Below are 144179 nucleotides of genomic sequence, written 5' to 3'. Positions count from 1 at the left end.
GTACCATGTCCTCAGGCCCCCAACCTTCAGCTGAGGCTAGTTCTCTCCTGTGAGGCCTCGGGCAGGGGGAAACCCACTGCTGCCAGACACCCCTTGACCTGCCCTGGGGTCCCCCGACGGCGGGAAGGACCACGAGGTCTCAACCTCCAGCCCGCCCCACTGGGCAGGAAGACTCGGGCTACGGCCCCCTTCAAGCCCACGGCCTTGCTGCCCTGGGGTCCCCGGAGACTCGGGACAGGGCTTGGCCTCATCTCACCACGGGGGACAGAGGCCCGCTGGCCTGCAGTCCTGCCCCAGGTCCTGGCCGGCGCAGCCCTCTGCCCCGCCCAGCCCTTCCTGAGTGAGGACTATTGATCTGAGGCTGGGCCGGAGCCTGCACCGCTCCTTCCCTTTCTAGACCAACAGATCAGCAAAGCACTGGGCACTGGCGTCTTCTGGAAGGCCGGGCATCTCCCCTGGGGCACGGGCTGGGCTGAAGGCATGCCACCCAAGCTTTGGCCCTGCCCGAGGCCCTGGCTGCAGCCCCGCCCTGGGCCAGTTCCAGGAAGCCCGGTCCGGTGGCTCAGGCCATCCTGGCCTGGAGTGTGGACGGAAGCTGGCCCTGGGCCGTGCTCCCGGATGGTGGAGGCGAGGGCTGGTCTGGTCCGCTCCCCGCCCCCCGGGACCCAAGCGCTGCAGGCCGCAGCCCGGCCCCCCAGGTTTGCTCCCGGCATTGGATCTGGGCTCCCCGGGGCCAGCGTGTTTCCGGAAGAAACTTCCTCAGGAAGCACAGCTCGCTCCCCCATCTCCTGTGTTCCCAGAACTAGCAGGGAGCTCACAGGGCAAGGGGCCTTCAGGGAGAAGGCTCATGACGGACCGAGACCCCGGCAAGCACCAGCCCCGCCCGTTTCCCCAGCTGAAAACGGGGACGTGCCTCCCCACCCCTCCTGGACCCCCCAAGGCCCCAAAGACCAGCTCCCCAGCATCCTTCCCTGGTCCCGGAACCTTCCAGGGAGAACAGCCAAGAGCCTGCAGGGCCCGTGCGGCCCCTGACTCCCGGCTGGCCGCGCTGTGCCCCCTCCTGTCACAGGGGTTGAGGCAGCGGGTGGCGCGAGGAGTGGAGAGCAGCCTTGGGGCGCCGGGGCCGGGCAGCGCGGACACTCCCGCCTTCGCGGAGGCCCGTCTGTACCACAGAGAAGGGGACGGCGTCCACACCTGGTTGTCGCGAGGACAAAGGGTAACCCTCTGGAGGCCGCCATCCTGCCTGGCTCCACAGAGACGCTTGGGACACACAGGCGCTGCCGCCCTGCCAAGATCGTGGCCCCCCACCCGCAGGCCTGGGCCCGAGCCGGGCATCCGCTGGCATCGGGAGTCCCGGGGGTGGGAGACTTCACAGCCCCCGGCGCTCGGTGGGACGGGGAGGGGTGGCTGCTGGCATCCGCAGGGTGCCCGGCGCCCACGAGGGCGGGTGGGGGCATCATGAGAGAGGAAGAAGCTCCTGGAGGCTGCGGTTTGCGGGAGGGCATGGAGCCAGGGGCCCAGCCTTGCCTCCTGGAGCACAATCGCCATCTGTCCAGAAGGTTCCCCTCTGCTTTCATTGATTAAACGATGAAAAGAGCACTGTGAGCCTCCCTGCTACACACACACACCACCTCGAGCACTAGGACACCGCAGCTCAGACGTCACCCTCACCCCGCCCCACCCAGAATTACCCTCATCACACCCTTTTTTCCTTAAAAGTTACCGTGTGCACACGGATGCGGCCGTCTACCCCAGCTCTGCCTGCTTTGAGCGGCCTTGGAAGGGACCCCCTTCCCTGCCACAGGGGCTTAGGACACGCTCTGTTCCCTCACCCTGAGCTCGTGTGGCCTCGGAGCTGGGGTCCCTCATGCTCGGTGTGTCCGCGTCCAAACAGCTGTTCCGCCCGCATCCCTGGTGAGAGGCCCATGCGTCTTCCCTGCCCAGCCGGGGACGGGCTGCAACAGGGTCCCCGGAGCACGTGAATGAGACCATCTCCTCCCACGTCTCCTGACGAATGACTGTGAAATGCCTGCTGGTGTCTGGCGCCTGTTTATCTATCGGGTTCTTGATCTTTTTCTCACCGGTTCCTAGTTTGTTACAAAAAAATCAAACATCGGGTTCTTGATCTTTTTCTCACCGGTTCCTAGTTTGTTACAAAAAAATCAAACAAACGTGGGCCAGGCCCCAAACGGCCAGGGTTTCCTCACGGCCTGACCTGGATCCTGGAGTGGGGGCCAGTGTGCACTGCAGCCCAAGGGTCTGCAGGACAGAGGGAGCACTGGGGTGGGGTCGGAGCTGACCTGGCTACGGGGCCCTCGAGGCCATGCTGGACAAGGTGGTCCCTGGTCGTATGGTCAGCGAGACACAGGTGCAGCCCATGAGGACACAGGCCCTGCACTGGCCTCAGAGGTCGGAGGTAGGACGGCCCCACCCTGTCCTCACAGGTACGTGGCCAGCAGGAATGCACAGCCCTGGGGCCCAATGAATTGACCAGGGAGGTGGATGCATGAGCCCAGCCAACGCCAGGCAGACTTGAGTCAGCACAGCTCACGAGACAGGCAGCAGTGTCCGGGCCGGGGGCTCCGTGGCTCAGCAGAGTGACTTGGGGCTGCAGGCTCGGCTCGTAGATGGAAATGCATCAGGGATGAAAGAGAAAGCAGAACGAACATATCGCAGCCCTGCACAAGGTCACACACATTCCAGACAGCACAGCGACTGCCGGCAAGGGGGTCTCGGAGGTGCTGCCACCAGCAGACCATGGCTGGACCCTTTGGACAAACCCGGAGCATCGGCCACACAGCCACACAGTCTGGAGGCGGTGACCACGTGACACTCGGACCGTGCCCATTCTCCACCAGTGCTTGCTGCCCAGGGCCAGGGTCGGCGGGGCCCCTGCCCTCACAGAGCACACCATCGGGGTGCCAGCAAGCACCAGGCCCCTTCCCCGTCCCCACTGCCCTCCATACGAGCCATTTTTCCAGCACTGGTCACGTTGTGCTGTGGCCCAGCGTCCACACCCTCCCCTCTGCTGGACCAGCACGGTCTGCAGACACGTCTCTTCACGTCTCTGAGCCTCAGTCTCCCTACCTGGGAACCTGGCTGATAACAGCTCCACCTCCAAGAAACGTGAGTGAGAAAAACAGGAAAACGGAAACAAAAACACAGTGCCCAGAGCTCCCAGGAAATGGCATGGGCTGTGTTATGTCCCCCAGATTCATACGTTGGAGTCCTGGTCCCCCGAACGTCGGAACATGCCCTAGCTGGAGATGCAGTCTTTACAGAGGCTTTAACCTTCATGGAGGTTAAATGAGGTCACTGGGATGGGTCCCAAGCCCACAGGACTGGTGCCTGATTAAGAAGAGGAGATGAGGACACAGACACACACAGAGGGACAACCACGTGAGGACACAGGAGGAGACGGCCATCTGCACGCCCAGGAGAGAGCCCTCCGGAGGGACAGGCCTGCTGATGCCCTGACCTCGGGCTTGCAGCCTCCAGCACAGAGACAGTCAGTGTCTGTGGTCAGCGCCGCCCCGTCAGTGGGCGTCCCACTGGACGGCTTCAGCCGCATCCGGAGAGGGCTCCCAAGAGAGAGGCTCCATCAAGCTGGATTCCAGTCCACACACACACGTCTGCACACATGCACACACGCCCATGCACCCACACACGTGCACGCATACAGGTGGGCACCCACACACCCGGCTCCCCCAGATGCCGCCCCCAGACCCAGCACCACAGACTCCTGGGACCAGGGCTCCGCCGTCCACCACGCTCCGCCCCAGTTGCTCTCCAGCCTGTCCTGGGCGGCCCCCCTCAGCCTCCTCCAGCTCAGAGCCCCTCCCTGGCCTGCAGGGCCAGCAGATCTACACCAGGGGCTGCGAGGAGAGAGGTCAGCACACGGTCCCAGGTGCAGCAATAGCCCTTGGGCTCCAGCTCAGATGGCGCTGTCAGCCCAGACGTGACGCCGGACGCCAGGACTGGGTAATGTCTATGCTCTGCCCTCCTTGCTGTTTCCCAGGAAGGGCCTGCCTGTGGGAAGTCTCTAGTAACCAGCTTTCTAGGAAGTGCAGGCCTTGCTGACGTCTGTCTCTAGGCGGGGGTGGGGACCAATCTCCAGGAAGGGCAGAGCCAGGGAGAAGCTGGTCCAGGGCAGTGCGATGCTGGAAACTTCCGCCGCCAGGGAGCAGCCCTGCCCTCACCTGCCCTCGGCACCCATGCTCAGACAGGGCCCCTCTCCTGGCAGGGCACTGGCCTTCCTGCCAGCCCTCGCTACCCACTGGCCCTGAAGGACCTGTGTCCACCACTGGCCAGGCTCCCACACAGGGCCAGGGCCGCACTGCGGGTCCCTTCTCTCCCGGTCATAGCAGCAGGAAAGGTGTTCGTGCCAAGGAGATTTCTGCCCAGAAAGAACACCCCTGCAGACCCGTTCCTATCACCCCTGCCACCTGACCCAGAGAGTGCGGCCCACGGCCCCCAGGGCAGCCTGTGATTTCTGGAGAGAGCTCTGGCAGGGGCCCTCCCTTTCCTGGGCTGCCCCCAGGAGCGACACGGCCATTGTGCTGCTGCGTGTGTCACCCCACCGCACGGTGCCAGGACCTGATCATTATCCCCACAGCCGAGCCTCACCGGAGCAGCTGCTGGCCATCCACTAGGGAACGTTCTCGGACATTCCAAACACCGAGCCCTGCGTCTGTGTCCCCTGGTTTCCCCAGCTTCCCTCGGGATGGCCTCCCTGCAGAGCTCTCCACCTGAGGGTAGGCGGCCTTCAGTTGAACTCAGCACCGTTCACTGGATGCGGTGCTTCATCTGTCCAGACGCTGGAACCCAAGACTACAGCCTGATGGGGAGACGAGACAGAAGCTTCGAGGCCACGCAGGCCCTGGCTGGCCATCCAGGCCTCGGGACACCCTGCAGCTCCCACTCCCCTCCAAGCAATGCCCTGGGGGCTCTGCCCAGAACCCGCTCTTCCCGTATGACGCCGTCCCCCGACTCCTCAGCAGAGCCGTGAGCATCCTGCAGAGCCCAGCTCAGGCAGCACCTCATCTGTGCTCCTTCCAAAGCCCCAACTCCTCCTATTCGGCCAAGGTTCTACCGTCTAACTGCTGACTCAAGCCCCAACCCACTCTTCCTAGAAATGTGACATTGGACACAGCACTTAACCTCTCAAAACCTCAGTTTCCTTACCTGTAAAAGAACTGACAACTTCAGTCTTTGCCCAGAGGGTCTGGGGGAGGCACCCAGGGCTCAGACAAGGCCCAGGCTTGGGGGGATGTGTTGAGCTCATGGAGACCGTCTGCCCGGGTATTTTGACGATTGACTTGCGTTCTGACCCTGACTTTTGGGTCCGAGGCTGCAGGGTGTAGCCCAGGGCCAGAGCAGAGGCCTGACGTTGAGTCATCCCATGGGAGGATGCCCAGCATTAGGGAGAGCCCCCGGGGAGGAGGGGACGAGGACAGCAGGTCTCAGAATGGCCTGCCCGTCTGTGCACCTGCTGTCATACCTCCCTCCAAGTGTGAGCGCCCGGGTGATTCAGATACACTCCAGCCTCACTGGGTAGGACAAGGGTGTCTGCTGGACCCCCCGGGCTCCTCTGCAGCAGAACAAACAGGGCTCATGAGCAGACCCTGGTGTGTTTCTGGAGAATCCCAAGGAAGAGGGGTGGTTGGGGGCCAGAGGGAACACAGCTACCTCGTGCACTACTGTCGATCATCTCTACGGCTGCTATAACAGACCACCACGGGTGGGCGGCCCACACAACAGACAGGAGGCTGGACGCCCAAGACGGAGGTACCCACAGATGCAGCGTCTGGTGAGGACCGCATCCTGGTTCAGAGATGGCTACATCCTTCTGGCTGTGTTCTCACACGGGACAGAAAGAGGTCATCTCTCTTCTCCTGTAAGGGCACCGTCCCATCATGAGGCAAAGGTCCCACCTCCTAATGCCATCATTTTGGGGGCCAGGGTTTCAACACGTGAATCATGGCGGGGCGGGGGGGGGACACAAATATTCAGACCCGAGCAGCAACTAAAGCTCGGGGGCCTCTGAGGAGCGGGGGAGCAGGCAGTGTGTGCCCTGCCCCTGGATGCTGGCCAGGTGGTCCCACTGGCCTGTCAAGGAGTCTGGGGAGAGGGCGAAGGACCGGGCAGCTGGGGCACGGCCAGCCACACCTGCAGATAGCAGTGGCCAGAGTGAAGATGAGCCGGGGTCCAGGGCTCGGCGCCTCAGCCCACAAGAGACAGAGCTGCTTGAGGCCACATGGAGAAACACCCTGGGCTGAAAAGCTCTCAGGGTGCCAGGCTGCAAACACTACGAAACCCCTAGCAGCCTTTCCCCTAATCGACTCCCTTTAGAAGGCGTAGGGGCAGATGGCAGACATCAGACGGATGGCCTTGTGAGGCACTGGGCAGCGGAGGAGAATCAGGGAAATCTCAGACAAGTCCCCACTGCCGGGCACAGGCCAAGGGCCAGCAGTAGGGCAGGGGAGTGGGGACGCCGCCCTGCTGGTCAGGCTGTAGGGCTGTGAGGCCAGGCAGCTCCATCCAGCCTCCACAGGGACGCTGCCTCAGGACAGGCCCGCCCTTTAGGCAGTGTCCCCTGCCCCCAGCGAGCACTGTCTGCAGGGCCGTCTGGGTCCCTGGCCGGAGTCCCACCTCCCAGCTCTCACGTGCCTGGGGGGCGCTAGAGAAATGCAGATAGCTTGTGCCCCTTCACCTGGCCAGGGGCTCAGACCGCCCTCCTCCCCAGCCCCCAGGCCATCCTCTCTGGACGAGGAAACTGGGGAGCAGCGGCCCTGGAAGGAGGCCAAGTGCTCCCGGCGGAAACAGAGCTGTCCACTGTGACAAAGGCTGCCCCTCCCGAGCAGCAGGGCAGAGCGTAGCCCAGACCGAAATGCTCCAGAAGGACCTGGAAAAGAGGAAGCGTGTGCTGAGCAGGGCAGGGGTGGCAGACTACAGGGAAAGGACAAGCCATCCTGCTCCCCGATGGCCGGTTGTGCAAGCCCGGGGCCACCGGCGGGCACTGGGGATTAACTGGCGCAGACAGTGTGTCCTGACCACAGTCACTGTGACTAACTGCAGGACAAACAGGAAGGCTTCTCACCTGCCAGAGCCTGGCCAGTGTCTCCTGCGAGATGACAGCATCAGGAGCCCAGCGAGAACAGGCAGCTGTGACGTCCACGGGGCGCGAGGCAGCGTCCGGCCTGGGCAGGGCTCTGAGAAGGGCACCCTCACCCCAGAGGCTGCGCCGCCAGCCAGGGCCTGGTCTGCTCATTTCCCTCTCACTCCCGCTCCCTGACCTCAGGACAGCGCTTTCCTCCAGGCAGCTTCCAGGAGCAGCAGTTTTTCCAGCACAGGAAGGAAAACAAGGTTCAGAAAGGGGCTCGAGGTCATAGGACCGTGGGGGGCAGAGGGGCTTCTGCCCAGGCCGGCCCTCCGCCCAGGACCCCGGTCACTTGGCTGCTGGGTTGAAGGGGAAATGCAAACCTGGCCTCAGATGAGCAGGGAGCTTCAGGTCTGTCCTGCAGGGCCAGGGCCCTGTCACCTGTCACTGCTCCCTTAAGCCTGGCCTCACGTCTGAGCACAGTACTCTTGGTCCACAGTCAGAAACAGCAAAACAGATACACATCCCCAGAAACGCGGAGGCAAGTGTCTTCAGCGTCACCGGAAGTCCTGCGGCCACAGCCCTCCTGCGAGCACAGGAGCCCTAACCCCAGCTTACATGGGGACACAGAGTGAGGGGGACAGGAGGACAAATGTCCACTCTGAACCCTAGTCCAGCCCCCTCAGCAGAGGCCCTGTCTTACTCTGGGTTTCCTTAGCTCTGCACTGGAAACTCACGACCTCAACATCAGATAGAAAATAACAACCCCCCTGTGACAGGTCCATTCAGACAAGACACAGGAGACAAAGGGCAGCCCCAGGCCAGCCAAGTGCATGGTGCTCAGCGAGCCAGCCCTCCCCTCTGTGCCGCTCCCTGGAGGACAATCTCCAAGGATGCTGCTGCTTCCGGATTTTTATTCTTTTACGTGCTTCCCTTCCACTCCTGGAAAGAAATCTATACCTAGAGACTTGGGTTTTCTTATTTGTGGCCAAATTTCTTCCAGGATTTCATGGGCTTGGAGACCAGGCCTAACAGAGTAACCTGGCTGCACCAGAGCCAAGACACCTGCTTAGCGTCACAGGAAGGGATGACAAATCCCACGCAGGCACACAGACACACATGCACGCGTGCAGACACACTTAGAGATGCACACACATGGATACACATGCACACGGATACACACACTCACAGACAAGATCTGGGGCTGCAGCCACTCACAGACCTTCCAGGGACGTCATCACTGAACTTGACCCGTGTCCGAGCAGGGAGTGCTGGGGGGCAGGGATGCGGGGAGAGTCCACACTGGTGTGCGTGTGGGGAGAGAGGGCAGAGGAGCAGAGGCCACAGGAAAGTGGCCTTTGTGGCTTCAGCCACGGTGTCCCGGCCATCCAGCGGCATGAGTGCTCCAGAGGAGGATAAACTCCAGAGCATGAGGACAGCAGGAGCCCAGGGCCGCAGCCGCAGAGGCCTCCAAAGGGCAGGTCACGCCTCCCCTCCCAGTCGAGGTGGATGAGAACCAAGACGGCAGAGAAGCAGGGGCTGCTGGGCGCCAGCAGTGCAGGGTGGGAGCTCTGCTGCTCCCCCAGGGCACTTTCCTGCAGACCAGGGGACCTGACGGGAGAAGCCCAAGGTCTTGGTGCCACACGGCCACGCTACAGACGCAGCACTGCCCCAGGCTGCAGCCATGCCAGGATCACAGTCCCATTGGGGTGGAAAGGCCCCGCCACTCCCTGCACCTGATCAGAACCACACCTGAACCACTTCTGACCAACAGGCACTCGGGCCAACAGAGGTGCTGCTGCCCCCCATAACCAGGAGGCACCCGGAGGCGAGAAACTCATCCCAACCTGAAAAGCACCTCCTACCCTCGTAACTGGAGGAAGTGTGTTCAAATACCAAGTGTAGCACTAAGGTTCTGGGACTTGCTTCCTGGCTGGTGGCTACCCTGACTCACCAAGAAGAGTTAAACGTGCCAAGTACAACGTATAAGGGCAGCAAGTGTGTGATGTGTTGTTTATATACAGATTGTCATGAAAACGGTTCACCTCAAAAAACAACTTTGATGCTTCAGGGCCCGGAAAAACACACTTTTCATGAATCTTGTGCCAACCCAAGGGGCTTGCTCCCCTCTGCCCTTAGATGATATCTTCCAAGCTTCAGCTGCCCCTTTATTTCTCCTCTGTTGGCATTTGGTTACAGAACAAGGAGAGGGGCTTCCCTGGTGGCGCAGTGGTTGAGAGTCCGCCTGCCGATGCAGGGGACACGGGTTCGTGCCCCGGTCCGGGAAGATCCCACATGCTGTGGAGCGGCTGGGCCCGTGAGCCATGGCCACTGAGCCTGCGCATCTGGAGCCTGTGCTCAGCAACGGGAGAGGCCACAACAGTGAGAGGCCTGCGTACCGCAAGAACAAAAAACAAACGAACAAGGAGAAAAAGCACCAGTCCTTCGTGCCAGGGGTCACCTCCCCTCTGGCCCCCATGGCCCCTCCCCAGAGTGGGGGGTGGAGGGGGCAGGAGGCCAACTACCTCCAATCCGAGCCACGCCTGGAGCTGGCTTTTGGACTAGAGCAGGTAGGAGAGTTTGTCTGCTCCTGGCCTCATCTGTCTCAGCTCTATGGGATCTCAAAGAAAGACTGAAAGAGAGAAATACTCAGTTATTCCAGGCAAAGGCAAGACAGGCTGTAGTGATCCTGAAATAGGAATAAATGTTAATTTTGTAAACTGACCTGCAAATACTGAACAGAACCTTTTAGAAGTCAACGTTTTTCTAAAAATAAAACTACCATATGACCCAGCAATCCCACTACTGGGCATATACCCTGAGAAAACCATAATTCAAAAAGAGTCATGGACCAAAATGTTCATTGCAGCTCTGTTTACAATAGCCAGGAGATGGAAACAACCTAAGTGTCCATCATCGGATGAATGGATAAAGAAGATGTGGCACATATATACAATGGAATATTACTCAGCCATAAAAAGAAACGAAATTGAGCTATTTGTAATGAGGTGGATAGACCTAGAGTCTGTCATGCAGAGTGAAGTAAGTCAGAAAGAGAAAAGCAAATATCGTATGTTAACACATATATATGGAATCTAAGAAAAAAAAAAAAGGTCATGAAGAATCTAGGGGTAAGACAGGAATAAAGACACAGACCTACTAGAGAATGGACTTGAGGATAGGGGGAGGGGGAAGGGTAAGCTGTGACAAAGTGAGAGAGTGGCATGGACATATATAAACTACCAAATGTAAAATAGATAGCTAGTGGGAAGCAGCCGCACAGCACAGGGAGATCAGCTCGGTGCTTTGTGACCGCCTGGAGGGGTGGGATAGGGAGGGTGGGAGGGAGGGAGACGCAAGAGGGAAGAGATATGGGAACATATGTATATGTATAACTGATTCACTTTGTTATACAGCAGAAACTAACACACCAGTGTAAAGCAATTATACTCCAATAAAGATGTTAAAATAAAAGCCAACGTTTTTAATGCTGACGATTCATCTCCATCTCTCCCTGTCTCTGACTGCTATCATGTGATCAGGCAGCCACGGGCACCTGTCATGTATGAGCACATGCTGTCTAAACACCACGTGGGGGTAGGGCAGAAGGCATAACTGGTGGACGTCTGGCCGCTGTCCTCTGCCTCCCTTCCTTCCCACCCTCTATGACCCCGTGGGCCTGCTGGTAGCATCCAGGCATGGTGGCCAAAGAGGGTGCCAGAGGGATCTAAACTGCAGGTCACCAGAACTATGAAAGCCCAAGAGTAGGACCCGACCCTGGTGTGGAGAACAAGTGACCACAGACAATGGTGGACACACACCCCAGGAGGTGGAGGTGACATCACATCGTGATTAAGGGCTACCAAAAAGGGACTCAAGCTTGAATCGTGGCTGGGCCACGTGGGCAGGCAGTGTGGCCTCCCTGGGCTCGTCCCCTCACCCACAGAAAGTGGCTGTGAACACTGGGCTAGTACAAACTGCACACAAGCCCTGACGGCCACCAGGAAACCAAATGCTCTGTGTGCAGTTACAGGGCTGACGTCAATGTGGGAAACCTCACAGTTCCACAGAAAGCAGGACGCTATCAAATGCTTTTCATGCCAGAGGGCCTCGTTACATGCCTGGCACTGCACTAGGCCACAGGAACTCAACAAACATGACTCTCACGTCCAGAGCAAGAGGTCCTTACAAGCTGTTGGTGGTGGGTTCCCACAAACTCCCAGAAATTGTATAGGAAATGGCACATGTGTGCTTACAGGCATTTCTGTGTAGAGCAGTTTAACGTGTTGTCAAAGCGTTCCGTGACTCCCCAGCAGAAAACACATCAGATCCAGGAATCCCAGAAAGATCAAAATACAATGAGTCCAGAGAGACCCACACCAAGACACATTATAATGAAGATGTCAAAAGTGAACAGGAAAGAGAGAATCTTAAAAGCAGCAATAGGAAAACAACTTTTACATATAACGAGCCCCCATAAGCCTATTAGAAGATTTCTCTGCAGAAACTTTGCAGGCCAGAAGGGAGTGGCATGATATATTCAAAGGAAAAAAAGTGCTTTCCAGACAAGCAAAAGCTAAAAGAGTTTATCACCACTAAACCAACCCTACAAAAAAAGTTAAATGGACTTCTTTAAGCTGAAAAGAAAGGGTACCAATCAGTAACAAGAAAACATATGAAAGGAAAAATCTTACTTGGTAATGGTTAAGTATATAATTAAGAAAGTAGATTAATCACTTACAGAGCTAGTATGAAGGGTAAAAGACAAGAGTAGTAAAAATAACTATAACGACATTTAATTAAGGGATACACAAAATAAAAAGATGTAAAACGTGACATCAAAAACTTAAAGCACAGGTTGGGCATGGGAGTGAAAATGCAGAGCTTTAGGATGTGTTCAAACTTAACTTGCTGAATTCGGTCCTGTGCCAGCCTGTGAGCAACAGCCCTTCCCTCGCACCTGACTGGGCCTCTGGGGTGAGGAGGTACTGCACGAACGGAAATCTGAGGCTCAGAGAAGTTAACTGCCTGGTCCAAGATCAAAGAACTAGTTTTCCTAGGGGGATCTTCAAGACGGCGGAGGAGTAAGACGTGGAGATCACCAACCTCCCCACAAATGCATCAAAAATACATCTACTTGTGAAACAGCTCCTACAGAACACCTACTGAACGCTGGCAGAACTCAGACTTCCCAAAAAGATGTCAGAGGGTCATCTGCACGCAGAGGCGGGGCCAAATCCAAAGCTGAACCCCGGGAGCTGTGCGAACAAAGAAGAGGAAGGGAAACCTCTCCCAGCAGCCTCAGGAGCAGCAGATTAAATCTCCACAATCAACCTGAGGTACCCTGCATCTGTGGAATACCTGAATAGACAACGAATCAGCCCAAAATTGAGGCAGTGGACTTTGGGAGCAACTGTAGACTTGGGGTTTGCTGTATGCAACTGACTAGTTTCTGATTTTTATGTTTTTCTTAGTTTAGTTTTTAGCGCTTGTTATCATTGGTAGATTTGTTTATTGATTTGGTTGCTCTCTTCCTTTTTTTAATATATATATATATATTTTTTTTTCTTTGTCTGTTTCTGTGTGTATGTGTATGCTTCTTTGTGTGATTTTGTCTGTAGAGGTTTGCTTTTACCATTTGTCCTCGGGTTCTGTCTGTCCCTTTTTTTTTCTTGGTATAGTTTTTAGTGCTTATTATCATTGGTGGATTTGTTTATTGGTTTGGTTGCTCTCTTCTTTTTCTCTTTTTATTACGTTTCTTTTTTTCATTTTAATAACTTAATTTTATTTATTTATTTCTCTTTCTTTCTTTTTTCTCCCTTTTCTTCTGAGCCTTGTGGCTGACAGGGTCTTGGTGCTCCAGCCATGGGTGAGGCCTGAGGCCTGAGCCTCTGAGGTAGGAGAGCCGAGCACAACACTGGGCCACCAGAGACCTCCCGACCCCATGTAATATCAATCAGTGAGAGCTCTCCAGAGATCTACGTCTCAACGCTAAGACCCAGCTCCACTCAACGACCAGCAAGCTACAGTGCTGGACACCCCATTCCAAACAACTAGCAAGTCAGGAACACAACCCCACCCATTAGCAGAGAGGCTGCCTAAAATCATAATAAATTCACAGGCACCCCAAAACACACCACTGGACGCAGTCCTGCCCACCAGAAAGGCAAGATCAAGCCTCATCCACCAGGACACAGGCACCAGTCCCCCTCCAGCAGGAAGCCTACACAACCCACTGAACCAACCTTACCCACTGGAGGCAGACACCAAAAAACAATGGGAACTACGAACCTGCAGCCTGCGAAAAGGAGGCCCCAAACATAGTAAGTTAAGCAAAATGAGAAGACAGAGAAGTACGCAGCAGATGAAGGAACAAGGTAAAAACCCACCAGACCAAACAAATGAAGAGGAACTAGGCAGTCTACCTGAAAAAGAATTCAGAGTAATGATACTAAAGATGATCCAAAATCTTGGAAACAGAATAGAGAAAATGCAAGAAACATTTAACAAGGACCTAGAAGAAATAAAGAGCAAACAAACAGTGATGAACAACACAATGAATGAAAATAAAAATTCCCTAGAAGGGATCAATAGCAGAATAACTGAGGCAGAAGAACGGATAAGTGACCTGGAAGATAAAATAGTGGAAATAACCACCACAGAGCAGAACGAAGAAAAAAGAATGAAAAGAATTGAGGACAGGCTCAGAGACCTCTGGGACAACATTAAATGCACCAACATTTGAATTACAGGGGTCCCAGAAGAAGATGAGAAAAAGAAAGGGACTAAGAAAATATTTGAAGAGATTATAGTAGAAAACTTCCCTAACATGGGAAAGGAATAGTCACCCAAGTCCAGGAAGCACAGAGACTCCCATACAGGATAAACCCTAGGAAAAACACACCAAGACACATATTAATCAAACTATCAAAAATTAAATACAAAGAAAAAATATTAAAAGCAGCAAGGGAAAAGCAACAAATAACACACAAGGGAATCTCCATAAAGTTAACAGCTGATGTTTCAGCAGAAACTCTGCAAGCCAGAAGGGAGTGAGAGGACATATTTAAAGTGATGAAGGAGAAAAACCTACAACCAAGATTACTCTACCCAGCAAGGATCTCATTCAGATTCAACAGAGAAATTAAAACCTTTACAGACAAGCAAAAGCTAAGAGAGTTCAGCACCACCAAACCAGCTTTACAACAAATGCTAAAGGAACTTCTCTAGGTAGGAAACACACGAGAAAGAAAAGACCTACAATCACAAACCCAAAACAATTAAGAAAATGGTAATAGGAACATACATACCAATAATTACCTTACATATAAATGGATTAAATGCTCCAACCAAAAGACACAGACTGGCTGAATGGATGCAAAGACAAGACCCATATATATGCTGTCTACAAAAGACCCACTTCAGACCTAGGGACACATACAGACTGAAAGTGAGGGGATGGAAAAAGATATTCCATGAAAATGGGCATCAAAAGAGAGCTGGAGTAGCAATTCTCATACCAGACAAAATAGACCTTAAAATAAAGACTATTACAAGAGACAAAGAAGGACACTACATAATGATCAAGGGATCAATCCAACAAGAAGATATAACAATTGTAAATATTTATGCACCCAACATAGGAGCACCTCAAAACAGAAGGCAAACGCTAACAGCCATAAAACGGGAAATCAACAGTAACACAATAATAGTAGGGGACTTTAACACCCCATTTTCACCAATGGACAGATCATCCACAATGAAAATAGATAAGGAAACACAAGCTTTAAATGATACATTAAACAAGATGGACTTAATTGATATTTATAGGACATTCCATCCAGAAACAACAGAATGCACTTTCTTCTCAAGTGCTCATGGAACATTCTCCAGGATAGATCATATCTTGGGTCACAAATCAAGCCTTGGTAAATTTAAGAAAACTGAAATCATATCAAGTATCTTTTCTGACCACAACGCTATGAGACTAGATATCAATTACAGGAAAAATCTGTAAAAAATACAAACACATGGAGGCTAAACAATACATTACTAAGTAACCAAGAGATCACTGAAGAAATCAAAGAGGAAATCAAAAAATACCTAGAAACAAATGACAATGAAAACACAATGACCCAAAACCTATGGGATGCAGCCAAAGCAGTTCTAAGAGGGAAGTTTATAGCAATACAATCCTACCTCAAGAAATAAGAAACATCTCAAATAAACAACCTAACCTTACACCTAAAGCAATTAGAGAAAGAAGAACAAAAGTTAGCGGAAGGAAAGAACTCATAAAGACCAGATCAGAAATAAATGAAAAAGAAATGAAGGAAATGATAGCAAAGATGAATAAAACTAAAAGCTGATTCTTTAAGAAGATAAAATTGATAAACCATTAGCCAGACTCATCAAGAAAAAAAAGGTAGAAGACTCAAATCAATAGAATTAGAAATGAAAAAGGAGAAGTAACAACTGACACTGCAGAAATACAAAGGATCATGAGAGATTACTACAAGCAACGATATGCCAATAAAATGGACAACCTGGAAGAAATGGACAAATTCTTACAAAAGCACAACCTTCCAAGACTAAACCAGGAAGAAATAGAAAATGTAAACAGACCAATCACAAGCACTGAAATTGAAACTGTGATTAAAAGTCTTCCAAGAAACAAAAACCCAGGACCAGATGGCTTCACAGGTGAATTCTATCAAACATTTAGAGAAGAGCTAACACCTATGCTTCTCAAACTCTTCCAAAATAGAGCAGAGGGAGGAACACTCCCAAACTCATTCTACGAGGCCACCATCACCCTGATACCAAAACCAGACAAAGATGTCACAAAGAAAGAAAACTACAGGCCAAGATCACTGATGAACACAGATGCAGAAAACCTCAATAAAATACTAGCAAACAAAATCCAACAGCACATTAAAAGGATGATACACCATGATCAAGTGGGATTTATCCCAGGAATGCAAGGATTCTTCAGTATACACAAACCAATCCATGTGATACACCATATTAACAAATTGAAGAATAAAAACCATATGATCATCTCAATAGATGCAGAAAAAGCTTTTGACAAAATTCAACACCCATTTATGATAAAAAAAAAAACCCTCCAGAAAGTAGAAGCAGAAGGAACTAACCTCAACATAATAAAGGCCATATATGACAAACCCACAGCCAACATTGTCCTCAATGGTGAAAAACTGAAAGCATTTCCACTACGATCAGGAACAAGACAAGGTTGCCCACTCTCACCACTCTTATTCAACATAGTTTTGGAAGTTTTAGCCACAGGAATCAGAGATGAAAAAGAAATAAAAGGAATCCAAATCAGAAAAGAAGAGTAAGGCTGTCACTGTTTGCAGATGACATGATACCATACATAGAGAATCCTAAAGATGCTACCAGAAAACTACTAGAGCTAATCAATGAATTTGGTAAAGTAGCAGGATACAAAATTAATTCACAGAAATCTCTTGCATTCCTATACACTAATGATGAAAAATCTGAAAGAGAAATTAAGGAAACACTCCCATTTACCACTGCAACAAAAAAGAATAAAATACCTAGGAATAAACCTACCTAAGGAGAAAAAAGACCTGTATGCAGAAAACTATAAGACACTGATGAAAGAAATTAAAGATGATACAAACAGATGGAGAGGTATACCATGTTCTTGGATTGGAGGAATCAATATTGTGAAAATGACTCTACTACCCAAAGCAATCTACAGATTCAGTGCAATCCCCATCAAACTACCAATGGCATTTTCTACAGAACTAGAGCAAAAAATTTCACAATTTGTGTGGAAACACAAAAGACCCCGAATAGCCAAAGCAATCTTGAGAAAGAAAAACGGAGCTGGAGGAATCAGGCTCCCGGACTTCAGACTATACTACAATGCTACAGTAATCAAGACAGTATGGTACTGGCACAAAAACAGGAATATAGATCAATGGAACAGGATAGAAAGCCCAGAGAGAAACCCATGCACATATGGTCACCTTATTTTTGATAAAGGAGGCAAGAATATACAGTGGAGAAAAGACAGCCTCTTCAATAAGTTGTGCCGGGAAAACTGGACAGGTACGTGTAAAAGAACGAAATTAGAACACTCCCAAACACCATACACAAAAATAAACTCTAAATGGATTAAAGACCTAAATGTAAGGCCCAGGTACTATAAAACTCTTAAGAGGAAAACATAGGCAGAACACTCTATGACATAAATCACAGCAACATCCTTTTTGACCCACCTCCTAGAGAAATGGAAATAAAAACAAAAGTAAACAAATGGGACCTAATGAAACTTAAAAGCTTTTGCACAGCAAAGGAAACCATAAACGAGACGAAAAGACAACCCTCAGAATGGGAGAAAATATTTGCAAATGAAGCAACTGACAAAGGATTAATCTCCAAAATATACAAGCAGCTCACACAGCTCAATATCAAAAATACAAACACCCCAAACCAAAAATGGGCAGAAGACCTAAACAGACATTTCTCCAAAGAAGATATACAGATTGCCAACAAACACATGAAAGGATGCTCAACATCACTAATCATTAGAGAAATGCAAATCAAAACTACAATGAGGTATCACCTCACCCCGGTCAGAATGGCCATCATCAAAAAATCTACAAACAATAAATGCTGGAGAGGGTGTGGAGAAAAGTGAACCCTCTTGCACTGTTGGTGGGAACGTAAATTGATATAGCCACTATAGAGAACAGTATGGAGGTTCCTTAAAAAACTAAAAATAGAACTACCATACGACCCAGCAATCCCACTACTGGGCATATACCCTGAGAAAACCATAATTCAAAAAGAGTCATGTACCACAATGTTCACTGCAGCTCTACTTACAATAGCCAGGACATGGAAGCAACCTAAGTGTCCATCGACAGATGAATGGATAAAGAAGATGTGGCACATATATACACTGGAATATTACTCAGCCATAAAAAGAAACTAAATTGAGTTATTTGTAGTGAGGTGGATGGACCTAGAGTCTGTCATACAGAGTGAAGTAACTCAGAAAGAGAAAAACAAATACCGTATGCTAACACATATATATGGAATAAAAAAAAAAAAAAAGGTTCTGAAGAACCTGGGGGAGGACAGGAATAAAAACGCAGACGTAGAGAACAGAACTGAGGACACAGGGAGGGGCAAGGGTAAGCTGGGATGAAGTGAGAGAGTGGCATGGACATATATACACTACCACATGTAAAATAGATAGCTAGTGGGAAGCAGCCACATAGCACAGGGAGATCAGCTTGGTGCTTTGTGTCCACCTAGAGACGGGGGATAGGGAAGGTGGGAGGGAGATGCAAGAGGGAGGAGATATAGGGATATATGTATACGTATAGCTGATTCACTTTGTTATACAGCAGAAACTAACACACCATTGTAAAGCAATTATACTCCAATAAAGATGTTAAAAAAAAACTTAACTTGCCATCAACCTAAAATAGACTGACTATATATATATATATATATATATATATATATATATAAGCTGTTACATGTGAGCCTCATGGTAACCACAAGGCAAAACCTATTAGATAAACCAAAAACAATGAGAAAGGAATCTAAGCATAACACTACAGAAAGTCCTTCAAATCACAAGGAAAGAAAGCAAGAGAGGAAGAAAGGAACACAGTGGAACTACAAAACAGCCAGAAAACAAATAACAAAATGGCAATAAGTACATACCTATGAATAATTACTTTAAATGTAAATTATGTTTAATGTTTAAATGTCTTATGATGCAAATGGAAACCAAAAGAAAGCTAGGATAACTACACTTCATCACACAAAATACACTTTAAAACAAAGACTAATAAAGGACAAAAATGAGCATTACATAATGAAAAAGCAGTCAATCCAACAAGAAGACATAACATTTATAAGTATTTATGCACCCAACATAGGTGCTTAACACACCCAAAGGGAGAAACTGACAGCAATACAATAATAGTTGGGGAACTTTAACACCCCAATTATATCAATGGATAGATCATTCAGACAGAAAATTAATAAGGAAACACTGGCCTTAAATGACACATTAGACTAGATGGACTTAATAGATATATATAGAGAGAGAGAACATTCCATCCAAAAGCAGCAGTACATTCTTCTCAAGTGCACAGGGAACATTCTCCAGGATACATCACATCCTAGACCACAGAACAAGCCTGGGTAAATTTAAGAAGATTGAAGACATATTAAGCATCTTTTCTGACCACAATGACATACAGCTAGAAATCAATTACAAGAAAACTGGAAAAATTACAAATAGGTGGTGATTAGCAACATGCTCCTGAACAACCAATGAGTCAACAAATAAATCAAAGGAGAAATTTAAAAATACCTGAGACAAATGAAAATGGAAATACAACACAGCAAAATCTCTGGAATACATTAAAGGAGTTCTAAGAGGGAAGCTCATAGCGATATAGCCCTACCTCAAGACACAAGAAAAATCTCAAACAATCTAACTTTACACCTGAAGGAACTAGAACAAACAAAACCCAAAGTTAGTAGAAGGAAGGAAATAATAAAGATCAAAGTGGAAATAAATGAAATAGAGACTAAAACAGACATAGAAAAAAATCAGTGAAACTAAGAGCTGGTTCTTGGAAAAGATAAAATTGACAAACCTTTAGATAAGCTCACTGAGAAAAAAGAGAGAAGGCTCAAATAAATTCAGAAGTGAAAGAGGGGAAATTACAACTGATACCAAAGAAATACAAAGAATCACGAGACTACTATGAACAATTATATGCCAACAAATTGGACCTCAGAATTAGCCCAAATTTTAAAAAATGGATAAATTCCTAGAAACATACAATCTTCCAAGACAGAATTATGGAGAAATAGAAAATTTGAATAGACTGATCACTAGTAAGGAAACTGAACAGTAATCCAAAAAATCTCTCTACAAACAAAAGTCCAGGACCAGATGGCTTCACTCGTGAATTCTACCAAAAATTCAAAGAAGATTTGATACCTATCCTTCTCAAACTCTTCCAGAAAACTGAAGAGGGGGGAATGCTCCCAGATTCATTTTACAAAGCCAGTACTCCCTGATACCAAAACCAGACAAGGATGCCACCAAAAAAGAAACTACAGGCCAATATCCCTGGGCATAGATGCAAAAATCCTCAACAAAACATTAGCAAACCAAATTCAACAACACATTAAAAGGATCATACACCATGATCAAGTGGGGATTTATTCCAATATGCCAAGGATAGTTCAATACCCACAAATCCATCAATGTGATACACCACATTAACAAATGGAAGAATAAAAATCATATGATCATCTCAATAGATGCAGAAAAAGCATTTGGCAAAACCCAACATCCATTTATCATAAAAACTCTCAACTAACTGGGTATGGACAGAACATACCTCAACACTATAAGGCCAAACACAACAAGCCCAGAGCTAACATCATACTCAACAGTGAAAAATTAAAACCTTTTCCCTTAATATAAGGAACAAGACAAAGGTGCACAGTCTCACCCCTCTTAGTCAACGTAGTACTGAAAGTCCTAGCCAGAGCAATCGGGTGAAAAAAGAAATAAAAGGCGTCCAAATTGGAAAGGAAAAAGTAAAATTATCACTATTTGAGACAACATGATTTTATAGAGAGAGAAAACCCTAAACCATATGATAGAGCAATTTCACATTTAGGTACTCATGCAAAAGACCTGAAAGCAGGAACTCAAACAGATACTTGTATACCAATATTCACTGCATTATTCACAATAGCCAAAGGTTAAAACAAGTGTCCATCAACAGATAAATGGATAAACAAAATGTGTTACAAAGATACAATGGACTATTTATACACCATAAAAAGTAACGAAGTTCTGACTAATGCTCAACATGGATGAACCCTGAAGACACTATGCTGAGTGAAATAAGCCAGACCCAGGACAAATATTTGATTTCACTTATATAAGGTACTTGAGAAGTCAAATTCATAGAGATAGAAGTAGAACAGAGGATATCAGGGCTGGGAGGAGGGCAGTTATAAAATGAGGAGTTATTTAGTTGTGGCTCACCTGGCTCCTTAGTTGCAGCTCTCCTGGCTCCTTAGTTGCAGCTCACCTGGCTCCTTAGTTGCGGTATGCGAACTCTTAGTTGTGGCATGCATGTGGGATCTAGTTCCCTGACCAGGGATCGAACCCAGGCGCCCTGCATTGGGAGTGCAGAGTCTTAACCACTGTGACACGTGAGCCACAACTAAGGAGTCCACGAGCCACAACTAAGGAGCCCACCTGCTGCAACTAAGACCTGGTGCAACCAAATAAATAAAATAAATAAATACATATTTTTTAAAAAAAAAGAAAAGAAAAGAAAAGAAGGAGTTACTGTTTAATGTACAGAGTTTCTATTTGGTACGATAAAAAGTTCTGGCAACAGACAGTGGTGATGGTTACACAACACTGTGAATATATTTAATACCACTGAATTCTACACTTCAAAATGGTTTAAATTTTATGTTCACCGTCCACATTTCTGTGATAAATTTTACCACAATTCAAAACACCTGAAGGATTACAAATAACAACAAAAGGCAGAAAGTCTTCATTGTGTGACATGCAGTAGCACATTCATTCTACAGCTGGAGACAAATTTCAATGTGCACATTCTCAGAGCAGAGAGACAGCTGTGGGCCTTAAAGATGGACCCCTGCCCTGCCCACCTGAGCCTGGACTTGAAAAGTATCCAAAGACTTTCTAACAGGTTCATTGGCTCCACCTTCTGAGGCCACACTCTCCCCAAAGAATGCTGTATCTTATCCTGTTTCCTACACTGTATCAGGGTCTATACTGGAGACCCTACGCTGGTCAGAGAGGCCCTTCTGAAGCTGTCTAAGCATCTACATCATGGAAGAAAACAGAGTGAACTTCAACTTCAGGGCTTCTCAGAAAATCAGTTAAGCCTACAAAAGTACTGACCAACCTTTTCCATTCATATTCATGTCATGGCAATACAGCTACAGAATCAGTGGAATGGGCACATTTACAACTTTTATTAAAATTCCTCCTTTGCCCATCGTCTGACTCCAGGCCTCGGCTGCTTTTCTTCAAGTCCCAGACTTGTGATGCCATGCTTGCTACTGTAATTAATTTTAAAATTCTCTGGAATAAGTGATAAACATGGGGCTATATACGTATCTGGGATGAGATGAACTCCTTATAACATTAGGCTTATCGAAGTTCATGCCACGAGCAGACACAGTGACCTGCATCCTAGCAGGATGGGCTCCTCTCAGACGTCACAGAAGACAGACTAGATTGGTAATGAGAAACTGAACAGCAAGAAACTGCCCTGATCACCAGCCGAGGGGTGGTGGTGGGGGTGAAGTCTGGCTGTTGACATGGCAGGTGTCATGCCTTTACATACAAACTGACAGCACCAAGGAGAAAAAGTTCCTTAACTTAATAAATAGAAAGGGAATTCTTTAAAATTTAAAGACATACGTACCTTTTTGAATTATGGTTTTCTCAGGGTATATGCCCAGCAGTGGGATTGCTGGGTCAGGTGGGAGGGCGAAGCTGAGGTGAAGTGAGAGTAGCATCGACATATGTACACTAGCGAATGTAAACAGTTGGCTGGTGGGAAGCAGCAGCACAGCACAGGGAGATCGGCTCCGTGCTTTGTGACCACCTGGAGGGGTGAGATAGGGAGGGTGGGAGGGAGGCTCAAGAGGGAGGGGATATGGGGACACATGTGTGCATGTGGCTGATTCACTTTGTTGTGCAACAGAAACTAGCACGGTATTGTGAAGCAATTATACTCCGATAAAGATCTATTAAAAAATATATATGGGGGCTTCCCTGGTGGCGCAGTGGTTGAGAGTCCGCCTGCCGATGCAGGGGACACGGGTTCGTGCCCCAGTCTGGGAAGATCCCACATGCCACGGAGTGGCTGGGCCTGTGAGCCATGGCCGCTGAACCTGCGTGTCCGGAACCTGTGCTCCGCAACGGGAGAGGTCCGCGTACCGCAAAAGAATAAAAAAGAAGTACCATTTTATTGATTTGGGTTTTTTTTTAATAAATGTATTTATTTACTTTTGGCTGCACTGCGTCTTTGTTGCTGCGCATGGGCCTCCGTTAGTTGTGGCGAGCAGGGCCACTCCTTGTTGCAGTGTGCAGGCCTCCCATTGCGCTGGCTTGTCTCGTTGCAGAGCATGGGCTCTAGAGTGCAGGCTCAGTAGTTGTGGCGCACGGGCCCAGATGCTCCGCGGCATGTGGGATCTTCCCAGAGCAGGGCTCAAACCCATGTCCCCTGCACTGGCAGGCAGATTCCTAACCACTGCACCACCAGGGAAGTCCCTGATTTTTGTTTCTGATTTTAAAATTCACAAGAGACCTCAGATACTGCCACGTACATGCTTTTATGCATACTTTTTAAACTGAGTTTTCTTTAGAGCTTTAGATGCAAAAAAAGCGAAGAACCCATTTTCCCCTTGACCTTCATAAGAAGAGCAAAAATATTAGAAAGGCTAGCCACTCCTTAAAATTGGCCTTAAGTACTTTTCCTGTGATATACATTCAAAACATGTATTTGACATATGTTTCTTTTTTTTCATATCTTTATTGGAGTATAATTGCTTTACAATGGTGTGTTAGTTTCTGCTGTATAACCAAGTGAATCACTATACATATACATTTATCACCATTTCTCTTCCCTCTTGTGTCTCCCTCCCACCCTCCTTATCCCACCCCTCTGGCACCGAGCTGATCTCCCTGTGCTATGCGGCCGCTTCCCACTAGCTATCTATTTTACATTTGGTAGTGTTTATATGTCAATGCTACTCTCTCACTTCGTCCCAGCTTACCCTTCCCCTTCCCTATGTCCTCAAGTCCATTTTCTACATCTGCATCTTTGTTCCTGTCCTGCCCCTAGCTTCTTCAGAACCATTTTTTTTAGATTCCACATAGATGACATGTTTCTTGCTTAAGGAGTTTTCATAAGAACTCTTGCTATCCTTAGCACTTTAAAATTAGGAGGAAGAAAAACGTATCCTTCTTAATCACATCCATCTACTAATTACCTAAACTATGCAACATTCATGGGTTTGGCCCGGTTTCATTTTTCTCTATAAGCCACTGATCCCATCTTTGGCAGGAAAAAGACCCTGCATTTCTAGAGGCAGCACAACTAATTATACTAGTTTATCTCCTGTTACCTTATCAAACAAATAACCAAAATGAAAATGATACTATGCTAGAAAAGAACAAAAACACAACATTCTCAATTTTATTTGCCAATCAACAGGACCTACAGAGCCACACAGCACAGATGGACCAATTTCTGCCTCCGTGAATTTTAAACTGCCTTTTACAACATTTCTCTGGTTCTGATGAGCCAGGTTCCACAATATGTCGGCTCGTGAAATTCAAGCAACTGTGCCTTCCTGTAAGCGCCTTCATTCAGCCTTAGCCATAAACTGCACATTGCCTACAAAAGAAACATGAAGTTATTCCAAACTGCCACGCAAGCAGAAACAGCATACAAATGTGTATGGGACGCCTGCAAGTGTTTTTGCTCCTACAGGATGCCCAGAGACCACTGGCCTGCAGCGTCATCCTGAGGCACTGCTATGCCTCCAGGGGTGCCAGAGAGGGAACCGCACTCACACGTTGTGGCACCTGTGAGAAATGGAGCACATCCTCCTCTGTTCTCTGCGGTTGAGAAGGACACATGATGAGGGGACCTGGTACACATACGCGTGCACATTGTTTAAAGAACTCCAAGCAGCTGCACGTGCTCTAATCTAGGAGGCCCTCGTCATGATACTGTTATAGAAAAACTGGACTCCTGAGCTTACAGCCAAAGGACCCGGAACAACGTAAGGAGAGATTTTTCCACCAACCACGCGTATTCATTGTAATATATACCTTCCTAACATCAAGTTTATAATACTTCAGAAAACAATAATTGTAGCACACCAATGATTCTTCTGACTTTCTTTACTCAAAAATAAAAGAGGCACAAAAATATAGAACTAAAATGTCCAGTATCATCTGAAATAGCAGGTTCACCAAAAGATTTAAAGGTAAACTTGAACTGGGGGGTGGGGAATTAATTATAATTATTAGAGAGCCGAATGAACTGTTTTTCAAGAAAGGTATCTCAGGAAAACGCTGACCAACGGGGTAGGCGGTTATTCAACCTTCCGCTTTTAGGGGGAACCGACAGGTCTCAGGGTCTCCTGGGCAGCAGGAGCCACTGTGAGAAGGCCCTCTTCCGGATGCAGCTGACGTGGGTCTTCACGGAAGAATAGACCCTTTCTCAGGCTCACCTCCGGCAAGATTAACCCACCACCCACAAGCACGTTCACTTCCAGGAGCAAGTCAGGTGGGCACATCTCAGGACACAGCCGTCTCTAGGCATCACATTTGCTATCTGTAACACATGGCACACGGCTGGTGGCTTTAGAAGACAAAGTGGGGACCCAGGGAGAGGATGCCGGCGCTGAGCACCCCTACGCATCACGCTCCAGAGTGCGCAGGTCCTCCAGGAGCTCCTGGGCCACGGCCTGCAGGTGAGGGTTGCGGCTCTTGGCCATGGCCAGGATGCGCTGCAGGGGCAGGGAGCTGCGGATCTCCGAGGCCGTCCTGGAGAAGACTTCTGGCTCCAGCACCACAGACTGGACAAGGCGCAGCACGTGAAGACACACCTCTGTGTCCGGGTCTAGGGGGAAAGAGGTAACACTTCTGGTTAGAACAAAACCTTCTACAGGGACCTTGGGACAGAATCCACCCCTCAGGGGCTCTTGGCCTCTCTGAATGATGGATGTGACAGTTTAGTAAACTATGAGCTGACCCCAAACAGTGTCACTTCCTGATGTAAAAGCTTAGCTCATAAGAGGAGCATGACAATGGCATCCTCTAGTAACATCCCACCTTCAAATATCACAGTCACGTAACTTTAAAATGCTGAACTAAAAATATGAGGGCTTTTCATGTAGTTTTCTGTAATTCTGCCCAGTTATAAGATTGCTTTAAGAAGTATTACTTCCTTTTCACTCCAAGTGCAGCAAAGCCCTGAGAGACCACATACAGATATGGCATCTCTTCAGGCCACTGAGTTCCGCAAAGTCACAGCTGCAACACTCAAAGTGAGTTCCGTTTTCCCGTGTGAATGCTCTCTGGAGTTACAGAACCTGGCAGCCCTGCATATACTGTAGCAACCACTAAAAAGCAGCTGGACTGAAACAACAGCCCAACACAAGTTATAACCTTTAACCACCAGGGATCCAATTCTCCTCACCACGTCTCTCTACTGGGAGCCTTTAACATGCTCCTGATTCTTGATTAGATATTGTCATTGGAACCAGACTCAAAATCAGCACCTCCTTGTTAGCACTACACTTTAAAAACCTTTTCAGAAGTAAGTGGGCTGAGAGAGTAGACTGAGCAAACCCTCAGTGGGAACTGCCACAGCACCAAGGCCCCCAGAGCCCTTCCCCACTGAACGAGAGCTACCAGGGCTCAGTGAAGACTGCTGTGTTGGGAAGCGGAAAAAAAACCCTGTCCTACCCTGGGCTCAGACCGTTGAAGTGCTCCTATTCGGGGGAAGGGGAAGGAAACTTGCTCTGGCACAAAAACTGCCAAAGACACAGGCAGAGCGGCTGCCACAGGGAGGAGGACAGGATCATGGGGAAGGCACCACTCAGAGGCAGGTGGATGGGAGCCGAACCAAAACAACAGAGAACTCCCCTGCGTCCTCCAGCGGCCCAGCGAAAGCAGTCTACGGCAGCAGCGGGAGGGGCAAGAGGATGGAAGGAGACCCCTCCTGAGGCACAGACCCAAAGGGAAGGCCCGCAGCTGGGGGTGGAGACTGACAAAGGACTGGCAACTCAGTCCTCACCCGCAGCACAAGGAAGGAGAAGACTGGAAACCAGCGGCACAGAGGTCACCACAGTGACAAAACCCACACCAGCCCAACGCCCACACCGACAGCCCCGCAGAACAGGAGGTGTAAACACCCTCTGTGTACTTCATTCTCTCCTGCAGAGGTTGGTGCACTGTGGCCCAAGGGCCAAATCCAGCCCAGGACCTGTTTCTGCACAGGCTGTGAGCTAAGGTTGGTTCTTACATTTTAAAGAGTTACCTTAAAAGAAAACAAAACAGAAGAATAATATGCAACAGAAACCACACATGACGCTCAAAGCTCAAAGTATTTAATAGCTAGCTCATTACAGAAAAAGTTTGCTGACCTCTGCTCTACTGCCCTCCACACAATGCCCAACACTCAATCAGAAATTACAATGACAAAGCAAGGGAAACAAAACCCCACTGCAGTAATAAAGTAATCAGCAGAGCCAGACTCAGAGATAACCCAGATTTAGAAACAATTAGAAAAGGAATCTGAAATAAATATGATTAATAGATGGGAAAGCACTTTTTTAGGGTTCTTGCAGTATACCTGAAGCAGTACAATATTATTTAAAGATTTTTAATGTTTCAATTGAAAATCTTCAACTAACTGTGATTAATTAATATAATTAATTAATCACAGTTAATTAAATATTGTATTGTAAACCCTAGGGAAAATACTAAAAAGAGTTTTTAAAATGTAAATGATAAGCCAACAGTGCAGATAAAAAAGAATATTAAATAATCCAACAGCGGATAAAAAAGAGGAAAAAAGAAACAACTAGAAATATTTCTGTATTTCTATATACATTAGATGAAAACTGTATAAACACACTGATTAAAAGACAGAGAATGCACAAAACATCAAGACCCAATTATACATTGTCTACAAGACACCCAAGATAAATATAAAGACACAGGTTAAAAATAAAAGAATAAAATCATGCCATGCAAACACTAATTAAAAGAAGTCTGCAGAGCCTATATTATTATCAGACAAGGTGGACTTCAGAACAAAAAATATTACCATGGATAAGGAGGGATTATAATTGTATAATTATAATTATAATTGTATAATTATAAAGAAGTTAATGCATCAAAAAGACATGACAGTCTTAATTAGGTATGTACCTAACAACAGAGTTTCAAGAGAAACAAAGCACAATATGCTAGAAATCCAAGTGCAAATAAATTCACAATCAGAGGTTGGAAACTTTAATACTTTTATTTCCATTACTGATTTTAAAAAAGAAAGAAAATCAGTGAAGATACAAAATCCCTGAACAACACTATCAACCAGCTTGACCAAACATACATTCAAAAGGATTCAAAGTACGTCCTGTGATCACAAGGAATTAAGTTAGAAATAACAGTAATATATAATAACAGAAAATAACAGAAATACAAAATAAATAACAGAAAAATATGTGAAAAAATCTCCAAATATTTGGAAATAAAACAACATACTTCTAAATAATGTATGGATCAAGAAGGAAGTCATAAGGAAAACTAGGAAATACTTTGAACGAAATGAAAATGAAAACACAGTATCATAATTTATAGATGCAGTTAAATCATCGCTTATCAGGGGAAATTATAGCACTGAATGCTCATATTGGAAAAGAACAAAGGTCTCAAATTAGTTACCTTAGCTTTCATCTATTAAAAAAAAAGAAAAAATCAAACCCAAAACATGCCAAAGGAAGGTAATAGTAAAGAGCAGAAATCAATACAAATGAGGACAAATAAAAAACAACTGGGGAGAAAACAGTAAACCCAAAAGGTGACCCTGTTAAAAAAAATCTATAAAATTGATACAACTCTAGCCAGGCTACACAAGGAAAGGGGGAAGGAAGAAAGGACAGACACAGATTACAAATTTGGGGAATGAAAGAGGAGAAATCACTATAGAACCTACAGATATTAAAGGAATAATATAAGGGAATATTATGAAGAAAGTTGTGCCCATAAATTTTGCAACTTGGATGGAATGGACAAACTGCTTGGAAGACATAAACTACTAAGATTCGTTCAAAAAAAGAATCTCTGGAGCAGGGGACATTAGGCACAATTGAAGATGGAGGTTCTGTCTGGAAAACACATTGGATTAAGCTAAAACATACCCACAAATTCTAAGATGCTCCTTCTTCCCCTTCTCCGTTCCTAGAGTTGGATGAGTCTTCTCTGGGCAATCTGAGCAACCCAAGAGGAAACATCTAAAGATACTGACCTGTGGGTTCCCAGTGAATGGCTGAGCCAGCTCACACTACAGTGAAGTTCACAAGCCCCACTCACATGCTCAGGGCTTCCAATCGGCATTATAAATCCCACCCTTAAACACAAGCGCAGAACGATGCATTACCAGACACCTGAGAAGAAGATAATTATCATTTTCAACAAAAACAAAAGGAGGACAAAAGAAAGACTATGCAATGAGAAGAAAACTTTTTTTTAACTTTATTAATCTCCTCCTCAAGGAGATTTTTTAAAACGTTGTATTATCCATTAAGCAAGAATGGGATGCTAGTTTTTTAATTCAAAAAAAAAAAAAGGCAGCTGGAAATTAAGTGCACGATAGTAGAGATGAAGACTTCAATAGGCAGTATGGAAAATAAAGTAGAGGAAATCTCTCTAAAGCGGTACGAAAGACAAAGGGATGCAAACACTTCCAAAAAAACTGAGGAGGAGGGAATGCCTCCTAACTGATTTTATGAAGCCTATATTACCCTGATACCAAAACCAGGCAAGGACAACACAAAAAAGAAAACTGCAAGCCAATATTCTCTGATAAACACAGATGCAAAAATCCTCTATAAAATATTAACAAACTAAATACAAAAAATACATTAAAAGGATCATACACCACAGTCAAGTGGGATTTATTCCAGGGATGCAAGAATGGTGCAACATCTGCAAATCAATCAATGTGTGACATGACGTTAATAAAATGAAAGGTACAAATCATATGATCATTTCAGTAGATGCAGAAAAAGCACTTGACAAGATTCAACATTAACTTATGATAATAACTCTCAATAAAATGGGTAGAGAAGGAGCATAACTCAACATAACAAAGGCCTATGACAAACCCATAGCTAACATCATACTCATTGGTGAAAAACCGAAAGCTATCCCTCTCTAAGATCAGGAAAAAGACAAGGATGCCCACTCTCACCACTCTTATTCAACATACTATTGGAAGTCCTAGCCAGAGCAATTAGGCAAGTAAAAGAAAATAAAAGGCATCCAGTTTGCAAAGGAAGAAATAAAACTGTCACTGTTTGCAGAAAAATGATTTTACATAGAGAAAACCCTAAAGATTCCACACACACACACAAAAAAAAAACTGTTAGAAATAATAAACAAATATAGTAAAGTTCCAGGGTATAAAATCAATATTAAAAGATCTGTTGGGTGTCTTTACACTAAGAACAAACTATCAGAAAGAAAAATTAAGAAAACAATCCCATCTGCAATTGCAACAAAAAGAATAAAATACCTAGAAATAAATTTAACCAAGGAGATGAAAGACCTGTCCATTGAAAACTATAAGACACTGTTGAAAGAAACTGAAGAAGACACAAAGAAGTGGAAAGATACCCCATGCTCATGTATTGGAATGTTATACATTGTTAAAATGTCCATATTACCTAAAGCAATTCCTATTAAAATTCCAATGACATTTTTCACATTAATAGAACAAACAATCCTAAAACTTATATGGAAACACAAAAGACCCTGAAAAGCTAAAGCAATCCTGAGAAAAAGAAAAAAGCTGGAGGTATCACATTCCCTGATTTCAAATTATGCTACAAAGCTATAGTAATCACAACAGTATGGTTTGGGCAGAAAATCAATGGATAGATAGATCAATGGAACAGAATTGAGAGCCCAGAAATAAACCCACACATAATATGGAAAATTAAGTTACAACAAAGGAGCAAAAAACATAAAATGGAGAAAGGATAGCCTCTTCAATAAGTAGCGTTAGGAAAATTGGACAGCCATATGCAAAAGAATGAAACTAGACCACTATCTCACACAACACACAACAATCAATTCAAAATGGCTTAAAGATTTGAATGTAAGACCTCAAACCACAAAACTCCTAGAAAAAAAAAACACAGTACATTCTTTGACATTGGCCTTAGCAATATCTTTCTGAATATGTCTCCTCAGGCAAAAGGAACAAAAGCTAAAATAAACAAATGGGACTACATCAAACTAAAAACTTATGCATAGCAAAGGAAACCATCAACAAAAAGAAAAGGCAACCAACCAAATGGAGAAGATATTTGCAAAGCATATATCTGATAAGTGGTTAATATCCAACATATATAAAGAACTCATACAACTGAATATAACACACATACTCACACACATAAAAACCTGATTTAAAAATAGGCAGAGGAGCTGAACAGACATTTTTCCAAAGAAGACATACAGATGGCCAATAGGCACATGAAAAGATGTTCAACATCACTAATTATTAGGGTAACGCAAATCAAAACCAAAATGAGATAGCACCTCGTGCCTGTTAGAATGGTTATTATCAAAAAGGCAAGAAGTAAGTGTTGGTGAGGATGTGGAGAAAAGTAACTCTCATGTACTGTTGGTGGGAATATAAACTGGTGCAGCCACTCTGGAAAACAGTATGGAGGTTCCTGAAAACATTAAGGATAGAACTACCAAATGACCCAGCTAGTCCACTCCTGGGTATTTATCCAAAGAATAGGAAAACACTAATTTGAAAAGATACCTGATCTCCTATGTTCATCACAGAATTATTTACATTAGCCAAGATATGGAAACCTAAGTGTCCATTGATGGATGAATGGATAAATAAGATGTGGGGTGTGTGTGTGTGTGTGTGTGTGTGTGTGTGTGTGTGTATATATATATAATATATATGTGTGTATATATAAATACACACACACACACACACAATGGAACACTACCCAACCATAAAAAAAGATGAAATCTTGCCATTTGAGACAATATAGATGGACCTTTAGGGTATTATGCTAAGTGAAATAAGTCAGACAAAGACAAATACTGTACAATTTCTCTCATATGTGCAATTTTTTAAATGAACAAACCAAGCCAAACAAAAACAAACACATAGGTACAGAGGACAGAGTAGTGGTTACCAGAGGGGAAGTGGGTGGGGAAGAGAAAAATGGGTAAAGAGGGTCAACTGTATGGTGACAGATGGAAACTAAACTTTCGGTGGTGGGCATGCTGTAATGTATGCAGAAGTCAAAATATAAATTTATACACATGAAACATATAATGTTATAAACCCATAAAAAATAAATAACTAAATCTCTTTTAGAGAAAAAAATTCCTATTGGCATTTTTTCCAGTGTTTGTCATTGTTTTAAAAAATTTAAAGAATTTTTTTAATTGAGGTATAGTTGATTTACAATATTAGTTTCAGGTGTACAACATAGTGATTCAAATTTTTATAGATTATGCTTCATTTAAAGTTATTATAAAATATTGGCTATATTCCCTGTGATGTAAAATATATCCTTGTAGCTTATTTATTTTATACATAGTAGTTTGTACCTTTTAATCCCTACGCCTATCTTGCCCCTAACCTGCCCCTCTCCCCACTAGCAACCACTATTCTTTTCTATGTATCTGTGAGTCTGTTTCTGTTTTGCTATATTCATTCATTCGTTGTATTTTTTAGACTCCACATATAAGTGATAAAACAGTTATCTGTCTTTCTCTGGCTGACTTACTTCACTAAGCATAATGCCCTCCAGGTCCATCCATGTTTTTGCAAATGGCAAAATTTCATTCCATTGTGTGTGTGTGTGTGTGTACATGTATATACATATACATATATATATATATATATATATATATATGCCACATCTTCGTTATCCATTCATCTGTTGATGGACACTTACGTTGCTTCCATATCTTGGCTACTGTAAATAATGATGATATGAACATTGGGATACATATATCTTTTTGAATTAGTATTTTTGTTCTCTTCAGGTATATACTCAGGAGTGGAATGGCTGGATCATGGGCTGGTTCTATTAGGTTGGCCCAAAAGTTCCCTCACTTGTTTGAACGAACTTTCTGGCCAACCCAATATCTTTAGCTTTGAGGCACCTCCATACTGTTTTCCACAGTGGCTGCACCAGTTTATATTCCCAGCAAGCATACAAGAATTCGCCTTTCTCCACATCCCCACCCACATCTGTTATTGGTGGTCTTTTTGATGACAGCTGTTCTGACAGGTGAGAGGTGACAGCTCACTGTGGTTTGGTCTGCACTTCTCTGATGATTAGCGATGCTGAGCATCTCTGCATGGGCCTATTGGCCACCTGTATGTCTTCTTTGGAAAAATGTCTATTCAAGTCTTCTGCCCATTTTTTAATTGGGTTCTTTGTGTTCTGATATTGAGTTGTATGAGCTGTTTATATATGTTGGATTTAATCCCTTATTAGTCATATCATTTGCAAATATTTTCTCCCATTCAATAGGTTGTCTTTTCATTTTGTCAACAGTTTCCTTTGCTGAGCAAAAGCTTTTAAGTTTAATTAGGTACCATTCGGGGTTTTTGTGCTTTTGTTTCCTTTGCCTTAGGAGACAGATCCAAAAAAATATTACTATTATTTATGTCAAAGAGAGTTCTGCCTATGTTTTCTTCAAGGGGTTTTATGGTTTCCAGGCTTACATTTAGGTTTTTAACCCATTTTGAGTTTATTTTTGTATATGGTATAAGAAAATATTCTAATTTCATTCTTTTACATGTAGCTGTCCAGTTTTCCCAGCACTACTTATTCAAGAGATTGTCTTTTCGCCATTGTATATTCTTGCTTCCTTTGTCATAGACAAATTGACCATAAGTGTGTGGCTTTACTTCTGGGTTCTCTATTCTGTTCCATTGATGTGTCTCTTTTTGTGCCAGTACCATACTGTTTTGATTACAGTAGATTCGTAATATAGTCTGAAGTCAGGGAGTATGATTCCTCCAGCTCCATTCTTCTTTCTCAAGATTGTTTTGGCTATTCAGGGTCTTTCTGTTTCCATACAAATTTTAAAGTTATTTGTTCTAGTTCTGTGACAAACGCCATCAGCAATTTTGATGGGGATTGCACTGAATCTGTAGCTTGCCTTGGGTAGTATGGAAATTTTAACGATATTAATTCTTCCAATCCATTAACATGGTATATCATTCCCAACTGTTTGTGTCGTCATCAATTTCTTTCATTAGTGTCTTACAGTTTTCAGTGTACTGGTCTTTTACCTCCTTCATTTTATTCCTAAGTATTTTATTCTTTTTGCTGTGATTGTAAATGAGATTGTTCCCTTAATTTCTCTTTCCTATAGTTCCTTGTATAGAAACGTAATAGATTTCTGTATATTAATTTCGTATCCTGCAACATTACCAAATTCATTGATGAGTTCTAGTAGTTTTTTGGTGGTGTCTTTTCTGTGTACATGCATCATGTACAGAGCAAACAGTGACAGTTTTACTTCTTCCTTTCCAATTTGGATTCCTTTTATTTCTTTTTCCTATCTGATTGCTGTGGCTGGCTAGGACTTCCCCAATCAGTATTTTTATTTGACATACTGGGGAAAAGTGTCAGCTTAACAATATAGAATCTTCTCAGCCAAAAAAGGATTTATCTTTCCATTTATTCAAGTTTGTTTATCTTCATCAATAGAATTTTCAATAAAAGATTAAAAAAAAATAAGCAAAGAGATGAACAATAGGAGAAAAAGAAGAGAGGCCCAACACCAAATATTAGATATTCCAAAAAGAGAAAACTGTGTCAACAGATAGGAGAAGATCACTCTATAATGACTCAGTAATTCAAAATAATTGTTTAAAGATTCCTAGAATCAAAAGATATGTTTCTAAACTGAAAGGTCCCTTTCAGTTTCCAGCAAAATTGATAAAAGTTACATCTAATACACCAGGCATATCAACATAAAATTTAAGTGCAGAAAATGAAACAAAGAGAAAATTCTACAAGCTTCTAGAGGGAAAACACACCATATACAAAGAATCAGGAATCAAAACTTCTCAACACTGGACATTAGAAGATAATGGAATGTTGCTTTCAAAATTCAGAAATAAAAAGTAATTCTAACCTGGAATTCTATACCTAGCCAAACTCTGACTATTATAGGTGAGGTAAAATAAAGACATTTCAGATATAAGATATCTTAGAAATTTTGTCTCCTCAATTATACTTCAAAAACAAACAAACTCATAGAAGAAGATCACATTTGTGGTTACCAGAGGCAGGGAGTACAGGAAGGGGGAATTGGATGAAGGTGGCCAAAAGAACAAATGTCCAGTTATAGGATAAATAAGTACTAGGGATATAATGTACAACATGATAAGTATAATTTATACTGCTGTATGCTATATATGGAAGTTAAGAGGGAAATTCTTAAGAGCTCTCATCGTAAGGAAAAAAAATTTTCTTTAATTTTGTATCTGTATGAGATGATGGATGTTCACTACACTTACTGTAATCATTTCATGATGGATGTAAGTCAAATCATTATGCTGTATACCTTAAACTCATACAGCGCTGTATGTCAACTACATCTTAATAAAACTGGAATAAAATTTTTTAATTAAAAAAATAAAATAAAATAGGGCTTCCCTGGTGGCGCAGTGGTTAAGAATCCGCCTGCTAATGCAGGGAACACAGGTTTGAGACCTGGTCTGGGAAGATCCCACATGCTGCGGAGCAACTAAGCCCGTGAGCCACAACTACTGAGCCTGCGCTCTAGAGCCCGCGAGCCACAACTATTGAGCCCACGTGCCACAATTACTGAAGCCTGTGCGCCTAGAGCCCGTGCTCCGCAACAAGAGAAGCCACTGCAACGAGAAGCCCACGCACCGCAACGAAGAGTAGCCCCTGCTCACCACAACTAGAGAAAGCCTGTGAACGGCAACGAAGACCCAACACAGCCTAAAATAAATAAATTTACAAAGAAAAAAAAACCCACAATAAAATAACCCCCGTCAGACTGGCTAAGGTGAAGAAGGCTGACAGTAGCAGGGGTGGTGAGAATGGAAAGGAGGCAGAAGGCTAACATGCTGTCGGTCAAATTTACACTGGGTACAACCATCTTGGAAAACAGTCCTGCACAAGCTATAGAGTTGAAGACACACTTCCATAGATCAAAACTTCCATTATTTTTTAAAAATATATGTATTTATTTTATTTATCTATTTTCCTTATTGTTTTGGCTGCGTCGGGTCTTAGCTGTGGCCTGCGGGACCTCTCTGTATGGCACACGGCCTCTTCTTTGCGGCACTCGGGCTTCTCTCTAGCTGTGGCGTGTGGGTTTTCTCTCTCTAGTTGTGGTGCATGGGCCCAGGGCACATGGGCTCTGTAGCTGTAGCATGCAGACTCCGGAGCATGTGGGCTCTGTAGTTTGTGGTACGCAGGCTCTCTCGTTGAGGCGTGCGAGCTCAGTAGTTGTGGCACGCGGGCTTAGGGGTCCCGTGGCACGTGGAATCTTAGTTCCCCAACCAGGGATCAAACCCGTGTCCCCTGCATTGGAAGGTGGATTCTTTACCACTGGACCACCAAGGAAGTCCTGAAACTTCAATTTTTTTAAACAGACACCCAACAGGAAAATACGCACGTTTACCATAGACAGGCACAAGAATTTCTGGTGCAGCATTATTTGTAAAACCCGCAAACCTGAAACAAGTCAAGTGTCCAATCCAAATGGTAAATGGATAAACTCATATAATGAAATATTATACAGCAGTGGTTCTCAACCAGGGTGGGGCACTTAGCCCTGCAGGGAACATGTTTGGTTGTCACAACTGGGGGCGGGGGTGCTACAGGCACCTGGTGGTGATACGGCAATGAACAGGCAACAGCACCAGGAACCTACAAACAAAACGTAAATGAGGACGTCGACACAAAACATGAGACTCCCCTGACGTCAGGTTCAGTGCAGGAGGGAGCAGCAGGGGTCAGGAGGGGCAAAGGGATCCCCGCGTGCTGGTGACTTCCCACTCCTCAGCCTGGTGGTTTTAATAAGTGCTCCTTGCAACAGTTCTCTCAGCTTGGCCTGTATGTCTTGTGTACTCTTCTCTAAATATGTTACACTTGTTAAACTTATTTTGATAAAGGAAGGAAGGGAAAGAGGAAGAAAGGGGAGAAGGCAAGGAGGGGGAGAGAAAGAAAAATAACAACTTGCCAAAGTCAATCCAGAGACGCTCTTCCCAGGCCCCCCAACTCCTGCGGTCCACCCCGCCTACCCACTCGGGCCCACACAGATGTCTCTCCTCCCTGGACCCCTGCTCTGCTGGAGTGCCACTGCCTGGCTCAGGTCCCAGCCTGACCACTTGCTCCCTGGGTGGCATTAGTAGTGACCTCACAGGGCCGGTGAGGGGATGGTATAGTGAAATGCATGTAACAGGCTCAGGATAAGGCCTGGCACGGAGCAAGCACTCAGAAGTGTCAGTTATCATCAAGCATCTCGTTGAGTACTCTGGACCATCTCAAATTAGTTCTTTTAAGTCTTGCCTTCTGTGACGGTCAATTCTATGTGTCAAATCGACTAGGCTAGGAGATGCCCAGAGCTGGCAAAACATTATTTCTGAGTGTGTCTGTAAGGGTTTCCTTGGAAGAAATCAGCGTTTGAATCCACAGACCAAGTAAAGAAGGTCACTCTCCCCAGTGTGGGTGGCATCGACAATTCACTGAAGGCCTGAATAGAACAAAAAGGCAGAGGAAGGGTGAATTCGCTCTGTCTGCTTGAGTGGGACGTCCATCTTCTCCTGCCCTTGGACACGGCGCTGCTGGTTCTTGGGCCTTTGCACTTGGGACTGAACTACAGCACTGGCTTTCCTCGTTCTCTGGCTTGCGGACAGCAGATCATGGGACTTCTCGGCCCCCATATAAATCTCCTCATATCTATTGATCTATCTATCCTACTGGTTCCATTGCTCTGGAGAACCCTAATACACGTTCCCTGCAAATTTCAAGTTCTTGAACGTGGGAGACAAGGCAGTAACCCTCAGAGAACCAGAGCCAGGGCTATGCGCACCCCGGATGCTCACTGGGAGTCTCTGCAGACCGGCTGACACTGCGCCTGACACCCGGCACGTGTGCTGTGCAAAGCCTGCTGGTCCGCAGAGATGCACCTGCACCACAACGAGTCCCATTGTATGCAAAGTGCATCCAGTTTCCCAGTCAGGCAGGAGAGCCGTGGTTCATACCCTGCAGAGGGGCCTCTGCTCCTGGGAGCATGGCCCAGACTGACTGTCTGTTAGACCCAAGTCTGACCGTGGGATTCTGAGAAGAAATAATGCCAAACATGCCTTCAAAATAAGCTACACGCCACGCAGCAGCTTAGCCAGCCAAGGAATGAAATACTTACTTGGTTTTCCTTTGTTGCTTGTAGGCCTTTTTTCCTTAAGTTAAAGAAATAGGTGCCTTGAATGTTAAACCATTAGGTACAAATATTAAACCATTAGGTACAAACATCTCTAAGGCCACCAGTGTCACCAACTAAAATCTAAGCAGGAGTAACTCAATTCGTGCCGTGTACACTATTTGTTCCAAGTGACAAGTGAGCATTTTAGAAACTCTTTTACTGTTTCACGTCCTCTATGAATCTTTCTGGCCGTCCCTGCACTGCCCCACCCCCCCAGCGTCAGCTGGTGACATCTCTCGGTGCTCACAGCACCACCAGCCCTCACCTAAATGCTTGATCCTTCACTGGATCAAGGAATAAATCCCATCAAAATTAAACAAAATCCAACTTCACAAATCAACCAAAACTTATTCTCTGATTCCCTAACCAGGAGATAGTTATTGAGCCTTAACGGTTAAGACAGATCAGATTCATGACATTTAATATCGCCACAGAAGCCTCATCCTGAAACAGCATTTGAGTCCCTTTAGCACTCTAACATAAACCAGCGAGCAAACACTTCTCCTCCTGGCGGGCATCTCAGCACCCTCCAGCTGCAGCACCCTCCTGCCGCCTGGCTCCACCCGCGCATGAGCTCTGAGAGCCCAGCACCTTGCCCTGTCTTCCCTCAGACAGCGGGTGAAAGACAAGCCTACACGCCTGGGGAGCCTGGGGAAATGAGCAGTCATCTGGATGAGCGAGCAGGGAAAAAGGGAGGGCGAGCGTGCTGTGGCTTGTTTGGAGTCAACTATAAAAAGAGAGCTTGATAAGACATGAATTTCAAGGTGACTACAAAAGGTTTGACCATAGAATCCTGTTAAATTACAAGAACAATTAAAATATAATTTGATTTTTAATTCCTCTCCACGAAAATCTAAGCTACTGAATGCAACAAAACCAAACAGAAGGAAACCGGTCCCTCCGTCAATACAGTTCAACATGGCAGGAGAGGCTGGGGGTCAGCAGCTGCCCACTCCCTGGCTCCAAGAGCTGGCTCTCCCTCCCAGACGGGGCATCTCCAGGGCACTTCAGAGCAAGGAGAGGAACCATTCTACCAAGTTCCAGAACTCTCACAACCCAGAGCCTGCTCTCCACCGAAGCAGTCAGCCGGGAGGGCTTCAGCTTCGTTCCAGAAATACCATCACTGTTCAGCAGGTTTCTGGAATGCCTCCTGGAATTGCCTTCAGAGCCAATCTGTGAGCCATTCCCAAACATCGGTGTCACCGCCTTAGACGCCGACGCCACGTCCGCATAAGGACTCTGACACCCGGGGTGTACTGAGTCAGGCCGCACTGACCTGGCTGCTCATCGTGAGCCCTGCTGAGGAGCTGCTGACGACCCAGCCTCAGGCTCCCCCCGAGCGCCCCCCAGCCGGGCCCTCTCCCCTCCTGGCCTGCAGGCTACCCCGACTGCAGCTCGGCTGCTCAGGGGCATGTGACACAGTCGCTCCGGGTTCACGGTCTTCAGGGACCTCGAGGACACCACGTCCTCCGGGTTCTCCCCCCTCGACCCGCTTCCGTCGTGCTCCCTCAGCGTCTCCTTTCCTTCCCCCTCCTCTTCCTCCTGCACTGAAGACGCTGGAGCGGCCCAGGCCCGTCCTCAGAGCCCTCTCACTCCCGGGATGACGCGGTCCACGGCTAGGGCCACATGTGCTTCCTACACCATGACGGCTCACAGAGTGGTCTCCAGCCCCAGCCTCTGCATGAACTCGACTCAGAAACCCAACCGTGCACTTCGCACCCCCCTTTGAAGGTCAAACAGGCATCTCGAATTTCACACGCACCAAACTACTGGTTCCTCCCCAAGTCCTCCTAATAGCACCACCAGGGACCGAGCTACTCAGCCCCAAACTCAAGCATCACCCCAGCCTGCCCTCCCTCATATCCCCCTCCCCCCCAAATGGACCCTGAATCCACGCACGTCAATCACCGTCGCCGCTGCTGCTACCCGCAGCCGCCACACCTCCCACCCACACCCTGAACCGGCCCCCCAGCCCCCCGGCCCCGGCCACGGCAGCCAGATGGAGCCCCGTGACCACCCCTCAGACCAGGGCTGCCCTGCTCTACCTTCACAGCCCACTCCAGGCCCCAGGGGACCCGGCCCGACGGGCTCCCTGACCTCCTTCCTGACACTCCCCTGCACCTCTCCACCACACCGCCGCTTCACCCCTATATTCTCACGGCCACGGCCACCGCAGGGCCTTCCCACTGCCCCTCCGCGGCCCGGGCCGCTCTGTTCACAGAACTCTGATGGCTTGTTCCCCACTTCACTCAGGTCTGCACTCACACGCCCACAGAGCAGCCCCACCTTGTGCCTCGAGGCCCTCACACCACCCCATCCTTCTCTGTATTACACGATCTCCGCCATTCTGCCGGTTGTCAAGTCTTTCACCTGAATGTAAGTTCCACAAGGGAAGAGCTCCGTCTTGTTCACTTCTGAACGTCCAGGTCCTAGGGCAGGCTCGGCGCTCGAGGAACACCTGTAAACTACGAGCTTCCCGGGTGCTCCAAGCTTCAGTGCACCCTGCCCGCGGCGCCAGCCGCCAGAGGGGCAGGAAACGCCCCCAGCTCAGCGGCAGAGTCTGCAGAGGGGATGCCAAGCCCCAGCAGTGTACTTTGTGGGAGACAAAAGAAATACATCCTCTAGTCTCTATTCTCTCAACTACTCTGGGATTTTTTTCAATAAAATAGTTCCAGGCTATTAACAAGCAATAGATTAAGAAAGTACGAATATAAGTCTGTTTGTAATATCCACCATGAGACCCTAAAGAAGGAATGATCAGTCTTGGGGGTGGGACGTCTGGAAAGGCTCCCTAGAGAGCGGTTTCTAGTTGGATTTTAAAGATCTGGGAACGTAATGTGTCTAATCATTTATCACATTTCTAATTTTTTCTCTCCAAAATCATGTTATAACTTCAACCTTTACCAATTAAAACTCCCTCCAAATGGATGTGAGCATCTTGGCTTCTTCCATCAGCTCATCTGTTTCTGGATCACACTCCAACACAGATTCCTCATTTCCTTCTTTCCAAAATCACTTCTCAACTTTCTCGACACAATACTTTAGACAACAGATCACACACAGAGGGAAGTGGAAAAAGGGTTACTTAGCCCAGCTAGGAATTTGCTCCTTTTCTAAAATATACTTGCATGGCAGATGGGTCAACTCTGACACATATGCAGAGCCTGAATCACAACCAAATGAGTCCCACTTCAACACATGTCAAAATACATGAAAATAAGCAGACGTTAGTAACCATAACAGCAATACCACTGGAAAACAGACTTCTCAAAATGGTATATAATCCATTAGATGGAGGCCACACACAGTTTTCACATTTCAAGTTAAATGTAGGTTTAAATCATAAAGCCAGCATAGCCCAGGAGAAAACACACAAGCTCAGGGTTTGGAGTCAGAGGGCCAGGATATGAACACCAAATATGGTACCTTCCTAACTGCCCAGCCTTGGCAAGTAAGGATTTCACATTCTCTGAGCCTTGGTTTCCTGGTCAGTAAATCAGGACACACACCACATCAAAGGGTTTGAGAGAACGCACTAGAGAACGCACGTAAGCACATGCTGGCTAGAGTAAGGGCTCAGTACGTGTAGCTGCTAGAACTTTGACTGGTTGTTGCACTTCCTTCAGCCATGAGGAATATCACACACCTATGGCCTGACAGAATTTAGGCATCTTATCTGAAAGATCTTTCCAAGAGTAATACCTTTTGGGTTATTTTTCTGGAAAGATTAGTTTATAGAAAGTAAATTTTAAACATAAGGGTTTGTGCCAGCAGCTGTTTCTGTTTCCTGTGATGATGCAGTGTGGGGAGAAGCAGTGGCAGGGACATGAAGAGGATGCTGTGAGCTGGATGCCGGGACAGCCTGCTCCTAAGTACTTCTTGAGGAGGAGGATGGCCACAAGCCCAAGGGAGAACATAAAGCTACCAAATTCCCTCATACTGTAATCTTCTTCGATGAACTTTTGCCCTCACACAAAGAGGAAACAATATTGAAAGAAAAAAAAAAGCAAAAAGCACCAGTGACCTGTGGAACAATATCAAGCTTGTTACTGGAGTCCTAGAAGGAGAGGAGGGGGAAGACATAAAAATATTTTGAAGAAATGATGGCCTAAAATATTCAAATTTGAGGTAAACCACAAACCTACAGATCCAAGCAGGTAAAGGCACATCACAATCAAATGCCTGAAAACCACTGATAAAGAGAAATTCTTAGAGGCAACAAGAGGGGAAAAACAACATGAGGTAGAAAGAAAAGGTAAGAATGACAGCAGACTCCTGGTAAGAAACCATGTGGACCAGAGAACAGGGGGCAACATGTTTAGAGTAATGAAACCTCAAGTCCCATACCCAGCAAAAGCATCTTTCAGAATTAACGGTGAGCAAACCTTTGTAAGACAAACAGAAACTGAGAGAATTCTACACCAGCAGACCTGCACCCCAAGAAAGGTTAAAGTGATACCAGGTGGAAACTGAGATCTACACAAAGGAATGAGAGCAGCAGAAACGGTAAATCATGGACCTTTTTCTTCATATCTTTTCAATCTCTTTAAAAGGTAGCTGTTTAAAGCAAAAATAATAAAAATGTATTTTGAGGTTTTCAACACACATATGACAATTGTAAGAGAACAGAAAGGGGAAAAAGAAGTCCACTGCTGTAAGCTTCTTACACTACACATGAGGGGTATATTTTGAAGGTGGACTGTGATAAGTTAACATGTGTATCTTATACCCTAGAGTAACCACTGAAAGAAATACTTTGTTAAAAAGAGAAATAGCGGCTTCCCTGGTGGCGCAGTGGTTGGGAGTCTGCCTGCTAATACAGGGGACACAGGTTCGTGCCCTGGTCCGGGAAGATCCCACGTGCCGCGGAGCGGCTAGGCCCGTGAGCCATGGCCGCTGAGCCTGCGAGTCCGGAGCCTGTGCTCCGCAACGGGAGAGGCCACAGCAGTGAGAGGCCCGCGTACCGCAAAAAAAAAAAAAAAAAAAATCGGACTCAAAATATTTGAACCTCCAGGGTTTGGTAGTTTTCAAATGTTACAGTGTTTATATCACAATGCTGGTAACAGGCCATCAGCCACTGACAAAGTTCACAGCATATGAAAATACAAAGCTTCGGTCAGACCCACGGGTACCTCATCATTCTAGGTGCTAGAGAACTAACCCTTTACCCTGAAAATAAGAGCAACTTCTTTCAAAGCCCGCGTGTTTCCATGGAGAAGCCGTAAGCCTGCCGCAAGAACTCCATCGTTCACCTGGGCTCTCAGGCTTCCTTCAGGAATCAAGAAAACACTGGATCTCTCCAGCCGTGAGGTGGGAGGAACTGAACCCCAACTGCTGCAGGACCAAGTGGAGTACTGGCCACCCTGTGCAGGCCTGATGCTTTCCAGGAGATAATGATAAAAACAACTTACACCTGATGAGCAGTTCACCCCTTACAAAGTGCTTTCACACCCGTTACTGCCTTTTTACTCTGGGGCAACATCTCTTTACCGTCTGCAGTCAAGTCAGCCTGCCAGAGTCAGATGTCCTTCCTCCGTGACGCAGGAGGATGGAGCGGACTGCTAGGGTCCCGCCACAGAATAAGAAAACTCCTTAAGGAGCTTTCTTCCTACCTGTGGTGAACAGTGGCCAAGACTGGGGCCCGCTGAAAGGCAGTGGCAGGTCCTAAGGATATTCGACTCCGAACTCAAAAGTCACTTCCAGGTCCCCACGTGCAATCGTGCGTAAGGAGACCAACCTCAGACAGAGCCACCGCCCTCCTGGGTCCAGAGCTCAGTGACTTAAATTTCCAAGTGGAGAAGCAGTGAAGGTTTTGCTGTTTGTTCTACGCCTTTGTGACCATCCACAGCATTAAACTTGCATTCTAAAGCACCACACTCCTAGCTGTGTGGCCTCAGAGAACCCTACGCTTCTATGAGCCTTAGCATCTTTGTGTATAAAATATACCTGCTGTAAAGACTACACAAGGCACAGTAAGCACAGACTTTGGTCCCGTGGCCGTCACGCAGCGAGTGCACAGAGAACGTGCGGTACCCACGTGTGCTCCATTGCCGCTCACCACGGAAGCACCGTGGGTGTGGGCCCCTGGATTAAAAAGAAGCCAGTCACATATATTTGACAAAACAGTACATAGAAGGCAACCCTCCACTATCACGTCTCACGGATGAAAACCCTGCCTGGGCGATGCTGAACCTTTTAAAGAATGGCATAATTATAATCTGTCTTCCTAAGAATTAAGTACTCTGTGCACAGCCTTGAAAATTAAACACGTAAGTTACTTCTTTGGCTGAGGTTTTAAATCCCATGAAGTAAAGTGAAACATGGCTAACTCCATTTAAAAAAAACACAACTTTCACTGAACATTATTTGAGGCCAAAATAATGCTTTTAATTATCCTGATGACATCCCCAGTTCCCAATTTTCACTTATTATTAAAAATGTGTTCAGCTGAACCATGTGAAACTGTCATTTTTATAGGTCCAAAATGGACAAATACTGGCAATTCCACGTGGCTCAGCCTAGCCCCAGCCCCACGCACTGTGCTGGTGCCCTGTGTCCATGGATGGACTAACTGAATCCCTGTAACCGCTCCGAAGCAGATGTCACTGTCACCATTTTACAGGTGAAGAGTGGGGGCAGAGGCTGGTCAACGAATTTGCTCAAGATCAACAACTAGTAAGTAGGATTTGCACCCCTAACCTACGACCGGCACTTCTGAACCACAGGCAAAGAACTCTGCTAAATCTTCACATTTTGTCAAGAAGAGCAAAGCAGGTACGTTGATGCTGGCAGGGTACGCTTCCAAGGCAATGCAGATGTTACCTCCGACTATCACACCTTCTTTGCATCCCTTCATTCTGCATATCGAGAAACTTGGAACTGATTTAGGAAATTCTACTGAATTTTACTACAGAAACAGTGAGTCAGAATACTTAGCAAAAAATACAAAACTACGACTCAAACTGGCTTAAGCACTAATAACATTTATGATGTCATATCACGTCCATTATAGAGCTGGGTTCACTGGCTCAATCATGCTATCAAAGACCTGGGTCCCCTCTTCCCCCCACTCCACCCTGCACAGCGTCACCGTAAGGCTGGCGCACTCAATCACAGGGAGGTGCAAGCAGCACGCAGGGCTACGTGCTTCCTGGTTCACAGCCGGTGAGGGAAAGGCCTCTCCACCATCCCTGGGGTCTGGACGGGCCTAACGTAGCTCATGCATCCCCTTCCGGACCAGTGACCGTGGGCAGAAGGATGCCACGCACTGAGTGGAATAAGCCCTGAATCCTAAACCAATCACTGGCACGATGATAGGACTGCCATGACCGCCTCAGACCACTAACCCCCAACCCTGTCCTACACATCGGAGTCACCGAGAAGGTGTGAAAACCTCAACATCTGGGTCCCGCTCCCAATCAATTAAATTACAACCTCTATGGATGGGGACCCAAGCTTGAATATTAGGGCACAGGTAGGTTTGTGCGTGTGTATGTTCTTTTTTTTTCCCACAAAAGCCCCTACTGGAGCTTAGAATCTCTTTCCCGGGGTCATATGGTCCATGAAAGGGAGAGTGAAGCCCTGAGTAACAGATACGAGGGACACGACGTGGGGTGCTGGATAAGTCACGCACGGTGTCCAGAATATACAGACACAACCACAGAAATCATGGGAGAAAGGCAAAGTGGTTCCGACCCCACGTGCTACAAGCTCAGGGACTGCGTCACTCTCAGTGCTGTGGAGTGCACAGTTTCACATCTTGTAAAACAGGGGCTATAATCTTTGCGTGTTACGATCTGATCCAACTGTAAGAGATGACTCAAGAACCCTGTGCCTTGCACGCAACGTAAGCAGAGCTCTAACGGGCACCTTCCCATGCTAAGTGGGGTCAGGGGTCCCTGCCTTCTGTGCTGCTCCTGAGCTGAAGTCCCGGTGGCCTCCTGGTGCCCTGGCATTGCCCCTGCTCTGCAGAAGCCTCTGTGGCCTGGTGGACACTCTGGCTGGGAGGGTAACGCAGGCAAGATTAGAAGATGCTCAGGTCGTGTACCTTCAAGTTCTAGCCAGGCTCTCTCCTGGAGCCATATGATCTTGGGACATGCAAGTTTTTCTCTATAATTTTAGCACTTAAAATGCTAAAATATATTTCCACAAAATATAGCCCAGCAAATATATGATAAACACTAACTTCCCAATTTTCACCTTCTAGAGGCTTTCTTTTGATTCCTGAGTAAACTGGCTTCCAAGGTGTTACGTAACTCGTGTTATCAGTAGAGCGTGTTCACAGCTGGAACGTTTACAAACCACATGGGAAATTTCATTAGCTGAGGCTGGATAATCTCATGGAGAACCATAATCCTAAGCGTCGGATCTTCCATCAGTGAATTAGTGAAAAACACTTAACGATGTCTTTCCTTAAAGGATAATGCAGAATTCATACAGAAAGAATGATTATAAAAACTATTCTAATATTAGCAGACCATATTAAAACAAACCGCCAAAAATGAAGCAAGTATCACATTTTAGTAACTACTTTTATGCCAGAAAAGAACTCACCGTTTGAAGATGAACTGCAAGAGAAAATAACTCCCTGCTCAAGAAAATGTTATGGTCACAGTGTGTTGTAAAGTAAGATATATTAATGCTTGGGGGTTTTTGTTTTGTTTTTTTGTTGTTGTTTTTTGGCTGAGCGCTCGTCACACAGGATTCTTAGTTCCCTGACCAGGGATGGAACCTGCGCCCCCTGCAGCGGAAGCACAGAGTCTTAACCACTGGCCCGCCAGGGAAGTCCCTAATTCTTATTTTTAATTATTTCCTTTCTATTTGAAATTCAAAACCTGAAAATTGGGACCTGATTACCCTTAATACCCTTAATACCAACACACGAAGCCCCCTTTCACTAACAAACTCCCGCCCAAGCAGCATTACCCTCACTACTGCTCTCCTTTCCCCATCCCCTCCCTTCAATCTCCTTTGTCCTTAATTCTGTACTCTACAGAAAATCTTTTCAAAGACCACCAAAGCCTTTTCTCCATTCCTGTTTTCTTGATCTTCAACATATATCTGACACTATTAGACTCCTTTCTTCACAAATGACTATTTTCTCCTTTTTTTAAATTTATAAATCATTTCCATTTACTGTTACACTAAATTCTCATGGCCTCCCTTTGAGGAAAGCAGAGACACATTTGCAGTTCTACTTTGTAGATGACAAGCCTGACTGTCATATAATCTAAAGGACTCGCCCAGAACCACAAACCAGGGAACTGCCAGAGGGGGGCCAGGCCCAGCTCTGCCCTCGCCCTGCCTCTCCTCACTCCGGCCTCCCGGAGACCCCTCCTCAGGGCTCAGGCCTCTCCCCATGGCCCTGGGAGGGCCAGCTCTGCTGCATGACAGTCTCCACACTCCCAGTCCTCTGTTCTGTTACTTCTCTAATAATGACTCCCAAACCCATGCCTCTGGCCTATCGCGTGAACTCCAAGCTTCTCAGCTCCAAGGACCTGTTGGATAGCTCCCTTCAGATATTTTCCTTTTTTTACTGTTACCCCGAACTGAGCATGTCCCACACCAAACTCATCTTTCCATATAAACTACCTCCCCTTTCTAAATTGTGACCATGAATTAATTATACCTCTATCAGACTAGAGTAAATTTTCGATTGTTCTCAGCTTGTTGGATTTGACATACGTAAGCCAAATGTTTTCTGACATCCTTCAAGATATGAAGCAGTCATTTGACCACTCAATTCTATCAACAGCTAAAAATCAAACACTTAGACTGTGTTTCTGGTTAAAATTGTTACATAAGGTTTGATTAATCAAAGAGAACAGGCCCCGCAATATCCTGTGGGGAGGCTGACTTCTTTGTCCTATTGGACCTGAAGGCCAAGTGTCAAGTCAATAATATTTGAGAGTTTTCCGTGGTTTTCTTTTTTTTTTTACTAGAAAGGCTTCTAGTAAGAGTGAAAGATTTTATCCCATCCCTGGGTACATATCCAAAAAGAATTGAAAAAAGGATCTTGAAGAGATATTTGCATAGCCATGTTTACTGCAGCATTATTCACAATAGCCAAGATAAGGAAGCAACCTAAATGTCCATCGACAGATGAATGGATAAAGAAACTGTGGTCTATACGTACAGTGGAGTATTTTTCAGCCTGCCACAACGTGGTTGAACCTCGAGGACATGGAGGTAGCTGAGTGAAACAAGCCAGTCACAGAAAGACAAACACCGTACCATCCCCCTTATGCGAGGCATGCAGAGCCATCAGACCCAGCGACTCTGAACACCGCCTTACTCGGTCCGTCCTCGCTGTTCTGCTGTCTCTGCAGGCTCAGCTCAGGTCACGCCTCTTAGGAGCTTTCTGCTGCTGCGCTAGCCCACGTCGAGTCCTGTCGCCTTTGGGTTCCCATTTTACTTAGAGACATATTGATTTAACATTTTCTTGGTATCTTGTTTCATAAATATCAGTCATATCCACCTAGACCGTACATTTCCTTTTGGTTGGAACCAGATCTTAGATCTCCACACAATTCCTGTTGTCGAAAGCCTGCCTCTGCCCTGCCCTTGGCCGTGGTCTCCATTCCACCCGCTGCAGGAGCCGCCCTCTGCTGCTCCTCGTCTGTTAGGAGCCGGTGTCCGGTTTCCCTCAGGCCATTTATGCATTCTCTAGCTTTCCCCGTGGCCTCCGGCCTCTGTTCTGGATTTGCTTTCCAATTCTTCACTGAACTGAGCCCTGACTGGGTCTCTGAGGGTCTTCTGAATCCCCACCACTTTGCCCAAGCGTCTGGGTCTTTTTGCCACGACCTGCAAGAAGTTAGTGGCCACCTCTGGCCCAACATTGCCTGGACGCACCTCCTGTTCTGTACACTCCTCAGGTTGTTCACCAGCCTAGGCAGAGGTGGGGTCCCCAGATTCACTGTTGGTGGCGTGATTGGACCCTGGGCTAGGAAAGTTAGCCTTGACTCAGTTTCCGTGGGGCTGTTCTTAGGTCTGCTTGGCATGCTCCTGCCTTCTACCCTCATCACTGGTCAGCGTGGGGCCTGGTGGTGCCATGGTGACGATCTCAGCGAAGGGCACGTGGCCTGCGCCAGACCAGAGTCATCCTCCAGGTGTGTTCTGGCTGGAGCTGCCGAAGAGGAGTATTTTTCCCAGTCTGGGCCATAGAACTATTAGGTGTGATCCAGAGCTGCCTGTGGCTATGTGGCTGGCCACTTGGGGGAAGTTCTTCTGTGCTGTCGGTCACTGAAGCCGGGTCAGAGTGCTGACACAAGGATGCAAAGAGGGATCCTCCAGCTTGCAGTTGGCTTCACCCCGCCCTTCCCAAAGCTTGGTTGTTTAGATTTTTCTCAAATTTTGAGTTACTCCAGCATCTTCTGTGAATAGCTCCTCTCGTTTTTCTAAAGTTCGTTTAAGCATCATTTTCCTTTCAGTGAGGACAGTGTACCTCCGTCCTCTAACTCACACCTCCCTACCCCACTGTGGTGTCACATTCTCTTTTCCCGTGGCATCAGTCACCTTTTGACATACTGTGTAATTCCCCTGGTTGGTCTGCTTGTTGTTTACTATCTCTCTTCCACACGGGAATGAAAGCTCCAAGAGGGCAGGGATCTCGTTTGGCTCACAGATGATCCCAAGCACCTGTAACATGTAGGAGGTGCTCAAAAACACATCTCCAATGAATGAATGAAACACTTCAGTTTGTGCGCAGCTGTCCATCATCTCACACAGAGATGCAACGCTCTTATTTGGACTTTGGTTATATCACAGAGAATATTTGGCATTTGGTTATATATATTTGGGTCATATGCACAGAGAAAGGCTGAGAGGTTTGCATGCAGATGAAAGTTTAGTTACATATCTTCAGCATTCCTATTAGCCCAAATAGGTGGCCTTGCAAGGGTTATGATTCTAGTAAGCTACATCTTTATTATGTGAACAATGATGATAACCATGTGATCAAAAACCAAAACATTTAAGATGGTTATTTACAAAGATTTTCAATATAACTGTTTTATTATGTTGGTTAAATATTTCTCCTAATACTTTGCATTAGCCCAGTGTTCAGATTGTCAGTGCAACAGGTGTGGTATTTGTCTTTAAAAAAAAAAACCACGGGGCTTCCCTGGTGGCACAGTGGTTGAGAGTCCGCCTGCCGATGCAGGGGACACAGGTTCATGCCCTGGTCCAGGAAGATCCCACATGCCGCGGAGCGGCTGGGGCCGTGAGCCATGGCCGCTGAGCCTGCGCGTCCGGAGCCTGTGCTCCGCAACGGGAGAGGCCACAACAGTGAGAGGCCCGCGTACAGCAAAAAAACAAAACAAACAAACAAAAAAAAACCAGTTTCAACAGAGAGCGCCTCTGAAACACCAGCCTTACCCATGAATCACACTGAGCCCATGGCAAGGTGGCCTCCACCAATATCTCTGGATTGGAGTTATGCATTGGGGTCATTTTCTCCCAGCTTTAAGAACTTCCTTTCTTGTAAAGAAGGTCTGCTAGCAATAAAATCTCTCAGTCTTTGCGTATCCAGGAATGTATTTTGCCTTCATTTTGAAGACTAGTTTAGCTGAACACAGAATTCTTGGTAGAAGGTCTTTTCTTTCAGAACTTTGGACACATCATCCCTCCGCTTTAGGACCACTGTTTCTGATGAGCAGTAAGCTGTCAATCTGTGGTGTCCTTGTACGTGTTTCACTGATTCCGAAATGTTCTCTTGGTCCTAAGTTTTAACAGTGTGACTGTGACATGTCTACAAGTAGATCTTTGTGTTTATCCTACTTGAAGTTCACATATCTTCTTGGATGTATGGACTGTTTTTCATCAAAGTTAGGATGTTTTCAGATGTCCTCTTCTCGAATATTTTTTCTGCCCCTTTCCTCTCTCGAGCATTTCCTTCAGGGACTCATACTGTGCTTCTGCTGGTATGCTTGACGACGTCCCGGAGGTCTCTGAGCTTTGCTCATTTTCCGTCGTCCTTTTTTGTTTCTGTTGTTCAGACCAGATAACCTCTACCTAGTGTTAAGTTTGCTGATTCTTCCTACCAGCTCAAATCTGCTGCTGAGCTGCCCAGAGTTGTTCCCATTTCTTAAGCTCTTATGTAGATGTTCAGCTCATTCATTTTCCGCTTTCTTCTTTAAATTGATAAACTTTCTACTAAATACTGATTTAAACGCATTTCATCATTTTTGATACGTAATATTTTCATTATGCAGTTCAAAACATCTGATTTCTATTATGAGTTCTTCTTTTACTCATGGGTTACTTAATTTCTACATGCAGGATTTTACTAATTCTCTTTTTGTTATTAATTTCCACCTTCACTGTATTGTGGTCAAAGAAGATATCCCATACGATTCTTATCATCTGAAATGTGAGACTTGCTTCAAACCCCAGAAAATGATCACTTTCATAAATTTTCCATGTGTAACTGAAACAACTATACAGTTGGAGTCTTCTATGCGCCCAGTGGGGCAGACTGGTTAATTGTGTTTTTCAAACCATTCATATCCTTATTGTTTGTTGTTTTTTAGTTATCAAGTATTGAGTGAAGTGGGTTAAAATGTCCCTGATCATGGGGGATTTATGAATTCCTTCTTATGCTGTTTTCAGTTGTGTCATTTTTGAGACTATATTAGGAAGTGTTTATATAAGTTCAAAATGTTATATCCTGGTGATACAGAATCTGGTGATGAGAATCTGCCTAGTATGTTTTCCTTTTATTCTCAACCTTTATGTATTCTTATGTTTTAAATGAATCTCTTATAAACAACATATAACTGGATGATTATTTTAAATCCAGTCTGACATGACTATCTCTTAACTGGGTCATTTGGTCCATTTATAGTTGTAACTGTACATATTTTTGGATTTATTGCTTCCATCTTATTTTTTCATTTTTTCTCTTTCTTGCCACCTTTTGAATTATTTTTCACATCGCATTTTATCCTGTATTAACATTATAGGCATAGAGTCTTTCTATTATCTCCACGTGATCCTAGAAATTTTCACCTGCAAACTATCAAGGTCTGAAATTAGCCACTATTTCGGCTCTCGGTTTTGAACAGGGCTGGACCTCACAATGCTGCCGCTCTGCCTATCCTCCTCCCAGTGCACATGCTATCACTCTGCTCTTGGTATTCTACTGTTTGGCTTTTCTGTTCGTCGGTGTTTATTTTGACTCATTGATACATATGCTACCACCTCTGATCATTGCTCTCACTTGCATCTCACACTTTCCATCCGAGATCAAGCTCCTCCTGAAGTGTGTGTATATGTATATATATATATGTATATATACACCCTTTAGAAGCTCCTACTGGGAAGGTCTACTGGTGACAGACTCTCTCAGTTCTTGTTTGTCTGAAATGTCTTTATTTCACCCTTGCTCTGAAAGCTATTTGTTGGCGGGGGGAAAGAAGCATACAAATTCGTGTTCACAGTTATTTTCTCTCCGTGCTAAGATACTGCACTATTGCTGTGAAGGGGTCAACTGTCAGTCAAAGTGTCAATCCTTTGACGGTATACATCTTTTCTGTCTGCCTGCTTCTAAGACCTCCTCTCTCTAATGTTCTGGTTTTCATGACAATGTGTCTTAGTGCAGATTCCTTGTCCTTCATCCTGCTTACAATCAGGTGGACTTCTCAAATTCAGTGCAAACAAGGGTGGGGAGCTTCTCTGGCATTATCCCTGTAACGCTGCTTCTGTCCCACTCGCCCTCCCCTCCCTGCCCAGAACGCTGACCGTCCAGTGCCCAGTCTCTCCTCTGTCTCTTGCCTGCTCCAATTTTCCATCTCTGTCTCTCTGTGCTTCATTCTGGATAATTTCTTCAGAACTGTCTGCATCAATCTAATTATCCCTTCAACTATGTCTAATCTGCTGTTAAAGCTATTAAATTTATAATTGCAATCATTATATTGTTCACTTCCAGAAATATTATTTGACCCTTTTTCAGATCTGCCCAGTCACTTTCACAATCTCTCACTCTTTACTCATATATTAATCCTTTCTTTTTTTCTTTAAACACAGTAAACACACTTATTTTATATTGATTTGATAACTCTTAGACCTGAAATCTTCTTTCGGGTCTGTGTCATGTTATTTCACTAATGATACTTCCCATGCTTTTTGTAATTTTTAATATGTGAGCTCTGACTCTTGGAACCTTATCTGAATGAACCGGTTGAAGTCAAAGAATCCTCCAGAAAGGATGTGCATTGTTCTCTAAACGAGGACTGCCTGGGTGGTTTGAATTCAGGCTTCGAAGCTGCATGAAAACCAGTCTACCGTGATTAATTCTCAGAGGACATTTTTCCTCCACTACAGCCTATGGTTATTCTCAGAAGAGATTTTCCCCCACTGTGTTCAGTCCCTAAGGTCAAACAGGCCACCTTCCTGTAGTCTCCAAGGGCAGGAAGAGTACCTTCAGTCTACCCTGACAATGCTGGTAAGTACCTTTGGGAGTCCCCTACCCGGCTACTCATTTAGGGTGGTAACTGAGCTTTGTTTCCTGTCCCCACACCCTGTTAGGACACGGAAACTAAAGGTCATCTGACAAATGCCTTCAGAACAGGAGTTAGCTCAGGTCTCTGTTAACCTCTCTGGCATCTCACTTTCACTTGGCTTTTGTGCTCTGGGTGTAATTACTATTTTTCTAGCTCAAAGGAGGGCTTTTAAAGTGTTTTTTATATCTCACCAGACATTTTGAGTGTTTTCAGTAAGGAGACTTGTCCAGGATCTAGGCCATTATACCGCTGCCTCCCAATTCATGGTCTACAAGGATGGGCTGATGGGAGATCTGCAGGAGGTGACCTGAAGTTTTTAAACAGAAGATGAGGGAGGCTCAAAACCTGGTGGTAGTGGCAGACTGTGGTCAGATTATGGATGTATTTTGAAAGCAGGGCCATGAGAATTTCCTTACAGACTGCACGTGGGTATCAAGAGAAGAAGGAGACAAGAATCACTCCAAGGTCTTTACAGGCCTGAGAAACTGGAAAAATAGAGCTGCCATCAACTGAGACTGGGAAGGCCGTGGGTAGAGTTAAATGGAGGAAGATTCGGAATTTAGTCTGAACACACTGAGTTTGAATGTCTACTAGCTGTCCATGTGGAGATGTCAAGTAGATAGTCGGATATATGGGTCTGGGGTTCAGGAGAGAGGTCTGGGCTAAAGATATTAATACAAATTGGGTAGAGCGATCAATGTTTCATATTACTTAGATAAATCAAATAAATGTAAGATGGGAAGCAAATGCCTATGTGGCTGTTCAACATTGTAAATGTGAGTAGGAAATGCAGCACTAAAAAGTTACAGGTGTGGTCTGAACGCCAGTTTGCATTAACGGTTACATAACCGTTAATGGCCATCCTCCCGAAAACACTCTGTCCTCATCGGCTATTCGCTAGAGTTCCGCGCCCGTTCGGCTTAAGAGGAATGTGAAGAATTTGGAGAAAGCCTGGGAAAAAGCCAGCAACACAGTTGAATAAAGGGAAGGAAAATGAAACCCAGCAAAGGTTAAAGGAAATGAGATTATTTAGTCAGGGATGATTAACAGCAACTGGTCCTGTACTCTGGATCAAAGAAGTCCGGATACTTGAAAGCAACTTGCCACCTTTAGGTCAAAGGAATTAAAAGGAAATGAGCTTTCATTGTGGCATAAAAGATTTAGATTATAAATAAAAAGCGAAACTAACACCTCTTTAACACCTACTATGTTAGGTATTGGCCCAGGCACTACTGCATTTTAATATACACGAAGACCCTTGAGGTAGAAATCCCCATTTTGCAAAGCAGAAAAGAGGGATCCTAAAAGGTAAGGTCCCAAGTAGACAAGCTGTAATTTCAATCTGGGTCTAATGAATCCAAAGTCCATGTTCTTTAAAACATATCAAATTTCCTAACATGAAAACTGACAAATGTAGGAACCAATTATTGAAAGAAGTAATGGAATCTTTTTTTCCTAGATCTTTTAAAAGTTAAGAGAGAGTCTTATTTTCTAGTGTATTTTCACAAAGCAGATCTACCTAAAAGCAAAGAAGAATAATCCAGTTTTTTTTTTTTTTTTTTTTTTTTCCGGTACACAGGCCTCTCATTGTTGTGGCCTCTCCCGTTGCGGAGCACAGGCTCCGGAAACACAGGCTCAGTGGCCATGGCTCACGGGCCCAGCCGCTCCACGGCATGTGGGATCTTCCCGGACCAGGGCACGAACCCGTGTCCCCTGCATCGGCAGACGGACTCTCAACCACTGCGCCACGAGGGAAGCCCCAGTTTTTAAATTCTCTTAGTCCTAAGCAGTTATGACAGTCTAGAATTATGAAAACAATCACACCACCACCGCCAGGCACCAAGATGCACATACTTTTTTCAAAGAACTACTTTTGTTTCTGTTTTCCTATTCTATAAAATATATATTCACCTTCCTAAAAGACACACCAAATTCTATAACCAATTTCAATTGTTAAGTTAAATTAATTCCATGGATAAATCAGGGGACAACATGCTGGGCTTGGTAGACCTTGTCTTTATTTGACTGTGATAGCAAATAACATCAAGATGACATTTCAAAAGATTTATTAGGCTTTGGGCTGTGCACACTGTCAAAAGAACCAGTAACTGCCTTCATGAGCAAGAAAGCCTGATGGCCCCGGGGCAAAAAGTGGCCTTAAGGCAACTTCACCCCAGCCCCCACTGTACAGGACCTGAAATTCAAGCAGGAACAATCCACCCTGGTCAAAGCGCGCCATCTCTGGTGAGGGTCAGGAACCGACACTCTTGGGTTGCTGGCAACCTAGAGAGCTGCCTAAATTAAAATGAAACTGTAAGGACTGTCACTGGGCCCTGGAACGTTTCTGGAGCACCAGAGCTAGAAAAGGCCCTAGAGAACATTCAGCCTAAGGCCCTCTTTTTATGCGAAAGTAAACAACTGGCAAAAGGCGCTGGCGGATCACTGGCTGCAAGCTAGCAGAGAGGGGCGTAAGGTTTCAGGACATCTATCTCTAAGGCTGAGCCACGCCACACCAGGAGACAAGGAAGGGAGAGAGGTCACCGGGAACTAAGCATCCATCTCAGAGGCACTTCCTGCGGAGCGGAGGTCCACAGAGTGGCTGGGAGAAGGGACCTAGAACCCAACTGCCCGGACTTCCACCCAGAAGCTGTATGACCTCGAGGAAGTCACTTCACCCCTGCGTGCTCCAGCTTCCTCATATATAAAACATAAATTGTAATATTTGCCTTATAAGGGTATTTAGAGAAGTAAATCTGTAAATACACATTGCCTGGCACTCCAGGAGTGTTAGGGACCCTTATTTAATTATCCTCGCTCTCTCCCCACCCCCGCCCCTGCCGACTGACACCATCTGCTGGCACGTGGCCCACAGCGACCAGCCGGGATAGCTGCCCACCTCTAGCCCAAGACCCACCTCTGATTCCATGGGTTCCTTGGCTCACGTTCTCAAGAGAAAAAAGCTGTCTGGTCAAATACCCAGCCCTCGTGGGCAGGAGGCCTCCTAAAATACAAACACAGCCCTCTCGGCCACCTCCTTACAGCTTTGGAAGATCTGGGGTTTTACCCTACTTGCAAGTTAATAAGCCAGCATGCGAGAGTCTCACGGATGCTGGCAGGAGGGACAACACCCCTGTGTCCAAGGCAAAGAACAGTATTCCTCCACGGCAACGGCCATATCCAGAGGGTCAGCACAGTTCAATGAGACCCAATTCCACAGCGCCAGGCATATGCCATGGGCTGCACTACAGAAGAGAAACCCCAAACTCAGGGAACCCAAATCGTTCATAATGGGAGTAATCCTGCCAGACCTTTTCCCCAGAGGGAAGCATTATCCCTATTGCATGAGTGTAAACAAACCCACCCTTTGTTCTGGACAGAGACAGTATCTCTATCTTCATGGGGATTTACTACATAAGCAGCCTTGAAAAGATAGCCAGAAACAAAGGAGGTCAGTTCCTCTGCTCTCCCAACAATATCTAAATAAACAGACATACGTATACTATTTCATTGGCTGGAAGACTCGGTATTGCTAAAATGTCAATTCTCCCCAAGATGAACTGTTGATTCAACACAATCCTAATAAAAATCCCAACAGGATTTTTTGTTGTTGCTAGAAAGTGACAAGCTGATCCTCAAATTCGTATGGAAATGCAAAGGACTTAGAAAGAGTCAAAACAACTTTGAAAAATAAGAACAAAGTTGGAGGATTTACACTACCTGACTTTAATATTTATTATAAAGTATGGTATTGGCGTAATGCTACAAAAATGGATCCACAGAACAAACGAATAGAGTCCAAAAACTACACCCTCTCATATAATGTCATTTGATTTTCAACAAAGGTCCAAGGGCAATTCTGTGGAGAAAGGAGAGTCTTCCAAACAAATGGTGTTAGATCAACTAGGTGGCTTTATGCAAAAAAACAAAAACAAAAAAACCCAACTTTGAGTCATACCACTCAACATATATAAATATTAACTCAAAATGGATCACAGACCTAAATGTAAAATGCAAAACTATAAAACTAATAGAAGAAAACACATTTAAAAATTCCGTGTGGCAAAAATTTCTATACCAAAAGCATGATTCGTAGAAGAAAAAGGACAATAAATTAAACCTCACCAAAAAAATTAAGAACTTCTGTTCTTTAAAGATGCTCTTAAGAGAATGAAAAGACAAGCAACAAACTGAGAGCAATTATTTGCAAACTACATATCTGACAAAAGATTTGTATGCAGAATATACAAAGAACCTCAATACTCAATTGAAACAACCCAATTTTTTTTTTTATACAGCAGGTTCTTATTAGTCATCCATTTTATACACATCAGTGTATACATGTCAATCCCAATCGCCCAACTCATCCCACCACCACCACCGCCCCCCGCCGCTTTCCCCCCTTGGTGTCCATACGTTTGTTCTCTACATCTGTGTCTCTATTTCTGCCCTGCAAACCGGTTCATCTGTACCATTTTTCTAGTTCCACATATATGCGTTAATATTCGATATTTGTTTTTCTCCTTCTGACTTACTTCACTCTGTATGACAGTCTCTAGATTCATCCACATCTCTACAAATGACCCAATTTTGTTCCTTTTTATGGCTGAGTAATAACCCAATTTTTTTTAATGGGCAAAAAGGTGTGAACAGACATTTAATCATAAAAGATACATGGATGGGCAAATAAATACAGGAAAAAATGCTCAACATCACTAGTCATAACATAAATGCAAGTTAAGACCAAAGTGAGTGAGGTATATCACACCACTCCCGGAATATCTAAAATTAAGAAGAAGGACCATGCCGAACACTGACGAGGATATGCACAACAGAGGCGGTAACTCTCTGCTGGGGCGGGGGCTGGGGGGTGCAAAGCAGTGCCGACACTTTGCAGCACAGCTTGGCAGTGCCACAAAAATACCTACTACGTGAGCTAGACAGTCCACTCCCAGGTGCTGACCCAAGAGAAATGAAAGCCGGTGTCCAGGCAAAAACATACAAGAATGTTCACAGCAGCTTTATTTGCAAGAGCCAAAACCTGAAGACAGCCCAAATGTCCGTCAACAGCCGAATACATAAAGCAACTGCAGTCTCTCCACATGACAGAATACTACTGAGTAATAAGGAATCAACTATTAATACACACAGCATGGAGAGATCTCGAAGTAATTATGCCGAGTGAAAGAAGAGAGGCAAAAAAGAATACACAGTGCATGGTTCCATTTATATAAACCTGTAGAAAATGAAAACTAACCTGTAATACAGAAAGGAGGCAAGCGATTTTCTGGGAAGAGGGGAACAGAGGGACGGGAAGGAGGGATCCAACAAGCACAAGGCACCTCTCGAGAGTGACAGGTGTGCTCATTATGTTGACTGTGATGATGATTCTACGGGTGTATAACTTACGTCAAAACTTACCAGTTGTTTGCCTTAAATGTGTACAGTTTATTGCATGTCAATTATACCTCAAAAAACCTGTTACAAAAAATAAGCATTTACCACCAAATGGAACTGAAGCTCAAAAACAGAGATTGATCTGAATTACAAAAAAATAAGGAAAGGTAATTTTTTTGCACACTTGAATGAAATATGTTCCTACTGAAGACATGGTATTAAAAAGTATGATAAACAGGATTTCCCTGATGGCACAGTGGTTAAGAATCCGCCTGCCAATGCAGGGCACACGGGTTCGATCCCTGGTCCAGGAAGATCCCACATGTCGCAGAGCAACTAAGCCCATGAGCCACAACTACTGAGCCTACACTCTAGAACCCGTGAGTCACAACTACTGAGCCTGCGTGCCACAACTACTGAAGCCCGCAAGCCACAACTACTGAGCCCGTGCGCCTAGAGCCCGTGCTCCGCAACAAGAGAAGCCACCACAATGAGAAGTCCGTGCATCGCAACAAAGAGTAGCCCCTGCTCGCCACAACTAGAGAAAGCCCACATGCAGCAATGAAGACCCAACGCAGCCAAAAATAAACAAATAAATTTATATTAAAAAAAAGTATGATGAACAGATTGGGACAAAATTTTAGGTTAAATTGGTGGTTAGGGAGAAAAGCCGGAGAAACAGTAAAGACAGCTTTTTATTCCAAAGAAAACAAAAAAACACATCAGATGGATAGATAGATAGCCGGATGGAACTTCAGAGCTGCAATCTCTCAGATTTCTTTTTTCCCCACGTTGCTTAACGATGGGATTTCCCTATACCTGATGTTCAGAGCCACAGACAGCATACATAGTGCTGTATCGTTCACAGTGAAAGGGACAGGTTAAAGCCACTTATTAGCTGTTTTATTAGATAATTTTTCTTTGTGTCACAGAATCATAACTAAATTGAAAGCGATACTTCAGAAACAGAACTAGAAATAACAGCATACCAGTGAGTTTTCTATAATTTGAAATCTTTTTTTAGGAAGGCATGAGAACACCTTGGGATGAACAACCCTCATCTCTAATACTTTACGACCTCCTCCTGCCACAGGGGAACAGGTGTATAAGGAGACGCACAGGTAAAGCCCATCCTTACCGCTCAGAAGCCACCACAACAAAGGGATGAATCCTGGACTCTCACTAATGTACTTCAAGCCTTTCAAATTGATGCTCACGTTGTACAGGGACATCAGCATTAATCTGAAATGTAAAAGAAAATGGTGTTGACATGCTGCCCCTCCATATTGCATCACCCTAAATATATCTCCTGGTTCATAGGACCTTAACATATTTAGGGGTGCCCTTATGCCCTTACACTTCAGATGTCCAACTCTAACACAATCTGGATGACAGGTATAGTAAGCAGAAGTATGTAAAATATTTGTCTCTGTGAGGCTACCTGAAAATGGGAAATTTCAGCAATACTGCCACGTAACACCACCTCTTATAAGTTCACATAATCAAGAGACACATATGCAAAGTGGGCACAGGGAACCTCAAAACCATATTCATTGAGTAATCCCTTTTAGTACCAATCCTGCATTTATAGACAGATAACCCTCCATTCATAAGTATACTGTACTCTAAAAGTTCAATTCACTGTTTAAAATTTAATCCTACCTTTCATTCAGTGAATGTTACCCATGATGCCTGGGTGGCCAGGTCAGGCCGTACCATCCTGTTTAATCCACGGCAAAGGGATGGAGAGCACCACAATCCAACCACCCCTAACAACCAACGATCCTACTGACCTGGAGTTAAATAGGGTCTTACAAGTGGTCTTGGGAACTGACCACGGCTAGTAATACAGAGTCGAATATTATTAAAAACTGGAAAACTATAGGACTGGTTTCTGATAATACTGCTGAATACAGAGACCCCCAAAACTTCATACTGTACAGGAATAGAAAAGGCTACACAAATATTTTGCAAAGTCTTGAAAAACATGAATGACCTTGTAAGAAATGAAGGGAAAACCATCTCTAATCAGGAACTTAGTGAGAGCTCAAATTCAGAAAGGTGAGCCCTAAAGATGACAGATTCCAGAGACACAGAATGTCAGTGTTAGTGCCTTTGTGCAGAGGGACAGAAAGAAAAGCCTCAGACCAACACAAGACAGGACTTCAGAGCACAGACCCCTTCAGAAAGCCAGGAAAGAGTGAACTGTCAAGCTTGGCATGATTGCATACTTTCTGTATTGCCTGAAAATCCACAAGCCAATAATTTTAATAAGAAAGTAGACCTGGGATGGGAGCTGCTCCCGCCACCCGGCCACAAGGAACATTCTCTTAAAGGAAAGCACCCTCAACTGGGTCCTCAAAGAATTCTCACAAATACAGTGCTAACAATTTTAAGTTCATAATAAAAATCACAAAACACATGAAAAATAAGACCTTAAAGTAACAGCACAAAGAACCAATGACAGAATCAGCATAAAAAAATTATCAGATACTGCAAGTATCAATTACCAAATAGAAAACAGCTATGTTTAATAGGTATAAATAATTCAAAAAAGAAATTTAAAACATCATCAAGGAGCTACTGAGTATTATAAATAACCAGGCAGCTCAAAAAAGAACCCAGTAGAACTTACAAGAATGAAAACTTTAATAATCAAACTGTAAAACTGAAGGGTAATTGACACCTGGGAAAGGAGAAATACTAAACAGAAAAGAGAGCTAAAGAAGGGCTTCCCTGGTGGCACAGTGGTTAAGAATCGCCTGCCAATGCAGGGGACACGGGTTCGAGCCCTGTCCGGGAAGATCTCACATGCCGCAGAGCAACTAAGCCCGTGCGCCACAACTACTGAGCCTGAACTCTACAGCCCGCGAGCCACAACTCCTAAGCCCACAAGCCACAACTCCTGAAGCCCAGGTGCCTACAGCCCATGCTCTGCAACAAGAGAAGCCACCGCAATGAGAAGCCCACGCTACGAAGAGTAGCCCCTGCTCGCCACAACTAGAGAAAGCCCGTGCACAGCAACGAAGACCCAACGCAGCCAAAAAAGAATAAATTAAATAAACTTTTTAAAAAGAGAGCTAAAGAAATTGCAGGAAATGGAGCAAAGCTAGGGAGGAGGAAGCCCAGAAAGGCAGCTACCAGACAAGGGGAGCACTAGCGAGCATGCAGAATCTGCCCAGGCTGCGGCCGGCTCTGACCCGGCCACTGGACGAAGCAGACACTACCGAGCCCAGTGGAGAGTGAGAAGAAACCACGGAACGAGGCACAGATTTGGCACTGACCACCTCGGGGGGGCCAGGGTTTAGGAGTCAGGAAGAGCTAACTGCCTGTCAGGACAAACACCAGTTCTCTTCAGGAAAAGGTACCAGAGCCCAGAGCCCATCTCCTGCAGTGTCCTATGTGTGCACAACTGAACATTTAACCAGCAGGGCCGGCGAGGGTGAGGAGAACAAGGCACTTGCTTTGGTTGCAAATTTAAGGGGTGCCAAAAGAGCTTAGTAACCAAGGTTTTTAAAATATATTGTAAAGCAACTTTTAAAAATCAGAACTACTGCAAAAATTCCATAATAAGCAATATATCAAAATTTAAAATCAAGATGGGATCAGTAATAGTACTATGCCAAGACATATTAGAGCTTGAGGCAAAAGGAAAATCAATAATAGCGATTTAGTCCATTAATAAGGGATCGATTAAATTATGGTACACACATACATGCATGCCATGGAAAATGTTTATTACAGTTTTCTGTTAAAATAGCTGGTTTCGGGCTTCCCTGGTGGCTCAGCGGTTGAGAGTCCGCCTGCCGATGCAGGGGACGCAGGTTCGTGCCCTGGTCTGGGAAGATCCTACATGCCGCGGAGCGGCTGGGCCCGTGAGCCATGGCCGCTGAGCCTGCGCGTCCGGAGCCTGTGCTCCGCAACGGGAGAGGGCCGCAACAGTGAGAGGCCCGCGTACCGCAAAAGAAAAAAAAAAAAAAAGCTGGTTTCCCCACTAAGCTTTGTTTGTCAAAAGCAAGCTCCACAGCTGATTTGTCTTTACAGACACATAGGCTGGTACAGTACCTGGGACATGATAAGCGCTCGGGTTCAATATGGAAAGTGAACCAGCTCCCAGCGATTGAGAGCCTCAGCAGGGCAGCGTGTGGAGACGGTCTGTCTCTCCTCCTATTTCCATGGGCATTTTCAAAGTCAAGGCAACGCTGCCGTCCAAGAAGAGAACACCAGACTAGCGCCCTTGAGAACAGTAATGCCCAGGTCTCAAATTACGATTTTCAACCTCGCCACAGGCCACAAAATGAGCCAAAATTACAAACGCTCTCAAGTTTTCCTGACAATTCTTACAGATATCCAAAATCTATGTACTAGTAGCCATTTAATGAGTTATTAAGGGATGTTCAAATGTCATATTCATGAGGAAAATTCAACACATTGACTAGAATTTTCTGAGCTCTCTAATCCAGGATCTCAAGAGGAGAAAAGTTCAGATCACCAACACAGATAGCTGGAATCCCTCAAAATTCAATGTATTTCCTACGCTGCTTTCAGGCTACAACAGCAGGAGTGAGTCACTGCAACAGAGATCGCATGGTCCACAGAGCCTAAAATATTCTATGTGCCCCTTTAGAGGAAAGCTTGCCAACCCCTGCTTTAGAGAATGAAAAGAAAATAAGCCAATCTTCTCTAGATCTTAAGAGGCAAAGTTAATATCTGGGTGATGACTGAAATATGGGGCAAACTCCAGATAATATGTCTAGTTGAAATTCTTCATTGACTGCTGTTTAACTTTGAGGTGGCAAAAACACAAATTGACAAATGTCTCTAAAATTTCATATTTGGTCACAATCAGCCAACATTAAGAAGCTAAAATGAGGGACTTTCCTGGTGGTCCAATGGGTGACTCTGCGCTCCCAGTGCAGGGGGCCCAGGTTTGATCCGTGGTCGGGAAACTAGATCCTACATATGCTGCAACTAAGATTCCGTGTGCCACAGCTAAAACCCGGCGCAGCCAAAGTAAATAAATAAATATTAAAAAAAAACAAAGAAGAAGCTAAAATGGAACAAAACTAATTGCCACGGCCATGGTGCCACCTGACCTCATGTTACTGCCAGGCTACATCTTTCGGAAGACCAGAGAATCCTCCAAGGTCACACCACGACTTAGCAAACAACAAACCCTGAACCACTTCCTGTTTCTTATGCAAATACTTTCTATTCCAACATTTCTACTCCAACCAAAAGCACTCTGTAGGGCTTCCCTGGTGGTGCAGTGGTTGAGAATCTGCCTGCCGATGCAGGGCACACGGGTTCGTGCCCCGGTCCGGGAAGATCCCACATGCCGCGGAGTGGCTGGGCCCATGAGCCACAACTACTGAGCCTGCGAATCTGGAGCCTGTGCTCCGCAACAAGAGACGCCACGATAGTGAGTGGCCCCCGCTTGCCACAACTGGAGAAAGCCCTCGCACAGAAACGAAGACCCAACACAGCCATAAATTAATTAATTAATTAATTAAAAAAAAAAAAGTATGAGTTCAACATATGCCCTTTAAAAAAAAAAAAAAGCACTCTGTAAATAATGTATCAAAGTTTCAACTGTCAGGTCAAAAGAGACCGCCCATTCAATTCACTCTTCTGCTACTTCAGTATTAAAAGGAAATGTCATTTCCCAAACTACTGTAGTACTAGGAGTCATTTGTTTCTTCCAATGACAAAAAAGTAGGTAAATTCTGCTTCCTACCATGAACCTAAGCAGACGATACATTATAAATGGATTCATGGGCTGCAAAAGAGCAATCTCCCCATCTCTGCAGTCTTGAGAATTTGAGAGGCATCTGACATTGATAATAGAAGGACTGAAAGCAATGCTAAAACAAAGGTAGCAATAAACTTAAAATGCTACGCAAGTAACTCTCCTTGAATGACAAGGCCCTCTCTCCACCTAGATACACGAGGCCTGCGCCTGGAGGCTGAGCGGGCTCTCCTGGTGAGACGTCAGAAAGCCACCCCCCAGGCAGTCTGACGCCCAAGGCTGAGGTGCTCAAAGTAAAGGTGATGCGGGTGAGCTACCTTGTTCTTCCTTGTAAAAGAAATTATAACTTGTAACCTAGAAGCAACAAAGAATAAACACACCCAGTACTTCAAAACAAGCCAACCATAAAAATAAACCAAAAGGCATGACTTGTGATGTCTACTGGCCTGAAACAAAACCCACAAATCAGTCATCCAAAACTGACTAAAATCTAAAGTAGCCAAATTAGCACCACCAAGTAATTTTAAGGAACAAAGAGTAATACAATTCTTAGAGAAGACTGCACATGTTACATGAGAAAGAAGCAATTGGCAGAGCAATACAGTCAGATACTTCAGACCAAATGACGGATGGAGACTCGCAGTTAGAGGCCCACCAATTTTTTTTTTTTTTTTGCGGTACGCGGGCCTCTCACTGTTGTGGCCTCTCCCATTGCGGAGCACAGGCTCCGGACGCGCAGGCTCAGCAGCCATGGCTCACGGGCCCAGCCGCTCCGTGGCATGTGGGATCTTCCCGGACCAGGGCACGAACCCGCGTCCCCTGCATTGGCAGGCGGACTCTCAACCACTGCGCCACCAGGGAAGCCCCCCACCAATTTTTAAAGAGGATATAGTAACTGACTAGTGAACATGCTTGTTTTAGACTCAGGCCCCCTCCCCAGTCAAGTCAGAGCTTAAAAATCTGTGGCCTGTATGTGCCATACGTAACCCTAATCAAGTACCTTAGATTAACTTCTATCTACTACTTAACAGAGAAGACACACAAAAAGACAGAACACGACACCCACCTCCCGTGTTAAGAAAGAAACCTCCTCACCATAGTCAAATCCCCTTCATGAACTCTATCTGAACTCGGACTTCGGGCAGGTGGGAACCACTATCTCATTTGCTACGGGAGAGAGGCGTGCATCTCCATATACCTTTACAGCAAATATACAGAGTCTGACGATCCTGTTCTCCACGCTTGTATCAGCAGCGCATACCGCAGTAATTTTCCCCACCACTGCGAGAGGTCTTACCGTGTTGATCTGTATAGCTCAAACGTATTTTCACTGATGCGTCCCAACATACTGATCACAATTTATTTCTCTATTCTCCAGCTGACAGAGGTTTAGGTCAGTTCCTAGTGTGTGCTATAACAAACACAGCTGCTATGACATTTCTGCACACGTGTCCTGGGGTTTATGGGTAGAACTTTCCCTGGAGTAAGTATGCAGAAGTGGGTTACCTGTCCCAGGCCTGTGTCAATAAGGACTGGTAAAATCATAATGAAGGATGGGCAATGAGACAAAGTTAATGAGAAAGTTAAGTGCAAAAGAAACCAGGGAGAACTTAAAAGGCTGGAAGTAATCCTAACTCCTGAAATCCAGATCTCCGATGAGAAACAAAAATTGTGTTTGTCCAGCTCTTACTGAGTGTCAAGGAGAACGGCAACACCAGTGTCACACGACAGCAGTGGGGAAACAAGCCAAAACCAGGAGTTTCTGAGGGTCCATCGTACCAGGCTCAAGGCCAGCACAACACCCGGTGGCCCTCAGAATCCCAAGGTCAGGGTACAACCCCAGACACGCACAGAAACTGCCGGTACCAGACGCTCTGTGCGCCAGGCTGATGCCCCGTGGTTGGAGGTGGAAGGAAAAGGACCGATGCTGGTGAGGATGGGGAATCTCCGGACACTTCACACCCCGAGTGCTGGCTAAGTAAGAAGAAATGCACAGAGAAGAGGTGGACAAGAGGCCCTGCCAGGCAGCACTGACTTCCCTAGCCTTGGCAGACGGAGCCTGGTCTAGGGCTGGCCTGGGGTTGCCCACAGTCCTATCAAGTGGCCATATGGAGCAGACACCTGAGAGGCTGATATGAATGTTAAAAATTATCAACAGAGAACACAGACCTGGTTGGTGTAGCAAGAAGGTCATCCCCTTAAAGATATGGAAGCCAAGGCTTAAAAGATACACCACCACAGCAAGCAGCAACCCAGCCCTCCTGCTGGCAGCAAAAAGCACCTTGAGAGGCCCTCAGGGCCAGCTGGTGTCTCACCACCAGATGTTGGAAGTTTCTAGATTTGGAGAGTTTAAAAAGGGTCTTCCAAAAAAAAAGGCAGGTAAACTGGAGCTATCGAGAAATTAAATGGCCTGAGAAGACGTAACCCTGAAAGAACTCACAGAGGCCAAGTCACAACAATGTCCCACTTGTCACCAAAGAGGTGGCCCTGGGGCCCCTCGGTAGAATCAAGTCTGTTATAAAGGGCCACTAACCCCAAGGGCCCATGGGGACTTCAAGGGAAGCAAAAGGAACAGGGCAACATAAGCCAGCCCTTCATTCTGGGAAAATGTGTCATGTCGTGGAAAATCCAAAGCCACCCAAATCCTAGCAGAGCTGGAAATACTCTGATATGGACCCTAGGGCGCCGCTGAAGGTGATCACAGCACAGCTGGGAGAAAGTCAGCTGAAAAGGAGCCAGTGGAAGGGAGAACTTGGAAATGCCTAAGCAAGAGACGACAGCTAATTGAGCAAAGTCCCAGAAGGCAACTAATAAAAAGCACAGCTAATCAAAGCCAGAGGTGGAAACCCCAAAAGGCCACATGAGAGAAGAAAGTGAGGGTGAGAGGGTATAAACAAGTGAGGCAGACAGGCGAGAAAGCTCAGGCCCACAGCCCTCAGCTCTCCCTGGGGAGCAGGAAGGAGAGCCACCTGCTGGGATAAGTGCCCCTGCCCCACAGAGGGCCGAAGAGCAGCGCAGGGGTCGGCGTCACAGAGAGAGTCTGAGCCTGACCCGGCCACGGTGGAGATGGAAGTGGCACCGATAAGGATGCAGAGGAGGGTTCCAGGGGGACTCAGGACCAGGTGAGGGTGAAACGGCATGACCGTGCATTTGAAACCTTCTCCTCAAGCATCACCACAGGTAGGAAGGGAGAAGGTGGATGGCTGGTCCAAGGTCCGAGCATCAGGAGATGATGATGAGGGTCCAGGTTAGCTGGACGGAGGGGAGGCCGTGGAGGAAAGAGAAGCAGTAAGCAGCAGGAGTCTCAGCGAGGTTCGGGGAGTGATGGGAGGAGGGAGCTGAGCAAGAGAGCATGTGTCTAAGGACCACGATGGGCTCTCCACCTCAGAGGCTGGAAACCCACGTGATGATAAACCCAGGGCCCTCTGTATGCTGTTGTAATAATGAATGTGTGTCATAATGTATCTGTCCAAATCCATTGAATGGACAACACCCAGAGTAAACTCTTAGGTAAACTATGGTCTTTGGGTGACTGACATGCCAAAGTAGGTTCACCCTCGGTAGAAAATGCACCATTCTGGTGAGTGATGGTGATAACAGGGAAGGCTACGCATGGGGGGCGGGGGGGACAGGGGTATATGGGAAATCTTTGCATTTTCCTCTCAGTTTTGTTGTGAAGCTACAACTGCTCTAAATAATTATTTGTAAAAATCCCCATCTCTGGGTCTGAGGCACCCAAGCTGCTGAAAATGGGCAGCCTTTGACCATGAAGGTGGCGAGGAAAGCAAAACCCCCAAGAAAAAGGCAAACTACAGTCAAGGTGTGGAGAGGCCAAACGGAACAGGAGGTTTGCTTGCAGTACAGGAAGAGTCCTAGTTCTGGAGGACTCAGGCTGGACGTTAGCAGCGATGGAGAAAGTGGGTATACAGTGTGCATATCAGAAGGCGGCCACAGAGAACGGAGCGGCAAGACCTGCCTCAGGCCGCTTTGCACAGGGATCCCAAGAGGGGTCTGAGGCTGACAGCCCGCTCATGGCTGTGCTTGGGGGTCAGATGGAAGACTGTCAAGTAAGCAAGTAAATGTCTCTGCAGGTGGATTGGGAAGAAGACCAGAATTTTAAGAACCACCAAACCAAGAGTTTACCACTCAGCCCCCAAACCCAGGGTGGCACGAACCACACAGGGAGAGCACCAGGAGAAGCCCTCTGCTCAGGCTCGAGGAGTAGCAGCGGGATCTCGCATCAGTGACCGTGCTGGCAGTGGGAGTCCTCGGGTAACTCAAACTCTGTGGAAAGGAAATGTGATCCTCTGAACTCCTGCTTCTTGCCCTGGACTGGGCCTAGCTGCAGAAACATGTGACCTCAGGGCATATAAAACCTCAGCATTGGGCTTCCCTGGTGGCGCAGTGGTTGAGAGTCCGCCTGCTGATGCAGGGGACGTGGGTTCGTGCCCCAGTCCGGGAAGATCCCACATGCCGCGGAGCGGCTGGGCCCGTGAGCCATGGCCGCTGAGCCTGCGCGTCCGGAGCCTGTGCTCGCAACGGGAGAGGCCACAACAGTGAGAGGCCTGCGTACCGCAAAAAAAAAAAAAAAAAAAAAAAGGCTCAGGAATGTGACCCCACAAGGTCATCTACAGACTCCTGGCCTCACCCCAAGTTATGCATGTGTGGATCCGATCATAAACAGCATATCTAAGACTCTGAAAACTAAAATATCAACTATCATCCAGGTCCCAAACAGGGACATACATGAGGGGCAGAGCATCAGGAGATGATGGTGAGGGATCAGCCTCACAGCAACAGCACTGCAAAAGCTTCTTAAAAATGGAACTGAAAGGAGTTCCCTGGTGGCCTAGTGGTTAGGATTCAGCACGTTCACTGCCGTGGCCAGGGTTCAATCCCTGGTCAGGGAACTGAGATCCCAAAAGCTGTGCAACATGGCCAAAAAAAAAAAAAAAATGGAACTGACATGGAAGCCACAAACAGAGAAGGCAGGTCAGAACTTGTGACCTGAACCCAACCAGGCTGACCACTGCTGAAACAAAACATCAACACCTCCCATAAGATTTAAGCAAGACCCAGGGTCTCAAAACATAATATTCAAATGTCCACAATACAATCCAAAAATTACTCAGCCTACAAAGAAACAGGAAAAATCCCAACTCACGTGGGACAAGACAACCAAGCGATTCCAAGGCCAAGATGACACAGATGTGAGAAGTATCTTAAAAGACTTAGAGAAGCTATTTAATGAAGTGCTCAAGAAGTAAAAGCAAACACTTGAAATAAATGGTGTGGTAGCAGAATCCTAAAATGGGTCAACGTTTCCTGCCCTAATCCCCGAGACCGACATATAACACCCTGGTCACATTAAGTTGCCTGGTCAAGGCAGTGAGGCTCTGCAGATACAATTAAGGTTACCAATCAGCTGACTCTGAGTTAATCAAAAGGGAGTTTATCCAGTTATGCCAAATATAAACCCGTGACCCCATCACAAACTGAGCTGGGCTTCCCTGGTGGCGCAGTGGTTGAGAGTCCGCCTGCCGATGCAGGGGACGCGGGTTCGTGCCCCGGTCCGGGAGGATCCCACATGCCGCAGAGCGGCTGGGCCCGTGAGCCATGGCCGCTGAGCCTGCGCGTCCGGAGCCTGGGCTCCGCAACGGGAGAGGCCACAACAGTGAGAGGCCCGCGTACCGCAAAAAAAAACCCAAAAAAAGACAGTGAGTTTTCTCTGGCGGGCAAAAGAGGAGGAAATCCAAGAGGTTCTGAAGTGTAAGAAAGGTTCAGCAAGCTGTTGTGACTTGAAGATGGGGTGAGGTTACGTGATAAGGAATTCAGTCAGCCCTGGAAGCTAAACGTGGCCCCGCCTGACAGCCAGCAAGGAAACAGGGACCAGAGTCCTATCAACACAGGGAATTGGATTCTTCCAGCAACCTGGATGTACGTGGAAGAGATTCTTGTGCAGAGCCTCTGGAAAGGAGCCCTGCCTGGACAACCCTTGATTTGGGCCACTTGAGACCCTGTAGGTAACCCAACCAAGCCCACTCAGACCTCTGACCTACAGACCTTGAAGTAGGTGTTGTTTCAGCCAATAAGTTTGTGGTAATTTGTTAAGCACCAGTGGAAAATAAGTCCGGATTCTGGCTCTTGGAAGTGGGGTGCTGTCAAAACCATACCTATTCTAAGTTCACCCTGAAGTTCACCCATGATAGCATTTGGGACTCAGTGATTGCCCTAAGGTGGGAACATTCCTTTGTTTATATTATTTTCCTAAAATAGTACTGAATAGAGAATATATCCCTTAATTCTCTGGGAAATTTGTTTCTTCTATATTTTAGAACTATAGCCAAATTAAGTGCATTTGCTTGAAAAGGGGACCCAGTCAGCAAATTCTAACTCCTATGTAAGTAAACATGAACTTTTAAATATCATCCACGGTACACTCTGAGTTTGGTGCACTGTCCCGGCTTCAAGTCTCCCAGAAGCTGCAGTATGGTGTCCAAGAGCACCCGACTTGAGTTAACCAGGAATTCACGACCACTTGCTACGGCAGCTACATCTGCAACATAAAGATGAAACAAAGCGTCAAAAGTCTGTCCAAGATAGAGGATGTGTTGCTGTCCTTCTCCTAGCAGACTTAATGAACACACAGAATGGTTATCCACAGAGCTGACAGCCCAGATAGGGTAACTGACAACCACAGCCGTTACTAAAACGGTGAGTGACGTCCGCTGTGATTAGCAAATGCCTCAGTAGTGGAACAGAGCACTGGGTCTAAATACGTCTGCAGCCTGACCACAGCACAGCAAGTGGACACCAGGCTCCAGAATACTGGATTAAACAGCTATGGGCCGTCAGGGTCCAAACAGAAGGTAGGGGCTGATTATTTATCTGGGACCAAGGACACTAAAATCCACTTTCAACCCTGGGAGTGAAATCCTAATGACTCTAAACCAGAATACCAAACTGAGATCACGAGGTCAAGAGAGAATACAAAAACTGATTCCAAAAAGAAATTTTTCTAAATTGTACATCCTGCTGTGGGTCAGCAAGTATCACGTTTCTTCATGCTTGAGGCCCCGCAGAACCAGCATGGGGACCAGACCAAGTCACTACACGGACTCCCATGGACACCACTGCAGATAACACTGTCTCCATCACATTCCCGAATACCCTTGAGGACACGTCAGTGATCCAGAATATTTATGTATGTGTCGGTAAGATTTTTCTTTAGCTAGGTCTAACAATAAAGCATGATTCAAAGTGACTAAAATTTCTAACCTAAATGAGCCGGCCAGGGTGGAGACAAGAAGGGCAGCAGCATCCTCGTTCTCCTGACTTCAGTGGAAATGCTTCCAGTAATTCACAGTTAAGTGAATCTCCAGCAGAGATCCTCTACAAGTTTAAGGAAGTGTTCTTCTATTTTTAGTTTGCTAATAACTATCGAGAATGGAAGATTAATTTTATCACTGATTTGTTCTGCTTTGATTAACGGTAACCTAATGGCAGAATATAAAATTTCATCTATGCTACCAGAACAACTTTATGAAATCAGATCCTGGACATTCCTATTTATTTTTGTTTATCTGAGCTGAGGAGGATCAAAAGAGATATATTAAAGTTTCCTAAACCTAACAGATTTTTTTTCCCATTTCTGCTTGTCCTTCCAGCACTTTTTGCCTCTTTCCTTGCATTGGTGCTATTTGGTATATAATTTCATGACAGCTATAACTTTACTGAAGACAGGACCCTTAACTGATACAAATGTAACCTTCTGTGTTCAATGAATTTGAACCTGATGACTCTATTTTCTACCACATGAAACACTCTAGTTTTACTAAAGAAATACTTGGGGGGAATGAAGCATTTGGCATCATAAACTCAAAGTCATTTTAAGGTAGTTTTTTGGGGAAGACATTCTTCATGTTATGACTACATACGGGAACTCCCCAGTGAAACATACATTCTAGCTACATACTTTAGTAGTTTCCAGAGACGACATCCCAGCAAACCACGGCTCTTGTCTGCAGACCTTGGGTTGTTCCTGCCCTAAGACTCCAGTGTGACCAGCAGAATGCAGCACAGCTGCTGCATGACTTTCAAGGCAAGATAGAAAGAGCCTGGCAGCTTCCACCTCCGCCTCTCGCCACATGCTCTAGGAGCCCTGGGTCGCTAGGAAAGAAATCTGACTCTCCTGAGGCTGCCGTGATGCAGACTACAGAAAAAGCACACAGCTGGAGAAGCCTGGGACTACACTAGGATAGGAAGATGTCCCACTAGCCCCCAGCTGTTCCATCCCTCAGCAATTTGAGTCACCCCAGCTGAGGCCCCAGACAGCAGAGTAGCAGCAAATCCTCCCTGCCAAGCCCTGAGAAAGTTGCAGGTTCCGGAGCAAAATAAATGACTACTGTTGTTTAAAGACAAAGTTTGGGGGCAGTTTGTTACCTAGCAACAGATAACAGGAACATCACTAATATATCACTGAAGAAAAAAAGTACACTGTATCAGAGCAGGCAACAACACCCAACAAAACACAACAAATATACTGGTAAATGAAGTCCCCTATCATGTATCCAGTATTATAATAGCAAATGCCAATGCTGCATTCCAAGCAAACTATGAAGTAAAATAAACGTGAATAAATTCCTGCTCAGATAGCTCCAGTATTTGTCAGTCTGTCTGGGATGCTTATGAGTCAACCATAGGACTACAAAGGATTGCTGGTTTAATTTTCTGTTAAAATGTACTTTTTTTTCCCTAGGTTCATTTTTCTTTAAAGTTTATAAATATTTCTAGAAGCTACCATAGTAATTATATAATTTAAGGAATGAAACTAGTGTGAATTATGTATGCTGATAAAAATACAAAGAGTTGAGGCAGATTATGTCTGATAGTTTTGCTTTAGGTTGTAACAATTCTGTCTTATTTTCGACAATAGAAATAATAATAAGGTACTGGCATAATGACAGTCATACAGATCAATGGTAGAACTGAGAGACCAGAAATAAACACTCAAATTTATGATCAACTGAGTTTCAAGAAGGGGATCAGGACAATTGAATGGAGAAAGGATAAAAAAGTAATCTTTTTAACAAATGGTGCTGGGACAACTGAATATTCACATACAAAGAAATAAAAACTGGACCCCTACCTCACACCATACATAAAAATTAACTCAAAATAGATCAAAGACCTAAATGTATGAGCTAAAATTATAAAACTCTTAGAAGAAAACACAGGAGTAAATCTTCATGTCCTTGAATTAGACAATGGTTTCTTAGATATGACAACAAAAACACAAGCAACTAAAGAAAAAACACACTGGATATCATCAAAAATTAAAACTTTTTTGCTTCAAAAGACACTATCAAGAAAGTGAAAAGACAACTACAGAATGAGAAAAGTTTTGCAAATCATATGCCTGATAAGGGACTGGTATCTAGAATATACAAAGAACTCTTATAACTCAATAATAAAAAGACAAATGACAATTTTTTTAACATCTTTATCGTAGTATAATTGCTTTACAATGGTGTGTTAGTTTCTGCTGTATAACCAAGTGAATCAGTTATACATATACATATGTCCCCACATCTCCTCCCTCTTGCGTCTCCCTCCCTCTCACCCTCCCTATCTCATCCCTCTAGGTGGTCACAGAGCACTGAGCTGATCTCCCTGTGCTATGCGGCTGCTTCCCACTAGCTGTCTATTTTATGTTTGGTAGTGTATATATGTCCGTGCCACTCTCTCACTTTGTCACGGCTTACTCTTCCCCCGCCCCATGTCCTCAAGTCCATGCTCTAGTAGATCTGTGTCTTTATTCCCGTCTTGCCCCTAGGTTCTTCATGACCATTTTTTTTTTTTTTAGATTCCATATATATGTGTTAGCATACGGTATCTGTCTTTCTCTTTCTGACTTACTTCACTCTGTATGACAGACTCTAGGTCCATCCACCTCACTACAAATAACTCAAATTCGTTTCTTTTTATGGCTGAGTAATATTCCACTGTATATATGTGCCACACCTTCTTTATCCATTCATCTGTTGATGGATACCTAGGTTGCTTCCATGTCCTGGCTATTGTAAATAGTGCCGCAGTGAACATTGTGGTACATGACTCTTTTTGAATTATGGTTTTCTCAGGGTATATGCCCAGTAGTGGGATTGCTGGGTCGTATGGTAGTTCTATTTTTAGTTTTTTAAGGAACCTCCATACTGTTCTCCCTAGTGGCTGTATCAGACAATTTTTTTTCTTTTCATTTGGTTGCACTGGGTCTTATTTGCAGCTCGTGGGCTCCTTAGTTGTGGCTCACCAGCTCCTTAGTTGCAGCACGCGGGCTCCTTAGTTGTGGCATGCGAACTCTTAGTTGCAGCATGCATGTGGGATCTAGTTCCCTGACCAGGAATTGAACCCAGGCCCCCTGCATTGGGAGCGGGGAGTCTTGCCCACTGCACCACCAGGGAAGTCCCTCAAATGACTTAATTTTGAAATGCGCAAAGGACTTGAATAGACATTTCTCCAAAGAAGATATACAAATGGCCAATGAATACATGAAAAGATGCTCAATATCATTAGCCATCAGGGATATGCAAATCAAAACCATGACAAAGTACTACTTCATACCCACTAGGGATGGCTATAACCAAAAAATAACTTTAAAGTGTTGGCAAGTATGTGGAGAAACCTCATGCACTGCTGGTGAGAATGTAAAATGGTGCAGCAACTGTCAAAAAATTGTCTGACAGTTCCTCAAATGCTAAAAGCCATATCATATGACCCAGCAATTCCACTCCTAGCTGTATATCCAAGAGAAATGAAAACATATATCTACACAAAAACTTTTACACAAATTTTCACAGCATCATTATTTATAATAACCAAAAAGCAGAAACAACCCAAATGTCCATCGATTGATGAATGGATAAATGTCGTATAGCCAAACAATGGAATATTATTCAGCCACAGAAAGGAATGAAGTACTGGTACATGCTATGACATGGACACCTTGAAAACACTATGCTAAATGAAAGAAGCCAGTCACAAAGGACCCCATGTTATATGGTCCCATTATATGAAATGTCCAGCACAGGCCGAATCTATAGAGACAAAAAGTAGATTGGCTGCCTAAAGCTAGAAGAATGGCAGGATTGGGGAATGATGGCTGAGGTTAGCAGAGCTTCTCCTTGGGTGATGAAAATGTTTAAAAATTGACTGTGGAGATGGATGCACATTATATGAATGTACTAAAGCCATCGAATTACATACTTTAAGTTGGCAAAGTGTATGGTATATTTTTATCTCAATAAAGCTGTTAAAAAGTAAATATAGTAATAATAACAGTGGGGATATGACTGTCATGTTCAGTGGATTGCTTAGTCTCTACTGCTCATCCTGGACCTGTTCTCCATAAACTGCTCTTCTGAAGCACTAACACTACATCACATTTTTTGAAAGAAACATAAGAAAGTTTCCTCTATGAATACTGTGACTGACTTACTGTTTGCTTTTTGTTTCTTTGCATTTGCTGTGGTACTTTCTTATCAAGTCAATGATTTGGCTGTCAGGGTGGGGGAGTGGGCCAAAGGCCGTGGGTAACCTCAGTCTGGAAACTGCCTCTGTACACTATGTATGGAAACCCCCTTAGAGCTGGAGGGAATGCCCAGTCCCGCTGGGAAGTGGCTCCCAGAAGCCAGTTTCTCTCCCACTTGCGTGACCTGGCTTCTGTGGTGAGAAGTCAGGCTAGAGAGAAACACCCTGTAACCTGAGGGCCAGCTGAGAGGGGTGAGTCTACTGTCTTTCCCTGTTTGCTGCTGTCAGTCTGCAGTGTCAACATGACTCCCGGGAAATGTTCCCATACCTCTTATAACCTCCTCGCGCTTTCACCTGCCAAACCTGCCTCACCAGGCTGGGTAAGTTTCCACCATGGAGTGAGCATGCTCTGACCGTTAGGACGCCCAGTCACAGAAAAAATCAAGGGCAAGGCCTATGATGACAGAGTGCCACTGCCAGCCAAACGCTATCGCCTGTTGACCCACCATGAAGGAAACAGCTCCAAGCAGAACCCCCAACTTTCCTACGGCTCATCTACAAGCATAATTCCTGTTCTTTCCATTTGCTCACATTCTTTCCCTTAACACGCAACTGCACTCTCAGGAAAGAAAGACTCCCGGCATCTTTTGCTTCTCCCAACCCGTAACTGTGACTCTGGGACCATTATCAGAAAGACACTCCTCCCTTCTCTGGGACACAGCCCCTGCAAAGTTTAGTGGACGGATATTTATTTTGTAAATGGAACAGATAAAGAAAAGGCACTACAGAAGGATAATTTTTAGAAGTCCCAGAAAACTCTCCTATACACAAATTAGCGCCGATCTGAATATTATTTGCCCATATACTATGTAAGATTCAAGAAATAACCAAAGAATTAACAATAGTCCCAGAATCCCGGTTCTATGGACAGAGTTAAACAACTGGGGCAAAAGCCAAAAGACTCCAGATGATTCTTCTCGCCTTTACCTCATCTTCTCTAGAGCTAAAGCCACGGAAGGCCATAGGCCACCAATGACCAGCTTAATAGAAAAAGGACTAGTAATTCCTTGTACCAGCCCCACAATCGCTTAATGCTACCTGCTTAAAAAAAACTCTAATGGTTGAGGATATGGATTTGTCCAAATTCTGTGAACAATTCCTCTTCTCCGTCCTGCCTGGAGCCACTTCTTTACAGGAAAAGATTAATGCTCAGGTCTCTTTAGTGTCACATTCTATAAAATTGGCCAATTTACTTGCCTTCACCTAGAAAAATCAACAATTCACCCTGAAAGTTATGTCCCCAGGGATTCACTGAAGTTCTATCCTGCTTCTCTCAAGTCTTAATCCCAGATCTTAAGGATACAGTGGAGCTCTTTGTGGGGTCCTTCTGATCCAACACATACATAACCTCCTCTTACATTCCATTAGTCTGGAAAACTCTAAGGCTGACTGTGTTTATCTCCTCACTGAGGTTGCTAAGAAGGGAGATGAGCTTCCAAAGAAACACTCCAATTCCGCAAAACAACAGCTCATTATCTAGGCCATACTCTGGCAACTGAAGGAAGGGCATTATCTAAGGAAAGATTACACAGTAACCCAAATTATCCAAGACAAACCACTGAAAGACGATGAAGAGAATTTCTGTGATTAACTGGATATTGTAGATGACAGATACCAAATTCCCCTGAATTGGCAAGACCAGTTATATGACTAGACTAAATCAAACATGTCAGAAGCACGCCCAGGGGACAGAGAAGCCAAAACAGCCTGCAGCAATCTCAAAATCTCTCTCAACAATTACCTCTAACATCCAGGAGCATCATAAACCTTTCTGTCTATGTACATGATGGGTTAAGGTGGTGCTCTAGGGCAGTGGTCTCCAAGTGGCAAGGGAGGATGATTTTGCCCCCAGGACACAACTGGCAACATCTGGAGACATTCTCAGTTGTCACACCTAGGGGTTGCTTCTGGCCTGTAACGGGTAGAGTCTAGGGATGTTTCTGAACTCCTACAATGCACAGAACACTCCCCAAAACAGAGACTTCTACTGCCGAGGCTGAGAAGCTCTGCTCTAGGGACATTAACTCAATGACACTGCACACACCAAAGACCCACTGCCGCTCAGAGCCTGTCACCTGATCCAGGAGGCAAGGCTCACGGCCCCCTTTTCTCAAAGCAGCCGCACAAGTCCAGGGCTGGGGCAGACCTTAGTCATCATCTGGGGTCTAAGACTCTTTTCTCAGAAGATGAAGCTGAGGGTCACAGAGTCAAGAACACAGGGCTGGCCGGTGGTAGAAGCAGAACTGGACACTGGGCCTCAATCCCGCCCACCCTCCGCACTGCTCCCCTGAGGTGGAGGAGCCAGGAGCAGTGCTGCTTGCTGACCCAGGGCGCTCTGCTGTCAACTCTGTGGGACTGTTACGTCCACAAAAGATAAGCTGGATCCAGTCCTGCCATAAATTATCAACAATCAAGAAGTAATTTGGGGGAGTTCCCTGGCGGTCCCATGGTTAGGACTCGGTGCTTTCACTGCAAGGGTCTGGGTTCCATCCTGGTCGGGGAACTAAGATCCTGCAAGCCACGCAGAGTGGCAAAAAAGAAAAAAAAAAAAAAAAAAGGTAATTTTGATTCTGTAATCATTACCTAACATTGTCTGAATGAAGAAACCCAGAATTAAGAGGCAACGAGTGCAATTATGACTTTCAAATAGTCAAAAAGTAGTTCGAAAAATAAGTTTTCCACTTGCAAGCTAAGCAAGTCAATCTTCACAGGGCTGTGATAATAATTTGCCATCTTCTTTTAAGTTCTATATTTGTCCACTTATAAAAGTTGTTGGAGGGACTTCCCTGGTGGCACAGTGGCTAAGAATCCGCCTGCCAACGCAGGGGACAGGGGTTCGAGCCCTGGTCTGGGAAGATTCCACATGCCGTGGAGCAACTAAGCCCGTGCGCCACAACTACTGAGCCTGCACTCTAGAGCCCGCGAGCCACAACTACTGAGCCTGTGTGCCACAACTACTGAAGCCCGTGTGCCTACAGCCCGAGCTCTGCAACAAGAGAAGCCACCACAATGAGAAGCCCGCGCACCACAACTAAGAGCGGACCCCACTCGCTGCAACTAGAGAAAGCCTGCACGCAGCAATGAAGACCCAACAACAAAGACCTAATGCAGCCATAAATAAATAAATAAATAAATTTTTTACAAAAGAGTTGTTGGAAACAATCGCCCCCCCATGTGAAACAGGACCTTGGTTTACAATGTGTTACCACTTCACCATAGCTCAGTAACATTCACAACAATGTGTAAGGTAGTCAGAGCAGGTATTACTATTCCACTTCGCAGATAAGGAAAATAAAGTCCAGAGAATTTACATCCTGGGAAGTGGACTAGCTGGGCCTGAAAATCCAGACACTTTATACTATTTTAATCTATTATTAAGAACAGTGACTATGGATGAGTAAGAAATTTCATAATTTCCATGTTTAAACAAATCCTTGACATCCAGTTTTTGCTTAGGGTACAGTAAACTGAAGAGAGCTACACCTCCATTCTTTAAAAGGGGCAGTTTAGATAATTCAAAAAATCACAACTTATCTCGAACACATCAGAGTTGAGGCTGAAGGTCAACCAACTGATATGAAAAATAAGAAAAGGCAGGTGCTGCAAGGAGAGCTGTGAGGCAAGCACTTGCTCACCTGGGGCAGGCGCTGGAGGCCAGATAAGCCAGCCAGAAACATCAGCTAAGAGGTGTAGCAAATTGCCAGGCGAGCGGCTGCCTGGGCTGCTGGCGGGCAGAGGGGCTGGCTACAAAAGGAAGGGGAGGGCAGATGGGGAGATGAGGCGGAGGTAGTGGAACTGTTCCAGGTCTTCACTGTGGTGGTGACGTGACTGCATGCATCTGTCAAAACTCACAGGACTGCGAAGAGGTGAGAAAAAAACTGTGATGGGTGAGTTTACCGTAGGTAAACTTAAAAGAAGAATCGTTGTTTTAGAAGGCAGAGGATCTATCTGACGGCTAACCAAGGCGTCTGCTGTACTGCCTACTCCCTGTGGGACAGAGTCTTGGTATCTGACACACATAAGGCCCCAACGCCTCTGCAGAGCAGCACGAACATAGTACGTAATCATCCCGTACGATTCACCAGCGCGTAAGGGGAATGTGGACATGCCCACAACCAGGCAGGGAAAAACAAAGCCAGGTTGAGCTTGCCTGCTGGGCAACAGGCTGGCAATTCAAGCAGCTCAAACTCACAACTCAGCAGAATGAAAAGTCACATACATCATAGACCTTTGAGGTCACCTGCAAATAGCAGAAAATCTAACCATCAAATCTGCAAATACCTTCTGCTAAAAAAGAGACCTTAAAGGAATATTGAAAGGTGGAGCAGTGCAAGCCTCCACCAGCTGAAGGCGCTATGATGAAAGTGCATTCTGCACTCCTCCAGCGGATAAAGTGCCGGGCTAAATCAGGACTGGCTGAACACCGTCCGGGTCTCAACGTCCGCCCCAGAAGAATAGCACCAATTTCTAAGGGATTATGAAGAAATCATCTACATGAGATCTACGTCGTGAGGATTTCAGTAGATGAAGAAATGTGACACTTCCCCTCTCATTAACCACAGAGAACAGCATAGCATACAGCAGAGGTGAAAAAGCAATGTAAGAAAGTAAGTCATAGCTCTATATTTAACTATTTCATTGACTTAGAACAAAAAGCCTTAATACTCCCTAGTATATACCACCTCCTACTATTTGAAGATATTAGTGTTAATTATATAGCCATCTGGCTTTATCCTTTACAGCAGTTTTGCCACAGAATTCTATCTAACTATAATCTTTGGGAAAATTTTACTAAAGAGACAATTTAGGGTTTTGGAATTCTGTAGTTACAACAGCAGAACAACAGCAAGAGTTTAACTTAAGCTCTGCTTGAGGCTTTTACTTTAGCTAGACATTAGTAAATGATGATGGTTCCAAACAACAAGTAGCAAAACTTACAGTTTTGACTCCTGTCCACGTAGAGAACTGACCAGAACGTGCAAACTCACCCTGTGCTCCTAAGACTACTCGTTGCTACTCACTGATACCTATCAGAATCACCTGGAGTGATGTTCCACAACATACACCTGGTCCCTACCCCCAATTTACCGAGTCAGATTCTCCAGGGCAGGAGCCTATTTGAAATGTTCCTGAGAGGTGTTTATGCACACACACCCCGACTGTGATCACTGCTCTGGAACTCACTTCTGAAAGTCACTACGTTTGAAGAGAATTACTCACTTGTTACGATTCCAGCCAAAGCAAAAACAAACTGATTTTCATCAGAATCCAGCTCCTTGACATCCCCATCCAGTGACTTCACAAAACTCTCCATTGTTTGACCAGTGATGTTGAAAAACTTCAAAGCTTTACCCTGAAAGTTCAGAAATGGAAATGTCACACCCTTTCACAAATACCAGTAGGAAAACACTTTCAAAGTGCAGGACACAGAGGAAAGACTCTGGTTTTAATTACAGAAGCAATATTTTTAAATCTATTCCCTCATTAAAACTTCCCAATGAAAAGATCAGAAAAAAAGAAGTTTGGGGCATGTAGAAAAATTACCCTGAAGACTGATATAGTAAAATACATGAGGGAAACAGTTCAAATTTATACAATGATAGAAGTACTGGGTTGAATTCACCCAAAAACATACTAGAAATATAGTAGAAAAATATGTTCTCTATTCTAGGCATGAAACCAGAGGTTTTCAAACCTTTGGCAGAATTGTTTTTCAAATAAAATCTTAACTGAAACCACAACATGTAAAAGACAGCAACAGGCTCATCTGACAGTTTCAGTCTTCATTACTCGGCAAAAAGAGTTTGCAAGTTCCCAGAACCTTGAAAGCACTTCCTTGGCGGGGGCAGGGTTCTAAGGAACAGTTTGAAAACCGATGCATTTACACATGTCACAAGGGAACTGCATGGGGTGATATAAATATCCTAAGACTGGATTGTGGGGTGATTACACACCTCCAAAAATCAGCTAGAGAACACTAAGCTGTACACTGACAAATAAATGAATCTTACGACACGTAAGTTATACCTTAAGAAAGCTCAGTAAACTTTAAAGTACGTTTAGTCCCTCCACTGTTTTTATTTCTGCAAATGATGAGCGACATACTACTGGCCTCCCGCCTACCATCCGCCCTTGACGGATGGTTTGCCATTCAGGACCACTCGATTCTCCCAGAGTCAGATAACAGCCCTCCCGGGCTCCTTCTGCCCTCTCCGCCATGGACACCACCCTGTCACAAGTCCTGCCTCACCCACACAGCTCTCCACTTCCCATCCCCTATTCTATTGGGGGGCGTCCTTCCACCTTCCACGTAGTCTTCCTGGCCAGTCTCCACACCCACAACCCCACCCTCCCTGCATCCTCACTCACTGGCAGGTTGAGCTGCCCAAGTTCCCCTCCTGTCCTGTCACTTCTTCAATCAAAAAGCCTCAAGGAATCCCGTCCTAGCACCCACTGGACAAATCATCCACCACACTGACCCTCCACCCTGTGTCAGATGACCCACACACTCTCCCTATGTCTCACTCCAGGTCTCTGACTGCTCTACTTCTCCCCTCCTGAGGGACCCTCTTCACTTCCTGCCACTGCTGCCTGTGCAAGTTAATCAAGGTTCATTTAAAATCTCTCTTCCTCTGTGAAGTTCCTTGACGTCTGTGTGCACTCACATGCTATTAACATATAACATTCAGGCAATTAAATATTATATTACCCCTGGAATAACATACGTAAAAGCACTTCAAACTTTGTTAAATGCATATGTCAAGTAATAATACTGAAGTGGGACTATCTCCACAAACACCATACAGATTCTGGGAGAGAAGGGATCTTATTTCGTTCATTTTACATACCCCCCGGAGACCAGTTACAGTGGGCCCTACACAGATGGTATTCCAGAACTATCTGATGAACAAAAGAAATGGATTTAGTCTGTAGGCGCCTTAATGGCTGCACTGTGTCCTCTAAGTCGCACAAGCACTACTCAACAATGTCCAGACGGCCCGCGGGCATGCTTACTCCTCCCAGGATGGCATTGACCACCTCCTCACTGCTGGAGACACCCCACAAAATGGTACAGGCTGCTGCGCCCATTCCTGTGCAGTACTCTGCCTGCTGCAGGAGTTGCTGCTTTGCTTCATTCAGCTGCTGTCGAAGAGCCAGTTTCTCCTGAAATCGAAACAAAATAAAATCAGAAAAATGCACAGCTTTCAACCTCAAAATCCCTCTATTGTGTTTCCTCTTTCAAAGGTATTTTTAAAGAAAAGAAATGCACACAGAATATAGTAAACAGTTGGTAAGTGTAAACTAGCCCTTAGAGAGGCATAATGCATAAGTTTTTTAAAAACTTCAGAGGCAAAAATAACAGCCACAGAAAAGAACATACTACCGCATTAGAGTTTATAAATACTGCCAAAGACTTGAATTCATCTTCTTTTAAGTAAGATGGATGACGAGGCATCTCAGGTCCCACGTGGCTATGCCCAGGACAGCACCAACTAGGACACCCGAAGAAAGTAACAAGCTAACACAGCAGTCCCTACATAGAGCAGTATTTCTAATAAAGGTGCCTGCCGCCGCCAAGTGGCTCACTCCACTATAAAAATGCCATGTGACACAGCCAAGACCAGGCAGGAAAGACAGGAGCAGAGGCAGGACAGGAGTGAGAAGGAAGGGCCTCCCTGGCGTGCCCTGAACCAGCAAGCTAAGCACCAGCGTAACAAGAAGACGGAGGCCAGGCAAGATTTCTCAGCCTCCCACCAGCACTGGGCTTCTGAAGCCAGGGCTCTTAACAAGTGAACTGTCCCCCTGATGTCACCTCTGACCACACAGCACTCCTAAAGGTTCACCTTCAGGTGGGTCTTGGGTGATGTGGGGCTTCCTGCCCATCCCAACTGTCAACACCAGTTTCACTATTCCTTGTTACCTGAAGTTCCCTTAAAAGATGAGAGCATTTCCTTACTTAATAATAGATAAACTCAAAAATACAAAAACCTGGTACTTCCCTGGTGGCACAGTGGTTAAGAATCTGCCTGCCAATGCAGGGGACCTGGGTTCAAGCCCTGGTCCGGGGAGATCCCACATGCCGCAGAGCAGCTAAGCCCGTGTACCACAACTACTGAGCCTGCGCTCTAGAGCCCACCAGCCACAACTACTAAGCCCTCGTGCCACAACTACTGAGCCCGCGTGCCTAGAGCCCGTGCTCCGCAACAAGAGAAGCCACCGTAACGAGAAGCCCGCACACCGCAACGAAGAGTAGCCCCTGCTCACCGCAACTAGAGAAAGCCTGCACGCAGCAACGAAGACCCAATGCAGCCAAAACTAATTAATTTTTTAAAAAAGAAAGAGCTATCCCTCTCCTGTAACCGTGCCTATGGCCTTAAAAAAAAAAAATACAAAAACCTAACTTCATTTATACCGAAGTATAATTAGCTCAACAGCCCACAAAGTTAAAGCATATGAGATGTTTTAGCTTTTTCTTCTACAGAGGTGAGTGCAGGGCAATTAGAGGGGGCTTTTCGCCTAGTGGAGAAAAGGGAGCAGCGGACCACAAATCGAACTTTGTTGACTTTGTAACTTGGCCTAGGGTGGCATTCATATCTACCTGGGGACAATGCATTTGGTAATCAGAGCTTCATACACCTTCATACATATAGTCACATTTACTTTAGGAGAAAAATGGTCACTGAGCCTATGACACATGCTAACACTGCTTTACGTGATTTATTAACTCTGGGTTTTTAATATCTGGCTTCATCACAACAGTTGCCTAGATTCCTAGATTTGCGCTTCAGCCACTCAAGCCAAGGTGACCTACGCAAAAACTGTATCACAGCATTTCCTTCAGAATTCTGGCTTTTCTCACAGTTGAAGCAGGCTGCATTCTGATTAGTCTGGTTACGGTGGCTCTTCTCTAAGATCAACAAGAACTGTTGAGAGTAACCGTCAGAACTGTCTTCTATGGTCACATTTGGTGGTTACAGGCAGATATGCCCTGACACAGGGCTGCACAAACAGTACAATAATATCAAGAGGAACTCAAAGAAAATAATTCCATTCACAATAACACCAAAAATGAGAATATACTTAGGAACAAATTTAAGAAAATTAGTTCAAGCCCTGTACAGTAAAAACTACGAAGCATTACTGAGAAAAAGTAAAGATCCGAATAAATGGAAGGAGTTACCATGCTCAAGGGTTGGAAGGTTCAATATTGGTAAGAGGGTAATTCTCCCCAAACTGATCTACAGATTCAACACAATCCCGATCAAAATTTCAGCAGGCTTATTTGCCCAAAGTGATCATCTGATTCTAAAATTCATATGGAAATGCAAAAAAAAAAGTTTGAAAAAGAAAAGCAATGTTAGAGGACTAACACCACCTGATTTAAAAACAAAACAAAACAAATCTACAGAAATCAAACCACTGTGGTAACGGCATAAGGATAAACATACAGATCAATGAAACACTGACACGTATGGCAACTGATTTTTTAAAAGCTGCCAAGGCAACTCAAGGGAAAAAGTAGTATTTTCAGCAAATGATGCTGAAACAACTGGATATTCATACGTGAAAAAAAAACCTCAAAATGAATCACAGACCTAAATGTAAAATTTCGAGAAGAAAACCTCTGTGACCTTGCGTTAGGCAAATGTTTATTAGATATCACAACAAAATCATACCATTAAGAAATTATAAATTGATGGGAATTCCCTGGCGGTCCAGTGCTTAGGACTCAGTGCGTTCACTGCCAGCATCCGGGGACTAAGATCCCGCAAGCAGCACAGTGCAGCCAAAAAAAATTACAAACTGAACTTCATCAAAAGTTAAAACTTTTACTCTTCAAAAGACACGAGTAAGAAGGTAGAAAGACAAGCCATGGACTAAAAGAAAATATTTCTATATCTAAAAAAAAGACTTGTATGAAGAATATATAAAGAACTCTTACAACTCAAAAATAAGACAAATTAAATTAAAAATAGGCAGGACTTCCCTGGTGGCGCAGTGGCTAAGAATCCGCCTGCCAACGCAGGGAAAACAGGTTTGAGCCCTGGACTGGGAAGATCTCACATGCCACGGAGCAACTAGGCCCGTGTACCACAACTACTGAAGCCCGCACGCCTAGAGCCTGTGCTTTGCAACAAGCCACCACAATGAGTAGCCCCCGCTCGCTGCAACTAGAGAAAGCTCGCACGCAGCAACGAAGACCCAACTCAGACAAAGAAAATTTTTTTTAAAAAGGCAAAAGATTTAAATAAACATTTAACCAAAGAAAATATATGAATGGATAATAAACACACGAAAAAATGTTCAAGAAAATTAGTCATGAGGAAAATGCAAATTAAAACCACAATGAGATACCATTACACCCACTAAAATGGCTAAAATCTAAAAGACCAAAAATACCATGGACAATCATAGGCGAAGAAAAAAAAAAGAAAAAGAAAATAATGAACCTCGACGTTAAGTTCACATTTTATACAAAAATTAACTCAAAAAGAATCATAAACAAAATACATAAAAATATAAAACTGTTAGGAAAGAAAACAGGAGAAAATCTTTGGGACCTAGGGTTAGGTGAAAAGTTCTTAGACATAACACAAAAAGTACAATCCATAAAAACAAAAATCAACAAGTTGAACTTCATCCAAATTTAAAACGTCTGCTCTGTGAAAGACCCCATGAGAAAAAAGAAGAGACAAGCCACACCCTGGGAGAAGATATCTGCAAAGCATATGTCCAATAAAGGACTTCTATCCAGAATATACTAGGAACACTTTAACAGTTAAAAAAATCCAACTAGAAAACGGGCAAAAGACACAAACAGATATTGCACAGGAGAGAATATATAGACAACAAATCAGTACATGAAAAGATGTTCAACATCATTAGCCAACAGGGAAATGCGAATCACTACAACACATCTATCAGAACAGCTAAAATAAAAAACAGTGAGAACACCATATGCTAATTAGGGTGTGGAGGAAGTGAGTCGCTCATGCTTTGCTGGTGAGAATGTAAAAGGGTACAGCACTCTGGAAAACAATTTGGTAATTTCTTACAAAACTAAACATGCACCTGACACGGAACCCGGCAATCGCACTCTAGGGCATTTATCCCAGAGTAACGAAAACATATATTCACCTATACACACGTGTTCACAATAGCAAAAAAGAAAGGAAACAACCCAAATGTCCTTCAATGGGAGAATATTTAAACTGTGATATTTCCATACCCTGGGATTCTATGCAGCAATCAAAAGAAGCAAACTATTAATACATGCAACAGCTTGGAAGGATCTGAGTGAAAAAAGTCAGTATCAAAAGGTTATAGGCTGAAGTATCCCATTTCTATGGCATTCTTGAAATAAGAGAGTTAGACAGATACCGTGTGGCAACTGTATACGTCAGTGGCTGCCAGGAGGCAGGCGTGGGGAAGCGGCTGGGCATGGGTGCACCGGGGTAGCGCGACGGGGTCTCTGTGGTGATGCAACGGTGCTGTACGTTGAGCGCGGAGGTGAGTTCATGAATCTACACGTGATAAAGCTGCACAGAACTATGCTCGCACACATAAGCAAGTGCAGGCAGAACTGGTGAACTTCAAACAAGTCTAGGTAAAACTGGTGAAACCTGCACAAGCACTGTGGATGGCACCGATGTCAGTCTCCTGGTTTCCCTAAACTGTAGCTGTGAAAGCTATTTACCGCTGGAGGAAACTGGGTAAAGGGTATTGGTCTTCCCTGGACTTTCTGCAACTTTCTGTGAATCTATAATTATTTCAAAAACTGTCTTAACTAAAACACAAACTGGTTCGGGTGACAGCTGTACAACTGCATAAATCTACTAAAAATTATCAAACTAGGCTTTTACAACAGATGAATTTTATGGTATACAAAATACACCTCAATAAAGCTGTATTTTAAAAAGAAACAATAATCAAACTCTGATATATTTACCTAAAGCGAATACTCATACATAACAGGGTAGCAAGCACAAAATTTTCAAGATTCCTTTAAAATCTTTGTGTAGTTCATTTCTGATTATAGTAACTGAACTATCCTATCAGTTACTTTCTCTTTAAAAACTTTCCTGAAATAATATACAATGTTTGCAACAACTTCCCATTTATCATCACAAAAGCAGCAACTCTTTCCTAACAAATTAAAAATATAGATAATGAAAAAACAGCAGTCCACATTTAAGTTAGTTTACTGACTATGAAAGATGCTGCCCTAAGAAAACACACAGAGAGGATGAAGCCATAGGTAAGCCGGGGAACCATGGCTCCTTAGAGAGAACGCTGTGACTCTGCCCGTTGTCTGAAACAAGTCCACGTGCACGGGGAAGCAGGCCAGGCACTAAATGCTGTGCCAGCAGAGACGTTGTGGAAGGCCTCAGCTAACCCTACAGTAGCAGCACAGTCCTTCAAATAATAATTCAGACATCCTCCAACAGCTTCACTGGTGCTTTCTTCCCTTGAGTTCAAAGGCTGCTATTGCCAGGACTCTCCCGGCCCACCCCTTAGATCACAACAAGGCCCAACTAGGCCCAAATTGACCCCATTAGACTGTCACTGAGGAGACACCTCAATGGAGGGCACGAACCAAGCTTTTCTTGTCCCAGTGACGAACCTCTAGAAGGTTAGGTGCTGCTTCCACCCAGCATCTCCTTTACAATTTTGAGTCCACACTTTGTTTTCTGATCTTTCCTTACATGCTGGATTCAGTGATGTCTGCCTTCTCCTTAATGACTTTTACCCCAACTGAAGTACTTACTAGAAATACTGTAATTTAGTATCTAGCCCTGGATTCTTTCCTAGTTCCTCAACTCTAAAATAAGCTTCCAGAGTCCAGCCTCACGGTCTGTACAGACCTGGGCAGAAAAGGCCACAGGAAAGGAAACTGCCGGTTCCCTACAGCAGAAAGAGACAGGGCCTTGTCACAGCAAACTTGCAGGGGCTCCAACCTGTATTAAATTGGCGGGACTATTAAGCAGGAGGCCTAACTGGAAATAGGTAATGGTTTAACCTAAAATATTCCCACATTTGAACTAAGGTCAAAGTGTCTGGGCAATAACATGCTGATGATCTGACACTACTTTACCACAGCCATTCCCTCCTCTATTCTGGCACCTTCCCTGAGTGGCTTATTTTTAAGCATTACATCTAAAATGCCAGCCAAACATGCATTTTTTCCTATGCTTATCAATTTAAAATATAGGAAATCTAAGATTCTGCCCAATTTGGGCTTCAACCTTAACAAGGACGTCTTGGTATTTTAAGGAGTACAGAACCAATGGATTGCATTGTTCACATTTATCAAATTCCTTCTTGCCTGCTGGTCGACTTCCTTCAGACAATGAAACTTTTAGGTCCAGACAAATTAACCATGCGTCCATCTTAGTGTATCATGATCTGAACAGAAATGACTGAGCTAGAATTTCAGCTTTCAATGTGTGGCACTCAACCTAACTCAGTTTTGAGACTAAAACTCTTTCCCTGGTCTTCTCTACGTGCTCAGTATTAAAGTCTATACAGTCCATTTCTCCATCCGTCTGGAAAGATGTTGTTGAGCCATCTTTTTCAAGGAGAAAAACTACCGTGGCTTCCAGTTCTTTGATGAAACCTCAGATGCATGGCCTTCTGGCCAAGTGTCTGCAATTTCATATTGCTGGAGCATTCACTGTATCTCTGGGAGCTGCAGCTTTCTATAAGTTTGCTGTGGCTGAACCAAGAAAGAAGGCATATGCAGATTTCTACAGAATTTATGATTCCATAAAAGATTTTGAGGCGATGAGGAAAGCTACTGTCTCTCAGAGTGTAAAATGATTTTGGAATGTAAAGAATGTCTTTGGGTTGATTTCCATGGCAGTTTGTCACTTACCTGTGTTCCTAAACTATGAAACTAAGAACTATGAATATCTGGGTTAAGGAATAGTTTTTCTTGATAAATAAACAATTAACAAATATGTGGGTGAAAAATAAAGGCCATACAAAATCCATCGCTTTTAGAAAACCTCCACTGCAGCCACAAACCTTCAGAACTCCTCCACACAAGGAGGTAGTGTGACACAAAGCTTAGCACACGGCAGTGGAGCCTGGGACCAGCCTCCTCTCACTCCGGCAGGTTAACAGCACCTGCTGATCCAGCTGTGCTGGGAGAAACAAGTGAGATGCATGGACAGCTGCTGACCGCCTGCCAGCACACAGTTAACAACACATCCTGGCTTCTGTCACTAGTACTATTACTCCTTTACTATTCAAACATAAAAATTCAAGCTCCGAATTTCAGCAGAAGTGGCAGAAGAGTTCTAGTTTTACAGAAGAGGAAATAACTTATTCCATGCAAAAAAATGTATAATTTTCAAGAAATATTGTTAGTCTCCCCAAATATTAAAATGAAATATAATTGGTTATTTCTAAAATATCAGGAAATGATGTGTGAAGTTAACTACAAATACTTCTATTTAATATATCTATCTCTGATTATAAATCATTGTATGCATGATTTTTTCAAGATTATTATGAGTTTTAATAACTTGGATCGGGCTTTTAAACACTGAATTAACAGTAAGTGACTATCAAAAGGCACCAATAATCCCCCACATTAAATGGTTGTAAAATCCAAACGATCAACTATTTTCCAGCCCGTTCAGAATAAATACATGTAAAAATGCAGCGTCTTGAGGCCTCCGGGCTGGGCTGTGGCCGGCGCCACTTTGCGGTCACGGCCACGGCGCTGGCACTTCGCAGGGACCCTGTGGGCGTCGTACCTTCTTCTCTCTCACGCTGTCCTCTTGCACAGATTCCAGGCGGGCTTTGAAGTGCTCACAATCCATTCTCAGTTGCTCTAACTCTTGCTCTTTCCTTTCCAGATCTAGAAGAGACAGAAGAATATTCAGTATTTCAAATCACTAATCTCTCCTGAGCATCCACTTTGCTTAATCTTCTCTTAGGAAAACCTGATCTCTTAGGTAAGATTATTCACATAACCAGTCCTTGAATAACCAATATTCTAACAGTCCTGTTTTTTAAGGTTTTGTCCGTTTTTTGCCCATGGCAGAAAGCACCTTTTTGTTTTCTGTTTTCTGTTTCTGAGACTTCATTTTACTGCCAGACTTGCACTCAAGGTTTTAAGAAAGCGTGTTATTTAAAGGATTGAAGGCAGGGCTGAGCAGCCCGACTGTCTCATGGCACAGACTTGTATCTGCTCCATAAAAAGCAGAAGGCAGCTCAGTGAGGAGACGGTGCCAGCCGGGCTGATTCACAAAGCTCGTCTCACCACAGGCAGACTGACTGCCCAGGAACAGCTGCTGCCGCAGTCAATGGAGAAGTGAAAGCAGCGGCAATGGAGACAAGAGGTGGCCACAGTGAAAGATGGGAGGTAGGGAACGCTCCCTCTCTACCACATTTGTTCAGGTGATGACTCAAAGGGCCAACAAAAATCCCAAAAGACATCTGTGTTAATAACTCTGAAATCAACCGTATTGTCAACTCTAAATAAAAAATATTATGCTACAGAAATACTGACATTCAAAAAGCAAAGAAACAGGTGCTTTAAAGTTTTAAGTGCCTTGACTTCAAGGACTAAGATATCATCAGTTTTAATGCTAACATATACCAAGATTTGAGCACGGGCCTGTGCTCAGAGCTACTGGTGTAACTTCTTAATTAAAGTAGCGCTGCTTGGGGACAGTGATTCTCAAACTTTCCTGTGCATCAGAATCCCCTGGAAGACTTGTCCGAGCACAGCCTGCCGGGCCCCATCCTCAGTTTCTGCCTCTGAAGTAGGCCTGAGGATCTGCATTTCTAACAAGTTCCCAGTGAGGTTGATACAGCTGGCCTGGGAACAGGGTTTGAGAGTGACTGCTTCAGGGCAACAGCCACATCTCTCACCACCAACAAAATGAGATCAACACACAGCCAGCAAAGCAAACAGTGGAGCCCAGCCCTAGGGATGTAAACTAGCGGGAAAAATGGAAGGCAGTACAAGGCAGACGGCCCTGAGAGCGCCTCATAGGGCAGATGCTGGAAAATGGAGCATCACTCCACCCTAGAGAAGTGGCTCCCAGACACTTCCTCCAACGGACAAAAGAGAAGGGGTGTGGCTTTATGACCTAGGGGTCTGGGATAGCAAGGAAAGCCCAGACGAGACACTGGCGGTGGGGGTGGGGGGCTGGGATCAGTGCCAAGAACAATGCAGGCATTCCAAAAGCTCTGGAAAAATAAAGGGAGGCCTACATTTTCTAGAGACCCTTTGCCCTAGAAGAGGGATTAAAACCTAAAGCTAAATATTCAGTTAACGATTGTGAAACAGCTGGCAAAGCTTCTCTTAAAACGGGTTTCTTAGAAACTGGGGTGGGATGTATTATGCCACAACATGACTTTCACTGGAATTCTTAATTTTGTCCCACTAATCCTGGCCACCCAAGAAACCAACTATATCAATCAAGTGCTATACTTTGAAAAATACATATCTGCCTTTTGTAACGATGGTAAACTTATGAATGAAATGTGAACTGCAAACGGTCACAGACAAAAAGAAACAAAATGAACGAAAACTGAGATAAAATCATTGGTGGCATAAAACTTTTTCTTTGCAGTTAATTTTTATTTTTTTTCTTCTATTACTAAACTGTATATTACTCAAACATGGTAAGGAAGACAGGAAATAACATGGCTCACGTGTAAAAATATGTAGGAATTAATTATGGCCACCCAAAAGACTCACTATGGTAATTTCATAATCTCTCACTCTGTATAGCTGCCTATGACCTCACTGTAAGTCAACACAGCAAAGGGACGGGGTTAAACCATCCCACTCTACCCCCCAGAATGCAAAGGCACTGTTAGGGGTGTCAGCCCACCCACCCCAGGCTCTCCAGGAGGCAGGTGGTGGCTTTGTGCTGTACAAGGCCACCGCCTTGTGGCGAGAAGGGAGCACTGCCGCCACCTCCCTGCATTTTCAACTTGGCCCACACGGCACGCCTGCCGCCTGAAACATAAGGGCAGGGATCTTCACGTGTTCTGATGCATCTCACGAGCCTAGAATAGTACACAGCACCGATCAGGCACTTTATAAATACTTGTCATGTAAATGAATTTCACTTCTTTATACAGTCCAGCTAATCCTTGGATAAAGAAAAAAACTCAGCTATTTTGATTGTATGTCTTATTCTTCTACAAGAGGATATATTGCTTTTGCAATTTGTTTTAAAAATCAGGGACAGAAATAATACATATGCAGTACATTGTACATGGTCAAGACATTACCTTACCCAGCCTCAGTATTAGAACAAGGAAGAGGCTGCCACCCAGCCTAGACTGTATTTCAACTGCTAAGGTTTAGCATTCAAAATGAAGGAGAAATCTAACTGAGTAAAAGGGTGGCCTAGACAGACTATCAGTATATAGAAACAACCTAAATCACAGGTCATTTCAACATTCTAAGTTCTGAAGCTTAGAATCCTTTTTTGATAGCTTTAATAACATGAGAATGACTATCAACTTACCCACAGGAAGGGTACAGAGAGCCATAAATGAAAAGCGGGGTGACTAAAACCCAGCCAAAGAAATTTAAACTATAAAAAAAGGGATCGATTTCTCCTACCCTTTACCACCTGGCATGTTTATAATACATTATTAATTGTAATGTTTAATAAATTATCAGATATTTCATGTAATAAGAAAAAAATATGTTTTTAATCAAAATAGCTCAGTAAAGAGTCTCAAATCCAAACTAAGGGCTTTTTAATAGCCATCAACTTTTACATTCTTCTCACTAATAGGTTTAGAAAAGAATTTAGAATTAGCTACTGATGGAATCCATCTTTACTATGAGCTGAGATTTGGAGGGTATGTTAGTTTCCTAGATCTGCCATAACAAAGTACCACAAACTGGGTGGCTTAGAACAGAAATGTATTCTCTCATCATTCTGGAGGCTACAGTTTGAAATCAAGCTGTTGGCAAGGACACGCTCCCTCTGAAATCTGCGGATGAAGGATCCTTCCCCGTCTCTTCCGCCTTCTGGTGGCCCCAGACGTCCCTGGGCTTGCAGCAGTGTAACCCCAACCTGCCTCTGCCTTTGTCTGGCCTCCTCCCTGTCTCTTCACATTATCTTCCCTCCGTGTACTTCTGTCTCTGTGTCCAAATTCCCTCTTTTAAGAAGGATACCAGTCATACTGGATTAGGGCCCACCCTAAAGACCTCATTTTAACTTAATCGGCCTGTCAAAAAATGTAAGTTGAAAAAGTGAAAAGATGAGAATATTCCGGGATTCATTTAAACACAAAAAAACCCTTCAGTTAAAGAGTTTAAATGCATTTCCAGCCAAACGACACTTTAATTAGCTGTCAAATTTTTAAAACAAACCGAAAGGAGTGGGGGAGGAGAGTTGGAACCAGAATATGGAAATAGAAATTTTTTTTCCTGCGCTGCCAAAAATCTGCTTCTTTTCCTAACGTAAAGGCCACCGGAGCACTCTTTCCTAAGAGGAAGGAAACATGTGACTAATAGGAATCTGTCCTGTGCTGGCACCGCCAATGTACTTGGCTCTACCTTTTCACACCTCCACGTTGCAGCTCCTCAGTCTCCCGAGAATTATCAAGGAAAAGGATCTGATCCTATCTTTTTTATACCCCCACATCACCTAGCAGAGCTTGACACATACCAGGCATACGGTGCATACCTACCTGACTGACTTTCAACTGAGTTCTAGCACAGAAAACTAAGATCAACCTTGCTGAACTCAAACGAATTCTGTTAAAGTAATTTCCCAAACCAAAGAGTCAGGGACTTCTGCTTTTCATTCACTGGCATAAAATACAATGTTAACAACTGGGTGGTCGATAGTGATCTGTCCAAGCAACACATGTCTCCACCCCTCCACCTTGGCTACCCTTCTGCTCCTCAGTCCACTGAGCCCCAAACAGCAGTCCATCTTCTCCTTTCCCAGTCCCCTGCATTCTGGACAGTCTCCACGCGCCCTTCAGATCCACTCTCCAACCTGCTCTGTCCCGAGAGGTAAAAGGTTGAACCCAACCTCCACAGCGACCGGCTCCCCTGCCTGCTGGATTTGGACAGTGGGTCCCCACAGGAAACAAGGACAGGAGGCAGGGTGGGACATCGACTTACCCACTGCATTACCCCTGCCAGGTTCAAGCAGCAGTGGTTTCCTCCTCCGAGCTGAGGCATGGTCCTGCCCAGCACCCACCCTCCTGCCAGTCTGGCCGCTCGCTGGGAGGCCACGGCGCCCCACTCTTCCAGGTTCTGGGCCTTCGCCTCCCTTGTGCTGGTTCCCCAAACCCTGCCCACCTTGGTCTGTCATCGCTTCATGATATGCTCTGTTTACCCCTTCTGTTTCCTGCCAGGAGCTGGACTTGATACACTCTGGTATTTATTATCTCATATGGGCCACAATAAACCTTTGGTCAAATCAAATAATATCTTCTTGGCACTCACTCTCTAATGATTCTCTCTCTAGTTCATATTTCTTCTTTTTCCTTTTTTTTTTTGGTGGCTGCACCACGCAGCTTGTGGGATCTTAGTTCCCCGACCAGGGATCGAACCCACATCCTCAGCAGTGAAAGCGCGGAGTCCTAACCACTGGACTGCCAGGGAAGTCCCTAGCTCATATTTCTATGGGCCAGAATAATTCTTCTCTGAGTTGAAACAGAGGCCCCCCCTCTCTTCTCATTAATATCAAACTCTTGGGCAATTAATCTCAAAACACCCCACAAATGCTTTAGAAATCACGTAGTGCAGTGCTTTTCAAACCCCACTGCTAAGAACCCAAGTGCCTCAGGGATGCTTATGGTTCTGTAAACATTTAATTAGTATTTCCATTTTACAATATGTTTTTCGCTGTTTTATTTGGAAATAATTTCAAACTTACAAAATGCTGCATGAATAAAAATAATACAACGAATACCCACATACCCTTTACCCACACTTACATACTGTTAACATTTCACCACATTTGCTCATCATTTGGACCATACACAAGCATACACACAGTACATTTTTTCAGCCAGTTTAGAGTAAGTTACATATATCATGGTCCTTTACTTCTAAATACTTCAGTGAACATTTTCCAAGCATAGGGATAATGTCTTAGTTACCCAGTATACACAGTTGTCAACTTGAGAAAAATTAACATACCTTTACCTAATCTACCACAGACATTAGAGTTTTGTCAAATGATCTAAAATTGCCCTTTACAGCATTTTCTTCCTTCAAGGTACAGCATCAAGTCTAGGATCAGGTATTGCATTTAACTGTCATGTATCTTTAGTCTCCATTAATTTGGAACATCTCCATAGCCTGTGCTTTCTGTATGACACCACATCTTTAACAATTTAAAAATCGTAACAAAATACATGGAAGAACCATTTCCAGCTAGCATGGTGATGCAGCAGATCAATCTTCCCCCCCAAGAATACGTAGGAAAGCAGAATTTGAACAAACCAGAAAAAAGTTGTTTCAAAGTATCTGGGAGTTACCAAATCATGTAGGCCTTGAGAGCCGGGACCTAGAGAAGAGGGAGGTGCACTGAAGTGAGCAAGCGCAACTTCCCAGCCCGCTCTTCCCCAAGGCACCTGCATATTCAAAAGCAGCACAGGCAAAGAGGCAGCAGAGCTAAGCAGAGCATCTCGCCACGGCGTACAGAGCCACTAGGCAGCCGAGACCTAGGGCAGGCCGTGATCCTGGAGGAGATGGAAGCACAGGGAAAGCGCAGAGGGGCTGCAGAGCGAGGCGGGCGGGCGGTGAGTGGAGAGAGGCCAGGAGGCCAGGCGGAGCTGTCATCAACCTCATGGCTCTGGAGAGGTCAGAACGGAAGGTCAGCGCACTTCCCTGGTGCTCCAGCGGGTAAGACTCTGCGCTCCCAGTGCAGGGGGCCTGGGTTTGATCCGTGGTCGGGGAACTAGATCCCACACGCATGCCGCAACTGAGACCTGGTGCAGCCCAATAAATAAATAAATATTTAAAAAAGAGAAAAGAACTGAAGGTCAGGCAGGGTCTGCCTAGATGGAAGGACTCTGGGAAATGACTCAAGCTCTCAGTTAGACCCCCCTGAAGAGCTAAAACCCTAAGAGGGAGAATGAACTAGACACAGGCCAGCTTGAACTAAGACTGAAACCAGCCGTGAACGAGCTCAATGCCTAACTGGATTTAGGTGAACTACTCTGACTCCATTCTAACTGACTGAGAGAAGCCGGGGGAAAAAGTTCTTGCTGGAGAAAAATATCAAATCCAGAGCCTCTACACACTTCATTCTTTAAAATCCATTAATCAATAAAAAAAATTACCAGAACTACCAACAGGAAAAACAGACAACACAAGCAGATCAGCAGGTGATCCAGACAATGGATTTATCAGACTCAGACTTCTCTGAAATAACTGTGATTGATATGTTCCAGAAATAGACAACAAGAGAGTTTCATCAGGGAGCTAGAATAAACAACAACCTAGTAGAAAATCAACACAAAAACTAATAAATACTAGTATTTAAAAATAATTTTAAAAGAAATAACAGAGCTAATAAAGAATTGAGAATCAGACCCACATAAAACTAGCTACTATGACAAAAGACATTGTAGCACAGGAGGGAAAGACTGCCCTTTCAATAAATGGCATTGGGTCAGTTGGCACAGATGGCTAGTGGCTATTTTTATTTATTTATTTTTTGCGGTACGCGGGCCTCTCACTGTTGGGGCCTCTCCCGTTGCGGAGCACAGGCTCTGGATGCGCAGGCTCAGCGGCCATGGCTCACGGGCCCAGCCGCTCTGCGGCATGTGGTATCTTCCGGGACCGGGGCACGAACCCGTGTCCCCTGCATCGGCAGGCGGACTCTCAACCACTGCGCCACCAGGAAAGCCCACTAGTGGCTATTTTTAAAACAGACGTAGACAGCATAGATCATACAACACCTTCATCACCACACAAGGTTCTCCTGGACTATGCTCACAGAGGTAAGGTGCTGCTGTACAGATTTCAAATTACACAAAGTAACTTTTCCTCTCTGCTAAAAACCTAGTCAAATATCTCTCCAGTATATCATGGCTGCACTTCTTTGCATTCATTGCTGATATGCACTCTACTAACATTTAAATATATTTATTTAAACAAATAAATTTTTTAAGTTAAAACTAATGTTGCAAATTTTAAAATGTCAGTAATGACACTGTAGCTTATGTTCGGCGTCAACACGTAAAATTAAATAATTCCAACGCCTCTGAGACTCTTGAGCGAATATCTGACAGACTGCCACTAAGGTGGCAAGTTGCTTTTAAATTATATCATTTAACATCTCAAATGCAACACAATTCATTTGGAAAGTGTCTTCTATAAGACAATGAAAATTTAAACAGGCTGAGTGGCTTTTCTATCATCTCTCTCCAAAATGAACACCTACCAACCAAGAAACGCAAGAAATTCTGAGACTTGGTGACTTAATTGTGAAACAAAAATATCTGACCCCTCTGATTTCAAGCTTCAAGATCAGTTTAATTGAAAACTGTCCTCATGTTACAAGGTGAGCTGTTTAAAACATTTCTCATTTGCAATTCCTTATCTCTGGGATTTGTCTTTTTCTTGCTACTTAACAACCACAATTAAAAATAGGAACTGGACACTGAGGATGGTACTGCAACCGTCTTCCAAAATGTCTAACATTAAATTTTTGTTTTCATCAAAACACCTTCATTGGGGACTTCCCTGGTGGCACAGTGGCTAAGAATCCGCCTGCCAATGCAGGGGACACGGGTTCGAGCCCTGGTCCGGGAAGATCCCATATGCCGCAGAGCAACTAAGCCCGTGCGCCACAATTACTGAGCCTGTGCTCTACAGCCCGTGAGCCACAACTACTGAGCAAATGTGCCACAGCTACTGAAGCCCGCACGCCTAGAGCCCGTGCTCCGCAACAAGAGAAGCCACCATAATGAGAAGCCCGCGCACCGCAATGAAGGGCAGCCCCAGCTCGCCGCAACTAGAGAAAGCCCGCACGCAGCAACCAAGACCCAACACAGCCAAAAATAAATAAATAAATTCTAAAAAAACCACCTTCATTGTACCCACTGATTTTAAAAGTAAACGTTATAAAACTGAATTTTTTAAAGAATTATGCAGGAAATACAACATTCATTTATTTTACATATTGAACAACCATATACTATATAAAATTTTATTTTTTTTAAAAAAGCAGGATTCTCCCAGTTTAAAACAAATTCGTGCCATGCGCTGATGTAGTGATACCTCCTTCACCGTTGGAAGAACGTGCACTAGAAGGGACGACAGAAAAGGGGGGTGAGCTGACTTTTACTGAGTACAGCTGAGCCCTGAACAACACGAGAGTTATGAGTGCTGACCCCACCCCACCCCCCAAAGTACAGCTCTGCATCGGCCCTCCACACCCGCCGCGAGGAGGGCTGTGCGGCGCTGCAGCATCACGGGGACCCATTTACTACGCGAGTGTCCAGGGCCCCTCCACCTGAGGACGTCCTCGTCCTCTCCGTGGAGGGCACCCAAGCCCCGCCTGTACCAAGCACGTGCCAAAGGGGAGCTCACTGTAACGCTTGATGCCTCCAGTGAGGCAGGCGCGGCTGTCCTCGTTCTAGACAGGGCAACAGCGGAGACGGCCCACAGCAGCAGTGCACAGACCACTCCTGCATCCCCGTATCCTCCCGCTGAGCTCTGCGCCCACCTACGGAGCCTAACCAGACCAACCATTTCTTCTCACGTCCTGTCCACTCCATCCATGCAGCCACAGTCCACACTCTAACGTCAAGTCCAGACCTTCCTTGATGAGCACTTTACCGTTAATTTTTCTTCCCCTTCCAACCAAGTCCTCAACCTATCCTAACTTAGATGCAAAAATCATTCCCCTGAAAATGTCATTTTCATCACTATTTTGAAGTCATTTCCATGTGCTAGTTTCCAACAGCCTCTGCTTTCAAAGTTAAAACAATAATCCGTGGTTACTCTGCCTTCCTTAAACTGCTCACATTTACTGACATCTGCTATACCCCGATCTCTGCTCCACAGGTCAAGCAGAGAAGCTAGCCGATTAACCCACGAACAATCCTGCTCACTCCCATCTGTGACTTTCACACATGCCTTACCCTAGCCTAAAACATCGTCCCACTTCCCTTCTAACAAATCATGCCTCTGCCCTCAATGCTCATCTATTCCCCAAAGATTCTCAGGCAACACCCTTGTAGGATTACTCCGAACTCCACCACCTACTGCCCAGTTTCCCAAAAGAAACTAAGTTACCGTGCTAGAGGCAGAATTAAGTCCCATTCACGACCTGACACCCATCACACCACCCTAAGCCCTCTGGTTGGCTTGTACAGCCTGAGCCCATCCAAACCATCCAAAGATCCACACCTATTCTCCTAGAGAAACTTGCCCTAAAGTCAGGTGTGTGGCTTCCCTCTCCTTCCTCCCTGCCTGCATCCACTCCTACGTTGCCCTTTCTCATTGCTTAAGACGGGAGGCACACAGCAACTCTGATACTGGTCAAAGCCAAGAACTGTCCTAGACCACAGGCCAGTGAGAGGGTGGATGAACCCACATGTCAAACAGCTCTTGCTGCCACCGTGTGATTCTTGGATTGACTCTAAGGGACCCATTTTCAAAGCAATGGCTCATGTGATCCCTCTGGGAAGACAGGCCCTTGGGAAGGCCGAGGAAGGGCCATCAGACCTAGTCCTCACAAAGAGATAAAGGGGCGGGGGGGGGTGATTTTTGTTTTCTTTCATGTCACCTGAGTGGTAAGAGCCAAGGAATTCCCTGGCGTCCCAGTGGTTAGGACTCCGCACTTTCACTGCCAAGGGCCTAGGTTCGATCCCTGGTCTGGGAACTAAGATCCCACAAGCTGTGCAGTGCAGCCAAAAAAAGAAAAAAAAAAAGAATTCAAGAGCCAAAATTAAGTGAAAGATGCCTCTTAGGAGGCCATCTTCTAGGCCAGGCCTCAGACCAGAGAAGCAGAAGTCTTCAAGGGCCAGCTCGTGTTCAAGGTTCACAGTGAAGCCGACCACAAGCACTCCGGTCCGCTTCAACCCTCCCCTCCTATACACCCGGTGACCTGCAGCACACACTGGCCTCACGAGATACCACTGCAAATTTAAAAAAAGAGCACGCAGGGACGGGAGGCTGGGTGGTCCCTTAGGACCAAATACTCAGCCAGGCACAGAGAATATAACGGGAGACCCTGCCCTTCCACCAGTTTATACTGTAAGATGGGACTAAAACCATTCTGTCTGAAGGAAAAGTACAGGATGCTATGACAACATCCAACAGGAAGACAAATCTTGTCTAGGCAGTCAGATAAGGAAATGAGTCTGGGCCGGAGGCTAAGTCCAATAGTACAAATCCTTTCAAGCCACGGTACAGTTTTAAGGTTTGGGGTGGTAGGGGGTTTGGGTCAGGGTTTTGTTTGTTCTTTGGTCTTTATCCTAAGAGCAAAGAGAAGCCACTGAAAACTGACTTAAGCAGGGGAATGACATAATCAGACTGAATTGTTAAAAATTACTCAGGCTACAGTATACAAAGTGGACTGGCAAGTGGCAATGAGATAATGCTATCAGGAGCAGAGATTCAGGCACAGTGACAGGGGCCTGGACTCGGTGGAGGCAGTGGCGATGGAGGTGGTGGATGCATCGATGAGGGGAAACGTACAGGACTTACGGGGGAGACAGGCCGGGGCTGGAAGGGGAGAGAACGGTGAGAGGGGAGGTGGGCAACAAGGAGGATCCCAGGTCTCTGTCTGGATGGTGGTGCCCTGGGAAGGCTGGGAAAGCCTGGTGTCCAGTGGGGTAGGGGCAGGATAGCATGAGTCAGACGTGAGAAAGTAAAATTAGCCTGCTCTGAGAAAATGAAAATCTGTCCTGCAATTTGCTAGGCTGGGATAACAGACACAGAAAGCTGGCTGCCAAGTTAACAGGAAACAGCATTTCTCCCAAGGACACACTGCAAGAGTAAAGTGTCATGATGAACCCTTCTTTCAGTGGCTACTGATTTCTTGTTCAGAGAAAGTTTACTCTTTAAAATCCTAGACTATCAGAAATTGTGCTATTTGGAATTACACTAGTAAGGAGGAGGAAACATCCACTCTCGCCTGCAGGGTTGCAGTCACTGTGACACAGAGCAGAGCCTTGATAGCCAGCTAGCTGCAGAGCTTCAAATAAAGGATTTCTAGACCTGATGTGCCACCATGTACCTAAATTTTGTAGTTTTCAACGAAGCAGGACCTGGGGCCACTGCAGTGAGACCTGATGCTGACCCCTTCACACACAGACCTACTCTGCCTGGAGCCTATGAAATCACAGCTCCATGTGCACTCCACCTAAACTCGGCCCTGCCTCAAATCCTACAGCAACTCTGTCCTTTCCTTTGTTGGCAAAATGCCCACAGTCCCTCTGGTGTGTGGTCTCCCTCACTGCAACGAGCCAATAATCTGCCCTTGTCAGAATACAGGTCCTTCCTGATGGCTGCAGGCTGATAACACTAAGACAAACACTTAGAATTTTTTTTTTTTTTTTTTTTTTTTTTGCGGTACACGGGCCTCTCACTGTTGTGGCCTCTCCCGTTGTGGAGCACAGGCTCCAGACGCGCAGGCTCAGCGGCCACGGCTCACGGACCCAGTCACTCCGCGACATGTGGGATCTTCCTGGACCGGGGCACGAACCCGTGACCCCTGCATCGGCAGGCGGACTCTCAACCACTGCGTCACCAGGGAAGCCCCAAACACTTAGAATTTGAAATGAATGTGAAACAAGCGAGAAGAAATGCCAAGTAGGAGTTAGATACAGGGCCCTGAGCCTGGAGAAGTCAGGCTAGATAAAAACCTATGAGACACTGGTATCAAGATGGCAACTAAAGCTATGTGTGTGCAGAGATTGCCCACAGAGAGGCCACGGAGTGAGGAGAGAAGGGGACCTAGGCCTGAGCCTCGAGCACCTCCACGAGCTGAAAGGCTGCTGCAAAGAAGGCTGACTCAGCAAAGCAGACCGAGAAGATCAATGGAAAAGAGGTGATGGTGTGGCTGGGGAAGACCAAGGGCTGTGAGGCAAGATCTCCTAAAGCCTAACTTTGATCAAGTCGCCATGGACTCATTTGTGGGCCGCGTTTTTGTAACCACCAGCCTGATTTTGACAGAGGACTAATCTCCAAAAATTGACTTGCGCTCACCAACTCATGAGAAGACCCTGAAGTATTCTTCAGAATGCCAGTTCATTAATTTTCAGTGAGAAATACAACTACGCAGCAGGCTGACATACTCAGCTGCTGATCAGCACTTTCCTTCCCGAAATGAGCATGAGATCAGGACTAAGAAAATTAAGAAGACAACGACCTGGAGCTATGGTAACCAGTGACGGGGGCATACCTGGCAGCGTCCCAGCGGGAAACAAGGGAACCCTGGTGTGGCCTTTATGGAAAGGACTACTTACAGGGGGGACAGCAGGGGTCAGAGACCCAAAAGGGATGGTAAGGCACCCTGGGACTAGCAGCAGCCCTCCAGCTGAAAGAACGAGGGGGGGAAACAGCGCTCCTGGAGCCCAGTGAGAGCTGCGGGTGGCTCCCGGGTGCGAGTCACAGCTGTGGAGGAAGCGGGAGGAAACACCCCACTCCTTCTGCCCGCTGACGCCTTCTATCGGTGAGCACCCTTGGCAGCCAGCAAGGAGGCAAGAGGCACGCAGCCTGCAGGAGCCCACCTCGCAGGGCACACCGCAGGGCACACCACAGGGCCGAGGGCGGATCTGAGGATTCCAAGAGAGAATAAACAGGCAGGGAGCCACGGCAACCATGAGCATTCTCCCCTCTAACTGGACATGGCTGCCCCTTGACCAGGTACTTTTCCACACACCAGAAACTTGTACTGTTGAGTCCAGACACCTTCTTGCCTGGACTAGCGCTAAAGACATGACCTGGGCCTCGCAGATACACCTCTTCTAGAGGCTAAGCAGTGATGGCAAACAATCAAACACAACGGTAAGTTAGCCTTAACCCCTGAAGGCTGATTTGATAGTAACTCGGCCTCAGTCAGGCAAGTGCTGAATCAATCCGAAACAGCTCCAAGAGCTTCAGCAGGGCTCCCAGACTGATACCTGACACAATGGCTGAGCTCAAATCTCAGAATCTGAGTGCACAAGTCCTAGCAACTTAAATCAGGGCTAAAGCTGACCCGTTCCTCCATCGAGAGAAGTATCTCTATAGACACATCTGACCCCCTGCAAGGCTGCTGCACGGCAAGATCCTTAAGTGACACAAAAAAGACTTAATTTTTGGAACAGAGCTCTTAAATGATAAAGCATAAAATTTTTCCGCCAAAGATGAAAGGGGGAGAAAGGAGAGCTGGTAGCAGATACTCAGAAGGTTGGCAGCCCTTTCCTCCAACACAAATTTGCACACAGCCAAGTTGCTCATCGTGGGCACCTCCCTCCCTTGTGCCTTATCAGACTCTCCCAAACGTAATCACAAAGACTATAACAGTACCTTAAAGTTTATTTATAGTCACTTCACAGCTACGGAAGGCAAACCTGCTGAAACAGACTGCTGTCACCATTAGACACTGCTACAGATGAAGTAACACTCACTTTTTTCTACAGTCTTTAATTTCTGGAAGCTTTCCAGCACTTCCCCGTTTAGTATTCTGGGCAAGAAGTCCCGTATTTGCATCACTTCCGTTGTCAGTCGTTCCAGGTCCTTCTTTCTGACTTGAACAAATTCTTCTTTGGTTCCCATATGCTAAAAGAACAAGCACACCTTAAGATCACTACACTCGTCCTCAGGTGACTAAAACCAGCAGCCCAAGTGAGCTTGCCTCCTTCTCTTTAACACCTCCTGGGTTCACAACTGTTTCAAAAGCACGTCCTCACCTAACGTGCCCTCCACTATGTACATTACAGCTAGAGCGGTGAAGCCCCAGCCTTCAAGCGACGAGCCAGTTTTTCCAAAGCGCAAACGAGGCCCTACTGCTGAAAGCCCAGGGAAACGCCAGCAACTTTTTCTTAACGCTCCGCCAGCGCCACGCTAATCACAAGGAAAATGAATCTGACTGGATTCCTACTGGGTGCGCCAAACCCCTTGCTGGCCAGCGCGCTTCGTGTTCACCACAGACCTCAAGGCTGTCCCGCTGGGAAACGGGGGCACAGGCAGGCTAGGTGACTCTCAGGAACCCCAGGACCAGGGGACACCAGCAGGATCTGAATCCGGATGCGGCTCCAAAGTCCATCCCCCCCCACCCCACCCCCGCTCGGGCGCCACCACGTGCGGCGGCTGTGACAGCCGGGCAACCGTGAGGCCGAACAAGCCCGACCCGGCGACAGGACCTCGCGGGTGGGGACACAGGAGGCACAGGAGCACGCCCACCGCCCACCGCTCAGCCTCCCAGACCCGCACGCGCGGTTTCTGGGCCTGGGGTCGCCGCCCCCCATCCCCGGTCCAGGCCATGCTGTCCGCAGACGACGCCCAGGGCCCTCCCGGGCACACATGGCAAGGCCGAGGCGGGCTGCGGTGCGGCTCAGCGTCGGGGAGCGGAGGGCGCCACAGCCCAGGCCCGCGGACGGCGGGCGGCCCAGCGCCCACACTGACCCGGCAGGTCTCCTCAGCGCCGCCCGCCTCCCCCATGGCCGCCGCAGCCTCGGCTCAGTGCGCCTGCGCGGCGGCGCGCCCTCTGACCCTAACGTCAGAAAGCGCGGGAACGCGTCCACGCCGAGAGTCGGGCACGCAGAACCGCGAGGCTGAGGCCTCGCAGAGATTGGGCAGCGTTCTCGGCGGGAAACCCGGGTGCTCGGTCGGCAAGATCCCGCGTTGGCTCCTCTGGCTTAGCCGGGATTGCAAACTTGTTAACTGCAAAGTAAAAGGACAGTGAGACCCACGTGTAAGTGTCCTGCGAAATAAATCGAATCAGGCCTCTCCTGTTTGGCGGGGGATGTCAGACCAAGGGGCGATGCGTTCAATGGAACCAGCGGCTGTTGGCCCGGCACCCGCGCTCAGCCCAAGATCCATGAGCAAAGGCCGAGGCTTTCCGACCACAGGCTGCTCGGGAAGTCTGCCCCGGTAGGGGGCCTTCGTGCAGCCGGCTGCTACGTAACTGAGACGACCACCATGAACTGGGAGACATCACCCAGTCCATTGCCCTGCCCCTACACGCCCACAGAGTTCGCAAAACAAGGCGCAGCCTGTGCGTTCAAAGGTACCGGTTCCCGCACAACTACGACTTCGTCTGTCTGAAGCCGGCCGCGAGCCGACACCGCCGAGTCCCCGGCGTGCGTGCCCTCCAGGCCCGCGGGCGGACCCACAAGCTCACGCTCCCAATCCTCGCGGCAGGGACACGGGCACTGGCGGTCGCCGGTCGGAGAGGTGAAGCCCGGCCGCCGCTAGGGCGGCCGGAGAAAGAGCTGCCGCAACATCCCGCCAAAATCCCCAAGGGCGGCCTCTCTCCCCCGCCTCCACACCGCCCAGGCGGCCCGAGGAGTCCAATGCGATTAAAGACTCGGTGCCGCGTATCCCGGGGAACAGCTGCCGATCGGATGGGGACTTCGTGGAGTGGGCGCAAAAATGCTAGATGACGTAACACTGGCCATCCATCTCTTCCTGGCCAACACCCAACGCCGGCTAACCTCGCAGTCAACGGCCCTGAACTTTGGCGACCGAGAGACCGCGGAACCGGGCAGGCGCGACGCGAACCTGAGCTGCGGGGGTCCGCCCCCTGCCCAGGCAGCCGCGCTTGCTCTCAGAACGCGCTGCGAGCGGCGTCCGGCGCCTTTGTGATGCCATCAACCCGCGCGCCGCCGCCCGCCCCGCTGCTTTCTGCGCAGTCGCGGCCCTGGCAGCACGGCGGCTGGCGCTCGGCGGCGGAGGGCTGCGGCCGGGGATGCGCCAGTGGGTGCGATGGCCCCCGCCATGCAGCCGGCCGAGATCCAGTTCGCTCAGCGCCTGGCGTCCCACGAGAAGGGCATCCGGGATCGGGCGGTGAAGAAGCTGCGCCAGTATATCAGCGTGAAGACGCAGAGGGAGACAGGTGGGCGCCCGGCGGTCCGCCGCGCACATGGCGGCGGGGGCTGGGGAGCCCCGGCTGGGCCGGGGCGTGCGGGGAGGGGGGCCGGGCCGGGGGAGCCGCCGGCGGAGCGGGGGGGGCGTGCGGCACCGATTCGCGCTCCTGCATGTGCTTCTGTGTCCGCTTCCTGCCGGGTCTCGTCCGGTTCTACGGTTGAGGGACTGCGGCCGACAGGGTTAGGTGGTCTGCCGAAAGTCACAGCGAGTGGGGAAGCTGAGAATTAGACCCGTTCTGTCCGATCCCATGTTGGATCATTGGACTCTCCTGCTTGCTTCTGGTGCGCTCTTCATTGAGTTACGTCCTCACTTGACCAACACCTTTAGGTGCCCTGGGGTTACAGGAGAGAAGATAGAAACCCTACCCTCGAGGAAATTGTCCCGGGAAATCCAGGGAGGAATAGATAACTGAAACAGAGCTCGTATAAGTGAGGTAAAGAAAACGAAAACCAAGGAAAGAGAGAGCTCCTCTATACAGGCTGTTCCACAGGGCTCTCGGGGTGGCGTTCAACAGGTCTGAGAGGAGGCGAGAGGGAAGAGCTGGAAGGTCAGTAAGAGAGGGTGAGGGTGTTAACAGATGAAGTTGGAAAAGTAGGCAGTGGCCAGGTCACACGGGGCTTTTGTGGTTTGGATTTTAACTTCAGTGGGGAGCCATTGACGGATTTTGTTACCTCATCTGTAAACCCTTGAAGGAATGAACTGCTGTACGCAGTGGAGGTTTTTATTGCACTAAGATAAAACCTGATTTGTTTATTGCTAGCATTAATACTTTGAGTCTATTTGAAAAAATTGATATCATTTATCCCTGTACTGACATCCTTAGTTTGTTTTATTTTGACAAGAAATCACGAAAGACTACCCAGGAAAAAGAAAATACCGTTTCATGGGAAGTCTGCTAGAAAGAGGAATGAAGCCAAGCTTTCTGACTTCGATTCTGTTAGGGGTCTCCCCGAAAGATTTAAGTTATTCTTATCCCATGTATGCTAGAGGTTCCTAACCGTAACCTTCTATCCCAGACCTTTGCTGTTTTCAGCTCAGATATGCCCTACTCACCTGACGTCTCCACCTGCATGTCCCCAAACTCAGAATGCCCAAAAGTGACTCATTTTCTTCCCTCCAAAACCTTCTCTTCTGGTGCCTCTCTGCTGCCCGTGGTCTTTTTAATTTTTGGCCGCACTGCGCGGCATGCGGAATCTTAGTTCCCTGACCAGGGATCAAACCCACACCCCCTGCATTGGAAGGCGGAGTCTTAACCACTGGACTGCCGGGGAAGTCTCTCGTGCTCTTTTATTTTGGTTGCCAGTTTCCATCCTCCACTCAGACTCCAGCTGGACACGTGCATGGCCTGGACTACTCTTCCTCATCCTCTCCCTGCACCCTGCACCCACTGTCTCCTCTCCTGAATTACTCTGCCCTGAGATGGCCCCTCCATCTCATCTAGACTTACGCACTTGCTTACTTCCTGGCTGATCTAACAACTCCATTTGTGCCCCCCTCGAACCCATGCTCCACAAACCAGCCTGGGCTCATCTTCCTAAAACAGCTGGATCACATCACCACCTTCCTGGAATTCCAGGTCTGCGGACCGTGATCTGCCCTCTCCTTCTCCCCACCTCAGCCCCTATGTGACTGCTCCACACTGATTCCTGGTGTACTGTACACCATTTATCACCTCTGCCTTCGCTTCTCCTGTCCACTCAGAAAAGGTTCCCAGCCTTGATCCACTCCCAGCGTTCAGTTCAGCATCGCTTGCCCCTAAATTCCTTACCTGTCACCTCACCCTGCTCCTCTAGGATTTGGAGATATCCAGTATGTCTCTGTTGTGGCACTTAGCTACACTGTTTCGCATTATCAGTAGATGCGCCATTCTCCCCCCAAAACACTGTAAGCTTCCGTCTGTTTTCCTAGCCGGAAGTGGGCGCACATCCAGACATACGAGGGCCTTCCTGTGTACAGGAACAGAAGAGGGGCCAGATGCAGTACATTCGGGCTGAGGCAGCCAGACAGAGCCTGGTGCTCAAACCCCTTTGGTGAACAGGCTCAGGGTCCGAAATGCCAAGGTGATGCTGGGGGAGGAGGCCGGGGGTCTCGTTAGCGCCATCCCACCTGAGTTACTTGTCCTGTACTCCTTTTCACCACCACGCCCACACTGCAGGGAATGTAGCGGGCCTTCCAAAAACTAACTGCAAAGTGAATGTCTAGACAGTGATGATGGGACAGAATAAAACTGTCTGCCACAGCTGTGCTCGTCAGAATAGAAACACAAGTTTGGAAATAACTTGGGCTGACAGTGAATCTCACGGACAGACCCAAGTTTTCTGTGTCGTCTTCGGCATAGTAAAGGCAGTCTGAAATTTTACTCTTGCTGTCTGTTAGCAACATAGAGAGCTTCGTGATTTCAAAAACAAATTGAAAATCTTTGTAGAACTTAAAGCAACTCAGTGTTGCTCTGCTACTTTAAGTGTTCCTGTTGATCACTCACAGTTGTAGGATAACCATGGTTTTATTCACAAGGGCTCATTTCGTCCCTGTTTATTCGTTCATATATTCAGCAAACGTGTGGAGCGCCTCCTCTGTGCTATTACTATTTCGTGCACTACTCTTGGCACTGGGAGTGCAGCAATGAACAGAACAGACAAGCATCTCTGCCTCTTTTATCCATTCTGCAGCTTTAAGCATTTAACATCCAAAATTGGGATAAATTTTAAAATCAACCTTGTGACAGTTTCGTTTGCGTTCCTGCTTTCTCTTGGCAGCACATAAGATAACAGTACATCTTATAGTTGATGGTGTCTTAGAGCCAATGGCAGTAATGAGGGAAACAAGAGTTTCTTCATACTGTCAGGGTTGGGGTCTCTCAACTCAGTAGTTAGAGAAACGGGGAGCTATGGCTGTTTCCACACAGGTGTGGGGTCACGTGTTACCGTCTAAGCTGCCTCCTGGGCTGATTCGTGATGAGAGGAGCTGTTGGACTTGCTGTATCCACGTCTCACTTTCATGTTCACCTCATTCATTCTGAAGCAAGTAAACCCATATTATTGTTAGAAACTTAGTTGTATTAAGTTTAAGAAACTCAACCCCCAAGAAGAAAAGACAAATCCAAAAGCAGTTGTGGGACAAACTGCTTCAGATATGTCGTACTTCATCTTCAGGGTCTTGAAGGAAATTAGATGATGAGCATTTCTGTGTTTTGCTTTACATGCTTCAAAGATTGGTACCTTGTTTTTACCAGTTAAATTCCTGGGTGAAAATGAGGGATTTATATATATATATATATATATATATGTATATATATATATATATATATATATATAAAATGTTGGAAACAGGTGTTTTTTAAGGGAGACGCGCTCTACTAGGCTATGGGTAGAGAACATGGGACGATCACAGTGATACCCGCCCCCGCGTAGTGCTTTGCTCTTACAACGTGCTTCTCGTTTGTACACTTAGTTTTGACCCTAAGCATGAACCTGACACGTGTCACAGGTGACGAACAGGAGGCTCAAGGCCTTTCTGGGAGGGACAGCCGGGAAGGAGCGGACCAGGGCCTGCCCAGTGCTTTGTTCCCGCTGTACTTCGTTGCTCCACGTAGGACGAAAGTCAGAATACGCTTTCACGTCCAAGCCCCTTTCCCGCCCGCTGTCCAGGATCTGCTCTCACCTGTTACTTTGTCGAAATCTGCCGTTTTCCCTCACAAAGGCCTCTGTAGTGCCTCCTAGCACACCTTTGCCTGGTACAGGTGTGGGTTATCCAGAGATGCTTGAGCGCCTCACATGATCACTTAGAGGTGGCTTGACGTGCCGCTGCCCTTAGAGAAGCCATCTGGAGATGAATACACACTGTGCTCTTTTTAAGTGAAAAGGCTTCTGAGCTTGAGCACACACACCTGTGCGTTTCTGTATCGCACATGAGTGTTGTGTAAACACACACGGGAAAGATGCCACCAGGCAGAGAGAGGTGATGCCTGGGGGCGGGGGGGAGGGTGGGGACCGGGTGTGGGAAGCAGTGAATAAGCCACTTTCAGCTGTGTACTCTGATATAGTATATGACTTTTTTGCCATAAATGTTCTTATTGGTTAGGACTCTTTTTCAGTTGGAACTTGACAGAATATCCAAGCCACACTAGTTTTCAGGGGAAAAAAACCGAAGCACAGCTTTATGCAGGAGCTCCACTGATGGCACCAGAGCCCAGCTTCTCTGCAGACAGCTCTGCTGCCCCCTGACGCTTCCACTCTCAGACAGGCTCCCAGCCGTGTGGCAGGGTCCAAACCGTGTCTTCTCTTCAAGTCTCCCGGGAGAGATCAAGAGTCTTTCCTAAGGCCTGAACAAGACCAGCAGTGGGATGACCAGCCCATTCTCGCGCCAGCCCCGTGGGCAAGGGGATTCCTGCTGCTTTGGCATAAGCCCAGCTGGCTGCTTGCCACCACGTAGGTGAGCCCTGCCCAGCCCTGCCTTGAAGGGGGGCAGCCCTGGAGGGGGAGACCGTGTAGCTGCTTGGCAAAAACCAGGATGCCCAGTCCCAAGCCTCGTGCAGGAACTGGCGTCATTTAAGTCCTGTTTCATCAGAGGTCGTGCTTTTCCAGTTTCATTATGATGAGTTTTCTAAACAGTAAAAAGAAGAAAGAAAACAGCCCGCGATAACATTTTGATAATCTCATGCAGTTCTTTTTCTCTTCTTTTAATTAAGGAATATTTCAAGTACATAATTTCAAATATCAGTACTTTGCTTCAGTATTTATTAATTACCTGGCCGGGTTGTCTAATCGGCCCACTTCCTCCTTCCCACGAGATTCTTGGGAAGCAAATCCCCAGCATCTCATTTCATCTCCTGACACCTCAGTGTGTATCTCTAAGATAGGGACCCTTCTAACCTAACCACAGCACCATTATCACACCTTATCTGTTGAGTTTTTCCTATCATTCCATAGATTCTTTATGACAAATCAGAATCCAGACAAGACCCACCCATTGCGTTTGATCTTAAATTCCAGCAGGCTTATCCACCTTTTTCTCCCTTGCAGTTTATTCATTGGAGGAACCGGGTCATTTGTCCTATAGAGTTTCCGACACCTGGGGTTTTGCTGGCTGCGTCCCATGGTCTCATTTGACATGTTCCTCTGACCCCTGTATTTCCTGCAAACTGGTATTAATAGTTAAGATTTGAAGTGGTGTAGATTAGCTTTTTCGTTTTTGAGAGAATACTTAACAAGTGATGCTGTGTTCTTCGCATTGCATCACGTGGGACATCAATGGGCTTGGGTGTTGTTGGTCTGACTCATCCATTGTAACGCTCCTCGATATTTTTTCACCTAATGTTTTAGCAGCCATTGATGATCCTTGCCCAGATCCACTAATTCATTAGTCTTAACACGATTGGTTGTAAACACAGGTGACTTTGACAAAGTTACTACGGTCGTGACTGCAGTTGGCTCTGCGCTGGTGGAACTTATTATCACTTACACTATAGCTGTGCAGTCAGCTGTGGCTTATTTATTACAAGATGGGGAGGAAACCAGTTGGCACATCATTTGCCCGACCCCTAAAGGAAAGGCACTTTAATAAACCAACGTTACTGTAGTTTCTGGTGAAGTGAGAGCCCATCACAAAGAATCAAAATGCACTATAATGAAATTGTTGGTATGAGAAAGGTCTTTAGTAACTTGGAAATCAATACCTACAAAGCTCTAAAACATACTCTGAATAAAATAAATAAACCTCATTCTATCGAAAGGGATCTCTTTGTCACTTTTAACTTAATTATGCTTTGGAGTATTGAAATCACATTGATTCCAAATACATACTTGTTTACGTTCACCTAGTTTATCCTTTGCTGCTCCAAAAGATTCTTCCTAGTACCTTCTAGTGAAATATTAACAATGACCATTTGTAACAGGCATCAAGGCTTGAGGATTCTGTTTGTTCTCCATAGGCTTGGAAACTGCAAGGGTGTACACTTACCTGATTTTGTGGGTTCTTATGTTACTCAGCAATTGTTCCCGGACACCTGGGGTCCACGCAGGAGACAGAAGTCTGTGTGCAACGTGTGGCTTCGTCATAGGCGGTTCAGGCAGAGGTGGGGGTCTTGAATAATGAGTGAGAACAAGGCTGACCAGGGTGATGCCACTTAAAACAAGACTACGCTTGCCCAGTAAATGAAAAGTGTAACCAGGAGAGAGGGAGATCAAGGTACAGCCGAACGTACGATCCTTAAAAGGGTCATCTTTGCAAAAATATCCCAAAGCTTTGCCAGTTTCCTTGGGCTGGTTTTACGGGACTTCAGCAAATCCCTCATCTTTTGTAGGATTTGCAATTTTGCTTTGCAAGACCAGTGAAAATGTTGGTGTGCAGGGTGAGGTGCTAGTTTTAGGCAGAGGGCCACTTGGGGGAACTCGTAAATGACCACTTAATTAGTTAATGTTTTGTTGTGATGACATTTGCTTCTTTCCTCAGATAATAAGAACACGCCACCACTACCGCCCTGCCCCATAGCTGATAAAACTGCCTAATTTATGTGTGTTTGTTTTGTAACAGCAAGAAAATGTATGCTTCAGATTTAAAAAGACATTTGCAAGTGAAAGAATGAAAACGTATGCAGTATTATTTTCACGGCTTACGTGGCAGTTCTAAACTTAGAAAGGAAATGTTTGGACTCTAAAATAAGATTTTTATGCTGTTTTACCCTCTAGGAGGTTTCAGCCAAGAAGAACTTCTAAAAATATGGAAAGGGCTCTTCTATTGCATGTGGGTGCAGGATGAACCCCTTCTACAGGTAACCTACAGTTCCCTTTGTCATATGACTGGATTTTTGGCACAGGTGGATAAGAGACCTGCCCATTTTATGCTGTATCCATCCCTAATGTACAGAAACAAACTGAAGACCATTGCTTCAAGGGATCACTTTCTGACCTCTTGTCCATATAGAAAGGGATGCAAGCAGTGAGGTTAATTAACTCTTCAAAGAGCAAAGAAGACACATAAATTAGATTTATTATTTCTCTGTCACAGTTTCATAGGTTCCACGGTAGGTTTTATTTACATTACTTATTTTAAAGTTTCTGTTATATCTTTTATTATTTGTGGTCAAAAACAGCATGGCACTAGTCTAAGATCGTGTGAGCTACCCCAGCTCCAGGCCCACCTCTGCCACAGCTAAGTGGGTGCCCGGGACTGGGCGGCCCCCATGCTGGGGGCAGGGTCTTTGTAGAGTGAGCCGCGGCCCCAGACGTGATGGCCTCACCCGCAAAGGCAGTGGAGACTTGTCACAGGTGTGCGTGCTCACCTGGACCCCTGTCTGCTGAGCACGCCGAGCCCCGCCACCAAAACTATCAAAGAAAATGGTTTAGGCTCTTTAAGAGCTCTGTTCTGACGTGTAAACACAGGCCTACCTTTGTAGCAGTAGAGGGTCAGCCTTAGGAAACGCTGTTTGCAGCCCCCTGACACATCGTGGGTAGGTTTTACTCGGCTGGGTTTTACCATGCAGCTTTGCCACTTCCCCTAAGCTGTGTAATGACTCACTTTGATTTATTGCCTTTATTCCACTGAACATGTTTTGAGTAGGATAGCAGAGCAAAATATTTTTAAGTTACATTCAAAGTAACAGTAACCAACAGCTTTAGTGGAGGAAGAAAACAGATGAAAACAGATAAAAGGGAATATCGCTTGCAAGTCTGGGAGTTCATTTAAAATGCGTAAGAACTACTTGAGTCCAGGTAGTATCTACAGGGATTGTTCTTTCCTTCTGTAACTCATAAACAGTTATTTTGTTGACACTCCTCAAGGCAGGTTTCTTCATAGACCAAGACACCAAATTCTCCCCAGCGAGCTTGTGTGGCTCAGCAGGACGGGCTCTTCCCGTGGCATTGGATGCCCTTAACCTTTCCCACCACCCTGCCTTTGCAGCCTGTCTCTGAGCAAGCCAACGAGAGGACTTCCTGGTTCCACACGGAGCCTCGTGGAATGACAGTCCCGGTGTCTGCCTGCCGGCCACTCCCCCTCATTGGCACCTGTGTTTCCATTATTTGGGGGTTTGGATGGAATCTCAATTCAAGTTGTATTTTGACAGCCAGGATTTGTTGACAGCTAGTGTGTTTCTTCTGTAGGTCATTTGAGCGCATAGCTGGAGATGACTTATGTAAGCGTGCGGCTTAGACAGTTCTCAAAGGCATGTTGAGTTGGCACAGTGGTCTGTCGAAATTGGGAATTTCACATTTGATGAAATCCAGATATCCAGATACACTCTTCTTAGTGGAAGTGACATTGAGAACAAGAGCTAGAGACGCCCCTCCCCTCAGGCCGTGATGCTGTCATCTCAGTGGTACCACGTAATAACCCCGATGTTTTTCCCCAACCCCACCTTTGCAGGAGGAGCTAGCGAACACTATATCCCAACTCATCCATGTTGTTAACAACTCAGAGGCTCGTAAGTCCTGATATTTTCATGACTTTCAAAACTTCCTTGTTCATCAGATTTGGTAACTTGCCTAAGAAATCTAGTCAATATTGTTTCTTCTCCTTCCTTCAAAGTTTCCGTTTTCCAATGGGCTAGCTTCACGTGAACCTGGGCTGCTAGTGTGTAAATGTCAGGCGACAAACCATCCCATGGGGAAACTGTTAAACACACTGAGAGGGTGACGAAGGAGGTGTCCTGTGGGACACCACATTTGGCACCTCAGAAATTTCAAAAAAATATTTTAAGAAATAGCAGTCCTCCAGAGTTTCCAAATCCTGAGTTACTTTAGCACTCTTAGAGGCTGTGTGTGAATATGCTGGTGTTTGCAGTAACCTCGGGATGTAGAGGATGGCTTATCCTCCTTAAGACTAGAGCCATTTAAGGTCATCACTGGTGACAGGCTGTAAAGTAACCCCTCTTGACCAAAAAGAATAAACAAAGGGAGGAATTAATTATTTCTGAGACATTCAGGCTTTGATAAGTTACAGAGGAAGAGAAAGCAGAATTCGCTTCTTTTGCTCAGCCCTCCTCAGAACACAGCCATCCACTGGCCTTATTAACCCTCAGTGGTTCTCTGGATTTTAGCAGGGTCTCAGCTGACCTCGTAAGGACCAAAACTCTACACATGGAGTATACTGTAGCTTTTCATATATCAAGAGAGAATTGTGCAAAAAGAAGTAAAGCAAAAAAAAAAACTTAGTTTGGGGTGAAAAAGTGCCAATTTCATGGCTCAGAAGAGAAAAATAGAATGTTTTGTTAGACCTCACACAGCTGACACTGAACATGAAAAAAAAAAAACCCGAGTTTCTACATGGATCCTCCAAGTGTTCATCAGAATTAATGGCTTTGGATTGACTGTTAGGTAGAGATGGGCTTTGAAAAAGGGCCAGTAGCTGTGGCTCAGGAAATCTTTTGATTTTTAACAGAAACGTGGCTTGGCAGTGGATAATGAAACACTCTCCAGACAGCATTTGAGTTGAACATTAAGATATTACCAGCCTTCCTGTTACTAAAATAAGCTTTTATGTAAATGTAAAAGAAGTTATTGAGCATACTTAGTTACTGACCAGATTTTCTAGCTGCCCAAGAATTCTTGAGAAGAGTGAATAAACAATCCTAGTCTGTCTCCCTTCGTTACTTTCTTGCTGTGTGGTAACATGGTACCCTGTAAACCAAGCGTTCAGAGCCTCTTGTTCACTGCAGAGCACCTGTTCATCCAGACCTTCTGGCAAACCGTGAACCGGGAGTGGCCAGACATCGACGGGCTGCGTCTGGACAAGTACCACATGGTGAGGGCGGGGCCACAGCCCCTTTACTCGGGGCTGGGGGCGGGCGGCAGCTGGCGGACCGTGCCAGGGTTGGTTGGTGCAGCGCACGGTAAGGCGACCAGCGGAGCGCATTGGGAGATGCGCTCAGAGCCGTCTGTTTTGTTTGGGCATCCTTAGTTAACAGTGTTTGTTCTAGAAGCTAAATATGATTATTGCGGAAACTTGTTCACTTTGGGGATGCAGGCTCTACCCGTCATCCTGCTCAGCTGGTGAGTATTTCTCACTTTCCCTTTCTTTGTAACGAAAGTTGTCTGTCTCTGCAGCTGATCCGTCTGGTCCTGAGGCAGTCCTTTGAAGTTCTGAAGCGAAACGGCTGGGAAGAAAGGTTGGTAAACTATACGGGTTAGCGTTTGGGGGCCTTAAAACTTTGAAGGCAATAGTGTGGTTTCAGGTCTTTCAATTAACAAGTTTGAATCGCCTGATCCACGCCTTCCACTCTGCGTACCAAGAGCAAAACATCCTTACGCGTGAAGAACTTCAAATCCAGCAGATCTGAGCACACGTGACAGTTAGCATTTTATACTTGTTTCAGTGGTTGTCAAACTTTTTCCGCCTCGCATTGCTTGTTAAGCAGGGGGGCACGAGAGCGTTGCCAATTTCTCTGGGGGAAGAGAGGATGTTGGCAGCTGGGGTTAACAGAACCGTGTGTGTTGTTTCCTGTAGCCGAATCAAGCTTTTCCTGGACGTCTTGATGAAGGAGATCCTACATCCTGAGAGTCAGTCTCCGAACGGAGTGAAATTCCACTTCATTGATATCTATCTGGATGAACTGTCCAAGGTGGGAGGGAAAGAGGTAAGAAGTGGGCAGACGCCCTGCGGCAGTCTAACGTGGCCACAGCTGCCCCGAACAGGCAGTGCCTTGGCCCTGCCCTGAATGTTCTGTGAGCTGGGGGTGGAAATGCTGTTGGCTGGCGCTCAGGGTTACCAGCCACAGTAGCAGCGCGGATGGGTCAGCCTTTCTTCTGACGTAGTTCTTCGCGCATCTAGGAATGTGCCATAAGGAGGTGATGGGTCATGTGGATAAAGATTTATGCAGTAAGGGTGTACACGGCAGTCTATACAACAGAACTGAGAACAGCTTATGCAGTCCAGCGAAGGTTTCTGTAACATGAGGAAATGCTTGTGATGTCGAGTTTTTAAAAAGCATTGAGGGGGGACTTCCCTGGTGGCGCAGTGGTTAAGGATCCGCCTGCCAATGCAGGGGACACGGGTTCGAGCCCTGCTCCGGGAAGATCCCACATGCCGTGGAACAACTAAGCTCGTGCGCCACAACTGCTGAGCCTGTGCTCTAGAGCCCGCGAGCCACAAGTACTGAAGCCCGCGCCCCTAGAGCCCGTGCTCCACAAGGGAAGCCACCGCAATGAGAAGCCCGTGCCCCGCAACGAAGAGCAGCCCCCGCTCACCGCAACTAGAGAAAGCCCGCGGGCAGCAACTAAGACCCAACGCGGCCAAAAATAAATTTGTTAATTAATTATTTTTAAAAAGTCAGTAGGGAGACTTCCCTGGTGGTCCAGTGGTTAGGACTTGGCATCTCCAACTGCAGGGGGCACGGGTTCCATCCCTGGTCGGGGACCTAAGGTCCCGCAAGCCATGAGGTGCAGCCAAAAAATAAAAATAAAAAGCAGTAGGGAAAAAAGGCCACAGACGAAGCTGGGCAAATGGGGTGGCTTTTTAAGTATATATTCATCTGTGAACAGACAAAGGGCTAGAAAGGAAATACACAATTTTTAGCACGCCGGTGACGATCTGAATTGGGATTAGGAGCAGGGGTTTACTCTCTTCTTCCACGAGGGTTCTGCGGTGAACATTTGATTTTTAATTCCTTCACCTTGGTGTCGGGGAGAGTCTGAGTAGGACTCCTCTGTGGAGGAAGGAGTATGTGTTGGGAATGCTGGGAGGGGCAGCGCTCTCTGCTCACTGCGCCGAGATGCCCAGCTGGCTGGATGGCAGCCGTGACCTTCAGCGGAGTGTGTTTCGGGTGTTGTGAGATACGTGTTGGTCTGATGCAGTCTGTGTGAGAAACGTGAATGGTTCCTTTCTCGAGGGCACATCAGAAAGGAGAAAGGCTCTTTTTTGCCCCCTCATTGTTTTTCCTCTTTCTAAATTACAGCTGCTGGCCGATCAGAACCTCAAGTTTATTGACCCATTCTGCAAGGTGGCCGCCAAGACTAAGGAGTAAGTAGTCCACGTGTGATTTTACTGCTTCGGTTGGTGCTTCATTATGGGAGGTGGTGGTAAAATTGTAGGTGAAGCATGGCGCACAGGCCCTCCAAAGCTAAGAACAGCTGCGCGGCGTTGGAAGGAAGCTCTGAGTCATGGCTGGGCCCCCCAGCGGCTCCAGGAACCTCGCCCTCCCATCGCCCGGGCTTCCTCCCACCCCCGGTCCCTCCACCTGGCACATGGCGCCGAGCTGGCCCCTGGCGGCTGCAGCTGGTTGGCACGGGGGTGTGGTTAGAAACGCGGGTGCCGGCCGCTGGGCCCAGCGGGTCCCCGGGGGGCTGGACGGGGTGTGTGGTGACTTCCTCCACTTCCCGGCCCTCTGTGCTCCTTTAGGGAACCAAGTCCAGGCCGACTGTTAACCACGCTCTCTCTGCTGTGCTTCCGCCCTCAGCCAGACTCTGGTACAGACTATAGCTAGGGGTGTTTTTGAAGTCATTGTAGATCAGTCTCCTTTTGCACCTGAAGAGACGGTCGAGGAACAGAAAACCAAAGTGGGTGACAGTGACCTCTCTGAGGAAGAGACGTCTGGAAATGAGATGACGTGGAGAAAAGCAATCAGTAGAAAGAAAACAGGTAACAGAATTTACTTGAAGAGTCTTTCTTAGGTAAGGTTCACTCAGAGGAACACTTTTTAATACATTTGTTGCCAGCTCACTGACTACACCCTGGAATTCATCAGAGGTGCCTCTGCCTTGGCCCCCACCTGAGAAAGGAAGTGGGGCTGTGTTTACACACTCGGGTCCAGGGCCCCTGGTTACACTGGGGCTCATGCACAGTTCTGCAGTTCCCAGGGTCGCAGGGCTTTCTTTGAGGGTTTTGTCATTTTCGTTGCCGTTGCTTTGGGTTTTGTGTGTTTTTGTTGTTTCAGCTTTTTTTTGTTTTTTTTGGCTGCGTAGCAAGGCTTGTGGGATCTTCGTTCCCAGAACAGGATTGAACCCAGGCCCTCGGCAGTGAAACCACTGAGTCTTAACCAGTCTTAACCACTTGACTGCCAGGGAGTTCCTTCGGCTTTTTTGATGTGTTTAAAAATCTTAATGTGGTCTTGTGTCTGTAAGAGGGTCCCTGACGGGAGACCTGATTTACTGTTGCACTGGGAACGCATGGTTGTTTCTGCAGCTCTCCTTTCTGTCTCCGAGTTCCTCCAGGGTTCTTTTTCTTCGGGTGTATAAATAACCACTGTGGATGGACCCTGTTCTCAGCGCTGTTTGTGTCCGTGGGAATTGCGTGGGGCATTTAAAATGCGGCCTCATCAGAACTCACGCTGGTTTTCAGCATCTTGGTGCCACGGTGTCAGGTAAAGGGCTAGTTCAGGTTGTACCCATGCTTTTGGAATGTTCTAGAGCCACTGAAAAGGAAAGTTTTCAAAAACTAATAGAGAAAATATAATTTTAAAAAATTTTTTATAGCAGGACCAAAAAACTCTGTGTAGAAGGTGCCTGATTTGTATATTTAGACATATGCATATAAACACGTACGTATGCATCTGGAAGGATATACACCAAGGCGGTAAGAGCTAGCCCTGCGTGGCAAAATTGTGGGTGATTTCTATTTTCTTTGTACTTTTGTCTGTTTTTTCTAAGTTTTCTTCAATGATCATATATTGTTTAGTCAGGAAAAGACAAATCTTTGAAAGAGAAAAGATAAGATATTCTGATTGTAAGCTCAGCATGAGTGACAACTCACTGAATGGCCTTGAGCACGTTTTGACTTGGCCCTGGCCCTCTCCTTCTGCCACGTCCGTGTCTGAACTAGAGCCGTTCCCCCTCTTCCCTGAGCGCTTCCCAAGATTCCCCCCCCCCCCGGTTCTTCATCAGATGTTTGTGGGGCCCGCCAAGTCTTCCCCGGGCTCTGCCCTGAGGCCACACCGCTCAGGAGCTGGTAGGATTCCAGAGACGGGACACCTGTGAGAGCTTGTGTGATTCCAATAGTGATTTCTACCTGCTTCTCCATGAGCTATAATGCTCTTCGGATTATTTCCTAAATGCCAGAGTCACGTCAACAGCAGCCCGTTGTGTTTCCTGAGGCGGCCCCCTGAGAGTCAGTGTGCTACTATGGAGCGTTCACCACGGCCTCAGCTTTCCTGAGACCGGGGACAGACCCTGTCTGCCCTGCTCCCACTGGCCTGAGCCCCGGCCCACAGGTTTCCTGTCCACCTCCACTGCACTCCACAGTGGGGTTTTGTCTACGAGGTAATTAAAAGGCAAAAATGTGTGATTTCTCCCAGGTGTTTTTTGTTTTTTTTTTTTTTAATGTCCCAGGACTAAAAATCCAAAACATCTTTGGGAGATTTTATAAATGTACTTGCAGGGTTTTGTCTGTAAAGAAATGTTCTTTTTGGGACTTCCCTGGTGGTCCAGTGGATAAGGCTCCGAGCTCCCAATGCAGGGGCCCCAGGTTCCATCCCTGGTCGGGGAGCTAGATCCCAAGTGCCTCAGCTAAGACCTGGCGCAGCCAAATAAATAAATAAATAATTTTTTTTTTAAAGAAAAGAAAAAGAAATGTTGTTTTTCACTAAGAGGCACCTAATTGGATGGTGGGTGGCTCCTTTGGGGGTAGCCATGGCCATGTATTTGAGTTGTGTCTGTGGATGTGTTCCTTGATAGCACTGGGCAGATATCACTGCAGAAAAGAGGGAGTCGCTGAGGAAGGCAGACGGGGCGGCGGCGGAGGCGTGGAGGACGCCGGGCTGCTTCTCCAGGTTGGTAGCAGGTGTCGCTTTTTGTAGAATATGGGTTTGCTGTGGAGCCGCCTGGCTGCTGGGGAGTTAGGGTCAGAGGTGATTAAACCACACGCCTAATGCGTAAGGTTTTCTTTAATCCCTCAGTCACTGGTGCCTTTCTTGTAATGAGCTTATTGGAGACAAAGAGATTGAAGTATGATGGCAGTTTGAAAGATGTCAGTCTTCGTTTTGGCCTGAATTACTAAGATCTGCTCTGTTCCATCCAACAAAGGGAGCCCAGTGGTACTTTTCAAATAAAGGAGGCTTACTACGATACCAAGTACAAATGGAACATCTAGATTCAATTTACAGAACAGCATAGCATACCCAACTGAATTTTCAGAAAGAAGAAATAGAACAAATACAGACCAGCTTCTTCTGAGAACAGAGAAGGAGGTTTTCAAGGGCAGCGCTTAGCTTCTGGCTGGCAGGCCTGAGGCGTGCCGTGTGCACCGTCCCGTCGGGGATGCTTTTAGAGCCCCGAGCTCTGGCTTTCCTGTCTCGGGTCGATGTGATTTCCACGTCAGGCAGCGCTGTGCTTCGGCCTGATGTTTAGCTTTTCTTCTCACGTAGTTTGACTACAAGGCAGTTGCCGACCGACTCCTGGAAATAACCAACAGGAAGAACACCCCTCCCTTCAACAGGAAACGTCTCTCCAAGCTAATCAAAAAGTAAGTGATCGGGGAAGAAGGTCTCACCTGCTCATCGTTCGTGTTCAAGTCCGGCCCTTTTGTTTCTTGCCATGAGATGAGCTGTCACCATGCTTCCCTTTTTTCTCGGTCCTATAATATTATTACTCATAGTCTTGCAGTACCCACACATAAACTGAAAGATTCTATAAAAGCAGCCGCTCCCCTGCCCCTCAAGTTCATTCTGCAGAGGCAGCTAAACCCACCTCTTAGCTGTTTCGTGATGATGTAGAAGGAAGCCTGTGGAGAACGTGTAAAGTCTACTAATCAAGAAATTGCAGTGTGGTTGGGATAGCGGTTCAGCTATTTCCCCCTCCCCGCCCCCCAGCTCCCACTTTGTCTGCCAGAAGCGTGGTTGTGACTCATGACAGGTAACAGCTGAACTTGATCACACACTGTGAGCCGGCCCTGTTCTGAGCGCTGCACATAAATCATTTCATGTTCAGGAGGGCACCACAGGGCGGCTTCTGTCACTGCCTCACTTACAGATGAGTTAGCTGGGGCACGGGGAGGCGACCGATGGCCCGGGCTCCCAGCTGCCAGACGCAGCTGGACGCGGGCCTGTCTGCTGCCCAGTGCTGCCATGCAGCCCACGCGCCCCCCCCGCCCCACACCTCCTCACAGCACCTGCCACCTCACAGCACACGCCCCTCACAGCACTCACCCCCTCACAGCACACACCCCTCACATGCACACGCCCCCTCACAGCACACGCACCGCACAGCACACGCCCCTCACAGCACACGCCCCCTCACAGCACACGCCCCTCACATGCACACGCCCCCTCACAGCACACGCACCGCACAGCACACGCCCCCTCACAGCACACGCCCCCTCACATGCACACGCCCCCTCACAGCACACGCACCGCACAGCACACGCCCCTCACATGCACACGCCCCTCACATGCACACGCCCCCTCACAGCACATGCCCCTCACAGCACTCACCCCCTCACAGCACACACCCCTCACAGCACACGCCCCTCACAGCACACACCCCTCACATGCACACGCCCCCTCACAGCACACGCACCGCACAGCACACGCCCCCTCACAGCACACGCCCCCTCACATGCACACGCCCCCTCACAGCACACGCACCGCACAGCACACGCCCCTCACATGCACACGCCCCCTCACAGCACACGCCCCTCACAGCACTCACCCCCTCACAGCACACGCACCGCACAGCACACGCCCCTCACATGCACACGCCCCCTCACAGCACACGCACCGCACAGCACACGCCCCTCACATGCACACGCCCCCTCACAGCACACGCCCCTCACAGCACACACCCCTCACATGCACACGCCCCCTCACGGCACACACCCCTCACATGCACACGCCCCCTCACAGCACACGCCCCCTCACAGCACACGCCCCCTCACATGCACACGCCCCCTCACAGCACACGCACCGCACAGCACACGCCCCTCACATGCACACGCCCCCTCACATGCACACGCCCCCTCACAGCACTCACCCCCTCACAGCACACGCACCGCACAGCACACGCCCCTCACATGCACACGCCCCCTCACAGCACACGCACCGCACAGCACACGCCCCTCACATGCACACGCCCCCTCACAGCACACGCCCCTCACAGCACATGCCCCCTCACGGCACATGGCCCTCACGGCACAGGGCTCACACTTCTTTTTGTTCTAATACATTAGTCGTGTAGAGCAAAACACGGCTAGGCTGTCTCCACTTGGTAACAAAGCAGAGAATGCAATGTAAGTAGAGATGTAAGCTTTTTCAGCCTTAAGAAACAAGAAGAAGATTTTAATTTCTCCGTTTCATTTGGATGTGCCAAGACACGTCTTTAGATCCTCGTGTCGTTGATGATATGATGACACCTGAGGGGGTTTTGTCCTTTGTTTCTCACCCTTGCCTCACACCACCTTCCTCTTCCACCTCCCCTTCTAGGAAAGAAGGAAGCTGAGCTAACAAACCCCCAATATCGCTTTACCCTTTAAGCTTCTGTATGTAAAATGGAAAACAACAGGGCCCTACTGTGTAGCCCAGGGAGCTATACTCAACATCGTGTTATAAACTATAGCGGTAAAGAATGTAAGAAAAGAATGCATATGTGTGTATAATTGAATAACTTTGCTGTGCGGCAGAAACTAGTAACGTCAATCAACTGTACTTCAATAAAAATATATTGATGATAAAACATTCAGCTGTACACTTTAAATGGGTGGATTGTTTAGTATGTGAATTATATCTCAACAAAGATTTTATTTTAAGGAAAGACAAGTATCACTTACATTTTAAAAGGTTAGTGCATATGTTTACAGGAGACAGAAAGACAGGGTTTCTCTAGGAAGCGTTCTTGTGTTCTGTTTCAGATTCCAGGATCTTTCTGAAGGTGAGGAAAATGAGAAGATTTTAATTGGTGATGTTCTTAATAAGCGTGGACCCCACAGAGGGCGGTTGTGCCAAATATTGAGAAACAGGACTGAGAGACATGAATTGAAAGCATGAGAAATTAGCCTGCTCAGCTGAGCAGAGGCCCTCGCAGGAACCCGGCGTCGGGCCTTTTCCAGCCCGCCGCCCACCCCCGTCCAGACCAGCGCGGAGCCAGACGCGGGCGCGAGCCCCTGGGGCGGGGTGGATTCTTCATGAAGAAGACAAGCTGATCTCTCAGAGTCCCTTTCATTTGCTGTGTGATCAGTCGTCCCCCAGGGGAAGCTGCCGCCTGTGAGCTTGGTTACACTGAGCCAAGTGGATGGTCTGCTGCCCCGTCCCTCGTGCACACAGGGAGCTTAGAATTGGAGGGCCTTGCAGACCTGGCTGAGGTGTGGAGGGTGTCACCCCAGGTCTGCAGTCCCTTGCCTCAGCTGAGAGATCCACAAAGCTTTTTTTTTTTTTTTTTTTTTTTATTTATTTATTTTTGGCTGTGTTGGGTCTTCGTTGCTGCGCGCGGGCTTTCTCTAGTTGCGGCGAGCGGGGGGCTACTCTTCGTTGAGGTGCGTGGGCTTCTCATCGCGGTGGCTTCCTGTTGCAGAGCGCAGGCTTCAGTAGTTGTGGCACGTGGGATCAGTAGTTGTGGCTCACAGGCTCTAGAGCGCAGGCTCAGTAGTTGTGGCTCGTGGGCTCCAGAGCGCAGGCTCAGTAGTTGTGGCACACAGGCTTTGTTGCTCCGCGGCATGTGGGATCTTCCCGGACCAGGGCTCGAACCCGTGTCGCCTTCTTTGGCAGGCGAATTCTTAGCCACTGCACCACCAGGGAACACCCCACAAAGCGTTTTTAAGTCTGTACTTCCTGTGTCCCAGCTTTCGGGTTGGGGTCGGAGGAGTAGTGAGGGCCTTATGGCAGAAATCAGTGTTAAAACTCTACCCACGTGACGTGGGGAGGGGCATGGCTCGGAGGCCCTGGGGACAGAGCGGTGCCGGTCTCAGAAAGCTGACCAGAAGGGGCTTTGGTGTCCAGCAGGCAGTATCTCTCACCTCAGTTTTGCTGAGGACGCTTCTGCTGACGAAGATGACCAAAGCCTCAGTCAAGGGAGGCATAAGAAGAAAGGGAACAAACTTCTGGAGAAAACGGACATGGAAAGAGGGAAAGGTGAGCCGCAAAGACCGCAGTCTGTGAGGGCGGGGGTGAAAGGGGGGCGGCGCGGGGGCTGCCTTTGCCGTCCACACGGGTCATCACAGAGCGGAAGCCGTCATTCTGAGGGGCTGAGACAGAAAGTCTGTCCGAGTGTTTTGCTGTTTCCTGTGGAACCACGTTGCAGCCTCCCTAAAGTAAAGGCATTTACTGACTCCTAGTGGAGAAAGTGGGTGGGGACAGGGGGATGCTGGGTGGACACTGCCCTTCGGAGCATTTGTCTTATTACTGGGCCTGGGCCTGCAAATTAGTAGAAATCGGAATACTATTTCAGATGCATTTATATCAAAGCAGGGCTTAGGAAGGTTTCCGGCCACAGCCGGGGCAGGGAAGAGGTGGGGCCGGGTGAGGAAGCTCGTGGGGCCCGAGGGCGCAGAGGAGGACCTGTTGGGAGACCGTGGGGACGTGCCCTGCGCTCCCCCACGAGGCCGGCCAGGTGGCCTGGGCACCGGGGCGCTCTCTGACCGGTTTGTGTCTCTAGGAGCCAAGTTCTCTCCTGCCGAGGAAGAGGAGAGCGCAGGCAGTGTTCCAAAGAGAAAAAGGAAAAAGAAGAAGAAGAACCACCTCCGGCCTGAACACTTGGGGCCGGGTGGTGAGGCCACGTGCCCGGAGCAGAATGGCACCCGACAGCCGGAGGCCGGTCCCGGAAGAGCCCAGGAGGCGAGTGCGGCTGAGCTGGGGACGGTGGCCACGTCCTGCCCCCGGGAGCAGAGCGGCTCGGAGCCCGCCTCCGTGCACAGCAGGAGGAGACGACTGAGGAAGAGAAGCCTGAGGGTCCAGGTGGAGAGCCCAGAGGCAGCGGCCCTGGCTGGCGGCGCCCCGGTCCTGAAGAGGACGCGCGAGCTCGGCGCCCTCCTGGTCAACGGCGGCGGCCCGCCCACGCTGGCCTGGCCCCTGCCCCCTCCAGCGAGCCCAGCAGACAGAGGGGACTGCCCTGCCATCCTGCCCCAGGGCGGGAAGCTGAAGAAAAGGAGGAGGGAGTCTGGCGGCCATGACCTCCACGACCCGTCTGCTCAGAAAGCTGCCGTTTTGAAAAAGAGGAAGAAAGTGAAAGAGATGTCAAAGTGGGCGGAGCACAGAGGGGTCAAGCTCGTGCAGGCCCTGGTAAGGCGGCCGGGCCCAGGGCAGGGGGCTGTAGCTCCCGGGCAGGAGTGTCAGGGTCCTATCTGCTCAGCTGCGTGCATGGGTAGGGCAGGGGACAGCCAGCCCCGGGCCCAGGGAGCGGTCATGGCTCTGGACAACCTCTACCAAGGAGCAAGCAGTGACCCCCTCGGTGGCTTCCTCTGCGTCCCCCCCAGCCCCCACCCCTCTGGCTCCGCAGAGGCCAGGGCAGGGCCAGCCTCAGTCTGGGGAACTGTCCCCGTGGCCAGTCCCAGCAGATAAACAGGCAGGTGTGTATCTCCATCACACGCTGATCTCATTTTTCTTTTTCAACTCGTGGCCAGTCCTGGCAAAGGCAGAAGCCCCAAATTCTCTTACCTCACTGATGTTTTCAATGAAAAAACTTTTTGTCCACTTGGATCTCTAGAGCCACCTATAGACGGGGACCTGGGCTCTAGGTCTGCGTCTCACACCCTCCTCTCTGGACGTGCAGTGCGTCTGTGCCAGTGGTCGGCAGGCGTCGCCTCCCTAGCACACAGCCCGCCAGCGGCGCCCACGCCGGCCTGGCTGCTTCTGCCTCTCGCAGCACAGCTGAGGAGTGCGACGGAGACCTCGCGGCCTGCAGAGCCGGAATCGTTTACTCCCTGGCCCTTTCCAGAACAGGCTAGCTGACCCCTGCCCAGCATGCGTATCTGCTTCTCCTGCTTTGCAGCAGTTACGACATCAAGGCCCTCGTCTACAGAGCTTGTGTGGACTGGGTTACACGCTGCTTCCGGGCCTCACAGTGCAGGATCCCTAAGTGGGTCCGTAGCCAGTCTGAGCCAGGGAAACAGGGCGCGCAGCTGGGATTCAGGAAGTCTCTTCTCACCTCAGACCTTCCCTGACTGCCGTGTCAGCTGTGTCGCCTTCTCTGGGCTCTGCGGCCTCTGCCCTTCACCCACTATCACTGATGCCCTTTCTTCACTAAGAATATCAGAGGGATTTCCTTCTTTGGGTCTCGTTTCTCTGCCCCTGGTAGCCCTCCTCGGAGAGGATTGGAGGGGCTGCTAAATGAGTCACAGGGTCGGGGGAGGTTTTCCTCCCCAAGGGGTGGCGTGTCTTGTCCATGTGTGCGACACCGTGGACCAGGAACCCCAGGGACTTGCCAAAACCACCAGTGGGCTGCCTTGGGCTTCCCAGACCCCTGGGACCCCAGGAATAGAGCGGAGCCCGCCATGGGGTTGTCAGTGTGAAACATCCAGGGGACATTCCCTCTGCCTGTCACGGACCCACAGAACCTGGTAGCCTCACACTCTCCCTCCCGTGCCAAACTGTCCGTGGGCAGTGATGTCTGATCAGAAATGAGAGTGAATTACTGTGTCGTAGATGGTCTCTGAAAGGCAGAGATCTTCAGAACATGGGCATAAGTTTGAAGATGGGTAAAAATGGGTTCTCGTGGCTGAGAAGGTAGACCTCTGGCCGTCGGCATGGTGCCAGCGTGGGGAGGCGGGCATTCGTGTGTGTGTGGCGTCTGCTCAGGAAGCGAGGTGTTTGCACACCTGGAACAGGAAACGGGGGGCTTGGGGTGAGCTGGTAAGTGGGTCCCGCCTTGTGTCCGCTCGCTTCCTGCATTCACGGGGGGGAGTGTGACCCCCGTCTCGCCCCTCTGCACACAGGGGAGCGGTGGGGCGCTCAGCCCTTTGAGGAAGCAGCTGAGGACCCAGAGGGACTTCGTGAAGTTTGACGCCTCCTCCTCCCCGAAGCCCCTGTTCTTCAGGAAGGCCAAGGGCAGTGGGGCCGCCACCTCGCCAGGCCCCGGGCTGCAGGTACCTGACCCCCGCCCCGCCGCCCGCTGTCCCTCTGCCCCCCGGCCCACCACGGCCACCCGAGGTGCAGACAGGGGCTCTGCGCGCTGGCCTCGGGCCCCACTTCTGGCCTCTGCCGCTTCTCGCGGCGTGCCAGCCTTGTTCAGGCAGCCATTCCGGCCCCGGGCAGCCCGAGGGCTCAGCGGGGAGCTTGAGGTGCGGTCGGTGACACCGTTCCGCGTCGGCGGGACTGGGGTGCCGTGTCCGAGAAGTCGCAGGACTAGGCAGCGAAGGGGGGGACGGAAGCTCTGGGGAGTCTGGGTCCACAGATCTGCCTGGGACACGAGGGGAGCGGTCAGAGCGAGTCGCGGTGGTGGGAGAGGGTGGTCACTGTTTCAGGGCTCAGGAAGGCAGGGCCAGCCGTGCCGGGTGCCCAGGCCGGGCCGCTGGGGGTGCGTCCAGTCCACCTCCAGGAGACAGAGGTCCTGGCGGAGCCCTTGTGGCGGGCGGGCTGAGCTGGCCTGCTGCGGACACCTCTGGCGAGCTCACATTTAAATAGCACCCACTCGAACTGGCAGGGTGACCGCTGCCTGGGTTTCTTTTAAGGTATCTTAGGGATATTTGTTCAATGACTCAAGACTCACACAAGCGAAGTCCCTCTCTTAAAATGTTGATATTAAAGCAAAAATGGTATAAAGTAGAATTATGGGATTCACACAGATTTGGGATTCTAAGAAGGATTCGATAAAGTGCTTCATAATGCAGAGTGGGGACGCTTCTAGGAATTTGTCAGATAGGAAGCAGTTACTTAATTTTGATGAATTGTTAGAACATCCAATCCGCTTGGAGTCCTCCTGCACGAGAAGTTGGGAAGTGCCAGTCCGTTGCCCCCAGAAGTCAGGTTCCGTGACAGGAGCGGGCCCATCGCTCCCCTTACGAGGTCACGGCGGGGCTCTGGGGCGAGGTGGATGGGGTTAATGGTGAGCTTCCTCTTGTTCCCGGGAGGTTTCAAACACCGTAATTTTGCTCTGCTCTCCTCCCCGGGAACCCAGTGACAGGCGGTTACTGCAGAGCGGGGCTGGCCCGCCAGTGCTGGGCCTGCGACGCGGCCACCGTGGGCTCTCGGGGCGGCTGGGCCGGTCCTTTGCTCCTTTCGGTGTCGTTTTCTTCTGCAGCCACACAGGACGCCGTCCAGCTCCAAGAAGGTGACGTTCGGGCTGAACAGGAACACGACGGCGGGTGAGTCGGCGTCCGCTCTGCGGGGCAGGGAGGGCCTGGGCCCGTCGCTGGGCTGCTCCCGGGGCGGCCGGGAGGGCCTCGGCTTCCAGGCCTGCCTGCCCTGATTCTGAAGCCCTGTCGGCCCGCCATCTGGCGGTCTGTCCTGCCTCCGCGAAGGTCTGCAGGCTGCCTGCCCGGGGAGAGGGGAAGAGGGGCACACTTGTCTTACCGCTTTCAATACGGGTGTGATTCACTTGCCTTGCTTTGTCTTTCAAAGGAGGAAACCAAGGTTTTTACAAGTACATAATGAGTTTAGGTCCTGGCTGTTTTTAAGGACCACAAGTAAACGTGTGTGTGTGCACGCGTGCGTGTGTGTGTGTGCACACGCACGCGTGCAGGAGGGAGGGGCTGTCTGGAGAGGACCTGTGAAGCTCTCATCTTCAGCGCTGGAGAAAATGGGGGGAACAAATCCACCAGGAAGGAAAGGCTCCTTCAACTGTCTAAACCTGGGGCTCATCCCAGACCCAAACCGGGGGTTCACCGAGCGCCCATGTTCCGTAACCCCCCCCACGCGACCTGGCCCGCCTGGTGCTCCCCCCACGGCCGTGCAGGCGGCCTCGGCGTTTTCCGAGGAGGATGGAAGTCGTCCGAGGGAAGGAGCCTCACTGGTGACTCCATTTCCTCCCGGGCTCTCGGGCCCTCTCTGCGGGCCTGGCGAGGGCGCCACCCTGCCTGGGAGTGAGCATGCAGCTCGGGGCCTGCGGGAGCCCGTGCTGCCGGCAGGACAGAGGGAGGTGTGCGTCCCCTGTTAACCTGTGGCCTTGCTTTCATCCGGGGCAGAATTCAAGAAGACGGACAAGAGCATCTTGGTCAGTCCCACGGGCCCCTCCCGGGTGGCCTTCAACCCTGAGCAGAGACCCCTCCACGGAGTGCTGAAGACCCCCAGCAGCTCGCCGGCCAGCACGCCCCTGGGGACCAAGAAGCCGCTGACCAGCACGCCAAAGAGGAGGCCGACGGCTATAGACTTCTTCTAGGGTACTCATTCCTTTCACAGACTGCTTTTGTACAGAGTATTCTATAAATTATAACGTTTAAAAGTGGGGCCTTTTTATTGTTTTATAAATTCCCATGAGTTGTGTGTACGAGGTTCTGGGTGAGCCGCGGGGCCACGGGCAGACGTTGAGCTTCTGCTGCAGACGACGTTCATGCTCGAGCTCCCCGCTCCCCGGGTGTTCCCAGCTGTGGGTGACCTCAGGGCCTCCGGCTGTGGCGGCGAGGCCCATGGGCTGAGAGCACGCTGCCCGGTGCCCCTGCACTGATGCGCGCGGTGGCATCCCGGGGCTCAGTTCCTCGCCAGCCCCGCCCAGCGCGTGTGAAACCGCCAAGCGAGGCTGGTTTTCTGGTGGTCTTGGGTCTAACAGTCTGTCTTTTTTCTTTTTCAAAGCATGTAGGGCTTTGTTCCCGTGTTCTGGGGGTGTTTGGCAGTTTGGGGTAGAGGTGACTTGTAACAACATCAGCAATACCGCGCTTTTTCTACGCGCTCACAGTGCGTGCTCAGCAGGGGTGACCCTGCGAGTTGGGGGCGCTGGGGCGGGAGAGAAGAGCCTCTGCCCTCAGGGGTCAGACACTTCCTTCCCTCTGCCTTGGCCTGGTTTCCTCCCTGGTTTCCTACCTCTGGGCCAGCCTAGGGTGTCCTCCCTGGGCGCCCGGGTCCTCGTGCTGTGTGAGCCGACACCCTCCATGGCTGGCGGCCCCAAGAGCAGCTTCCCCATCTTCACTCCCAACTCACGTCTTCAGAGGCGCGGTCGCCGTGTCTGAAACGTGGGTTCCTGCTAGAAGGCAAAAGAAGCAGCCTTTAAGAATTGTCTCTGCTTATTTATTTGTTCGTAGCTCCGTTTTTTCAAATGTCGAAGCTTGCACTTACAGATTTTCATAAAGCTCTAATTTTGGTTAATTACAGCAATCGGGTGGAAGGCGCTCAGACTTCAGCTGGAAAAACAGAAATGCAGCTCAGAGCAGTGCTGGCTAGGTGATGGATCTGTCTTGGGAAGCTGTGTGTCTGTCCCTCGAGCCTGAGTGGCAGGTGGGACACAGACCCCGAAACCTTAGAGAAGCCCCTGGGGCCCCTCCCGGCTCTGTCTGGAGTTTACAGCCCTAAGGAGGTGGTGCAGAATTTGCGGGGAACATAGTTTCAGCTCTTGGCTCAGGGGACCTCGGGCCTCCTCCCTCCCCCTGTGCAGGAGCCCCAGTTTCTCACCACAGCCCAAGCCAGCCCCCTTCGCTACTCCCCAGCACAGGACCCCAGCGTTGCCTTGGCGGTCCCAGCTGCGACTTGGGGTGACAGGGCCTCACTGGCGTTGCAGGGCTGATGTGACTTTGGTTTCCTCGATCACGTGATCAGGGTGGGGTCCTCTGCAAAGACCACAGCTGACAACTTGCAGGTCAGTGGGCCGGCCTGCGGGGGGCCTGGTGAGGAAGGAGGGCGCGCGAGCTTTGCTCCTGGCCCGCTCTCTAATAAAGCTGTGTCATAATCAGGCCACGAGCAAAGCAAGCGTCGGCATCGTGCAGTTAAGCAGTCGTCGTAACCTTGTGGTGGTCGCGTGGTTTTCAGCGCCCTGCCTTTGATAGAATCCATCGAAACCAAAACTGATAGCGTGAAAAGGTTAGATTTGAATACTCAGATATTTTTAACTTTTTGTTTTTAAAAAAAATGGTTTCGTTATCCTTGGTCAGATTATTTTTCTAACGATTTTTATTTCAGCGTTCAGGATGGGTCATGTAGCCCAATGGGCCGTATAATCCAACGATGTTAAGATGTCTTAGCAAGACATCCAACGGCAAAAATGGCTCATTTGTCCTGCAATTGAGGGCGGGGGCTTTCTTCCTCGCTCTGATATGTCATCTGTCGCTCCTGAGGCCCCAGTGGGGCGTCCTGGACACGTCCTGCCTGGGGCCCGGAGCCCAGGAGTGACAGTGTGTCTTGGATTCCATCTCTCCTTCTCTGAATCTGTCCTGACTTACTCCATTTTGTGGGTATGCTCAGTAGGTTTACTGGGGCTTATTTCTAACGCCTAAGTGTTGGCAACAAAGAAAGAAAAAATACAGTTTTTTAAAATTCTCATTCCATACACTCCAAGAATGTATCACATAAGGAAAATGTCTTTACAATACCAGTTTTCTATTGGATGCATGTTATTTTCCTAGCTAAAGTTGCCAGGGGGACTTGGAAGTCCAGAAAGGGAAATAATTTAAATTAATGCTGGTGATCTTACAGTCTTTTGTAAAGTGATCATCTTGCCTCTTACCCCATAGCACTGATCAGTTTTGTACAATTTGGTATCACACTTTGCAAATGTATTATCCTTTCTAACTTTTGCTGAACTGAAAGCACAAAGAAAAGCATAAAGAAAATCGGGAAGCAGTTGCCGGTGTTGGAAGGAATGTGGAAGTGAATCTGTCTTTTGACTGGTGTGTGTGCGTTTTCTCTGAATTTTCCTGACTGCTGGCAAGGCCTGTTCGTTTACAATCATTTTGTACCCGTGTCTGCAGGGTTTGTCAGCGCTCGTCAAAGCCAAATCCAATAAAACGTCAGTCTTTGCCCTCAGATGTGTACTTGATCTTGACTGTCAGCGTACATAAAAATACGCCTCTTTGGGAGCTATTATAATGCAGCAGGTGTTCGCTGACGTTGGGGACAGTGGTAAGTGTTTGAGAACAGGCGTCTTTGGGCACCCATCCTTCTGTTGTGCGTCCCCTGCCCGGAGCCGGCAAGGGGGTTTGTGGCGAGGCTCGCCCTGCGGCTGCTCACGGACACCCCCACTGCCAGGCCTGAAGCACCTGCTCCTCAGGCCTCGGCCTGTGAGGATGGTTGCAGGGGGCGCCGGTGTCCTGGGCGGGGCCCCCCATCTCCACCGCAGAGAGGTGCCTGCCGCTGTTCATCTTCCCCGAGGGGAAAGGTACACGGCCCTGTCTCGCCGGGCAAGCAGAGCACCGCCACCTGCTCTTGGCCTTGATGTACACGTGTTCCCCGAACAGACGCTCCTCGGTCGCGGTTTGGATCCCAGACACGTCCACAGAGGGTCACTTAACCCATAAAATAACACCTGGAACACCCGTGAGACCCCCACGCCCTCATACGTCCTCCCCGACCCCCGTCTCAGCAGCAGGACCACGAGATGCCTGTATTCACCTGTTCCTCCAGCGACGGGCGTTTGGTGCCAGGCTCTTGCTGATATAAACGGAGCTCAGATGTCAGCCAAGCTTTCCAGTCTGCCTGGTGCCAGTTGGGACTCCTCCCCGAGGTGAATGCGAAGTCCCAGCAGGGTCTGTGTCCTCGGGCGCCCACACCCGCTGTACGCCTCTGCCAGTGTCTGGTTCCCCATCCCTTTACCTGAGTGTGGGGCAAGGGACCTGAGCCCGGCCCACCCCTCCTGAGATGCTGCAGGCACCAGGGAGCCAACCTGTTCCTGAAGGTTCGGGGTTAGGGGCAGGGTTATGTCACTCAGCCACCACTACCTAAAATCACCTTGAAACACGGCAGTTCTCAGAGTGGGGTTCCTGGGGATCTCTCACCGTTTCCATGCCCTCACCCACAGACTCATCCATCCGTCCAGCTCCTTTCAGCACCCCCTGGCATGCTCAGTGCCCTCCCCTTTCCTACGTGGCAGACGATAGCCTTGCAGGAGCCACCCTCCTTAGAAGACAGACTTCGGAAGTTCCCTGGCGGTCCAGTGGTTAGGATTTGACACCTGGGCAGGGAACTAGAATCCCGCGAGTCGCGCAACGCGGCCCAAAAAAGAAGACCGCGAAATGGGTATCTTTCCCTCCGGTACTAACAGTGTGTATCCTGTATAGCAAATCACTCATTCATTCAGCAAATGCTGAGTGCCTGCCGTGTGCCAGGCCGTGTTGTGTGCTACATGCTGCAGCGGCAACAGTCAACACAGACCAAGTCGGTGCCTGACGGTGCTGACCCAGGGGCCGGGGTGAGGGGGGTGAACAAACAGATAAAATGCATGCCTGTCACCTGGGGACAAGAGCTCCATGTGGAAAAAAATAAAGCAGGGAATAAAAATAAAGCATGTGGGACTTCCCTGGTGGCGCGGTGGTTGAGAATCTGCCTGCCAGTGCAGGTTCAAGCCCTGCTTCGGGAAGATCCCACATGCCGCAGAGCAACTAAGCCCGTGCACCACAACTACTGAGCCTGCGCTCTAGAGCCCGCGAGCCACAACTACTGAGCCCATGTGCCACAACTACTGAAGCCCATGCGCCTAGAGCCCGTGCTCTGCGACAAGAGAAGCCTGTGCACCGCAACGAAGAGTAGCCCCCGCTCGCCACAACTAGAGAAAGCCCGCGCACAGCAATGAAGACCCAACACAGCCAAAAAAGTAAAACCGTCTTTTTCTTAATTTACCTGACTCTGCTAGGAAGAAGGAAACATTTGAACAGAGGCCAAAAGAGATTGAAAAGTGAGCCGTGGTATGTGAAGAAAGTATAGCCAGCAGAAGGAACAGCCCGTACAGAGGCCCCGGGGCAGGTGCGCATGCAGGGAATTGAAAGAGCAGCCAGGACAGCCGGGACCTGTAGAACAGTCATGCCAGGAGCTCGGGGAAGCCACCCCCAGGAGAGACCTGACAAGCTGGTCACACTTAGCAAAGAACCATTCAGAGTCCCTGGAGACTGATCAAAGGGCTTAGGACAAACTGAGAAGCGTTCGTTTGAGAATAGGTACAGAAGCTCGTGAGGACAGTGGAAGCCGTGGCGCTGGAGCCGGGGCCGTACCCACGCCTCACAGGGATGGCTTCAGTGTGTCGGCAGCCGCCTGGCAGTTCCCACCTCCCTGCTGCCCTGGGGTGGAGGAGCTTTTCCTGGGAGACTCGGCAGCTGGAGAGTAACCTTTACCTTCGCTGCTTCCACAGCTCCAGGGAGCACAGGGAGGGCCAGGGCTGCTGGCGCGCTGGTGTAGGGGCTCTGCGGGTAGCACCTTCTAAACCTCCGACAGAGGGGGACTCTGCCGCTCGGGGCAAAAGCCTGGGTCTCCCTCCGGCCCCAGGAGGTGTAGGACCTTCTCCCGGGGGGCCCTCTCTCCTGCCAGGCTCTGTGCCTTACAGATATCCCTGCATCCGGTCCTCAGCGTCCCGGCAGGTACATTGTGATGAGTCCCCGTCACAGACAAGGAAATGAGGCCTGGAGACACACGTGCAGAGCAGGGCTCTGATCCCAGCTCACCTGTCCCGCACGCCGCCAAACCCTGACTCCTCAGTGTGGACCCCAGCCAGCAGTTAGGGGTCAGTCGCCCCCAGGCCCGGTGAATCCGTACCAGGGGATTAGGGCACACACAGTGAGAGGAGCCCTGGTGCAAAGAGCAGTGTCAGCGCAGGGCTCTCGACGCAGGAGGCTCCTCGGCAAACACGCTGACCTGAGTCGACCCCAGCTGCAAACCCACAGAAGCAGAGGGGTTTTCTCTGCTCTGCATCCACCAGGTCCGAGCTAGGGAAACCCCGCCAGAGCCCTGGGCCTCAGCCCTCCCCTCAGCCTTGAATTTTTTGAGCTACATGAGAGCAGAACAAATAACCCCACAAGCTCCCCGAGAGCCACCGTCTGGAGTGAAGTGATGCTGACATTGGCCACGGGTTTGTTTATGCTCTTTTGGACTGAACCCTCTCAAATGATATCCCCAACACCCCAGCCTGCCCTGCCGGAGAATGACGTTCTCTGTAACCACATCACTGCAGTCCCGCCAACCCAAATGAGATCCCCAACATCCTCTCTCACAAGCCCACGGTCAAATTTCGCCCCAGTTGTCCCCAGACATGCTTTTTCTAACCAGGAAATCAAGGATCACACGTGGCACTTGCTTACTGTGTCATAAAGGTTCTTATTCTGCAGCGTCTCCTCCCTTACTTTTTTCTCACGACATTGGATTTGGGGAGAGTGGGTCTAACCTTGACCCTACAACTCCCAGGTAGACTGTGATTGCTCTGGGGATGGTCTCGCAGGGGTTGTGACCTATCTGCTTGGTCTCGGGACCCCAGGGTGGGAAGCCCAGCAGTCTGACGCCCCCGGCATCGCTGGCCAGGTGAAGCCTTGGATTGATGGTCCGGTTGCCGTGATCTCCAACATCAGCCTTCCAGCTTTCTCAGGAAGCTGATACAGTGAAAGGCTTTATTTTGAACTCCGGGAAAGGATGAGTTCCCCCAGCCCAGAGTCAGGACTGGGTCCCCAGAGCACAGGCTGGTTTTCTCTGAGACCTGGGCCCAGGGGCAGCCCAGGACTGGCGCACGGTCTGGCCCAGTTCTCTATCTCTGGGGAAACAAACCCAACGAGGAGGCCAGCTCTCACCTGGCCAGGCGCTGAACCAGGCACCGTGGGGACATGGCAGACCCCAAAGAACATCATCCCCCCAAGAGGTCCTGCCTCCACACGCACAGATTATCACCTGATTTTCATCTTTAAGCTGTGGATCCACCTAGGACGTCGGATAAATTCTGGGCTTAGCACACGGGGCAGCAGGCCCGGACGTGGCCGGATTGTGCAAGGAGTCAACGGAACCCTGGAATAAACTTGATTATTGTACCAGCACCCTGACTAAATACACGAAACATAAGCCAAGTCAGTTTTGTTTACAAGCACAACACGACCGCAGGGAAGTGGCTGGGCTCAGCTCTGTTTCCTGAGCCTGCAGAGCCTGCTGGAGCCGGGTCTGCACACTCGGGTAGTGACCCTGCTGGGGGTTCGGAAGGTGGGAGAAGGCCCAGCTTCCACCCTGCGCCATCACCACCCCCGGCCACGTGCAGAAGCTCAAGATGGCCCCCGAGCTCCCTCGCGGAAGAAAGGGCCCCGCAGAGGCTGGAAGAGGGAAGCGCCCTCTGTCTCCCCCAAGACCACCTCGCCCTTCCTTCCGCAAGAGCTGGGAACCAGGCGGCAGGCGGGCCTTGTCCTTACTTGACTTACAAAACGGACTGGCCTTTCAACCGGCACGTCGGCTCCCAGCCTGGTCGAGGAGCAGGCCCGAGGCCACTCCCTGTGGGGCTTGTTAGATCAAATTCATATTTTATGGTAAGACAAGAAAAATTTAAACAAAAAATTCTGCCCTTTGGCGTCCTCTCCCCCGCACTGTGCCTTGTGTATCCGCGTTGGGAGTCGACCAAAGCTCCCCAACGACAGAAATTCCTGCTCAGCCAAGAAGAGCAACATTTTCCCAGCATCTACAAGACAACCCCGTAAAGATAACATTCCTTCTTGGTCTTGTAAGGGACCACATGGCCCAGCACAATGATACTTAGACCTGGGTTACGTAAAGTGTCAATAATAGGTCATTTGACGTACAGCCCTCTGTCTCAAAAACCTTACATATCTGTGTCTTGACTTCTAATGGGCGGAACAGTCCTCAGAGCTTTCTGAGATGCTCTTCCCGGGTTAGAATCCTCAAATTTGGCTCAAAACTTTCCATTTCTTTCTTAGATCGACAGATTAACTTTTTTGGCGACAGGATTTGGGGGGAGGTGACAGGTGAGGGGCTTCCAGAGGGGGATCCCCTTCAGGACCAGCGGGTGTATGCACCTTGGTGCCCTCTGACCTTTCTCTGGGAACAGCTACCCGAAGAGGGCTGTCCGCACACTGCCCACGAGGACGGGCGTGGCTGCCGGGGGCCGGCGAGGGCAGGAGCCGGGGCCTGCTGTGTGCGTGGCAGGGGGGCTTGCTCTAGTCCCGACGGCAGGGGCTGCAGGCGACCAAGACTCTGGTTGACTCAGCCGTCCCCCCTCTGCGGGATCTGACGGTACGTTTCCCTTTGGGGAAGCAGCTCGCACTGAGCCCCAAACTCAGCCCGTGGAAGCAAGTAGCAGGGGGGCCGGGCCGCCTGCGTTTTGACTCAGTTCAGCCTCGTGTTCATCAGATGCCTGGACAGCCCTTTGTTCCAGGACTCGTGGCCTCTGCGGCCCCATCTAAAACTGACTGCAATTCGTCCTGGCATTAGTCACTGCCTGCTGACCAAGGCTTCAGGCCATCGATCTTTTTTTTTTTTTTTTAAACATCTTTATTGGAGTATAATTGCTTTACAATACTGTGTTAGTTTCTGTTGTACACCAAAGTGAATCAGTTATACATATACATATATCCCCATATCTCCTCCCTATTGCGTCTCCCTCCCACCCTCCCTATCCCACCCCTCTAGGTGGTCACAAAGCACCGAGGTGATCTCCCTGTGCTATGTGGCTGCTTCCCACTAGCTATCTATTTTACGTTTGGTAGTGTATATATGTCCGTGCCACTCTCTCACTTCGTCCCAGCTTACCCTTCCCACTCCCCGTGTCCTCAAGTCCATTCTCTAGTAGGTCTGTGTCTTTATTCCTGTCTTACCCATAGGTTGTTCATGATATTTTTTTTCTTAGATTCCATATATATGTGTTAGCACATGGTATTTGTTTTTCTCTTTCTGACTTACTTCACTCTGTATGACAGTCTCTAGGTCCATCCACTGCACTACAAATACCTCAGTTTCATTCCTTTTTATGGCTGAGTAATATTCCATTGTATATATGTGCCACATCTTCTTCATCCACTCATCTGTCGATGGACACTTAGGTTGCTTCCATGTCCTGGCTACTGTAAATTAGAGCTGCAGTGAACATTGTGGTACATGACTCTTTTTGAATTATGCTTTTCTCAGGGTATATGCTCAGTAGTGGGATTGCTGGGTCGTATGGTAGTTCTATCTTTAGTTTTTTAAGGAACCTCCATACTGTTCTCCCTAGTGGCTGTATCAATTTACATTCCCACCAGCAGTGCAAGAGGGTTCCCTTTTCTCCACACCCTCTCCAAGGCCATCAATCTTGAAATCCTATTAGTACTTCTCAACCTAGGATTTTAAGAATAAAAGTTGACAATATACTCAGCTGGCAGCTCACGGGTTTGAAGCCTGTTTTATAGGCACCTTCCCTCGGGCGCAACTGGTAGCCTGGCCCGTGGCTCACACTGACAGTGACTCCAAAAAGATAGCAGATTCTACGCTCAGACTTTTCCCCAATAACTGGCTTCCTGTCCGTGAGAGGAGACATTGCTCTTTCTTCCCCAGGAGGAATTCTGCCAATGCTATTTACTTTTTTTTTTTTAATTTATTTATTTTCGGTTGCATTGGGTCTTTGTTGCTGTGCACGGGCTTTCTCTAGTTGCAGTGAGTGGAGGCTACTCTTTGTTGCGGTGCGCGGGCTTCTCTTGTTGCGGAACATGGGCCCTAGGCACGTGGGCTTCAGTAGCTGTAGCGCGAGGGCTCAGTAGTTGTGGCACACGGGCTCAGTTGCTCTGCAGCATGCGGGATCTTCCCAGACCAGGGATCGAACCCGTGTCCCCTGCATTGGCAGGTAGATTCTTAACCACTGCGCCACCAGGGAAGTCCCTCTGCCTTTGTTTTTACATGGCGTTCTCCCTGTGTGCCTTGTCTGTGTCCACAGGTTCCCTTTGTATAAGGACACGGTCATAATGGAGCAGGGCCCTCCCTAACGATCTCATCTTACCTTGATCGTCTGCAAAGACCCTGTCTCCACATAAGGTCACAAACACAGGTGCTGGGGGTTAGGACTTCAGCATTATTTTGAGGACACGATTCAATGCATAACATGGGTTTAGTAATATGGGGGATGAAAGCTATTCATGACTTGTATCACAGCTTGCTTTCAGTCTACTGCTAAAAGCACACATACGATGTTTGTGTGGTAACTGGATATGACTGATAACGTGTATAACCTATAAAATTCTTCCTTGACGGCATGCACCGCTGTGTTTGTCAACTACCTCAATTAATTACCCCAAACAAGGCAAATCTATTCCTATTGAAAAAAAAAAAAGAAAGGAAGAAAGAAAGAGAGAGAGAGAAAGGAAGAAGATAGAAAGAAGTAGTCATAGCACCAAGGGACATTATGGAGCAGGTCAGGCTGCAACCACCCTAGCATCAGGGGACAAATATGTTAATTATCAATGCTTTCTATCAAAAGATTTATGCCCAAAGGGGGAAATGATAGAAGAAATTTTCTAAGCAACTAAGCCCGTGCGCCACAACTACTGAGCCTGCCTGCTGCAACCACTGAAGCCCGCGTGCCTAGAGCCCGTGCTCTGCAACAAGAGAAGCCACCATAATGAGAAGCCCGTGCACCGCAATGAAGAGTAGCCCCCGCTCGCCGCAACTAGAGAAAGCCTGCACGCAGCAACACAGACCCAATGCAGCCAAAAATAAAAAATTAAATTAAAAAAAAAACAAAGGCAGAGATCAGAGTGATGCTTCCACAAGCCAAAAAACCCCGAGATTGCCAGCACACCACCAGAAGCTGGGGGAGAAGCCTGGAACAAATTCTCCCTCAGAGGCCTCAGAAGGAACCAGCCCTGCCCACACCTCAATCTTGGACTTCCAAGATCCAAAGGCTCCAAGCCTCCAAAACTGAGAGAGAACAAATCTCTGTTGTTTCAGCCACCCAGTTTGTTATAGCAGCCCTCAGAACTATAGACCCCAATTTTACAACTGAGGAGACTGTGGCAGAGAAAGGTCGTGTAAGGCTGGTTTTGAGCGCAGGCCGTGGCATAACTGTCTGTCTGCATTCCCTCTTAATGACGATTCGCTGAAATGCATCAGAACAAACTGGCCTGCATTTGGGATGGAGCCAGGTTTGGGAGGTGAGCTTCTCAGGATCCTGTGTCTGAGGGGAGGAGGTTATTCCCGAATAAAATATTTCCTCCTGTCAGACCCAAGTCCCCGTTTATAACAAAAACTGAACACCTCCATCCTGAAATGAACCTTCTACATTCATATACTTTAAAAATCAATATTATGGGGGATTCCCTGGTGGCGCAGTGGTTGAGAACCCGCCTGCCGATGCAGGGGACGCGGGTTCGTGCCCCGGTCCGGGAAGATCCCACATGCCGCGGTGTGGCTGGGCCCGTGAGCCACGGCTGCTGAGCCTGCGCGTCCGGAGCCTGTGCTCCGCGACAGGAGAGGCCAAAACAGTGAGAGGCCCGCGTACCGCAAAAAAAAAAAAAAAAAAAAAATCAATATTATGTCCTGACTATAATATAAAGGAGAAATACATTTATATCTCCATCAACTGATTTCGACATGTACATGCATGGGTGAGGGCCATGCTTGGGCTGACACACAGAGCCATCAAAACGAACAATTACAAAAGCCACAGACACAGATACAGACGCACGGAATGGACCACTCAGGTCCCATCTGACGTTGCCATTGGAAACATGATTTCATGAAATGGTGAGCAGCTCTAGGGAAAGGTCAAAACAAAACAAAATGTAATCTGTCAATTTGCATGGCATTTGTACTCCTGGAAAATTATGGTAAAGCCATGCAAAAAATGTCTTTGTGTTTATATTGGTCAGCTCAGGCGGCCAGAACAGAATACCACACACGGGGCAGTTTAAACCACAGACATTCATTTCTCACAGTTTTGGAGGCTGGACGTCCAGGATCTGGGTGCCAGCACAGATGGGTTCTTTGTAAGCCCCTCTTCCTGGCTTATGGATGGCCATCTTCTCACTGTGACCTCACATGGTGGAGGGAGGGGGGAGAGCTCTCCAGTGTTATAAGGACACTAATCCCGTAGGATCAGGGCCCCCACCCTTATGACATCATTTAACCTTAATTATTTCCCTGGTCCAAATACAGCACACTGGAGTTTCAGGACCTCAACATATGGATCTGGGGAGACACAGTTCAGCCCATACAGTGTTTAGATGTAAAACACACTTAGGGGGCTTCCCTGGTGGCGCAGTGGCTGAGAGTCCGCCTGCCGATGCGGGGGACACGGGTTCGTGCCCGGGTCCGGGAAGATCCCACATGCCGCAGAGCGGCTGGGCCCATGAGCCATGGCCGCTGAGCCTGTGCGTCCAGAGCCTGTGCTCCGCAACGGGAGAGGCCACAACAGGGAGAGGCCCGCGTACCGCAAAAAAAAAAAAAAAAAAAAAAACACACTTAGAAGCTAGATGAGGCTCATAATTTTAAAAATTTTGCACACTTGAAAATGTGCCAGGATCTTTTGTGTCTGTGAGACCACCCTGCACTTTGCTGGGTAGAAAGCACCCCGAGCTGGGTTCGCACAACCAAGCACCACTGTCCACAGGAAGTCACGGAAGACCCTTCTGTTGGGAGGTCGTGGGGTGCGGGGGATTTTTCTAGGGTGGACATGGGGATAGTTTTCTTTTTATTTGTCCTGCTTGGGGATCACTGTGTTTCTTCAGTTAATGGGTTGGTGTCTTTTGGAAGCTTCTCAGCTACTGTTGCTTCAAATATT

General features: G+C 47.4%; 2 protein-coding genes and 1 pseudogene across 8 annotated transcripts; 2 read left to right on the top strand and 1 right to left on the bottom strand.

The window, feature by feature from the left end:
- Positions 1 to 23857: 23857 nt before the first annotated feature.
- On the bottom strand, positions 23858 to 107483 carry HSF2BP (heat shock transcription factor 2 binding protein). 3 transcript variants are annotated; one of them, XM_022596806.2, is made up of 9 exons: positions 107328 to 107483; positions 106297 to 106554; positions 105300 to 105450; positions 91475 to 91578; positions 83724 to 83873; positions 81930 to 82062; positions 71559 to 71676; positions 60510 to 60613; positions 23858 to 25839 (listed from the first exon to the last, which is right to left on the bottom strand). In XM_022596806.2, exons 2-9 carry the CDS (start codon positions 106330 to 106332, stop codon positions 25631 to 25633), a joined length of 1005 nt encoding a protein of 334 aa, XP_022452514.2. In that variant the 5' UTR covers positions 106333 to 106554; positions 107328 to 107483; the 3' UTR covers positions 23858 to 25630. The 3 variants fall into 3 exon arrangements, with proteins under 3 accessions (XP_022452514.2, XP_022452516.2, XP_022452517.2); XM_022596808.3 differs by lacking the exon at positions 107328 to 107483 and having other exon boundaries at positions 106297 to 106919; XM_022596809.3 differs by lacking the exons at positions 106297 to 106554; positions 107328 to 107483 and adding an exon at positions 106584 to 106919.
- On the top strand, positions 90309 to 90530 carry LOC149749252 (cytochrome c oxidase subunit 6C pseudogene; annotated as a pseudogene).
- Positions 107484 to 107507: 24 nt separating the features above from the next.
- Positions 107508 to 134491, top strand: RRP1B (ribosomal RNA processing 1B). Of its 5 annotated transcripts, none has more exons than XR_016392930.1 (17): positions 107509 to 107728; positions 114447 to 114529; positions 116122 to 116179; positions 117413 to 117498; positions 117801 to 117862; positions 118201 to 118330; positions 119648 to 119712; positions 120149 to 120330; positions 122361 to 122455; positions 123050 to 123147; positions 125527 to 125546; positions 126611 to 126742; positions 127266 to 127888; positions 129541 to 129690; positions 130845 to 130908; positions 131728 to 133328; positions 133423 to 134491. XR_016392930.1 is itself a non-coding variant. In XM_030760784.2 (17 exons), the coding sequence occupies exons 1-16, from the start codon at positions 107599 to 107601 to the stop codon at positions 131919 to 131921; spliced, it is 2172 nt and encodes a 723-aa protein (XP_030616644.2). In that variant the 5' UTR covers positions 107509 to 107598; the 3' UTR covers position 131922; positions 132848 to 134491. The 5 variants fall into 5 exon arrangements, 4 of the variants coding, with proteins under 4 accessions (XP_089766263.1, XP_030616644.2, XP_089766261.1 ...); XM_030760784.2 differs by having other exon boundaries at positions 131728 to 131922; positions 132848 to 134491; XM_089910137.1 differs by having other exon boundaries at positions 107508 to 107728; positions 114447 to 114650; positions 116120 to 116179; positions 131728 to 134491.
- Positions 134492 to 144179: the final 9688 nt, after the last annotated feature.

Source organism: Delphinapterus leucas, chromosome 4 (genome assembly GCF_059928025.1).
Source record: "Delphinapterus leucas isolate spDelLeu-1000000601 "Yukka" chromosome 4, BTC_Dleu_Yukka2, whole genome shotgun sequence".
Taxonomy (NCBI): Eukaryota; Metazoa; Chordata; class Mammalia; order Artiodactyla; family Monodontidae; genus Delphinapterus; species Delphinapterus leucas.
Note: the sequence above shows the minus strand (reverse complement) of the source record. Positions and strands in the feature narration are given on the sequence as shown.

Excerpts from the sequence above, each read along its gene's own strand:
- HSF2BP (XM_022596806.2), bottom strand. The coding sequence starts at position 106,332 with ATGGGGGAGGCGGGCGGCGCTGAGGAGACCTGCCGG. Across the intron at positions 71,677-81,929 it reads TTTGGCTGGAATCGTAACAA|ATGTAGCTGCCGTAGCAAGT; the intron begins GTGAGTAATTCT and ends TTTATGTTGCAG. Across the intron at positions 60,614-71,558 it reads CAGTGCACCAAACTCAGAGT|ATTAATGCTGATGTCCCTGT; the intron begins GTACCGTGGATG and ends TTTACATTTCAG.
- RRP1B (XM_089910137.1), top strand. The coding sequence starts at position 107,599 with ATGGCCCCCGCCATGCAGCCGGCCGAGATCCAGTTCGCTCAGCGCCTG. Across the intron at positions 107,729-114,446 it reads GAAGACGCAGAGGGAGACAG|GAGGTTTCAGCCAAGAAGAA; the intron begins GTGGGCGCCCGG and ends TTTACCCTCTAG. Across the intron at positions 120,331-122,360 it reads AATCAGTAGAAAGAAAACAG|CACTGGGCAGATATCACTGC; the intron begins GTAACAGAATTT and ends GTTCCTTGATAG.